This window comes from Glycine max, chromosome 15, assembly GCF_000004515.6.
Source record: "Glycine max cultivar Williams 82 chromosome 15, Glycine_max_v4.0, whole genome shotgun sequence".
Taxonomy (NCBI): Eukaryota; Viridiplantae; Streptophyta; class Magnoliopsida; order Fabales; family Fabaceae; genus Glycine; species Glycine max.
The window spans coordinates 27,438,322-27,582,500 of NC_038251.2; the positions used below are offsets into that span (position 1 = coordinate 27,438,322).

A 144,179-nucleotide genomic window follows, 5' to 3' on the forward strand; every position below is an offset into this window, starting at 1 on the left:
AGCATTGTTAGATAGAGAACATCCGTTTTAGGATCAGGAATCTATGAGGAAGACCAACGCATCCTCTACTTGTTTTTACACAGTATTTCTCTTGCGTGATTTTCTTCCTTTTTGCCTAGATAGTTTAAATACCTATTCATAACTACATTCATATTTTCATACCAGATGCCTATTTATCAAAATAACTTGCCAGATAACACAAGTTCCCCGAGAGTTCGATACTCGGTTCTTACCGTTTTATACTACTTGTGCGGTCCGGTACACTTGCCGGTTGCGAACAAGTTTTTGGCACTGTTGCCGGGGAACTTCATTTTATTTGGGAAGTTAGCTCATTTTTAGGTGTTTATTCTTTATTTTTTTATTCTTTGATTGTTTCTGTGAATATTTGTTCTTTAAGTTATATTTATCTTCTCTAATTGAACTGGATAACCATTGCTCTGTTAGTACTGTTTATGCATAAATCTCCTACAGGCAATTTAGTTCCTTTGGACTTTGAAATAAAAGCTACACTAAGATGGAACAAGGCTGAGAGGAGAAGGAAACTGTTGCATGACAGAACAGTTGCGTCCATTCTTGAGGAGGAGAATCATTTTTTTGATTCATTATCACTTGATTCACCATCATTAAGGGAATCCGCTAATCAATAGTCTGAAGCTGTTACCATGGAAGATGAGCATGATCAGAGGACTACCCTTGAGGACTATTCAAGTGGCTCTGTACCACAATTTTTCACTAGCATTGCTCGTCCTGAAGTGCAAGCACACAACATCACCTACCCACATTCTTTGATTCATCTGATACAAGGGAATTTATTTCAAGGATTACCCAATGAAGATCCCTATACACACTTGGCAACATTTATAGAGATTTGCAATTCTATTAAGATTGCCGGTGTACCAGATGAAGCTATCAGACTTAGCCTTTTCTCATTTTCACTGGCGGGAGAGGCCAAGAGGTGGCTCAACTCATTCAAAGGCAACAGTCTTAAAACCTGGGAAAAAGTGGTGGAAAAGTTTCTAAAGAAGTACTTTCTAGTATCTAAGATTGCTGAAGGGAAGACAACAATATCTTCATTTCATCATTTCCCTGATGAATCCTTGAGTGAGGCATTGGAGAGATTCAGAGACTTATTGAGAAGAACTCCCACCCATGGATTCTCCGAGCCAATCCAACTGAAAATGTTCATAGATGGGCTGAGACCACAAACCAAGCAATTACTAGATGCTTCTGCTGGGGTGAAAATAAAGCTGAAAACCCCAAAAGAAGCAACTGAGCTTATAGAGAACATGTCAGCCAATGATCATGCCATCCTGAGGGACAGAACCCATCAACCCACAAAGAAGAGCCTGTTGGAACTAACATCACACGACGCCTTGTTGGCACAGAACAAGTTGCTATCTAAGCAACTTGAGATCCTAACGGAAACACTTGGTAAGCTGCCAACTAAACTGTCGATTGGAAAACTACACATTCTTCTGTTTTGCAGGTTACAGGTTGTACCATTTATGGTGAAGCTCATGAGACAGGCCAATGCAATCTCACTAACAATAACACTCAAGAAATTCATTTCAAGGGGAATCAACAGAGGCAAAGGTACACTCAAGAAGGATTTTCAAGCTTCTAGCAAGGTCCTTATAATCAGCAAGGACAGTGGAGGACACACCCTACCAGTTCAATAAAGACCAAGGTGGATCCTCAAATAGGCCAATTCAATAAGGGCCTAACATCTTTCAGAGGACGACTAAGTTGGAAGAGACCTTGACTCAGTTTATGCAGGTAACGATGTCAGATCATAAGAGTATTGAGTTAACACTAAAAAACCTTGAGGTCCAGGTGGGACAACTGGCCAAGCAGATAGCTGACAAGTCATCCAACAATTTTGGAGCAAATATGGAAAATAATACTAAGGAAGAATGCAAGGATGTGATGACTAGAAGTAAAAGGTTTATGGATGTTGAGAATGATGAGAGTGTGGTGTACAAGGAGCAAATGAGTGAAAAGGCAGGTGTTGAGGTTAAGAAAAATGATGTGAAGGGTAAAGAGAATCAGGAAAAAGGGAAAGAAATAATGGTCCGGAATAAAGAGATGGAGGACCAAGAAAAAGAAAAAGAAAAAGAAATAGAAAATGAGAAAAATGAAAATGAAAAAATAAGGTTGTAGAGAAGGGTAGAAGTGGAAAGGTTGTGGAAGAAAGTGTGGAAGTACCATATCCTGTGGTGCCTTCCAAGAAAGAAAAAGATCGTCATTTGGCAAGGTTTTTGGATATTTTCAGGAAACTGGAAATAACCATGCCCTTTGGTGAAGCTCTACAGCAGATGCCACTCTACTCTAAATTTTTGAAAGATATGTTGACAAGGAAGCACATGTACATTCATCAGGAAAACATCATAGTGGAAAGAAATTGTAGTGCTGTAATCCAAAAGATCCTTCCACCTAAGCACAAAGATCCTGGAAGTGTAACCATTCATTGTTCAATAGAAGATGTCAATGTGGGAAAGGCTCTGATTGATTTGGGAGCCAGCATTAATTTGATGCCACTCTCCATGTTCAGAAGACTAGGAGAGTTGAAGATTATGCCCACTCAAATGACTTTGCAATTAGCTGACCGCTCCATTACCAAGCCCTATGGAGTCATTGAAGATGCATTGGTCAGGGTCAAGCATTTTATCTTCCCAGCAGACTTTGTGGTCATGGATATCTCTGAAGATATTGACATCCCTGTAATCTTGGGAAGGTAGTTCATGTTAACTACAAGCTGCATAGTTGACATGGGAAAGAGAAATCTGGAGTTAGGTTTTGAAGACCAAAAAATTGATTTCGATTTGTTTGTGGAAGACAAGCCTACTCCAAAACACAATGTTCGCTTGCAAGTAATGGGAGAAGGTCAAGAGGTTCTGAAGGTGAGAACCAAAACATGAGATTTCCCAGAGAAGTAAAACTTGGGAGGCAACCCAGTTTTTAATTTCTTTTATCTTTGTTTTTCATGCATTCAATCATTTGGAACTTGGTATATAATCTGTACATTTGGAACTTGGTATATAATCTGTACATAGAATGTTTAACATAAGGGTTTCAATTTCTTGGAAAAACGACTGAAAAATAACTTAGAAAACATTTTCTAAAAAACAATCCTTTCGCTAAGCACAATCCTCGCGCTAAGCGCATTGCTGTTCATGCGCTAAGCTATGAGTCTCACGCGCTTAGCGCCCAACCCTTGCATCTGAGGCTGATTTGGTCCGCTAAGCTGGCTAAGGTTGAGCTAAGTTAACTCCAATTTGATCTGAATTCAACTAAGCTTCAGCCTGATCGCTAAGCGACAGCTTATCCGTGGCTAAGCGGGACCTATTATCACCAAGCACAATTCCTTATGGCCTTAATTGAGGTCCATGACGCTAAGCACCAGTCATGGCAGCTAAGCGAGATTCTTTGCGGCAATATGAGCGCTAAGCGAGTACCTCTCAGCTAAGTGCGTGCTCCTCTGTACTTAAAATGCATCATTTTAGCTAAGCTGGACAGAGTCAGGCTTAGCAAGAGTTGTAGCTTTTCTAATCTGCAGGTTTCGCTAAGCGGACGTACTCTCGCGCTAAGCTAAGTTTCTGTTAAAAAAAATTGTTTTCGAATTTGAAACGTTGGCTAAGCGCACATGTTCGCTAAGCGAGCCTGGTTGAGAAACCAAACGTCTCGCTTGCTCGCTTAGCACAACGGTCTGCTAAGCGAATGTATCGAAACTGCTTAAGTGAGTGTAACAACAGTTACACTCACAATTGTCAGATTACAGAAACCTTGCCTCTGCATTCTCTCTCTCTCTCCAAAATTTTGCACATTTTGCATCTGTACTTCCTTTGTTCATTTTCAACTTTGAAGCATGAATCATACACCATCCAACTAAGTTACTTGATCCTTTTTCTTTTTTCATGTCTTAACTCTAGGGTAGAAGACTTTAACTGTAGCTTTAGATTTTTAGGGTTTTTATGTTTTGTTAGAATTAGTTTAAGATTAGGGCTATGTATGCTTGTATACTGAATTGAGTATGACACTCACATTGCATGTTTGATATGCCTTTTAGAGGCTTGAAAAGTGCGAGAAAATGAGTTGTGTTCTCTGTGTTTTTTGGAAAACGCGATGAACTCGCTAAGCGAGCATGCTGTGCTAAACGAGTTCATCAATACTCATTGTATGTAATTGTTATATGAAGAACTCGCTAAGCGCGCTTACCGCGCTAAGCGAGTTCATCTTTTGAGGATGAACACTCATCCACTAGCTGAACTACATGTGGCTAAGCGAGGTTGAATCGCTAAGCCCAAGTAATTGAACCAATTTTTTTGGTGATAGTCACGCGCTAAGCCGAGCATTCCTGAGCCAAGCTCAATTGGTTGCGACATCCGCTGAGCTAAGCGAGCTTCACTCGCTAAGCTCCCACAACTTAGTGAAATTTTTGCTCAGTTTAGTGCTGCTAAGCACAACCTACCCTTGGCTAAGCGCATATCCATGCGGCTGACCTTAGGCTTAGCGGGCTCCTCTCCAGCTAAGCCAATTTTGCAAACACTGGACCGTAGCAATTTCCGCTAAGCGGCACTCCTGTGTCGCTAAGCCCAATGTTGTTTTATGTGAAACCCGCTAAGCGACTCACGCTTTGCCAAGCGGGGGTGTGCCTTTTACATAATGCTGCTACGCGATAATTGTCTTGCTAAGTGGCCATTATCTTTATTTTAGTGTTATTTTTCAGTTTTTCTCTTTTAATTTTTAATAAATTGAGTCCTGATCAAATGTTTGATTCCTCTTTTTGTAGATGTCTTCAAGGAAAAGAAAGAGTGTCGGTTCAAGGCCCACTCCTCAATATGATACACGAAGATTCCAGTCCTTTGAGGCTTGGACCAGATATACTGACAATGTGTTGGGAAGATACATATTAGTTGAGAGGAAAGTGGAAATCTATCACACAGAGCTGGGTGAATTCAAGGGTGAGATGGAGAGGCGTAACTTTCACAAGCGCCTCACCAACTTAGCTGATAGTAGCATTGACCTCGCATTGGTGAAGGAGTTCTATGCCAACCTCTATAGTCCCGAGGGACCTTCACCTAAACAAGTCAGAATCCAGAGCCACTTAATAACGATTGATGCAGACAACCTCAATGCCTTTTTAGAAACACCTGTGGTGCTTGCTGAGGGTGAATCTTTACCCGCTTACTCAAGATATTGTAGGATGCCTACTGACACCAGAGAAATTGAGGTTGCACTGTGCTGAAGGTCACCCGAGGAAGATCCTCAGAAAAGATCTAACCACCCTTGCTCAGGTCTAGAGTGTTCTATCCTACTCCAACCTGGCTCTGACCTCCCACACATCGGATCTGACTGTGGATCGAGCTAGGTTAATCATTGGCCTAATTACTCAGCTGGACATGAAGGTCGGAGCCCTCATTTCTGGGCAGATTACTTCTATGGCCCAGTCGAACTCCTCTAGACTCGGGTTCCCTGCTCTTATCATATCTTTATGTAGGTCTAGAGGAGTCACTTCTGACAGCTTGGTCTTTGAGAGTTTGAGCCTGGTCATTAATTTGGCCTACATGAGGAAGAATTGTTGGAACCCTGATGATCCAACAATTATTATTAGGGGGGCCAGAAGACCAAGGGCAAGGCCAGCTGAGACTTCTTCTACATCAGCAACTCCTCATCTAGCTTTTACATCAGCAGCTCTTCCTCCAGCTCGTATTGTAGCAGCTCCTTCTACCCCATCTCCTGCAGATTTTCAATGCTTCGAAGCATACATTAGGGGCAGATTATTTTGCTGCAAAGTCTCCAGCTGGTAGCACCTCTAGACTTCATCCCTACAGTAGAGCAATTTAATGAATGGGTAGCCTGGCCAGGGACTTAGCCTCCTCCTCACAGGGACGACGAGGATCCTACCGCTCAGGTACCACATCAGCCGGTGGATGAGTCATCAAAGTCTTCCACTCTTGAGCCCTTGATCAGGAAGAGAAGGGTAGTTGTAACTCAGGAAGCCGCAACCACTCCTGAAAAGTCTCCTGAGGCCACTCCAAAGCCTCTAGCACCAATGGCAGATACCACTTCTCCACAGTAGGCATCAGATCCTTCAACGCCTGAAGTTCAAACCACCCCAGTCCTGTCTTTGAACACCTTACCTGTAGCTACTCCTGTACTGCATTTGACTGACGAGGAGGAGGTTCAGACACAAGACACCCAGGACCAATCACAGGACGTTTAAATTCCTGTTGATTACTTTTTGTGTTTTTGAATTATTAGTATAACTTTGATGTTAGTACATTAGTTACTTTTTGTTAGTCTTGTGCATGAGTAGTATAGTTGTTCATCTTGAAGCATCGTGAATAGTTTAACTTAACTTTTGATGGTATGGCAGTGAAGTAGTTTATTTATTTTGTGAAAATGATTGTATGCCTTGTTTTAAATTGAATGCATGCTTATGATGAAATGTTTGTTTCCTTTCATGAATTTTAGAAAATGTGCATGTTGAACAAAGAAAGAACAAGAGTGTGAACTTATAATAGAATGGTTAGTCACTAGACAGACTGATTGTGAAAGGAAAGCTTGAACCAAAAACTGGTGAGAGTGTGACCTTACTCTGTGAGTGAATGACTAATTGTGAATAATGATCTTTGCATAAATCTCTGAATTCTAGAATGATCTGTATAACTCAGAACATGATGAAGGCCATGAATTGTATAGACACAAGCTCTTTTGACCAAATAGCTTACCTTGAATGATACTTGTATCTTTTGCTGCCTTGTATAAAGCTTATTGATTTGTCATGAATTGAACCCTGAACTTTAAATGATTATCTCCTAATACCTTGTTTAGATTCTAGGAGAGCATATTGTTCAAGGCAAATTTACTCTAAATTTGGGGGAGAAAAGTTGAAAAGAATGAAAAGAAAAAAGTTAAGCATCAAGACACACAACAAATAAGTTGAATGTAAAAAAAAAGAGAAAATAAGTTATGTTGTTACAATAAGGTCAAAAGCAACTTAAGAAAAGGGAATAGTGAGAAGGCTATTTGTACAAAACAAGAAAAGATCATTGGGATTAGTCTAGGACTTGTGCTCTCTTAGAATCTAAACCTTTGAATCCTAGAAAAACCAATGAATTTTTGTAGTCAAACCTCACTACAGGCTTGAGAAAGTCCTTCTAATTCTGTTTATACATTTTTGACTTGATAACATGAGATGAAATACAGAGATTGGACCTCCTGTTAGTTGTTATCAATGAATAGCTTAAACACTTGTGCTTGAGTGAAACAGTAGCCATGAGACTGTGGTTTGAGCTACTTTCCTTGAATCTGTCTTATGATTAACCTCATCTAATTGTATTGTTCACATTTTGTTCTCCTTTTTGTCTAGTTGCATATTCTGTGAAAACAAGGGATAGGTACACATTGCTTCATCTTTCTCATCATGCAATCAATGAATTTTGATGCATACACCCCTATACATAATCACTGCATGTTTTACCACTTGAGGACAAGTGAGTTGTTATCTTTTGCTCGAGGACAAGCAAAACTGTAAATTTGGGGGAGTTGTTAGTCGATGAATACGACTAACTTTTGTGTATAAAACATGTGGTTGTTTTGTAATACTAAAAGTACTTTTTGTTAAATATTGGTAATAGATAATTTATACTTTTATTTTGTGCATTTAATAATCAATTTCTCTCAATTTCAAGTTAAATAGGCAATTTTGGCAAAGTGCTGTTTTTCACTCTTTCGCTAAGCCAAGCTGCTAGCTTAGCGAGAATTCACTAAGCGCAACCTTCAGTGCCTAAGCATGAGGAAAACTCTAGAAGAAGATGAGCTGTCAAGTTCGCTAAGCGCATCGCTCTAGGTCATTAAGCACACCGCTTCAACTCATCCACTAAGCGAAATAAGCGTGCTAAGCGCACGAGCATGAACAAGGCCACCTATTTAAGCCTGAAATCAGATTTGCAAAGGGAGTTTGGCACTTTTCTTGAGAAGCCCTGCATGCACGAAGGTTCTAGAGAGAGAAAGGTCCAAGTTTTAGAGAGTTCTAAGAGATTTTGCTGTGTGAAGATCTGTAGAGACGCGAGTTCGAAGCGGAAGCCATTTTGAGAGCTTGAGATGAGTTTGTGAGTGATTGTGAGATCCTAGAGGGGAAGGAGCCATCCTCATCACTTGTGTTTTTGCAGTCTTTCATTTTGTTCTTCTCTTTGTTGTAAAGGAGGTTTCCGGACTATGGAAAGCTAAATCCTCTATTGGATCTTCTCTGTAGGTACCTGATGTAAATATATTTCTATCTTTGTAATGATGTTTTGTGTATTCTCTATGCTATTTGCTTTTCATTCTAGTGTGCTTTTACCATGATCACGTAGATTCATGCTTTGTTAGGGTCATTCAACAGTGGGAACTGGTCTGATTCTAAAGTCCTTGATAGTACGGGACTAAGTTGTTGTGCTATCACGAGGAATCGGGGTACAATAACTTATTTGTGTATGTGTGTCTTAATGCGGTCTTGGTTGAGTTTAGTCTTACAAGAGGAATCTGTGGACGAGGCTTGATCAGGACTAGGCTAGGCTATCATGAGGAATCGGGATCTAGCAGTCCAGGAGACAACATAGGAATGCATGAGCATTGTTAGATAGAGAACATCCTTTTTAACATTAGAAATCTATGAGGAAGACCAACACATTCTCTACTTGTTTTAACACAGTATTTCTCTTGCATGATTTTCTTTCTTTTTGCCTAGATAGTTGAAATACATGTTCATAACTACAGTCATATTTTCATACCAGACACCTATTTATTGAAATAGCTTGCCAGATAACACAAGTTCCCCGAGATTTCGATACTTGGTTCTTACCGTTTTATACTACTTGTGCGGTCCGGTACACTTGCCGGTTGCGAACAAGGGGTAGCTTGTGCATTAAAGCCTAGGTTAGGGTTTCTTTGTAATCCCTGGATAAGCACCCTAGTTGGGGATTTCTAATGAATAGCTTATGTAAATACTTAATGTCTAATTGATTATGTTTTCTGTGTTCAATGCTTCCTTCAATGCTTAATGTTTGTATGCTTTTGGTCTGATTATCCATTTATGTGCATAGTTAGGTGACTTTAGCATTGGGAAATGTACAGTTGCCTTAGAACTTGATTGAAGCAGGGTCGAAACTTAGTCTTACAAGAGGGATCTGCGGGTTAAGTTTTGGTTTTAATTATGTTGTTACAACAATGCTGTTTAGTCTAAGTCTAGTCTTACAAGAGAGATCTACAGATGAAGCTTAGGCTAAATAAGGCTAAACTTTCGTAAGCTGCTTGAGCTGAGTCTAGTCTTACAAGAGGGATCTGCGGACGAAACTCAATTTAAGTTAGTCTAAACCTAAGAGGGACGTCTAAATTGGGCCTAGTCCAACAAGAGGGATCTGAGGATGAAGCTTGGATTGATTTGGTCTAACGAGTGCTCGAGGTTTAGTAATTTAGGCTACAACATAGAACACAAGAGCATGATTGATTAGAGAAATATATTTATATGCATCAGCTTGTTTGTTAGAAAGACCCAACATTTCTACCTACTGCTGTTACTTTTGCTTACCTTGCATTTTATAATTTTTAGCATAAAGGTTTAGTTTAAATTCTGTTGGAAATTATCAATCATACATGTTCTCTCATCAATGCTTCATTTCTGAACTTAACTCAGGCTAACATTAGTTCCCTGTGTTCGATACTCAGATTCATCCATTTTAATTTTTTAATACTTGACGACCTGGTGCTCTTTTCGGTAAACCCCCATTGAAATTCTCTTGAAACATAATTGAGCAAAAAGTAACTGCAATAGGGAGTCAACAAAGTATTTATGGCGCCGTTGCCGGGGAACTAAGCTGTTAGTAGAGTTTAGTTCAATTTTGCAGCATTGCTTTTATTTTTGCTTTCTTTGATTTATTGATTCTTTTGACTAATATAGTAGTTATAGCACATTCATCGTTTTTTTGAACTGGATAACAACTGTTCTATTTTCTTGTATGCAAAGAAGATATACTGCAAGTGATTTGATCCTCATTGATTTGGAGATTAACACCACTTGTAGAAGGCGTAATCAAGAGAAAATTAGAATTTTTTTGCAAAATTTAGAAGCAGCAGCAATTCCAAAGGAAGAACTTCAATCTTCTGAGGCATCTTCTAGTTCTCCTATTGCAGGACATTCTCATTTAGATCCTATCGAAGACCACATCATGGCTGAAGAGCCAAGAAGAGTCTCCCTGGAAGATTATTCAAGTTCTAATGTGCCACAATTTTTCACCAGCATTGCACAACCAGAAGTTCAAGCCCAAACCATTACATATCCACCATCATTGATTCAGTTGATTCAAAATAATTTGTTTCATGGACTACCAAATGAAGACCCGTATGCACACTTAGCCACCTACATAGAAATATGCAATAATATTAGGTTGGCTAGAGTGCCTGAAGATGCCATCCGATTGAGCTTGTTTTCATTTTCTTTATCGGGAGAAGCTAAGAGGTGGCTTTATTCATTTAAAGGTAACAGTCTTAAGACATGGGATGAAGTTGTGGAGAAATTTCTAAAGAAATATTTTCCTGAGTCTAAGACTGTAGAAGGTAAAGCCTTCTTTTCACCAATTTCCCGATGAATCTTTGAGTGAGGCCTTGGAAAGATTCCGTGGTTTATTGAGAAAGATTCCCACTCATGGATTCTCAGAACCGATACAGCTCAACATTTTTATAGATGGGTTGAGACCGCAGTCCAAGCAGCTATAGGACGCTTCTGCAGGTGGGAAAATCAAATTGAAGACCCCTGAAGAAGCCATGAATATCATTGAAAATATGGTTGCAAGTGACATTGTTATTTTGAGAGATAGAGCCCACATTCCTACTAAAAAGATTTTATTGGAGCTAACCTCCCAAGATGCATTGTTGGTACAAAATAATTTGATGCCTAAGCAACTTGAGGCATCGACTGAAACACTAAGTAAGCTGCCAACTCAAATTCATTCTCCACATACTTCACATGCTTCTGTTTTGTAGGTTGCAGGATGTACCATCTGTGGGAGAGCTCATGAATCTGGATGTTGTATCCCTATTAGTCGATGAATACGACTAACTTTTGTGTATAAAACTTGTGTAAATTGCATCAAACTTCCCCAATTTATGGTTGTTTTGTAGTATTATAAGTACTTTATGTTAAATATAGGTAATAAACACTTAATACTTCTGTTTTGTAGTATTATAAGTACTTTATGTTAAGTGTAGGCAACCTTCTCTTGACCGCCTCAAGGTACTTAACCCCCATCGTTAGGTAATCTGTAAAGTTCTGCAACATTCCGGAAGTAAAAAAGAAACATTGTTGCGCAATCTGTAAAGTTCCGCAACATTTCGGAAGCCAAAAAGAGCATTGTTGTGTAATCCATAAAGTTTCGCATTATTCCGGAAAGAAAATGAATGTCGTTACGGAATCCGTAAAGTTTCATGAGATTTCGAAAAGAAAACAGCCAAAAAACACAAAAATGGGGGGTGAACTTATCAAGATAGGGGTGTAAATAGCAATTCGAGTCTAGGCCCTTCCGGAACATTTCCGAAGTTGGGCTGCTTAAGGAGGAAGCAACTGGGCGGCAAACTCCTCCACGCTTTTGAAAAATGGTTTCCGGGGCTTCCGTGGCTTCCATAATGCTTCCGTAAAATTTATGAAAACCTTGGGTAAGCATATTTCACTTAACATTGATAAAAGGAAAGAGAAAAAAAGATGAAAATCAAATCCAAAACACTTCTGTAAGGCTTCCGTAACTTTCCCGTAAAATACGAAAGGGGGGTGAACTTAGTAATTCGGGTGCGCTTAGAAATCTTCTTCATTAAGTCTGTGGGCGGCAAGCACCTCTCTTTTTCCCTATAAATAGGGGAGGGGGCTGCTTCAAAAAATACTCATCACCCCTTAGCTATGCATTTCGGCTATTTTGGGCCAAAAACACATTTTCGTGAAGAAAAATTGAGTCGAAGTGCTTCCGTAACGCTTCCGTAAGCGATTCTATGGAAATTCTTCATCGTTCTTCACCGTTTTCCGTTCGTTCTTTGTCGTTCTTCGGTCTTCAACCGGTAAGTTCCCGAAATCGAATCTTTCAATTCATTCTATGCACCCTTAGGGGTCCCTACTTGTTTTGTGTACTTTCACTTTAATTTCGCTTACTTTCAGTTTTCTTTTCTTCCGTTTTTAACGTGCTTTAACCGTTTATTTAAGCCGTCTTCTCACCTAATAAATGATAAAATGAATTTCAACCGATCATTTGTGTTGTAATCTCGTTTAATCACTGTTAAAACAAAATCTAACCAATCAATCACGTTGTAATATCGATTAAACCAAAAAAAGCAAAATAATAATAAAATAATCAAAATATCTTTGAATAAAATAATAAAAAAAATCAATCGGATGTTTTTCATTAGAAGTTTCCTTGGATCAATTGACTAATAACCAAAGTGAAACTAAGGCTAAAATCAACTTACAAATCAAGCTTTGTCCGCAAAATAATCACTAAAAACCATTTTAAGGTCCAACGCCTTAAACAATCCTCTTTGCTTTTATCGGTTAACATGGACTCTTCAAAAGCATAAAATCAACATGTAGCTTTACTGCTTTTCCGAGAACTACGTAGGTCTGATTTCCTCTTCGATGGAGGATACGTAGGAGCAAAAGCCCCGCTTTTGTCGACCTCGTGAGATGGTTAGAGGTCCAACACCTTAGCTTTCTCACCAAGTAAAATGGATCATTTTAAGGTCCAACGCCTTAAATGACCCCCTTCCAAGTAAAAAATATCACTTGATTCGCCTCTTTTGAAAGAACTACGTAGGTCTAATTTCCTTATCACAATTGAGGAATACGTAGGAGCAAGGGAAACACCCTTGTCGACCACAAAAGATAAAAAATACAAAAAGACATAAAAAGACATAAAAACGTAAAAAAGGGAAAATAAAACAATTTGAAGACATCTTTGCACACTCGATTAAAGGCTGCCGTCCTTTGTGACGGACGCGTGGGGTGCTAATACCTTCCCCATCCGTAAATACAACTCCCGAACCTTTCACACTTAAAGTTCGTAGACCACACCTTTCCGGTTTTTCTGACGTTTTCGTCGAATAAACGTTGGTGGCGACTCTGCGCATTTTCCTTTCTTGGAAGAGGACCCGTGAGCCCCGTGTCGCCCTCCCGTCGAAGGGTAGGTTGCGACAGTTGGTGACTCCACTGGGGACTGTTTTTGGAGAGTTAGGCCAATCAATCAGTGTGCTTTTCTTACCGTAACTTCTCCTTTATGCTTTTTTCTTTATCTTTTTCCTTATGTTCTTGTATAGATAAACTCTTTGATGCTTTTAGTGTGTTTTTAAAATGTATGCATGAGATAGATAGTTATTCATTTGATGCACACAAACACCAACACTATTTGCACACACGGTGAGTTGAAAAGGGGGGGCCCTATACCCGGGTCCATGGGAACATAAGGAGTGGAGGTGAATTTGTGGTCATGCTAGGTCTCCGACTTGCTTGATTACAGTGAACCTTCATCTAGAGTTTTTCTCTTTGATAACATATTGTTGCTAGTAGTCCCTATTGCCGCAATATGTTCTTCGAAGGGGATGATACCTCTAGAGACCATCAAGAGAGATATGACCACCTTGGGAATTATCACTAAAAGCCTTTTAGTTCCTCCCGATTAGGTCCCTAAAATAGGGGCATGAAGCAAACACGTTGCGTGCCTTTTAAACACTGCCATGCATATAACCTAAATGTCATGTACGCCTTTTAGTCCCACTATTGTGCTTTTGCGCATCTGCATCATGTCGTCACACATGCATTATATGTTAGTCTCGTCTTTTGTCACGGGAAGTTGGAAGGTGCATATCACCTTCTTAACTGTACACATGGGGCACTGCGCCCCCAAATGTGCAAGCAAGAAGAGATGATTTTTCGGGCTCTCGTGTTCGTGAATGCATTCTTATCATGCACTGCATAAGCATCTCTTCAAGGCATTGTAATGGACATATCGTTCCTGCATTTGTCACTTACCATATTCATGTATTGCATTTTGCATAAGTCGTTTCATCACCATGCATCTGCATCTAACATGTTTTTTGCATACCATTTGTTTTCATGTTTACTCATGCATGATCCTTGCATTTTCCCCTGCAAAAAAAAAAAAAAAGGAAGCATGAAAATTCACTCTGCATTCTTAGTTGCATATGTTCGGTACCATGAGCCAACCATGTTAGGGTCATCTATTGTTTGCAAGGATCGCACCCGCAAGACACCCAGTGGACCCGGAGAAGTCCAACAGGGTCTTGGGGTTTCCAGCTCTGATTACGGGCCTCTGTCAGTTCTACAGAGTGCCTGTCGCCCCCAGCAAGGTCATCAGGCCCCCTACTAATCCAGATTTCATCAAGAAGTACTGCGCTACCAGACAAGCGCAGGGCGAGACACCACAGTAGCCTAGGGATGGCCAGCAGCGAGTAACAGACGCACTGCCGCCACCTCCAAAGCCCCTCAGCTCATCCACAAAAAGTTTAGTGCGTTGCCAACGACACATGGCCGACTAATAGGTGACCAAGTCCAAAGCCAAAGGTAAGCAAAAGTACTAGGTCTGTGACCGACAAGTCATCACACGTTCAGCTCAAGACGTTAAAGAAGCGCTACTAGGAGGCAACGTAGTACCTTTTAAATTTCTGCTTGTTATTTGATCACCTTTGTTTCTCAAGTCATAGTGGGACACACCTAGTTGCTCATGATCCTAGAAATTTAAATAAAACAAGTACAAGCTCGTAAGGTAGTCATACCTCACAAAATATATGTATGTGTGTTTAGGTAGTGAAAATACCTTAGATATGCATGTATGTAGCAAAAAGATATCTCACAAAATATATATATGTATGTTTAGGTAGTGAAAATACCTTAGATATGCATGTATATAGCAAAAATACCTCACAAAATATATATATGTATGTTTAGGTAGCAAGATACCTTGGATATGCATGTATATAGCAAAAATACCTCACAAAAATATACGCATGTTTAGGTAGCAAAATACCTCAAAAAAATGTGTAGGTCTTGTGCACTTTTGTTCGCAAGCCTTTTTCGAAAAAAAAATGTGATCTCAGGCATCAACCATGTCCAGGTTACAAGCTGTTAAAAAAAAACAAAAAACAAACAAAAAGATATATCTTTTGACTGAAAAGCCAGCACGCTTTTGAAAAGAGATAACTTGCAATTAATCATAAACGATCATTAAGCATGAAAGTAAATTAAGCGCAGAGACAATTAATCAAGCACTAAGCATGCATGGATTAATAGCAACAAATATAGAGTAATTAGTGAAGAGGAAAAACTAATCATAATTTAATAGTAATAATAGAACCTCAAAGAGAACTGTGCTTGATGCTCAAGAGAAAACAACGTTGGAGACTTAGTCTTCCATTAATCAATAGAGAACGAAATTATAGATTGAACAACGAATTTTTATTGCTAAAACGAAAAGCAAAAACTTGAATTGCAAAACGAAAAAGTGTCTAAAAGAAGAAGAGAAGCCTAAACCTAAAACAAAAAAGGAGAGAGGGGAGAGGAGAGAGAGAAGAGAGAAAAGAGCCTAAACTAGAACCTTGGTGCTGTTATATAGTTTTTCAGCGTCAAATCTTACAAATCTATTTTAAATCCAAGCCCATAAATAAAATAAAATAAAATCTAGATAAGATAAGATCTAGATGAGATCAAATCTAAATAATATCTAGATAAGATAATGTCTAGATAAGATAAAATTTTGTAGAATAAAATAGTCTGTCCTCTTCAAGTCCAAGCCCAATTCTGGATTCAAGCCCAATGCTTCATTAATTCTTGAAATGAGATTAAAAACATCAAATTAGCTGAATGAGCCCAAATAATAAAAATGCCTAATTAATTTGGCAATTAAGACTAATCAGTAATTAAAATGGTGCTAAAAGGGTTAAGAAATAGGAGAAAATAATGACACATCAGGGTGTCAAGTAAAGTAGTTAACAAAATCACTTATGAACTTTGGACTTACAAAAAAGCCAAGCATTAAACACTTGTACATTTGGGGTTGTCCAATTGAGGCATGACATTATGGGCCATATGAAAGAAATCTGGATTTAAGAACAATTAGATGTTATTTTGTTGGCTATGTTGAACGCTCTCAGGGCTATAAGTTTTACAATCCCATTTCAAGATCTTTTTTCTAGACGGAAAATGCGATATTTCTTTAGGAAGTTGAGTTTGGGGAGGAAGAAAGCATAAGGAATGTTGTCTTTGATGAAGAACCTATTATTGAAAGTGATCTAGTCCTCATATCTATTATTTTTCAAGGCATAACTCTAGTAATAGAAAACAATGTTCAAACAATTGTTGATAACATTGTTCCAGAATAAGGCAACAATGAGTTTCTCCCTCAAATACCTATAGAGCAACCTCAACAAGTGGCATTAAGGAGATCCATTAGAGAGAGGAGAAGTGCAACCTCGAATGATTACATTATCTTTCTACAAGAACATGAGGATGGTGTTATAGGCTGTTCGCTTCTGGCAAGTGCACCGGATTGCACAAGTAGTATAAAACGGTAAGAACCGACTATCGAACTCTTGGGGAACTTGTGTTACTTGGTAAGCTATTTCTGTGAATAGGTGTCTGGTCTGAAAATCTAAGTGTGAATATGAAAAGGTATGTAAACTATCTACGCAAAAAGGAAAATCATGCGAGAGAAATGATGTGTAAAAACAAGTAGAAAATACGTTGGTCTTCCTAATAGGTGCCTGATGCTAAAAGGATATTCTCTATCTAACAATGCTCATGTGTTCCTATGGTGTCTCCTGAGATGCTAAACCCTGATTCCTTATGATAGTTTAGCCTAATCCTGATCAAGCATCATCCTCAGATTCCTCTTGTTGGACTAAACTCAACCAGGACCACATTAAGACAAACATACTACTACTAAATTATCGCACCTCAATTCCTCGTGATAGTACGACAACTTAGCCCTGTCCTATCAAGGTCATTAGAATCAAACCGGTTTCCACTGTTGAATGACCCTAACAAAGCATGCATCTACGTGATCAAGGTAAAGGCATACTAGAATGAAAAGCAGATAGCACATAGAACGCACAAAACATCATTAAATAGATAGAAAGATATTTACATCCAGTACCTACAGGGAAGATCCAACGGAGGATTTTAGTTTTCCATATCCAGGAAACCTCCTTTACAACAAAGAGAAGAACAAGATGAAAGATTTGCAAAAATACAAGTGGTGAGGATGTCTCTTTCACCTCTAGGATCTCACAACCACTCACTAACTCATCTCAAGCTCTGGTCTCTGCAGATCTTCACATAGCAAAATCTCTCAAAACTCTTTGGAACTTGGACCTTTCTCTCTATAGAATCACTAGACATGCAAAACTTCAGCTCTCAGCCCAAACTCCCCTCACAAAATCTGATTTCAGGCTTAAATAGATGGCCTTGTTCATGCTCGTGCGCTTAGCGCAATTCTGGACCGCTTAGCGCACATTAGTGAATTTCGGCTTAATGCGTGCCTTTCTCGCTTAGCGAATGGACTGAAGCGGTGCGCTTAGTGGGATGAAGCAGTGCGCTTAGCAAACCTGTACAGCTCATCTTCTTCCAGAGTCTACCTCGCGCTTAGCCCATAAGTGTTGCGCTTAGCAGACGTTCACTAAGCTAGCGGATTGGCTTAGCGAGAAGGTGAAAAACAACACTTTTCAAAGCTTGCCTAATTAACCTGAAATTAAGAGAAAATGATTATTATACACACAAAATGGAAGTACTAAGTATTTATTACCTATACTTAACAGAAAATACTTATAACACTACAAAATAACCATAAATTAGAAGAGTTTGATACAATTTACACAAGTTTTATATGCAAAAGTTAGTCATATTCACCAACTAACATAGGCCTTGGATATTCTTCTTGTGGTAGATACTTGAGTGATCTTGGAATGCAGTTGATGTAGCTCCATGTAGAGCTTGTAGGCCTTGGATGTTCTTCATCAATGGTGATGTAAGCTCCATTAGATCTTGCAGGCCTAGGATCTTCTTCATCAATGGATTCCTTTGCTTCTTGAAAGATAAATGGAAGTGGAATGGAGAAGGAAGAGAGAGAGGAGACGCCACTTTAAGGAGAAGATGAGTCTAGAAGAAGCTCACCACCATAGGAGGCCATGGATAAGAGCTTGGAGGAAGAAGGAGATGAATGAAGGGAGAGGGAGAGAAGAGCACGAAATTTTGTGCTCTAAAAGAGCTCTGAAATCTGAAGTTAATATTCAAATGATCAAAGTTGAAAAAAATGCACACACATGACCTCTATTTATAGCCTAAGTGTCACACAAAATTGGAGGGAAATTTGAATTTCAATTCAAATTTCACTTGAATTTGAAATTGAATTTGCGGAGCCAAACTTTGTAGCCAAAATTTCACTAATTATGATTAGTGAATTTTAGTTATGGTTCAGTCCACTAATCCAAGATCAATTCCAAGATTCTCCACTAAGTGTGCTTAGGTGTCATGAGGCATGTAAAGCATGAAGGACATGCACAAAGTGTGACTATATGATGTGGCAATGGGGTGTAGTAAGCAAATGCTCACCTCCCCCTCTAAAATTTAATTGGATTGGGCTTTTGCCAATTCAATTAAATTTATTTCCAACCACACACATTAAATATTCACTTAGAGTATGTGAAATTACAAAACTACCCCTAATACAAAAACTAGTCTAGGTGCCCTAAAATACAAGGGCTGAAAAATCCTATATTTCTAGGGTACCCTACCTACAATATGGAGCCCTAAATACAATGATCAAATATAATGACATCCTAGTCTAATATGTACAAAGAGAATTGGACCCAAACTTGGCCCATGGGCTCAGAAATCTACCCTGAGGTTCATGACAACCCTAGGGCCTTCTTCAGCAGCTCTAGCCCAATCCTCTTGGAGCCTCTTGCTCATGGCTCTAGTGACTGGTCCTTTCCTAGGGAGCATTGCATTATCCCCTTCCCCTTGAAAAGGATTTTACATCAAATCTGTTAGTTCCTCCTCCTCAATATCAGCTCTACCTACAAAAGGAATTAAATCAGAAATGTTAAAAGTGGTGCTGACTCCAAACTCTTCTGGGAGATCCAACCTATAGGCATTGTTATTGATCCTCTCCAAAACCTAAAAAGGTCCATCCCCTCTAGAGCTAAGCTTGGATTTTCATTTAGTAGGGAATCTATCCTTCCTATGATGGGGCCAAACCCAATCACCCTTATTAAGAACTAGCTATTTTCTTCCTCTATTGGCTTTAGTTGAATACACCTTTGTTTGGTTCTCTATTTGGTTCTTAACCGTCTCATGCAACTTCTTTACAAACTCTGACCTAGATTCCCCTTTATGTATAAGAAAAGTGTCTAGTGGGAGGGGAATGAGGTCGAACGGTGTTAGGGGATTGAACCCATAGACAACCTCAAAAGGGGACTGCTTGGTGGTTCTATGATCCCCCCTGTTGTAGGCAAATTCTACATGAGGAAGATACTCATCCCAAGACTTGTGGTTGTCTTTCAGAAGAACCCTTAAAAGGGTGGATAAAGACCTATTCACTACCTCTGTTTGCCCATCAGTTTGTGGATGACAAGTGGTAGAGAAAAGAAGTTTAGTTCCTAGCTTAGCCCATAGGGTTTTCCAAAAGTGGCTAAGGAACTTATCATCTCTATCTGACACAATGGTCCTAGGCAAACCATGGAGTCTCACAACTTCCTTAAAAAAGAGTTTTGAGATATAGGAAGCATAATCCACCTTGTGGCATGGTATAAAGTGTGCCATCATGCTAAACCTATCCACCACCACAAAGATAGAGTCTACACCTCTTTGGGTTCTAGGAAGCCCAAGGACAAAGTTCATACTAATGTCTACCCAAGGTGCAGATGGGATGGGTAAGGGTGTGTATAGCCCATTAGGCATCACCCTACACTTGGCTTGTAAACAAGCCACACATCTAGTGAAATGCTTATGGACATCTTTCTTCATATGGGGCCAATAAAACTTTTCTTTGAGTAAGACAAGGGTCTTGTCTATCCCAAAGTGGCCCATGAGCCCACCCTCATGGCTCTCTTTCACAAGTAATTTCCTATTGGATCCTTGGGGTATGCAAATCTTTCCCTCTTTGAACAAATACCCCTCAGCCAAATAGAATCCATCTTGTGCCTTTTTCCCAAAACTCTCATAAATGGGACAGAAATGTTCATCTAAAGCATACAAGTCCCTAATATTATCAAATCCTAAAATTTGAGCTCCTAGGGAGCAAAACAATGTGTCTCCTAGAGAGGGCATTAGTTACCACATTTGTTTTTCCCTTTTTGTATTTGATAACATATGGAAATTGCTCTAGGTACTCTACCCATTTTGCATGCCTCTTGTTTAACTTGCTTTGCCCTCTAATGTACTTAAGTGATTGATGATCACTATGAATGACAAATTCCTTGGAAACAAGGTAATGTTCCCAAGTTTGGAGGGCTCTTATTAAGGCATAAAGCTCTGTATCATAGGTGGGGTAGTTAAGGGTGGCACTGTGAAGTTTTTCATTAAAATAAGCAATAGGGTGCCCACCTTGTAACAATACAGCTCCAACTCCCACTCCAGAGGCATCACATTCTAGCTCAAAATTTTAGAAAAGTCAGGAAGAGCTAGAACAGGTGCCTTAGTAAGCTTTTCTTTGAGCAAAGCAAAGGCTTGCTCTTGTTTTTCATCCCAGATAAATGCCACATTCTTCTTCACCAGCTCATTGAGAGGTGATGCAATTGTAGAGAAATTAGGAATGAACCTTCTATAGAAGCTTGCTAACCCATGGAAGCTCCTAATATCTCCCACACTTTTTAGGGTGGGTCATTCTTGGATGGCCTTGATTTTCTCAAGGTCCACTTGGATCCCATTTCTACCAACTATAAAACCTAAGAAGACTATATTATCTACACAAAAGGTACACTTCTATATATTTGCATAGAGGGTGTTTTTCCTAAGGACTGAAAGAACTTTCCTGAGATGCCCTAAGTGATCATCTAGGCTCCTATTGTACACTAAAATATCATCAAAATAAACAACTACAAATCTACCTATGAAATCCTTTAAGACATGATGCATAAGCCTCATAAAGGTGCTTGGTGCATTAGTGAGCCCAAAAGGCATCACTAGCCATTCATACAAACCAAACTTGGTCTTGAAAGCGGTTTTCCACTCATCACCCTTTTTCATCCTGATTTGGTGATAAGCACTTTTAAGATCAATTTTCGAAAAGATATTGGCACCATGCAACTCATCAAGCAAATCATCAAGTCTAGGAATTGGGTGCCTATACTTTACAGTGATGTTGTTGATGGCCCTGCAATCTGTACACATTCTCCACGTACCATCCTTTTTGGGCACCAACAACACTGGCACAGCACATGGGCTTAGGCTCTCTTGGACCCAACCCTTCTCCAACAATTATTTAACTTGAGACTCTATCTCCTTAGTCTCCTGAGGGTTAGTCCTATAGGCTGGCCTATTAGGAAGGCTTGCTCCTGGGACTAAATCTATTTGGTGTTCTATTCCCCTTAAAGGAGGTAGCCCAGGGGGTATCTGTTGGATCGAGTGGCCTCAAAATAATTAAGAAGGGGGGTTGAATTAATTATTCCTAAACCTTTACCAATTAAAAAATTACTCTTTTAAGGCTTTTACTAAATTGTTAAGAGAATAAGGAGTAGAAGAGAAACTTAACAGAAAGTAAAAACGAAAATTAGATGCACAACAGAAAGTAAAAGAGTAGGGAAGAAGGAAACAAACACACAAGAGTTTTTATACTGGTTCGACAACAACCCGTGCCTACATCCAATCCCCAAGCGACCTGCAGTCCTTGAAATTTCTTTCAACCTTGTAAAAATCCTTTTACAAGTAAAGATCCACAAGGGATGTACCCTCCCATGTTCTCTTTGAACCTAGTGGATGTACCCTCCACTAGAACTGATCCACAAGAGATGTACCCTCTCTTGTTCTTAGTCAAACCCAAGTAGATATACCCTCTACTTGTACCACAAAGGATGAACCCTCCAATGTGTTATGACAAAGATCTCAGGCTGTTAAACCTTTGATACTATGTGAATGGGGATACAAAAGAATTCTCAGGCGGTTAGTCCTTTGAACACTTTTGTATTAGGGAATGGGAAGAATCAAAAGAATTCTCAGACTGTGTCGTTTTGAATTCTTTGACAAGGGAGAAGGGAGACACAAAAGAATTCAGGTGGTTAGTCCTTTGTTCTTTTGGAAAAGGGGGAAGAGAGACACAAAAAGAATTCAGGCGGTTAGTCCTTGGCGAATTCTTTTTGGCAAAGGGAAAAGAGAATGAAAAGATGAATAGCACAAGTTTTCAAGGTTTGGAAAACCAGAAAACTTCAGAAAGCTTTTGGTACAAAACAGAAGAAGAAGTTCAAAGAGAGTCAAGACTTGTAAAGGATTGATTGAATGAATGTAAAAAGTGTCTTGGAAAGCAAATCAAAGCCTTGCTTTTATAGACTCTTCATGTCTGGTCAAGAAGACCATTTAGAGGAGTTATAACTTTTAGAAAAACTTAAAACCAATTTGAAAAAGTCAAAAACCTTTTGAAGGGTTACATCTTTTGATTTTTTCAGAAACAGTCACTGGTAATCGATTACCAAATAAGTGTAATCGATTACACAAAGCTTTTGAGTGAAAGGATGTGACTCTTCACATTTAAATTTGAATTTCAACGTTCAAGGGCACTGGTAATCGATTACCAAAACATTGTAATCGATTACAGCCTTTTGAAAATAATTGGAACGTTGTAAACTCAGTTTGAAAACTTTTTCAAACTCATTTTGCTACTGGTAATCGATTACCAGAGCGTAAAAACTCTTTGGTAAAGGTTTTGTCAAAAACTCATGTGCTATTCAAAGTTTTGAAAAAACTTTTTAATACTTATCTTGATTGAGTCTTTTCTTCATTCTTCAATCTTGAGTCTTGAATCTTGATCTTGATTCTTGAGATCTTGAATCTTGATTCTTGATTCTAGGCTTTCTTCTTGAGTCTTGAATTCTTCTTGATTCTTGAACTCTTGACTTGTTCTTGATTCACTTGAGATGTTCTTTGATTCACTTGAGTTGTTCTTTGATCTTTGAGCTTTTTGTCCATCACCTTTGTCATCTTCTTTTGTTGTCATCATTGTTATCATCAAAACACCTTTGAATTACATTCACCATGAAGCCTTGCTTGAAGCTTTGCTTCTACAATCTCCCCCTTTTTGATGATGACAACTTCTGAAATCAAGAAACACACACACACTTTTTCCTAGTCGATTACTCATAAATTCTCCCCCTTTGTTTTCGAATTTATGCTTATCTTAAAATAAGTTGATTACTCATGTGAATTCTTGATTTAATCCCATTTCTCTCCCCCTTTGGCATCAACAAAAAGCCAAAGTGCATATCAAACAAATTTAATTTAAACAACCATACAATTGTCATAAAAAATATCAACCAAATCATGAAGCAAGAAACAAGAACCATGAAATCATGAAGCAAACAACCATGCATAGATAAATTATAAACTTCACATAGCCAAATAACATACTTAATATTGGTCTAAACATACTATGCAAAGAAGGAAATAGTAAATTGTTCAAATACCATACTAATATAGAGATTTATTTTGATAAATCACTGACATCTATTAGTCCTAATTCTCTTCTAATGTTATAGAAAGTATCTTTACTTAGTGGTTTTGTAAAGATGTCTGCAAGTTGATTTTTAGTATCTACAAACTCTAAAACAACATCACCTTTTAGAACATGATCTCTAATAAAATGATGCCTAATTTCTATATGCTTGGTTCTAGAATGAAGAACTGGATTCTTAGATATGTTTATAGCACTTGTGTTGTCACATTTTATGGGAATGTGATCTAATACTATTCCATAGTCAGATAGTTGTTGCTTCATCCACAAAATTTGTGAGCAACAACTACCAGCAGAAATATATTCTGCTTCTGTTGTGGATAATGCTACACTATTTTGTTTCTTGCTATTCCAAGAAACGAGTGCAGATCCTATGAATTGACATGTACCACTAGTGCTCTTCCTATCTGTTTTTGATCCAGCAAAATCTGAATCTAAGTATCCTACTAGGTTGCATAAAGAATTCTTAGGATACCATAATCCTAAACTAACTGTTCCTAATAAATATCTTATAATTCTTTTTACTGCCATTAAATGTGAAAACTTTGGATCTGATAGAAATCTTGCACACATGCATGCACTAAACATAATGTCTGGCCTACTTGCAGATAAGAAAAGTAGAGATCCAACCATACCTCTGTATTGCTTTGGATCAACAGGTTGACCGGATTCATCTTTGTCAAGATAACAACTTGTATTCATAAAGGTAGCCAAGTGTTTTGAGTTTTCCATTCCAAATCTCTTAATGAGTTCTTTGCAATATTTTGCTTGATTGACGAAGATCCCATCATTTGTTTATTTGATTTGTAGTTGATCGAGGCCATACCCGAATCAAATAAACATGAAAATGCAGTAACTAGGAAGTGATCCTAGGTCGTTTTCCAACGAGCAATGATAAACCAAATGTTCATAATACACTTGCAGTAACAGTAACGATTGGGGGGGGGGGTTGTTTGTTTTGTGATTTAAAGGACATAACAAGTGAACTGGAATACGAAACAACTAATATTAAAAAGGGGTTGTTTCCTCTGATTCAGAAGCCGTTCTATTATCCTGGGTTATGGAGAATTCGTCCCTAAAAGTTAACCACTTAATCCAAACCTATTTCAATTTACTAAGCGAAAATCAACTTAGGGTTGTCAATACGTGATTAGGAAACACATACACCAGTTAGCCCTTCGTCCATTAAGCATGGACGCAAGTTAGGCTCAGAGGCAATTAATCGAACACGAAGCGTGCACTGATTAATGTTCACGAATTTGGGTTAACTGGTGAAGGGGAAACTGCCAGGAAGCCACATTATAAATGAAACCTCAAAGAGAGTTGGGCTTCATCCTCAAAAGGAAACAACACCAGAAAATCTAGCCTTCCATAGATTCAAACAGAAAACGCAAATGAAACTAAAAGCAGAAACGTAAATGAAGCAGAAACGTAAATGAAAGTAGAAGAACAAACAAGAATGAAATTGTTATTAGAAGCAGAAAATGGAAAATTGCATTAAGAACAAAACAGTTGCATTCAAGCAGAAAAACGTAAAAACCTAAACAAAGCTCTGAATAATGAATAACATAACAAAATAGCCATGCACGAATCCAAAGGCTGCTATTTAAAAAGAGTCACTCAAAGTCACTAGGCCCTATTACAATACTCTGGCCCAAAACAAAATAAACACTGAACCACATAAAATAAAATTGCGAAATTTCCTAATTAGAAATTAACTAAGGTAAGCGCTGCTTTATTTGCCCTCTTCAAGTCCACAACCAAAATCCGGATTAAGCCCAATGTTTCATTAATTCCTGAAATTAGATTAAAAACATCAAATTAGCTAAATGAGCCCAAATAATAAAACAGCCTAATTAATTGACAATTAAGACCAATCAGTAATTAAATGGTGCAAAAAGGGTTTAGAAAATAGAAGAAAATGATGGCACATCAAAACCCCCCATAGTTAGCCTTTTGCACTCCTAGGCAAAGTGAAACAAAGAACAAAATCCAAGGATATCAAAGAGAGACAAACGAAAACATTCACATATTTCTCAATGAACATCAAGGAATGAAAGGAATGGGGAACATCTAACATAAGGAGATCCGAAAAGTCAAGACATTCATGAAAATCATCCAAGCAACCCAATCATGGCAAAATAGTTAATCAGCTCAAGAATGAAAAGTAATAAAGCCTCACAAGATATACACTCTATCTCTCAAGTGTCTAGGCTACTATTTACCCTCAAAGCACCCATGAAAACAAACACCACATAAACTTGGCAAGATTCTAAAATTGACAATCAACCCATAAACACAAGCACGTGAGGATCAAAAGGTCTTTTAAGGTTGTAATGGGACCAAGGACAAGGTATGGAAAAATATGGAATAAGTGGCTGAATCCCAAAGGAATAGAGGAGCAATGGGGAATAAGTGCATATTAAGAAAAAATAAGAAAATAAAAAGAAGTAAAGATAAAATTTAAACATAAAGAGTAGAACCAAGAGTCTCATCATACTTTTGTCATTTAAGATCATATTCACTCAACTTTATTGCTTTTCTTTTTCTTTTTCGATTTTTTTTTTACGTACGTAGCCTTTGAGAAACAACATCTCATTCAGCATGTCCAACATTTAACCAATATACAATGTACATCAAGTATGGCCCAAAATACATCATGAAGCATAGCCAACAAAACATGTTATCCAATGAAACAAAAAACCCCACACTTATTCCCAAAACAATTCCAAAGCTCCAAAATTCCTTAAGGATATGGTGATATCATGGTTTTTCATTTAAGGCTTGTAGTGAGCTTCAAAACAAGGAAAAGGAAACAAGGCTCAAAAGGGCTATCAAAGGAATTAATTCAAGGTAAGTCCATTTGGCTAGAAGCTTATGAGAACAAAATTGCCTCAATCATTTCCAAATATGCATGTGAATTAGGAAGCATCAACAAGAATCAAGCCAAGGCTATTGTGCAAGCAATCAATGGGGCAAAACACACCAAATGATTATGATGATGGATGGCTCAAATTCTCACAAAGGTAAACTCATCACTTTCAAATTGAGCTTTCAAAACTATCATGACATGTAGAGGAGAATCAAGGATTTCAAGTCACAAAATGTCAAGAACTTTTATTTTCAAAACAATTACCCATTTCTTGAACATATCCTATAATTCAAAGAAAAACATGCAAAGTCGTACATGCACACAGAATTGACCCAAAATATTAAACTAGAAATCCGACGAAACTAACAGCATTAACAAATTAACAAAACTAGCAAAACTAGCAAACCCAAAGAACACCCCCCCAATACTTAAACAACACATTGTCATCAATGTAGCACAATTAAATGATTAAAAACAATTAAATCATCAAATAGAATCGGACAAGTGTAATAAAAGCAAAGAAGGAGATAGGAAAAGAAGAACTCCCTAAGTTATGGTGGAGGAAGAGTAGGGTGGAGTCGCTTTGTGAGGAATGGCTTAAGTCGATGTCCGTTGACCTTGAAGCTCTTATTTGTGGAGTCACTTTTGATCTCAACTGTACCATAAGGAAAAACATTAGTAACAACAAAAGGACCAATCCACTTAGATCTCAACTTACCACTCATGAGTCCAAGCCTAGAATTTTACAATAATACTTTTTGCCCAACCATTAAGTCCTTCTTAACTATCATGCTATCATGGAACTTCTTGGTCTTTTCTTTGTAGAACTTGGCATTCTCGTAGGCTTTTAGGCGGATTTCATCTAACTCACTCAGTTGCAACTTTCTTTCCTCACCAGCTTGATCCATAGAGAAGTTGCAAGTCTTCACTGCCCAGTATGCTTTGTGCTCAATTTCCACTGGAAGATGACATGCCTTTCCAAAGAGAACCCGATAAGGAGACATTCTTATGGGTGCTTTGTAGGCAGTCCGATTTGCCCAGAGAGCATCATCAAGCCTGGTACTCCAATCTTTCCTGCTTGGCTGCACAATCTTCTCTAAAATTCTTTTGATCTCCCTGTTAGAAATTTCTTCCTGTCCATTGGTCTGGGGGTGGTATGGTGTGGATATCCTGTGCACCACCCCGTACTTTTTAAGCAGGGCATGCATTGTTCTTTTGCAAAAATGGGTTCCTTGATCACTAACAATTGCTTTAGGTACTCCAAACCTGCAAAACAGATTAGACCTGACAAAATCTGCAACAACTTTAGCATCATTAGTTCTAGTGGGCTTGGCTTCCACCCATTTTGAAACATAGTCAACTGCAAGGAGAATGTAAACATAACCAAAAGAGACAGGAAAAGGGCCCATGAAATCTATACTCCAGACATCAAACACCTCACAAAATAGCATAGGCTGCTGAGGCATTTGTTGTCGCCATGTAAGTGTATTTCCTGCTCTCTAACACTGCTTACAAGTGCTGCAAATCTTCCACGCATATTTATAGATGGTGGGCCAATAAAAACCACAATCAAGCACTTTGCGAGCTGTCCTTTGAACACCCAGATGACCTCCCGGTGCGGAAGAACGACAGAACTGCAGGACTGAGTCAGTCTCATGATCTGGAATGCATCGTCTAATTACCTGATCACTGCACAATTTCCACAAGTAGGGGTCATCCCAAATAAAATACTTAGTATCACTTTTATCTTTTTGGGCCTTAGATGCTGAGGGAGGAAAAACAGAAGCAACTAAATAATTGACAATGTTAGCAAACCAGGGAGTAGAAAGAGAGTAAGAAATACTATACAGTATATACAAATGATCATCCGGGAAATCATCCTGAATGGGTGAATCCGCATCCGTTACACGTTTGATCCGACTCAAATGATCAGCAACTAAATTTTGTGCTCCGCTCCTATCACGGATCTCCAAGTCAAACTCTTGGAGCCATAGCATCCATCGGATCAACCTAGGCTTAGAATCAACCTTCTTCAACAAGTACTTTAGAGCTGCATGGTCAGTATAAACAATAATGCGGGTACCAAGCAAATAAGATCAAAAATTTTCAAGAGCAAAAACTATGGCTAGAAGCTCCTTCTTAGTAGTAGTATAATTCACTTGGGCAACATCTAAAGTCCTAGAAGCATAGTATATCACCATGGGCAATTTATCAATTTTCTGAGCAAGGACAACCCCCAATGCATAATTTGATGCATCACACATAAGCTCAAAAGGGGCTGTCCAATCGGGTGCCTGGATGATGGGGGTGGTAGTGAGCGCTCTTTTGAGGCAATCAAAAGCCTCTTTGCATCTGTCATTAAAGTCAAACTCCACCTCCTTTTGCAACAAGTTGGACAGTGGGAGGGCTACTTTGCTAAAATCCCTTATAAAGCGCCTGTAGAATCCTGCATGACCAAGAAATGATCGCACCTCTCGCACACAAAAGGGGTAAGGCAATTGTGAAATAACAAAATTTTTTGCAGGATCTACTTCAATACCCTTATTGGAAATAATGTGGCCTAAAACTATACCTTGCTCAACCATAAAATGACTTTTTTCAAAATTTAGAACAAGGTTAATTTCAATGCATTTATTCAAAACTTTTTCCAAACTATCCAAACAACCATCAAAACAGGATCCATACACAGTGAAATCATCCATAAACACCTCTATGCAATTTTCTAAGAAATCACTGAAAATACTAATCATGCACCGTTGGAAGGTACCAAGGGCATTGCACAGGCCGAAAGGAATCCTCCTATAGGCAAAAGTGCCAAAGGGGCAGGTGAATATGGTCTTTTCCTGATCCTCAAGAGCAATAGTAATTTGCATATAACCAAAAAAACCATCAAGGAAACAGTAGTGAGATTTACCTGCCAGGTGTTCAAGCATCTGGTCAATGAATGGCAGGGGAAAATGGTCCGTTTTGGTAACCTGGTTCAGCCTCCTATAGTCAATGTAGACTCTCCAACTGTTCTGCACCCGAGTAGGAATCAGCTCCTCCTTCTCATTTTTGATCACTGTGAGGCCGGTCTTCTTCGGGACTACCTGGACGGGACTCACCCATTGGCTGTCGGAGATAGGATAAATGATTCCAGCTTGCAAAAGCTTGGTTATCTCCTTCTTCACTACATCAAGAATCACCGGGTTGAGTCTTCTCTGTGGCTGTCTTACTGGTTTAGCTCCATCCTCTAAATTTATTCGATGCATACATGTGGATGGGCTAATACCAGGAATGTCCGCCAGGGTCCAGCCTATAGCCTTCTTATGCTTCTTGAGAAAAACAAAAACTTCTCCTCTTGCACATCAGCAAGGGAGGCAGATATAATCACTGGAAAACTTTTGCTATAATCCAAGTAAGCGTATTTTAAATTTGATGGCAGAGGCTTCAATTCTGGTGTGGTTTGCTAGATAGTGGTAGAAGGAGATGGTTTCTCAGCTTGTACCTCATAAAGAAAGTCATAGGTATGTGTACTTCCTGAAACATGGTTAGTCCTATCTGACTCTATAAAATCAATCTCGAGAGGTAAAACACCACCACCAGACTTGCAATCAATATCACTTTCAGATTCACTCTCAACATCAAATTCAGACATATGATCAAGTACAATTTCATACTCAATGCGTGAAGAGTGAGAGGCATGCAGATTAGAGTAAAGATCAGTCATGTATGCATCAACAACATGGTCAATTATTTCAGCGCAAAATACATAAAGATCTTCAGATGGGTATTTCATAGCATCCAGAATATTAAAATGAACAGTTATATCACCAAACTCCATGGATAGTGTGCCTGCATATACATCTATCTTAGTTCTAGCAGTTTTCATAAAGGGTCTGCCTAGAATGATGGGAACTGATCCTTGAGAAAACCCATCCTCCATATTCAAAATATAAAAATCAACAGGGAAAATCAGTTCACCAACTCTAACTATGACATCTTCTATGAAACCAACAGGATAGGCAACACTTCTATTAGCTAAATGAATTACCACATCAGTTGACTGCAAAGGACCTAGAGATAGAGAATTAAAAATAGACAGAGGCATAACACTAACAGAAGATTCTAAATCTAGCATGGCATTGTCAAACTTACTATTCCCTATAATACAAGGTATGCTGAATGTACCTGGATCTTTACATTTTTCAGGAATTTGGGGAACAGATTTACCAATCAATGCGGAGACATTTCTGCCCATGCTAATTCGTTCACTTCCTTTAAGCTTCCGCTTATTAGTGCACAGCTCCTTCAAGAATTTAGCATATCTTGGAATTTGCTTTATTGCATCCAGCAGAGGTATGTTTACCTCTACTTTTCTAAATGTTTCCAAGATCTTTTTCTCTGCCTCTTCCATTTTTTTGTTGGAAACTGCTCTTGGAGGGAATGGAAGAGGAGGGATGTGCTGCGTCTGCAAATCAGAATTACCAGTGGAAGATTCACCTGCACATAAATTGTTAGGTAAATTTTTGTCATCACCTTTTTCTGGAGTAGAGTGAAGTTTAGCAGGTTCAATTGCAGATGACGAAGGTGCTACGGGTTGAGGTCCTTGACACTGCTTTCTCGACCTCAATGAAATGGCACTGACATTTTTGGGATTTTGGACAGATTGAGAAGGCAGCTTGTCAGAATTCTGGGACTTTTGTTGATTTAATTGTGTAGCCAATTGTCCCATCTGATTGGTTAAGCTCTGAATGGAGACTCTGGTCTCTTGTTGAAACTACATGTTCTGCATGGTCATTTGCCTCACAAGTTCTTCGAGGGAAGGTTGCGGAGGAGCCTCAACTGTTGGCTGTTTCTGGGGCTGTTGCTGTTGTTGGATTGGTGGAGGAATGTATGGTCTACTTGGGCCAGTAGCATTTTGGAAGGAAGGAGCAGGCTGCTGTTGTTGTTGCTGAGGGCTAGACCATCTCAGATTAGGGTGATTCCTCCATCCAGGGTTGTATCTTTTGCTAGAGAGGTCATAATTGTTCTGTTGTGGTTGATTTTGCTGCTGAGGTTAAGGAGGTCTATTGTAAATGTTTGCAGCATAAGCTTCGGGCTACTCCATTGCTCCGGGTTGCTGCATGGAAGGGCAAAGGTCTGTATGGTGGTCAGCAGAGGAGCACAAAACACAGACCCTTGCGACAGGTACAAATTTCTGGTTCAAGGCCAGCTGGGTTACCAAGTTAACCAATGCATCCAATTTGCCTTCAAGCTTCTTAGTTTCAGATGATGCAGCTGAGTTTGTAGCTACCTCATGCACTCCTCTAATGACTATAGCATCATTTCTGGCGCTAAACTGCTGGGAGTTGGAAGCCATCTTCTCCATTAAATTTCTGGCTTCAGCAGGAGTCATGTCTCCAAGGGCTCCACCACTGGCAGCATCTATCATACTTCTCTCCATATTACTGAGTCCTTCATAAAAATATTGGAGAAGCAGCTGCTCTAAAATATGATGGTGAGGGCAACTGGCACATAGTTTTTTAAATCTCTCCCAGTATTCATACAGGCTTTCTCCACTGAGTTGTCTAATACCTGAGATATCATTCCTGATGGTTGTGGTCCTGGAAGCAGGGAAATTTTTTTCTAAGAATACTCTCTTAAGGTCATCCCAGCTCGTGATGGACCTTGGAGCAAGGTAATACATCCAGTCCTTTGCCACTCCCTCTAAAGAATGAGGAAAAGCCTTCAGAAATATGTGATCCTCTTGGATATCTGGGGGTTTCATGGTGGAGCAGACAATATGAAATTCTTTCATATGTTTGTGCGGGTCTTCATCTGCAAGACCATGAAACTTTGGAAGCAAATGGATCAGTCCAGTTTTAAGAACATATGGGACATCCTCATCATGGTATTGGATGCACAAGCTTTCGTAGGTGAAATCAGGTGCAGCCATTTCCCTTAGAGTTCTCTCACGGGGTGGAGGTTGTGCCATGTTCTCAAAAGTTCAGAATCAAAATGCTCAAAATTATAATGCTTAAAATTAGGATGTTCAAAATCACCAATAACAGAATGCACTGATTCACCAATAATGGAGTGCTCAGGATGATCAAAAGGTATAAAATGATGCCTAACTAATCAATGAAATGTCCTATCTATCTCAAGATCAAAGGTTTGTAAGTCAGATGGATTGCCTCTAGTCATACACTACATTCAGCATGCACAACTAGTTGCCTTGTCATGTAAATAAAGGTGTAGGTTTGAACTACACCTACCCTCAAATGATATCCAAATGACTTGGAATTTTGTGAGCAACCTTATTAAATGATGAGAAGATAGCACAAAAAATTTCAGGCAAAAATTCAAAGTCTAACTAAGGAAGCTAAAAATGGTAGGTTAAGAAAAATAAGTGAATAAAACTTGAAGAATAAAAAACTTTTGACAGAATCACTATTTTTGCATAGGAAATTTTTTTCTAACCCAAATAAAAATATAATAATTGTGATTCTGATAACCGGAGCAAAAGTTATGGTCGTTTGAAGTTTTGACAGACACAAAATTTGCTACTTTTTTGGAACTTTCAAATCTGACAAAACTAAAGGCTCTAGCTATTTTTCCCACAAAATATGGATTGAAAGAAGTTACCACAAAAAAATTCAGCCAAAAATAACAACCCTAGCTACTGAAACAAAAAATCTCAAATAATTTAGCATGGGTGGTCGCTAAAATCCGTTGCTACATGATTTCTACTACTACTCTGTTTTGCCGCAAGCAAAAGTGGTCGCTAAGTCCGTCGCAAAACACTATTCACAGCAAAATACCCAAGACTGAAATAGGGGAAGCGCTTAATAGGAAAACTAAAACAGAACACACACTAAACAAAATACCAGGACACTAAACAACACCATCACACATACTAACACAATACTAACAATTAAACATAAAACACGAAAGACTTAAACACTAACACGACACTAGCTATTATGAACCTTTGGACACTGCTCCCCGGCAACGGCGCCAAATTTGATCGAGGCCGTACCCGAATCAAATAAACATGAAAATGCAGTAACTAGGAAGTGATCCTAGGTCGTTTCCCAACGAGCAATGATAAACCAAATGTTCATAATACACTTGCAATAACAGTAACGATTGGGGGGGGTCGTTTGTTTTGTGATTTAAAGGACAGAACAAGTAAACTGGAATATGAAACTACTAATATTAAAAAGGGGTTGTTTCCTCTGATTCAGAAGCCGTTCTCTTATCTTGGGTTATGGAGAATTCGTCCCTAACAGTTAACCACCTAATCCAACCCTCTTTCAACTTACTAAGCGAAAATCAACTTAGGGTTGTCAATACGTGATTAGGCAACACATACACCAGTTAGCCCTTTGTCCATTAAGCATGGACGCAAGTTAGGCTCAGAGGCAATTAATCGAACACGAAGCGTGCACTGATTAATGTTCACGAATTTGGGTTAACTAGTGAAGGGGAAACTGCCAGAAAGCCACATTATAAATGAAACCTCAAAGAGAGTTGGGCTTTGTCCTCAAAAGGAAACAACACCAGAAAATCTAGCCTTCCATAGATTCAAACAGAAAACGCAAATGAAACTAAAAGCAGAAACGTAAATGAAGCAGAAATGTAAATGAAAGTAGAAGAAGAAACAAGAACGAAATTGTTATTAGAAGCAGAAAATGGAAAATTGCATTAAGAACGAAACAATAGCATTCAAGCAGAAAAACGTAAAAACCTAAACAAAGCTCTAAATAATGCATAACATAACAAAATAGCCTTGCACGAATCCCAAGGCTGCTATTTAAAAAGAGTCACTCAAAGTCACTGGGCCTTATTACAATACTCTGGCCCAAAACGAAATAAACACTGAACCACATAAAATAAAATTGCGAAATTTCCTAATTAGAAATTAACTAAGGTAAGCGCTTCTTTATTTGCCCTCTTCAAGTCCACAACTGAAATCCGGATTAAGCCCAATGTTTCATTAATTCCTGAAATTAGATTAAAAACATCAAATTAGCTAAATGAGCCCAAATAATAAAACTGCCTAATTAATTGACAATTAAGACCAATCAGTAATTAAAATGGTGCAAAAAGGGTTTAGAAAATAGAAGAAAATGATAGCACATCAGCAGTCCAAGAAAGTAATTTAACTCACCCATCATGGACATCTCAAATTCACTTTGCATATCAATAGAAAACTCCTTGCACAAAGATTCATTAGTAGATCCGAAAATTATATCATCAACATAAATTTGTACTAACAAAATATCATTATCCTTCTTTTTTTACGAATAAGGTAGTATCTACTTTCCCTCTAGTAAAATTCTTTTCTAATAGGAATTTGCTTAATCTTTCATACCAAGCCCTAGGTGCTTGTTTTAGGCCATAAAGTGCCTTCTTTAATCTATAGACATGGTCTAGTTTTTGTGAATCTTCAAACCCAGGAGGTTGTTCCACACATACCTCCTTCTGAATTAGACCATTTAAGAAAGCACTTTTGACATCCATTTGATATAGTTTAAAATTCATAATAGATGCATATGCTAATAACATCCTAATGGCTTCTAATCTAGCTACAGGTGCAAAAGTTTCTTCATAGTCTATATCTTCTTCTTGGTTATATCCTTTTGCTACAAGTCTAGCTTTATTCCTAATTACTATACCATTTTCATCCAATTCATTTCTAAATACCCATTTAGTTCCTATGATTGGATAATTTGAAGGTTTTTCTACTAATTCTCATACATCATTTCTTTCAAATTGATTTAATTCTTTTTGCATAGCTACTATCCAGTGATCATCTATAATATCTTCTTTAAAGTTTTTAGGTTCTATTAATGAAACAAATGCCATATTATTGCATAAATCTTTAAGAGAGTGTCTAGTTGTTACCCCTTTTGAGATATCACTGATGATATTATCAAGAGGATGATTTCTTGAAGTTTTCCATTCTTTAGGAAGATTATCATTTTCTTGTGCTGTGTCATCTTGGTCATCCTTGTCTTCATCATCTCTCTTTCTTTTCATATTTCTTTCTTCATTTTGAGTATCTTCCAAAGTATCTACAATATCATCAACAAACTCCTTTCTCGGGGAGGTAATGTTAGTTTCATCGAAAGTAACATGTATTGATTCCTCAATTGTCATAGTTCTTTTGTTGTATATTCTAAATGCTTTACTATGTAAAGAATACCCAAGGAAGATACCCTCATCTGCCTTGGCATCAAACTTTCCTAGACTTTCTTTACCATTGTTTAGAACAAAACATTTACATCCAAAAACATGCAAATGTGCAATATTTGGTTTTCTATTGTTAAAAAGTTCATATGGGGTTTTCTTAAGAATGGGTCTGATTAAGGCTCTGTTCATAATATAACATGGGGTGTTAACCGCTTCTGCCCAAAAGTATTTTGGAAGAGGTGTGTCATTTAAAAGAGTTCTAGCAATTTCTTCTAGGGCTTTATTTTTCCTTTCTACTACTCCATTTTGTTGGGGTGTCCTAGGTGCAGAAAAATTGTGTTCTATACCATACTCATCACAAAACATTTCAAAATCATTGTTTTCAAATTCACCTCCATGATCACTTCTGATGGAGATGATTTTGAGATTCTTTTTGTTATGAATATCTTTGGCAAGTCTTCTAAATGCATGAAATGCATCATTCTTATGAGTAAGAAATAAAGTCCAAGTATATCGAGAATAATCATCAACAACTACTAATGCATAGTAACTTCCACCAAAACTCATGACCCTAGATGGTCCAAACAAATCCATGTGTAATAATTGCAATGGTTGAGTGGTAGAAACAATATTTTTAGATTTAAAGCATACTTTTTTCTGTTTACCTTTTTGGCATGCATCACATAACTTATCTTTTTCAAATTTTAATCTAGCCAATCCAATAACTAGATCTTTTGAAATTAACCTATTTAGATGATCCATGTTAATATGAGCAATTCTCTTATGCCATAACCATGGATCATAGTATTTACTTAAAAAGCATCTATCATTTATAGATTTTTGTTTTAGATCAATCATGTAGACATTATTTTCTCTAAAACCTATATGCTCAATATCTTTGTCATGCTCATGCTTAATAACACATTTTTCAGAATCAAAAGATACTTTATATCCTTTATCACATAATTGACTAACACTTAATAAACTATGCTTCAAACCTTCTACAAGCAACACATTTTCAATAGGAGTAGAAGAACTCATACCTATTTTACTGACTCCAATAATTTTGCCCTTGTTGTTGTCGCCGTATGTAACATGTCCACTTTTCTTGGGGGAAATAGTTGTGAATTTGGACACATCACCGGTCATGTGCTTAGAACATCCACTGTCTATGTACCATTTCTTCCTTATAGAATCTTCTTTGTTATTCTCATCAGATTTTGTCATGAGACACATGTTGACTTGGTCTCCATCATCATCTTTGAGTAACCGGTTCCTGAAAATGCTTTTGAAAGACAAAGAATCTAAAGAAGCCATTTTACAAGAAACCTACTCTGATACCACTTGTTGGATCGAGTGGCCTCAGAATAATTAAGAAGGGGGGGGGGGGGGTTGAATTAATTATTCCTAAACCTTTACCAATTAAAAAATTACTCTTTTAAGGATTTTACTAAATTGTTAAGAGAATGAGGAGTAGAAGAGAAACTTAACAGAAAGTAAAAGCGGAAATTAAATGCACAGCGGAAAGTAAAAGAGTAGGGAAGAAGGAAACAAACACACAAGAGTTTTTATACTAGTTCGGCAACAACCCGTGCCTACATCCTGTCCCCAAGCGACTTGCGGTCCTTGAGATTTCTTTCAACCTTGTAAAAATCCTTTTACAAGCAAATATCCACAAGGGATGTACCCTCCCTTGTTCTCTTTGAACCTAGTGGGTGTACCCTCCACTAGATTTGATCCACAAGAGATGTACCCTCTCTTGTTCTCAGTCAAACCCAAGTAGATGTACCCTCTACTCTTACCACAAAGGATGTACCCTCCAATGTGTTAAGACAAAAATCTCAGGCTGTTAAACCTTTGATACTTTGTGAATGGGGATACAAAATAATTCTCAGGAGGTTAGTCCTTTGAAAACTTCTGTATTAGGGAATGGGAAGAATCAAAAGAATTCTCAGATTGTGTCGTTTTGAATTCTTTGACAAGGGAGAAGGGAGACACAAAAGAATTCAGGCGGTTAGTCCTTTGTTCTTTTGGAAAAGGGAGAAGAGAGACACAAAAAGAATTTAGGCGGTTAGTCCTTGGCGAATTCTTTTTGGCCAAGGGAGAAGAGAATGAAAAGATGAATAGCACAAGTTTTCAAGGTTTGGAAAACCAGAAAACTTCAGAAAGCTTTTGGTACAAAGAAGAAGAAGAAGTTCAAAGAGATTCAAGGCTTGTAAAGGATTGTTTGAATAAATGTAAAAAGTGTCTTGAAAAGCAAATCAAAGCCTTGCTTTTATAGACTCTTCATGTCAAGTCAAGAAGACCATTTAGAAGAGTTATAACTTTTAGAAAAACTTAAATCCAATTTGAAAAAGTCAAAAACCTTTTGAAGAGTTACATCTTTTGATTTTTTTCAGAAACAGTCACTGGTAATCGATTACCAAATAAGTGTAATCAATTACACAAAGCTTTTGAGTGAAAGGATGTGACTCTTCACATTTAAATTTGAATTTCAATGTTCAAGGGCACTGGTAATCGATTACCAAAACATTGTAATCGATTACAGCCTTTTGAAAATAATTGGAACGTTGTAAACTCAGTTTGAAAACTTTTCCAAACTCATTTTGCTACTGGTAATCGATTACACCAATATGGTAATCGATTACTAGAGAGTAAAAACTCTTTGGTAAAGGTTTTGTCAAAAACTCATGTGCTATTCAAAGTTTTGAAAAAAGAATTTAATACTTATCTTGATTGAGTCTTTTCTTCATTCTTCAATCTTGAGTCTTGAATCTTGATCTTGAATCTTGATTCTTGATTCTAGGCTTTCTTCTTGAGTCTTGAACTCTTGACTTGTTCTTGATTCACTTGAGATGTTCTTTGATTCACTTGAGTTGTTCTTTGATCTTTGAGCTTTTTGTTCATCCCCTTTGTCATCATCTTTTGTTGTCATCATTGTTATCATCAAAACACCTTTGAATCACATTCACCATGAAGCCTTGCTTGAAGCTTTGCTTCTACAGTATCTCTTTGGGAAATATATCACCAAATTCATGTAAGAGTTCTTGGACCTTTGGGGGTAAGGTCTCAAATGTAGGAATTGTGGCAGTGCTAAGGGATGTTTCCCTTGATAGGAGAAGTTAGTAAGATTCTTTAAGAATGAGTGCTCTTTTAATATCACCTTTTGTTGAAAAATGATTTTCCTTCTTAACAATCTTCTTGGAGGAATCCTTTTCCTCTTTTTCCTTCCCCCTGGCCTTTAAAGACAAGGCCTTACTATCCTTCTTTTTCTTTTGTTTTTCTAATTTTTCTTCCTCATCCCTCTTATCTTTCATAGCTAGTTGATCTTTGGCCACCTGTGAAGGTGTTTGAGGATGCAACACAAATTTAGTGCCAAGATGGGTGAGGGTTATATCATTAGTTAGGCCATTATAAATGATCTTCCTATCAAATTGTCACGGCCTTCCTAAAAGAATATGTCCTGCCTCCATGGGAACTATATCACAATTAACTTCATCCTTATATGTCCCAATGGAGAAAGATACCTTCACTTGTTGGTTAACTATCATTTCCCCTTGCTCATTGAGCCATTGAAGTTTATAAGGTTTTGGGTGGGGAATGATAGTGAGGTTCAACTTGGAAACTAATCTTGTGCTACAACAATTGCAACAAGATCCACTATCCACAATGAGAGAACAAGTTTTATCTAAAATTTTGCATCTTGTATGAAAGATGTTCTCTCTTTGGGATTGAGATTGATCACAAGATTGACCTCCAAGGAGCCTTCTAAGCATTAAGAGGTCACCTTCTTCATGGGGGTAGACTTCCTCACTAGACTCTTCACCCCTTACTTCATCTTCACTTCAACTAGAGGAAGGGCAAGAAGTAGTCTCCTCTTAACTACTATAAATGTCTTGACCCCTCATGATCATGGTTTTCTTTGTGGGGGCATTGAGAGGCAATGTGACCTCTCCCAAGACATTTGAATCATTTAATGTTGCTAGTCCTTTCTTGGGAACTAGTCTTAGGGGTGTATTTCTCTATGGTCGTACCCTTATCTTCCTTGGGTTTTGAAGGTGCAGCCCCAAAAATTCCATGGGCTTGGTCCTTCTTTGGATAAGAGTGAGAGCCATAAGATTTTGAAGAAGGCTTTCTTTTAAGTTGTTGCTCCACTCTTATACAAAGTTGGACTAGCTCATCTAGGTCCCTATATGGAAGGAGTTCAACCTTGTCCCTCACTTCCATATTAAGCCCACTAAGGAACCGAGCTATGCTTGTTCTTTCCTCCTCCCTAAGTCCAGCTCTTAAAAGGAGTAGTTCCATTTGTTGTCTATATTCTTCAACATTCGTACTCCCTTGTCTAAGCCTTTGGAGCTTGTCCATAAGCTCCCTCTCATAGTAGGAGGGAATGTGTCTCTTCCTAAGGGCACTCTTAAGATCATTCCAATACTTTACTGGAGGATCCCCATGAATCCTTCGTTCCCTAACAAGGGAAGTCCACTAATAGAAGGCATACCCTTGAAAGCTAAGGGTAGCCAATGAAACGTTTCTCTCTTCGCTAATATGATGGCAAGCAAAGAGTTGTTCAACCTTCATTTCCCAATCTAAGTAGGCCTCAACATTATGTTTTCCATGGAAATATGGGAGGCTAATGTTAACCTCTTGAGGCCTTCTATCCTTTTCTCTTCTTTGGGAGTGATGTTTAGTATGTGAACTATGATGCCCTCTATAATAGTCGCTATGTTCTTCACTTAAACTCTTGCAAGAGTCATGACTACTATAGGAGGCATGTTTTTCTCTTTTCATTTCTTTCATTATTTTTCTTCTTTCTTCCTCTCTTATTTTCTCTCTTTCATCTTTACTTATTTCTTCCATTCTTTTTTTTACCTTTTTCTTTTCTCTCTTGTTTTTCTTTCCACAACTTAAGGGATCTCAACTCATCTAATATCTTATACAAGGGGTCCTTAGGAGTAAAACCCTCACCATTAACACTAGATGAAGAATGAAGACTCATGTTGGTTCCTAAGTTATGGTTCTTTCTTGTTGGGGGGTTGAAAAAAAGGTAAAAGAAACTATGGTTGAAACTAGCCAAAATAAACACTAAAAGAGGTGTGAAAGATAAGCTATCTAGGCGGTTTGACAATGGAGGGTAAAGGAAATAAGCTATGAAAGTAAGCAAGAAATTAAAGTGCAAGAAATGCAAACTAGGCGGATCCTAAGAGTGTTTGGATGACCTCATTAAAGGATCCCAACAAAACACTCACTATCCTAAGGGAAAATTGCCTAAAATTATTACACACAAATGGAAGTAGGGTGACCTATTGGAGGCTCCCAACTTACTTCCGATGAAAGGCCTTTTTGTTACAAAATTTGAAAGCAAAACAAATTGCCAATTACAAAATTACAAAAAAAAAGTCCTCAATTGTGGTGGCTATTCTCTCTTTAGTGTTTCACTCAATTTGGAGTGCTTCATAGTCCAATAGCTCTTAAGGTGGTTGGCCCCTTGCTTCTTTACTCAAATTCTTCAAGATATGGCACCAATATTCCTTTCCAATTCCCTATATGGCAACTCACAAGCAAGGAAACAAAGAGACAAGCAATAACCAAAGACAAAAAAAAAATGAAATGAAAGCTAAACCAATAGAGTTTTAACAAGACAAATTTCCAAGGATTATTCAACAATTAAAGCAATGAAAAGCACAAAAAAAGCAAGCTAGGACTCAAAGAGAAACCTAGAATGGCTCTAGAGTAGAGTAGAAAAACAAAAAAAAAAAGACTCAAGAAACCTCTAGTTTTGGCACTTGTTTTCACAATAATTTTCAATTGAAATTTCAGAACTAGGATTAGTATAAAATAGGCACCAATTATAGAGCAAATTTTGAGCCAAAACAACAAGCACACTTTCCTTTCACTTTTTTTTTCCTGGACACTGATTTTTCTGCCAACTTGTGTGATTTTTATTATTTTTTCCTTTAATCCAAATCGCTTGGTTATTTTTTTAAAATTTTGTTCCAGATGTCTAGAAACTTCAGTAAAACTTTCAGCTCAAAAAACGTAGTGACCAATTCCCAGTAATTTAGACAAGTTCGGATGTTCAAGCTGCCAGCACCAGCGATTTCAACCTAGAAATCAAGAGTAGTGTTTATGTTGCTTAAGGCTTGGATAGTTACAATTTGTGTTTGCTTATGCTCAATTATCTTGAATAACACAATTCAAGAGAGCTTAAGACTTATTTTGATTCAGAAATCCAGCCACAACTCAGCACCACAACTCAACTTCATCATAGGCATCATGTAGGAAACTTAGAAAACAAAAAAAAGTTCAAGAACAAGAAGATAGGCTAAGAATGACAAGAACACATGAAAAAATGTATCTAGAATTCAATCAACAAAATAAAAATTCAACACTAACTTAGAACATAATGTGACAATTACAATGACTAAACATGACTCTAAGACAACATGGATTAAGTGATTTACACTTAGATTTTTGTGTTTTTTTTTTAATCAATATTTTGGAAAAAAAATTAGATCTAAAGTTTCAGCACAAGAATATTATGAATGAAAAATGATAGAACCTAAAATCAACACAAAAAACATGATTCAAGAATAGATCTACAAAATTTGAACCATAGAAATGCAAGAACAAATGTAGATCTAAGATTTAATCGGTTTATTTTTTTTATCTACTCTAAACAGCACCAAACCACAAGACAATGGAGGATATACAAGGAGAATAAGATGAAGAACAAGGAACTAAAGAGAATTCACTGAAAAAAAAAGATAGAGGAAGCAAAAGAACATCACCTAGATGAAGATGCTCTTGATACCACATGATGTAAGCTCCATTGGAGCTTGTAGGCCTAGGATCTTCTTCATCAATGGATTCCTTTGCTTCTTGGAAGATGAATGGCAGCGGAATGGAGAAGGAAGAGAGAGAGGAGACGCCACTTCAAGGAGAAGATGAGTCTAGAAGAAGTTCACCACCATAGGAGGCCATGGATAAGAGCTTGGAGGAAGAAGGAGATGAATTAAGGGAGAGGGAGAGAAGAGCATGAAATTTTGTGCTCTAAAAGAGCTCTGAAATCTGATGTTAATATTCAAATGATCAAAGTTGAAAAAAATGTACACACATGACCTCTATTTATAGCCTAAGTGTCACACAAAATTGTAGGGAAATTTGAATTTCAATTCAAATTTCACTTGAATTTGTGGAGCCAAACTTTGGAGCCAAAATTTCACTAATTATGATTAGTGAATTTTAGTTATGGTTCAGCCCACTAATCCAAGATCAATTCCAAGATTCTCCACTAAGTGTGCTTAGGTGTCATGAGGCATGTAAGGCATGAAGGACATGCACAAAGTGTGACTATATGATGTGGCAATGGGGTGTAGTAAGCAAATGCTCACGTCCCCCTCTATAATTTAATTGGATTGGGCTTCTACCAATTCAATTAAATTTATTTCCAACCACACACATCAAATATTCATTTAGTGCATATGAAATTACAAAACTACCCCTAATACAAAAATTAGTCTAGGTGCCCTAAAATTCAAGGGCTGAAAAATCCTATATTTCTAGGGTACCCTACCTACAATTTGGAGCCCTAAATACAAGGATCAAATATAATGACATCCTAGTCTAATATGTACAAAGAGAATTGGACCCAAACTTGGCCCATGGGCTCAAAAATCTACCCTAAGATTCAAGAGAACCCTAGGGCCTTCTTCAGCAGCTCTAGCCCAATCCTCTTGGAGCCTCTTGCTCATGGCTCTAGTGACTGGTCCCTTCCTAGGGAGGATTGCATCAAATGGAGTCCTTTGCTTCTTAAACATGAATGGCAGCGGAATGGAGAAGGAAGAAAGATGATTAGAGATGCCACTTCGAGGAGAAGATGAGTCAAGAAGAAGCTCACCACCATAGGAAGCCATGGATAAGAGCTTGAAGGTAGGAGAAGATGAGTGGAGGGAGAGGGAGAGAAAGAGCACGAAATTTTGTGCCTCAAATGAGGTCTGAACTTTGAGATGTAATTCTCAAATGATCAAAGTTGAAAAAATGCACACACATGGTCTCTATTTATAGCCTAAGTGTCACACAAAATTGGAGGGAAATTTGAATTTCTATTCAAATTTCTCTTGAGTTTGAAATTGAATTTGTGGAACCAAATTTTGGAGCCAAAATTTCACTAATTATGATTAGTGAATTTCAGTTAAGGTTCTGCCCACTAATCCAAGATCAAGTCCAAGATTCTCCTCTAAGTGTGCTTAGGTGTCATAAGGCTTGTAAAGCATGAAGGACATGCACAAAAAGTGACTATATGACGTGGCAATTGTAGAAGCAAGGCTTCATGATGAATCAAGATTGATTCAAGGAGTTTTGATGATAACAAAGATGATGACAAAAAGCTCAAAAGTCAAGATCACTTCATGATAACAAAGATGATGACGTTCAAGAATGAGCTCAAGATTGAGTCAAGAACACTTCAAGGATCAAGAGGAAATTTGATTTCAAGAATCAAGATTCAAGATTCAAGAATAATCAAGATCAAGACTCAAAGATTGAAGAATCAAGAGAAGACTTAATCAAGATAAGTATTAAAAAGTTTTTCAAAACATTGAGTAGCACAAGAAGTTTTCACAAAATCATTATCAAAGAGTTTTACTCTCTGGTAATCGATTACCAATGGTTTTAAAACGTTAATATTTTCAAAATTCAAAATGAAAAGTCACATCTGTTGATGTGTAATCAATTACACCTTTATGGTAATCGATTACTAGTGACTATTTTTGAAAAATCCATTTCCAAAAGTCACATTTCTTCAAGTAACTTGTTTCTAAAGATTCTTTCAAAAGTCATATCTTTTTAAGTGATTAGTTTTAAAGGAATTGCCAAGAGTTACAAGTTTTGACTTGAGTAATCAAGAAACTATAAATATGTGACCTTGGCATGAAACATTTTAATTATCTCATTCAGATCTATCATCTCTTTCAACCATTCTATCTTTCAATCTATCTTTCAATATCTTCTTTCATTTCTTTCAGAACTTTCTTATTTCATCTTCTCTTCATCTTTCTAAAAGTTTTTGTTCAAAACTTTTTCTTCCAAGAAAAGTTCATTGTTCAAAAAATTGTGATATTCATCTTTTTCATTCCATTCTCCCTTTGCCAAAAAGAATTCGCCAAGGACTAACCGCCTGAATTCTTTTTATGTCTCTCATCTCCCTTTTCCAAAAGAACGAAGGACTAACCGTCCGAATTATTTTGTGTCTCCTTTCTCCCTTGTCAAAGAATTCAAAACGAAACAGTCTGAGAATTCTTTTGATTCTTCCCTTTCCCTAAAACAAAAGATTTCAAAGGACTAACTGCCTGAGAATTCTTTTGTTTCCCCATTCACAAAGTTTCAAAGGACTAACTTCCTGAGAACTTTGTCTTAACACATTGGATGGTACATCCTTTGTGGTACAATTAGAGGGTACATCTACTTGGGTTGTTGACTGAGAACAAGAGAGGGTACATCTCTTGTGGATTAGTTCTAGTGGAGGGTACATCCACTAGGTTGTTCAAAGAGAACAAGGGAGGGTACATTCCTTGTGGATCTTTGCTTGTAAAAGGATTTTTACAAAGTTGAAAAGAAATCTCAAGGATCGCAGGTCACTTGGGGACTGGATGTAGGCACGGGTTGTTGTCGAGCCAATATAAAACTCTTGTGTGTTTGTCTCCTTCTTCCCTACTCTTTTTATTTCTGCTGTGCACTTTAATTCCTACTTTTACTTTTGGATAAGTTTCTTTTCTATTCTTTATTTTCTTAACAACATAGTAAAAGCCTAAGAATGGTAATTTTTAATTAGTAAATGCTCACCTCCCCCTCTAAAATTTAATTGGATTGGGCTTCTCCCAATTCAATTAAATTTATTTCCCAACACACACATCAAATATTCACTTAATGCATGTGAAATTACAAACTACCCCGAATACAAAAACTAGTCTAGGTGCCCTAAAATACAAAGGCGGAAATATTCTACATTTCTAAGGTACCCTACCTAAATTATGGAACCCTAAATACAAGGCCCAAAAATAAGTGGGTTCATACTTAACCCATGGGCCCGAAATCTACCCCAAGGCTCATGAGAACCCTAGGGCCTTCTCTTGCATCTCTGGCCCAATCTTCTTGGAGTCTTATATCCAATGCCCTTGAGGGGTAGGACTGCATCATTCCCTCTTTTCCAGAATTTTGCTGGTCCAAGCAAGCCATATGTTCCTCCTCCATTACAGTAGCAGCAACAACAACAGTCACAACAAAGACAACAAGAAACTGAGGCTCCTCCTCAACCTTCCTTAGAAGAGTTAGTGAGATTTCAAATAGGGAGATAAAAAGGATCTTGGAGAAGATTGTGCAGCCGAACATAAAGGATTAGAGCACCAGGCTGGATGATTGTCTTTGGGCCCATCGGACTGCCTACAAAGCACCCATAGGAATGTCTCCTTATCTGGTTGTCTTTGGCAAGGCATGTCATCTTCCTGTAAAGATAGAGCACAAAGCCTACTGGGTTGTAAAGACCTTCAACTTCTCCATTGATCAGGCTGGAGAGGAAAGAAAGTTGCAACTATGTGAGCTAGATGAAATCCGTTTAGAAGGCTATGAGAACTCCCAATTCTACAAGGAGAAGACCAAGAAGTTCCATGATAGTTTGATAGATAAGAAGGACTTCGTGGTTGGACAGCCAAGTTTTATTGTATAACTCTAGGCTCGGACTCATGAGTGGTAAGTTGAGGTCAAAGTGGATTGGTCCTTTTGTGGTGACTAATGTTTTTCCTTATGGTACAGTTGAGATCAAAAGTGAATCCACAGATAAAGGCTTCAAGGTCAATGGACACCGACTGAAACCATTCCTCACAAATCCCTCCTTAGTGGATGTAGTGGTGGAGGAGACCTCCTTACTTCACCCTACTTCTCTTCCTCCATGACTTAGGGAGATTTCTTTTTCTGTCTCCTTCTTTACTTTTATTGCACTTGTCCAAATTTATTGATTTCTTTGATTGTTCTTGATCTTATGATTGTGCTACATTGAGGACAATGTATTGTTTAAGTGTGAGGGGGGGGGGGGGAGGGGGAGAAGATTGTTCTTTAATTTTATTAGGTATTCTTGGTTAATTTTGTTATTTTGGTTTTATGTTTTGTGTACAACATTGCATGTTCTCTTTGAATTATAGGTTATGTACAACTAATGGGTAATTGTTTTTGAAATAGGAGTTTCTTGGCATTTTGTGAATTGAAATTCTTGTTTTTTCTCTGCATGTCAAGTTAGTTTTGGAAGTTCGAATTGAAGGTGATAGATTTACCCTTAGTGAGAATTTGAGCCATCATCATCTATTTTATTCGGTGTGTTTTTCCCCATTGATTGCTTGCAAAATAGCCTTGGCTTGACTCTTGTTAATACTTCTTGCTTCACATGCATGTTGGGAGATAATTTAGGCATTTTATTCATATAAGCCTCTAGCCAAATGAGCCTCCCCTGAATTAATTCCTTTGATAGCCCCTTTGAGCCTATTTTCCCCTTTTTTTTTTTTGAAGCTCATTACAACCCTTAAGTGAAAAACCATGATTTCCCCCTACCCTTAAGGAATTTTGGAGCTTTGGAATTTTTTTGGGAATAAGTGTGAGGGGGCGGGGGGGGGGGGGGGTATGTTTCATTGGATGATATGTTTTTATTGGGCATGCTTGATGTATATACATATATTGCCTAATTGTTGTTTTATTTTTCAAATGTTTTCAATTGCTACTGTTCACGTCAAAAAAAATAAAAAAATAAAAAATAAAAAAATATACAGAAAAAAGAATGAGGTTGAATAAATGAGGTCTTGGTTTGAAGACTTGAATTGGTTGATTTTGTTTTGGGTTACTTTTTAGAGCTTAATTTGTAATTTTGGTTTTGGGGTTTATTACTTTTTCTTACTTCCCACTTATTCCCCATTGCTCCTCTATTCCTTTGGGTTTTAGCTACCATCCCATACTTTCATCTACCTTGTCCTTGGCCCCATTACAACCTTAAAAGACCTTTTGATCCTCATGTGCATGTGCTTGTGATGTGGTTGTCAATTTTAGAGTCTTGCCAAGTCTATGTGGTGTTTGTTTTCATGGGTGCTCTGAGAGTAAACAGTAGCCTAGACACTTGAGAGATAGAGTGCATATCTTGTGAGGCTTTATCACTTTTCATTCTTGAGCTGATCTACTATCTTGCCATGTTTGAGATGCTTGGATGATTTTCATGACGGCCTTGGATTTGATGTGTCATCATTTTCTCATATTTCTTAACCCTTTTTGTCACCATTTTAATTACTGATTAGCCTTAATTGTAAAATTAATTATGCAATTTTATCATTTAGGCCTACTGGATTAATTTTGTGTTTTTAATTTAATTTCAGGAGAATTATAAGTAATTGGGCTTGAATTTGGAATTGGGCTTGGACTTGAAGAGAGCAGACAATTTTATTCTACCAAATCTTATCTTATCTAGATTTTATCTCGTCTAGATATTATTTCATCTAGATTTTATCTTATCATATCTAGATTTTATCTCATCTAGATATTATTTCATCTAGATCTTATCTTATCTTATCTAGATTTTATTTTATTTATGGGCTTGGACTTAATACAGATTTGTAAGCTTTGGGGGCTGAGAACTATATAACAGCACCAAGGTTCTAATTATGCTTTTTTTTTCTACAATTAAAACATGTTATGCCTTTATCAGGACAATTTGAGGAGATGTGCCCTGGCTTACTACCTCTATAACAAGTGATATGAGTGGGGAAGGTATTGGGTTTGCTACCACTACTACTCGTAAATCCCATAACAACAGTCTTCTGATTGTTGGGGCAGTTACCATATTGCTCAAGAAGGATTGAGTACGGTTTTCCCTGATGTTGGGGTCCATTCTTTTTGTTCTTCATTGGACCTATACTCTTATAATACCTCGCCCTGTCTCGAGAGTCTTCATCCCAAATCTGACACATGTTAACCAAGAGTGGAAACTAACGAACACCCTGGTAATTCACAGCTTGCTTCACTTCAGGTCGTAAGCCGTTCAGAAACTTCACACATTTGGAACTTTCACCATCTCTCCCTTGGTAATGGGGAAAGTACCTCACCAGCTCCTCAAACTTGGCTGCATATTTAGACATAGTCATGTTTCCCTGCTTGAGTTCCAAGAACTCCATCTCCTTCTTGTTCCTAACATCCTCAAGAAAGTATTTCTCCAAAAATACCCTCTTGAAAACAACCAGGTCACATCTTGAACTTCAGCCTCTAGGCATTGGCGACTATTCTCCCACCAATACTCAGCTTCTTCCACCAGAGTGTATGTACCAAAAGCAACTTTTTGCCCCTCTGGACATGCCATTACTTGGAAAATTTTCTCAATTTCCCTTATCTAATTCTGAGCACCATCAGGGTTGTATCCTCCATTGAATGAAGGGGGATTGTTTCGTTGGAAGCGGTTCAACCCTTGGTACTCAATAGCTCCACTAGCTTCTCCCCTATTTGGATTCCCTATAGCTTGAGCTAAGGCTTGAAGAGCATCAGCTATAGCATGACCATTCCGTCCAGTCATCAATTCCTATACACACCAAGAAGTGAGACATGGAAAGAATACCCATAGGAAAAAGAGCAATACAAAAATCACAAGCATCACAAGTCCCTACTTGGTTACTTTTTGAGAGTTGATGCCTCGAGAAAGTACTCCTCTAAACTAATCCCCTCTTGAGACATTAACATTCATTTTCTATCATTTCTATTTCCTGATCGCTTGCCATATCATCCCAATGCACTTCACAAATTATACAGATGACCAGTCTAATAATTCATGACACGACATTGAAACTCATGGTATAGCAGACATCAGGAAACCAAACATGTTATGACTACAACAATCAAATTTCTACAACACATGGAAAGACAACAAGAGAATAAGATCCAATTGCAAACAATAGACATTAAGCATTCAATAAGGCAACCAGAAAATGCACATAAAAACATAGCAGACTCACAACTCACTAACCTAAAGGTTCGACCTGCTCTGATACCACTAATGTAACGACCCGCCTTGTCGCTACGATATCACCATTCTAAATCACGATTATTTAAAATTTTAAATGAAAACTCCGTTAATTTGCTTATGAAAAAAAATGGAAGTAATTTTGATCTCGACATACATTCACCAAAGAACACACCATTACTTAAGTGAATACATATACATATAGGAATAGTAACTCAGAATGTGTCATACTCATAATGGAATCTCTCCCAAAAGAATCGTGAACCAATTATGGAGGAGTTGATTAACAAAACACAAATCTCTCCCAAAATAATCCCAACATCATCACGTCGGCTCGGCCGCTCCTCAATGGAATCTCATTTCCTGCACCCTACTGCTGTCATTCTGCTCCCACGAACAAGATTCGCAATCATAACAAGTATCAACCACACGATACAAAATTGCAAGGGTGAGTTCATTATAAAAAGAATTAACACAAAACTCAAACAATCACAATTAGAAGAAACACATTAACAATTATCATAAGAATACACAAACACTCATTGATCCACACACACACTTAAGAATCAGCCATTATCCATCCATGGATCCCATCAACCATTGATCAGTATGATGCATGCACCTAACCTCAACTCTTAGATGCAATGTGGTACCATACCATCCCTAAGGAAATAGCCTAAGCGTATCCCCACAACACCTCACTTAGGGAAACTACGCAGTAAGTGTCGAGGCCACCCTGTCGTGCACCATAACTCCCCCCTATGGTGATTAGCCTGGGCCATAAGGGAGTTCCCAAACCGAGTGACACACCCCCTAGTACAAGTAGTCCTCCTAATAAGGAACTACAAGTACATACTGCCATAGTTTATACAATTTCCCGTGTCATATGAGATATGAAATATGGGCACCATTAAGTTCAAAGACCATGGATGAATTAAAGATCCTAAGCATCCCCTCAGAGATGTTTAAACTCTTTAACCACTTTATTTTTCCCCACCAGGGACATCCAACAAGGTCAATGCACCCCCCTATGAACATACACAACATACGACGTATGAACATGAGCACCATCAAGTACAAAGACCATGGATGAATTAAAGATCCTAAGGCATCCCCTCGGAGATGCTTAAACTCTTTAACCACTATATTTTCCCCCATCAGGGACATCCGACAAGGTCCATGCACCCCCAATGAACATACACAACATGCATCATCTCAATGCATTTCCAACATCATCAACATTTCATTTCAATATCATTCTCATCTTAATGACATTATCAACAATGACAACCTCATTCCATATCAACATAATCATCAATAATAACATCAATTCATGTTGACCTGATCACCCATTTGTATTTTTAGTTAGGTGACTTTAGCATTGGGAAATGTATTGTTGCCTTAGAACTTGATAGAAGCAGGATCGAAACTTAGTCTTAAATGAGGGATCTGCAGATTAAGTTTTAGTTTTATTGATATACTGTGATGATAATGCTGTTTAATCTAAACCTAGTCTAACAAGAGGGATCTGAGGACAAAGTTTAGGTTAAATTAGTCTAAACTTACGTAAGTTGTTTAAGCTGAGTCTAGTCCAACAAGAGGGATCTAAGGACGAAGCTTAGTTTAAATTAGTCTAAACCTACAAGGGCTACTTAAACTAAGGCTAGTCCAACAAGAGGGATGTGAGGATGAAGCTTCAGTTAAGCTAGCCTAATGAGGGATCGAGGTTTAGTACTTTAGGCTACAACATAGAACACAAAAGCATAATTGATTAGAGAAATATCCTTATATGCATAAGCTTTTTTGCTAGAAAGACCCAACACTTTTACCTACCGCTGTCAATTTTACATACTTGCATTTTTACTGTTTTTAGCCTAGACTTAGTTTAATTATGTTCTAAACCATCAATTATGAATGTTTCTTTCAACAATTCCTTATTTCTGAATTTAACCCTATCTAATACTAGTTCCTTGAGTTCGATACTCGGATTCATCCGTTTTAATTTTAAATACTTGGCGATCCAGTGCGCTTTCCGGTGTTTCATTTCCCTTGAATACAATTGTTGAGAATTGGAGAAAAAGGAACCATATGGAAAAATGAACAAAGTATTTATGGCGCTGTTCTATGAAGCAAACACCATTTTTGAGAGACCACTGAAATTTTTCACTTGAGGACAAGTGAACTGGTCTTTCTTTTCTTGAGGACAAGCAAAATTATAAATTTGGGGGAGTTTGTTAGTCGTCTTATACGACTAACTTTTGTATAGAAAACATTTTCCAAAACTTGTATAGGTTCCCAATTTATGGTTATTTCATAGTAATTTGTAAGTAATTTTTTTTTATTGTTAAAGCTATTTCTAGAATAATTTCCATTGGAATTAATGATAAAATCTATTCAATTTCAGGTTAAATCTTGAAGTGCTAAAAGTGGTAGTTGCGCTCAGCTCACCATTTGGGCTCAATGCACATCCATTGCTAAGCGCAGCTTCAGCGCGCTTAGCATGACAAAAGAATCTAGTAGAGCATCAATATCAAGGCTGTGCACTAAGCACGAGATCCACTTTCTAAGCGCGACGATTGTCTTTAGCCAGGCCCAGCGTACAACTGGCGCCAAGCCCAAATACCCTTACTTGCGCTAAGTGTGAGGGTGTCGCTAACCGCGACGTCGCGGATTCAGAGCCTATTTAAAGCATGTCTTGTGCAGAATTAGGGTACATATGATTTTGAGAGAATTCCAGAGCACACCAAATTGCGTATTTCGAGAAAAGAGCTCTTGAGGCAGCAAGGGGAACAACTTTTGTAGAGAAACCTAGGTTTTGTAATTAGACAGAGATTAGTGAGTTGCAGAGTGATTGTGAGATGCCGAGAAAATGAGGAGGAATTGATGTGCCATCATTTTCTTCTATTTTCTAAACCCTTTTTGCACCATTTTAATTACTGATTGGTCTTAATTGTCAATTAATTAGGCAGTTTTATTATTTGAGCCCATTTAGCTAATTTGATGTTTTTAATCTAATTTCAGGAATTAATGAAACATTGGGCTTAATCCGGATTTTGGTTGTCGACTTGAAGAGGGCAAATAAAGCAGCGCTTACCTTAGTTAATTTCTAATTAGGAAATTTCGCAATTTTATTATGTTGTTCAGTGTTTATTTCGTTTTGGGCCAGAGTATTGTAATAGGGCCCAGTGACTTTGAGTGACTCTTTTTAAATAGCAGCCTTGGGATTCGTGCAAGGCATTCTTTCATGCTATTCATTATTCAGAGTTTTGGTTTTAGGGTTTTTACGTTTTCTGCTTTGATGCTACTGTTCACGTAATGCAATTTTACGTTTTCTACTCCTAATTACAATTTTGTTCTTGCTTCGTCTTCTACTCTCATTTATGTTTCTGTTTCATTTTACGTTTCTGTTCATTTACGTTTCTGCTTCATGTTTCATTTGCGTTTTCTTTTTGAATCCATGGAAGGCTAGATTTTCTGGTGTTGTTTCCTTTTGAGGACGAAGCCCAACTCTCTTTGAGGTTTCGCTTGTAATGTGGTTTCCTGGCAGTTTTCCCTTCACCAGTTATCCCAATTTCGTGAATATTAATCAGTGCACGCTTCATGTTCGATTAATTGCCTCTGAGCCTAACTTGTGTTCATGCTTAATGGACGAAGGGCTAACTGGTGTATGTGGTGCCTAATCACGTATTGAAAACCCTAAGTTGATTTTCGCTTAGTAAATTGAAATAGGGTTGGATTAAGTGGTTGACTGTTAGGGACAAATTCTCCATTACCCAGGATAAGAGAATGGCTTCTGAATCAGAGGAAACAACCCGTTTTTAATATTAGTAGTTTAAAATTCCAGTTTACTTGTTCTGCTCTTTAATCACGAAACAAACAAACCCCCCCAATCGTTACTGTTACTGCGCAAGTATATTATGAACATTTGGTTTGTCATTGCTCGTTGGGAAACGACCTAGGATCACTTCCTAGTTACTGCATTTTCATGTTTATTTGATTCGGGTGTGGCCTCGATCAGGGATCCCCCCTCTTGCGTAAGGAACAATTATTCTCTACTCTTAATCTCATTTGTGCTAGGGTTTTTCTATATGGCTAGCTAAAAACTCTAGTTGGGAATTTCTAAGGAACAACTGTTGTAATTACTTTAATATCTAATTGATTTTGTTTTCTGTGTTCAATGCTTCTTTCAATGCTTAATTTCTACATGCTCTTGGTCCGAGAACCCATTTGTATGTTTAGTTAAGTGACTTTAGCATTGGGAAATGTATTATTGCCTTAGAACTTGATAGAAGCTGGATTGAAACTTAGTCTTAAATGAGGGATCTGTGGATTATGTTTTAGTTTTCTTGATATACTATGATCATAATGTTGTTTAATCTAAACCTAGTCCAACAAGAGGGATCTAAGGACAAAGTTTAGGTTAAATTAGTCTTAACATACAAGGACTGATTAAATTAAGCCTAGTCCAATAGGAGGGATCTGAGGATGAAGCTTGAGTTAAGCTAGCCTAATGAGGGATCAAAGTTTAGTACTTTAGGCTACAACATAGAACACAAAAGCATAATTGATTAAAGAAATATCCTTATATGCATTAGCTTGTTTGCTAGAAAGACCCAACACTTTTACCTACTGTTGTCAATTTTACTTGCATTTTTACTATTTTTAGCCTAGACTTAGTTTAATTCTGTTCTAAACCATCAATTATCAATGTTTCTTTCAACAATGTCTTATTTCTGAATTTAACCCTGTCTAATACTAGTTCCCTGAGTTCGATACTCAGATTCATCCGTTTTAATTTGAAATACTTGGCCATCTAGTGCGCTTTCCGGTGTTTCATTTCCCTTGAATACAATTGTTGAGAATTGGAGAAAAAGCAACCATATCCAAAAATGAACAAAGAGTTATGACAATGCCATAGAATATTCTTGGCTTCCTCCTTAGTAACACATCTTCTCAAAATGTTATCAGTACCCATCTTAAACAGATGAGGATCATCCCATACATAGAAATGAGCGTCATGAAGGAATTTCTTCCTTTGCTGCCAATTCAAATCTTTAGGGATAATTCTTGTGGCTTTAAAGTTAGCCAAGTCAGCAAACCAGGGTCTCTCACTCATCATGAACAAAGATTCATCTGGAAATTCATCATTTATTTCCATCTCTCTCAAAGTTACCTCCTCGTTGACCAGTCGTGACAAGTGGTCAGCTACCACATTCTCATAATCCTTCTCGTCCCGAATCTCCAAATCAAACTCTTGAAGTAACAAAATCCATCTGATTAAACGAGGCTTAGAATTAGCTTTATTAAGTAAGTACTTGATTGCTGCATGATCCGTGTAAACTATGACCTTTGATCCTACCATGTACGATCTGAACTTCACCAATGCATACACAATTGCCAACATTTCTTTTTCAGTGGAAGCGTAGTTGATCTATGCATCATTCAACACTTTACTGGCATAGAAAATGGCATGGAAAACTTTGCCTTTCCTTTGACCCAGCACAACACCAATTGCATAGTCACTTGCATCACACATTAACTCAAATTCTTGACCCCAGTCTGGTGCTGTAATCATGGGAGCTGATATTAGTCTTGTTTTGAGAATGTTAAATGCTTGCAAGCATTCTTCATCAAATATAAATGCAGTATCCTTGTTATGCAGATTGCTGAGTGGTTTGGCGATCTTTGAGAAATCTTTAATGTATCGCCGATAGAATCCAACATGCCCTAGAAAGCTCCTTATCCCTTTGACATTTACTAGAGGGGGTAATTTTTCTATCACATCAATCTTTGCTTTATCTACTTCTATACCCTTGGCAGAAATTTTGTGTCCTAGCATAATGCCTTCTTTCACCATAAAATGACATTTCTCCCAGTTTAGAACTAAATTGGTTTCTTCACACCTTTTCAGTACTCTCTCCAGATTGGATAGACAACAATCAAATGAGGATCCAAAAATAGAAAAGTCATCCATAAACACTTCAATACTCTTCTCCACCATATCTGCAAAGATTGTCATCATACATCTCTAAAAAGTTGCAGGAGCATTGCAAAGGCCGAAAGGCATTCGCCTGTAAGCAAATACACCAAAGGGACAAGTAAAGACAGTCTTCTCCTGATCCTTAGGGTCCATAACAGTTTGATTATATCCAGAGTATCCATATAGAAAACAGTAAAATGATTGTCCTACCAGTCATTCAAGCATTTGGTCCATGAAGGGGAATGGGTAGTGGTCCTTTCTGGGGGCATCATTCAACTTTCGATAATCTATACACATCCTCCATCCAGTGATAGTTCTTGTTGGAATCAAATCATTCTTTTCGTTTCTAACAACTGTCATGCCACCTTTCTTTGGAACTACCAGCACAGGATTGACCTAAGCACCATCCAAAATTGGATATATGAGGCCTGCTTCTAACAATTTTAGCACTTCCTTTCTCAACTCCTCTTTCATGACTGGATTTAGTCTTCTTTGTGGCTGTCTTACAGGTTTATAATCAGCTTCCATGTTGATCTTGTGCATACAATAAGAAGGGATGATTCCTTTCAAATCTGAGATATGCCACCCAATAGCTGTTGTATGCTTCTTCAAAATTTCCACCAGCTGAGCTTCCTCTTCCTTTTTTAAAGAATTACTAATAATCATCGGTTTGGTGTTATTTTCTCCTAAAAATACATACTTTAAATGCTTTGGAAGGGTCTTCAATTCCACTTTTGCTTCCTCTGGAGGTTTGTCTCTCTTTAACTCTTCAACTTTCATCCTTTTAGGGAAAATCTCTTGCTCACCTTCTAATTCCTTCAAGCAACTCTACACTTCTTTGTCTTCTTCTGTAGTCCAACACTCAAGGGTGTTGGTCAGCACTTTTTCAAGTGGAGTTTGCATAACCATGGCTTTAGCTACCATATCAATCTCTTGTTCCACCTTATCCATCTTAAAGCAGGCCTTATGATCGCTCAGATGCTTCATAGCATTAAATAACTCAAAAGTAATGTTTTGATTGTTAACACTCAGCTCCAATTTTCCTTTCCCCATATCTATTACACAACTAGCAGTTGACATAAATGGACGCCTTAAGATTAAGGTAATCTCAAAGTCCTCTTCTATGTCCATCACTACGAAGTCAGCAGGAAAGATAAGGTGTTTGACCCGAACCAAAACATCCTCTATTACTCCATAGGGTCTGGTGATGGAGCGATCTGCTAACTGTAAAGTCATCCTAGTCGACATTATCTCCAACTCTCCAAGCCTCCAGCACATGGAAAGCGACATCAAATTAATACTGGCTCCCAAATCAATAAGAGCCTTGCCAACAGAAACTTTACCAATTGAACATGGAATAGTCACACTTCCAGGATCTTTGTGCTTAGGTGGAAGAATCCGCTAAATTACAGCACTGTAGTTTCCTTCTAGAATGATGTTTTCACTGTGAATGTACTTATTCTTCCATGTGAGCATATCTTTTAAAAACTTAGAGTACATTGGCATTTGTTGAAGAGTTTCTCCAAAAGATATAGTAATCTCTAATTTCTTGAAGATATCAAGGAAACAAGCCAGATGTCGTTGCTTCCTTTTCTTTGTTGGTACCAATGGATATGGCACCACCTCCCTTTTGCTTGGACTTGCCTCCTTTCTGTTTTCCCTAGCCAGCTCACTCTTGGTCTTTTTCTTCTCTTTTTTTCTCTCATTCTCTTTTTCTTTTTCCTTTTTTCATTTTCTTTTTCTTTCTCTCTTTCTTTTTCTTTTTCTTTTTTTTCCTTCTCACTTATTTCTTTTTCACTCAGAATTATTGGTATCTTCTTCTGCTTCCACTTCTTCCTCAGTGTCACTCAAAAGTTCCATCACTGGATCAATTTCTGGTTCAATCACCAACTGTTGATTGGACATGGATACTTGCATGAACTAAGCAAGAGTCTCTTCCAGCTTTGTCGTTCAGTCATAGAGACTAGGCCCTTGTTGCTGTGGCCTGTTAGATGGCCCACCCTGGTCTTTATTGAACTGATTACCAGGGTGAGTTCTCCATTGTCCCTGTTGTTGATTATATTTTTGGCCATGTTGAAATCCAAAATATCCACTTGCATTAAAGTTTGGTCTTGGCTGGTTCCCCATGTAGTTCACTCATGTGTTGTATCTTCTGTGGGAATGCAGTAGCCAGAATCATGTGCTCCACCACATATAACACAACCTGAAACCTGGAAAATAGAAGAGGGTGAAGGTTGTCCAGCATGCAATTGAGTTGGCAACTTACTTAGTGTTTCAGTTAAAGCTTCAAGATGCTTGGATAACAACTTGTTTTGGGCCAACAAAGGGTCCTATGATGAAAGCTCCAGTAGGCTTCTTTTGGTTGGGATGTGTGCTCTATCACGCAAGATTGCATGGTCACTAGCAGCCATATTCTCAATCAATTCCATGGCTTCTTCAGGGGTCTTCAATTTTATTTTCCCTCTACAAAAGCATCTAAAAGCTGCTTGGATTGTGGCCTTAATCCGTTAATGAAAATATTGAGCTGGATTGCTTCTGAAAATCCATGAGTAGGCATCTTTCTTAGTAACCCAAGAAATCTTTCCAAAGCCTCACTCAAGGACTTGTTTGGAAATTGATGAAAGGATGAGATAGCAGCTTTTCCTTCAGCGGTCTTGGACTCTAGGAAGTATTTCTTCAAGAATTTTTCAACCACTTCATCCTAAGTCTTAAGACTGTTACCTTTAAATGAATGGATACATCTTTTTTCCTCTCTAGACAAAGAAAATGAAAACAAGCTCAATCTAACAGCATCCTTAGGCACGCCAGCTAGTCTGACAGTGTTGCAAATCTCAACATAAGTGGCTAGATGTGCATACGGGTCTTCATTTGGCAGACCATGAAACAAATTGTTCTGAATCAACTGAATTAATGAATGTGGATAGGTTATATTCTATGCTTGAACCTCCGGCCGCGTAATGCTAGTAAAGAACTGCGGCACAAATGTACTTGAGTAATCTTCCAGGGTCACTCGTCAAGGTTGCTCTTCAGCCATGACTTCAGCTTTAAATTCTACTGTTTGAGATTCCCTGGATGTAGGTGAATTAGAAGATGATGACTCAGAAAAGTGAGAGTCTTCAAGGATTGATGCTACTGTTTTGTCGTGCAAAAGCTTTCTTTTTCTCTCTGTGTTGTTTCTTCTGAAGGTTGCTTCAATTTTTAAATCCAATGGAACCAATTCACCTACAGAAAATCTACGCATGCAAACACTAATAGGAACAACAGTTAACCAATTCAAGAAGAAAATAAATTATGAACTAAACAAATATTAACAAAAAAATTAATAAATCAAAGAATAATGAATTAATTCCTTCAAACTGAACTAAACTTTCCAAATGGAAAAAGTTCCCCGGCAATGGCGCCAAAATACTTGTTCGCACTCTGGGATACTACTTGTTTTTGTGGATGCGAAATCTACCGGCAAGTGCACCGGGTCGTCAAGTAAATGATTAAAACAGTGTGAACTGAGTATCAAACTCAGGGAACTTGTTCATTTGGTAAAGGTTTGTTCAATAAGCAAGCATTTGCAAACAGAAATCATGATTGTGAATGAAAGTAAAAGTATGTTCTATTTTAATTACAAAGCTATAAACGTGAACAAGCAAGGGTGAAAACAGATATCTAAAGGTGTTGAGTCCTCTTACTGAGGAAATTGATGCAATTAAGGATGTTACTCTAATTAAAGGTGTTTCTGTGTTCTATGTTGAAGGCTCAAGTACTAAACACCAATGTCTCGTGAGTTTAGCCTAATTCTAATTAAACTTCGTTCGCAAATGTCTTTTGTTGAACTTAGCTTAATTGAACAGCTTTATGATCACAACATAATAAAAACTAAATTACTGCACTCCATGTCCAGACATACGGTAACCTAATCCTACACACACATGACCTCTGTTTATAGCCTAAGTGTCACACAAAATTGGAGGGAAATTTGAATTTTAATTCAAATTTCACTTGAATTTGAAATTGAATTGGTGGAGCCAAATTTTGGAGCCAAAATTTTACTAATTATGATTAGTGAATTTCAGTTATGGTTCAGCCCACTAATCGAAGATCAATTCCAAGATTCTCTACTAAGTGTGCTTAGGTGTCATGAGGCATGTAAAGCATGAAGGACATGCACAAAGTGTGACTATATGATGTGGCAATGGGGTGTAGTAAGCAAATGCTCACCTCCCCCTCTAAAATTTAATTGGATTGAGCTTCTACCAATTCAATTAAATTTATTTCCCAACACACACATCAAATATTCACTTAGTGCATGTGAAATTGCAAAACTACCCCTAATACAAAAATTAGTCTAGGTGCCCTAAAATACAAGGGTTGAAAAATCCTATATTTCTAGGGTGCCCTACCTATATTATGGAGCCCTAAATGCAAAGACAAAAAGATAATGAAATCATAATCTAATATCTACAAAGATAATTGGACCCAACCTTTGCCCATGGGCTAAAAAATCTACCCTGAGGTTCATGAGAACCCCCGGGTCTTCTTCAACAGCTCTAGCCCAATCCTCTTGGAGCCTCTTGCTCATGGCTCTGGTAGCTGGTCCCTTCCTAAGAAGGATTGCATCATCCCCTCCCCGTTGAAGAGGATTTGACCTCAAATTTGTCGATTTCTCTTCCTCAATATCAGCTCCACCTGCAAAAGGAATTAAATCAGAAATATTAAAAGTGGTACTAACTCCATACTCTTCCGGGAAGTCCAACCTATTGGCATTGTTATTGATCCTCTCCAAAACCTGAAATGGTCCATCCCCTCTAGGGCTAAGCTTGGATTTCCTTTTAGTAGGGAATCTATCCTTTCTAAGATGGAGCCAAACCTAGTCCCCTTCATTAAGAACTAGCTCATTTCTTCCTCTATTGCCTTTAGTTGAATACACCTTTGCTTGGTTCTCTATTTGGTTCTTAACCCTCTCATGCAACTTCTTTACAAACTCTGACCTAGATTCCCCTTCTTTATGTATAAAAGAAGTGTCAAGTGGGAGGGGAATGAGGTCTAAGGGTGTTAGGGGATTGAACCCATAGACAACCTCAAAAAGGGATTGCTTGGTGGTTCTATGAACACCCCCTGTTGTAGGCAAATTCTACATGAGGAAGATACTCATCCCAAGACTTATGGTTGCCTTTCAGAAGAGCCCTTAAAAGGATGGATAAAGGCCTATTCACTACCTCTGTTTGCCCATTAGTTTGTGGATGACAAGTGGTAGAGAAAAGAAGTTTGGTTCCTAGCTTAGCCCATAAGGTTTTCCAGAAGTGGCTAAGGAACATAGCATCTTGATGGAAGCTTGCTTGTGGAGCTTCTATGGAGGCTGGATCTTTGAGCTTCAATGAGGTCCTTCAATGGTGATTTTCCACCATGGAGATGCAGCAGAAGGCAAAGAAGAAGAGGAGAGGGGAGGCACCATCCACTATGGAATAAGCCATGGAAGAAGGAGCTTCACCACCAAGAATGTGCCTTGGATAAGAAGCTTTAAGAGGATGCTTTAATGGAGGAAAATAAAGAGAGAAGGGGGGAGCACAAAATTGAAGGAATAAAATAGGGAGAGAAGTGGAACATTGAAGTGTGTCTCATAAGACTTTCATTCATCAAAGTTACAACAAGTGTTACACATGCTTCTATTTATAGACTAGGTAGCTTCCTTGAGAAGCTTTCTTGAGGAAACTTCCTTGAGAAACTTCTTTGAAAAAACTTCCTTGAGAAGGTAGAGCTTAGCTACACACACCCATCTCATAACTAAGCTCACCTCCTTGAGAAGTTTCCATAAGAAGATTCCTAAAGAAGCTAGAGCTTAGCTACACATACCTCTCTAATAGCTAAGCTCACCTCCTTGAGATGGGAAGCTAGAGCTTTGCTACACACCCCCTATGATAGCTAAGCTCACCCCCATGACAAAATACATGAAAATACAAAAAAGATCCCTACTACAAAGACTACTCAAAATGCCTCAAAATACAAGGCTAAAACCCTATACTACTAGAATGGCCAAAATACAAGGCCCAAACGAAGGAAAAACCTATTCTAATATTTACAAAGATAAGCGGGCTCATACTTAGCCCATGGGCTCAAAATCTACCCTAAGGCTCATGAGAACCCTAGTGCCTTCCCTTGGATCTCTGGCCGAATTTACTTGCAGTCTTCTATCCAATGCCCTTGCGGCATAGGATTGCATCATTCCCTCCACCTTGGAAAGGATTTGACCTTAAATCTTGAGGTTCTTCATACTCTGGGCTCCTTCCCTCAACACCTGTAAAAAGAACAAGAACATATGTATTAGTGGTGTTTGGTATGTTAAAGTAAGGTAACATCTGAAAACCCATTTCCTGGGCATCTTCCCATGAAGGAACATGGTTTCTCACCAACTCAATGAGTGGTGCTACAAGTATAGAAAAATATGGGACAAACCTTTTGTAAAAGTTTGTTAAGTCATGGAAGCCCCAAATTTTTCTAATACTCGGTGGAGTGGGCCACTCAGGAATGACCTTTATTCTCTAAGGGTTCATGGGAACCCCATGATCACTATTTGAGAAATTAAGAAAAGTAACACAATAAAACATACCTTTTTCGGTATTTTCATATTGATTATTCCTACCAAAAAGTATGACAAACCTAAGGTGTCCCATATGAGTACCTAAGTTTGTATTGAAACTAAAAATAAGAACAAACCTACCTAATGGGTCCCTATGTACACACACCATGAAGATGTTAGGTGCACGAGTGATTTTACAAAAGAGGGTTGCACCACTCAAAACATTCACCATACCACCTATTTTAGGGACTTGGTGCCTACTAATACCTATTTTGGGAACCAAAAAAGCACATGGATTTTAGCTCTTGCGAACCAAACCCTCATCCAACAACTTTTTTACTTGAGGAATAAACTCAAGCCCAAGAGGTGTGGCAATGCTAGTAAGTGTCTTTTTACAAAAGAGAAAATGTGGAGGTTGTCGAAGATGGAAAGTTTCTTTAATGTTTGTCTTTATTGTAAAATGAGTTTCCTTCTTAGCTAACCTCTTGGAGGAGACACTTACCTCTTTACACTTCTCTTTAACCACTAATGGTTGTCCTTCTTCTTGGGGGTAGATTTCTTCACCAGATTCTTCCCCTTTTGCTTTTTCACTTTCACTAGAGGAAGGTGAAGTAGTAGCCTTATCTTGGCTACTATAAATGTCTTGGGCCCTCATAATCATGGTTTTTGTGGTGGGGCATTGAGAAGTAATGTGTCCTCTTCCAAGTCATTTAAAGCACTTTATAGAGCTAGTTTTCTCTTGCATACTAGCCTTAGGGGCATGCTTTTCTATTGTCTTCCCCTTATCATCTATGGGCTTAGAAGGTGTCACCCCTAAGATGCCTTGACCTTGGTCTTCATTTGGATAAGAGTGAGAGCCATAAGATTTTAATGTAGACTTCTTTTTAAGTTGTTGCTCTACCCTTGTTTCCCAAACTAAGTTAGCCTCTACATTGTCCTTCCCATGGAAGTATGGGAGGTTAATGTTAGCCTCTTGAGGCTTTCTTTCCTTTTCTCTTCTATGGGAGTGAGGTCTAAGATGTGACCTATGCCTTCCTTCGTAATAGTCATGAAGTTCTTCACTTAGGTTCTTGCAAGAGTTATGACTACTATAGGAGGAATGTTTTTCTCTTTTCATTTCTTTCATTATTTTTCTTCTTTCCTCCTCTCTTATTTTCTTTCTTTCATCTTGACTTATTTCTTCAATTGTTATTTTTCCTTTTTCTTTCCATAACTTGAGGGAACTCAACTCATCTAAGATTCTAGATAAAGGGTCTTTATGACTAGTACCCTTGCCATTAACACTTGATGAATGATGACTCATGTTGGTTCCTAAGTTGTGGTTCTTTCTTGTTGGAGGTTTGAAAACAAAAGGTAAAAGAAACTATGGTTGAAACTAGCCAAAATAAAAACTAAAAGAGGTGTGAAAGATAAGGTAAAAAAATAATTGGTAAAAGGAAAGCTATCTAGGCGGTTTGGCAATGGAAGGTAAAGGAAATAAGCTACGAAAGTAAGCAAGAAATGTAAACTAGGCGAATCCTAAGAGTGTTTGGATGACCACATTCAAGGTTCCCAACAAAACACTCACTATCCTAAGGAAAAATTGCCTAAAATTAATACACACAAATGAAAGTTTGGTAACCTATTAGAGGCTCCCAACACACTTCCAATGAAAGGCCTTTTTGTTGAAAAACTTGAAAGCAATGAAGGTAAGTAAATTGCAAATTACAAAATTACAAAACGGTCCTCAATTTTGGTGGTTGTTATCTCTTTGGTGATTCACTCAATTTGGAGTGCTTCTTAGTTCAATAGCTCTTAAGGTGGTTGGCCCCTTTCTTCTTGACTCAATTTCTTCATGGGATGGCACCAATTCTCCTTCCAATTCCCTATATGGCAACCCACAAACAAGGAAACAAAGAGACAATCAATAACCAAAGACCAAAAAAAATGAAATGAAAGCTAAACCAATGGAGTTTTAACCAGACAATTTTTCAAGGATTACTCAACAATTAAAGCAAAGAAAAGAACATAGAAGCAAGCTAGGACTCAAAGAGAAACTTAGAATGGCTCTAGAGTAGAGTAAAAAAAACTATAAAAAAAAGACTCAACAAACCTCTAGCTTTGGCACTTGTTTTCACAGTAATTTTCAATTGCAATTTCGGAACTAAGATTGGTATAACATAGGCACCAATTATAGAATAAATTTTGAGCCAAAACAACAAGCACACTTCCCTTTCACTTTTTTTTCCTAGATACTGATTTTTCTGCCAACTTGTGTGATTTTTAGTATTTTTTCCTTTTATCCAAATCACTTGGTTCTTTTTTTATAACTTTTTTTCCAGATGTCTACAAAATTCACTAAAAATTTCAGCTCAAAATTAGAAGCAACCAATTCTCAGCAAATTTAAAAGTTTGTATATCTAAGCTGCCAGCACCAGCGATTTTTTTAAGCATGGTATATTGATTGCATCAGGTTTACTTTCAACCTTCCTATGTATGTTGAATTCACTAGGATTGTTTACCATAGTTTTAGAAGTTCAACATTCACTTAGGATCAACATTTCAGCCAGCAATACAATCACCAAAACTCAAATTTACAATAGACACAATCATAAGGAAACCTAGAAGTTCTGTTGGATCAAGTGGCCTCAGAATAATTAAGAAGGGGGGGTTGAATTAATTATTCCTAAACCTTTACTAATTAAAAATTTAATCTTCTAAGGATTTTAATATGTTGTTAAGTAAATGAAGAATAGAAAAGAAACTATACCAAAAGTAAAAGCAGGAATTAAAGTGCACTGCAGAAATTAAAAGAGTAGGGAAGAAGGAGACAAACACACAAGATTTTTATACTGGTTCGGCAACAACCCGTGCCTACATCTAGTCCCCAAGCGACCTGCGGTCCTTGAGATTTCTTTTCAACCTTGTAAAAATCCTTTTACAAGCAAAGATCCACAAGGGATGTACCCTCCCTTGTTCTCTTTGAACAACCTAGTGGATGTACTCTCCACTAGAACTGATCCACAAGAGATGTACCCTCTCTTGTTCTCAGTCAACAACCCAAGTAGATGTACCCTCTTCTTGTACCACAAAGGATGTACCCTCCAATGTGTTAAGACAAAGTTTTTAGGCGGTTAGTCCTTCGAAACTTTGTGAAGGGGGAAACAAAATAATTCTTAGGCGGTTAGTCCTTTGAAATCTTTTGTTTATGGGAAAGGGAAGAATCAAAAGAATTCTTAGACTGTGTCATTTTGAATTCTTAGACAAGGGAGAAGGGAGACACAAAAGAATTCAGGCGGTTAGTCCTTCGTTCTTTTGGAAAAGGGAGAAGAGAGACACAAAAAGAATTCAGGCGGTTAGTCCTTGGCGAATTCTTTTTGGCAAAGGGAGAAGGGAATGAAAAAGATGAATAGCACAACTTTCAAGGTTTGGATAACCAGAAAACTTTGGAATGCTTTTGGCAAAAGGAAGAAGAAGAAGTTCAAAGAGGTTCATGAATCAAAGTGGAAAAGTTGTTGTCAAAAGAATTGTTAAATGAGTAAATTATGAAATGAAAATCAAAGTGTTGCTTTTATAGACTCTTCATGTATGGTCAAGAGAACCATTAGAAGAGTTATAACCTTTAGAAAAACTTAAAAACCATTTGGAAAAGTTACAACTTTTAGAAAAACTTGAAAACTATTGGAAGAGTTACATCTTTTGATTTTGTTCAGAAACTATCACTGGTAATCGATTACCAAATCAGTGTAATCGATTACACAAAGCTTTTTTGTGAAAGGATGTGACTCTTCAAATTTGAATTTGAATTTCAATGTTCAAACACACTGGTAATCGATTACCAAATCATTGTAATCGATTACAACATTTTGAAATCAAAGCTTTTTGAAAACCATTTTGCTACTGGTAATCGATTACAATAATCTGGTAATCGATTACCAGAGAGTAAAAACTCTTTGGCAAAAGGTTTTGAGAAAAATTCATGTGCTACTCAGTTTTTTGAAAAAACTTTTTAATACTTATCATGATTGAGTTTTCTCTTGATTCTTGATTCTTGATCTTGATTCTTGGAACTTGAATCTTGAAACTTGATTCTTGATTCTTGAAATCAAATTTCCTCTTCAACCTTGAAGTGTTCTTGATTCAATCTTGAACTCATTCTTTGATTCTTGAAGTCATCATCTTTGTTAACATGAAGTGTTCTTGACTTTTGGGATTTTTGTCATCATCTTTGTGTCATACCCTAATTTCGTCCGGGGACTATTGCTTGATCGCATGCAACCTTCGATTGGCCGCTTCGAGATACTTGGCACCCTTTGTTGCACAATATGTGAAGTCCCGAGATGCGCCGGAAATCAAAAGGAAGCGTGGTTATGCAATCCGTGAAATTCCGTAATGTGACGGAAACCAAAAGGAAGTATTGTTACGCAATCCGTGAGTTTTCGTAACTTTTTTTTCGAAAGGTAAAAAAGAGTAAATATATGATCCATAAGGATCCGTAACCTTACGGAAATAAAATAAGTGTCGTTACGAAATTCGTAAAGTTTCGTAACGTTACAGAAAAAGAATCACCAAAAAAAGTAAAGGGGGTGTATTTAGTAAAAAAAAGGGGGTGTAAATAGCAACCAGGCCCACTTGGGCCTTCCAGATTCTTCATCCAGAAGGCAGTTGCTTCTAGAGGAAGCAACCTGGCTCGCCTGGGCGAGCTGGGTGGCAAGCTCCTCCCTTATTTTGCTATAAATAGGGGGAGGAATGAAGAAGGAAGGGGTTCAACCTTCTTGGCACTTCGTATTCTCTTGAAATTGCTGAGGAAAATTGTTTCCGTCAAGAAAATCCAAGCCGAGGCGCTTCCGTAACGTTTCCGTGGGTAATTACGTGAAGATTTTCAACCGTTCTTTGACATTCATCGTTCGTTCTTCGTTTTCTTCGGTCTTCAACCTGTAAGTACCCCAAACCGAGCTTTTCAATTCATTCTATGTACCCGTGGTGGTCCCCATTTGTTTCGTGTACTTTTATTCTCATTTTCATTTACTTTCCGTACCCCCTTTTGACGTGCTTTAGTCATTTATTTAAGTCATTTCTCGCCTAATCAAAAAATAAAATAAATTTTCACCGATCATTTGATTTATAATATCCGTTAATTTCAGTTAAAATGAATTCCGACCGTTCGGTGGTGCTGTAATCACGTTGGAAATAAAAAAAGAGGTAAAATAATAATATAATAATCAAAAAATACCTTTTAGTAAAATAAAGTGGAAAAATCAATCGGACGTTTCTCTTTGGGATTTCTCGTTCTTAATTCAATTGACTAATAACTAAAGTGATATTAAGGCTAAAATCAACTCGCAAAGTCAAGCTCGTCCCCAAAAAAGTCACTAAAAAGGATTTGAAAGTTCAATATCTCAGTTTTTCTTACCAAGTAAATGGATCGTTTTTAAGGTCCAACGCCTTAAAATGATCACCATCCAAGTAAAAAGAATTGCTTGATTCACCCTTAAAAAAGAACTATGTAGGTCTAATTTCTTCTTCGATGGAGGGTATGTAGTAGCAAGAGCCTCGCTTTTGTCGACCTCGAAAAAAAAAAAAAGAAATAAAAGGTAAGATAACGCAATTCTAAAAAATAGGTTGTTGTCCTTTGAGACAAACGTGAGAGGTGCTAATACCTTCCTCAAACGTAAATACAACTCCCGAACTTAGAATTTTCGTTTTGACCGGTTTCCTTCGGTTTTTCCAACGTTTTCCACAAATAAATGTTGGTGGCGACTCCGTGCATTTTCCTCCTTTGGAAAACGCACCTGTGAGCCTCGCCTCGCTCGCCCGCAAAAGGGCATGTTCCGACAGTTGGCGACTCCACTGGGGACTGTTTTTGTGAGTTAGCCCTATTTTATGAAAGTGTGGAATTGTGAAACTTTTGTGTGTGCGTTTTTCTTGAACTGTGTAAAAATAATAAATGCTTTCTTTTCCGCATTTTTACACTGCATTCTAAGCACCCACGGGTTGGAGTAAAAAAGGGGCCTTATACCCGGGTCCATGGGAATCTAAGGAGTGGAGGTGAATCTATGGTCATGCTAGGTCTCCGACTTGCTTGATAATAGTGAAACCTCGTCTAGAGCTTTCTCTCTTTATAATGTGTTGTCGCTAGTATTTCATACTGCCGCAATATTATTATCTTGAGCCATGTGAGATATGGATCGTTGGGAGTAGTTATTAGAGACCCCTAGATATTATCCTATAGGTCCCTAAAATAGGGGCACGAAGCGAACACGCTGCGTGCCTTTTAAACACTGTCATGCATATAACCTAAATGTCATGTATGCCTTTGTTGTATGATTATTTGAGGATATTGCCATGCTGTGTAAATCCTTCTGTTGCGCCTTTGTGCGTCTACATCATGTTGTCACGCACGCATTGTATGTTGGTTTCGTCTTTTGTCATGGGAAGCCGGAAGATTCATATCACCTTCTTAAACTGCACACATGGGGCAATGCACCCCCAAATGCGCAAGTAAGAAGGGATAATTTTTCGGGCCCTCGTGTCTATAAATGAATTCATATCATGCATCGCATAAGCATCTCTTCATGGCATCATAATGAACATATCGTTCCTACATTTGTCCGTTATCATATTCCAGCATCACATTTTGCATGAGTCATTGCATCATCATGCATATGCGTTCAACAAACTTTTTTGATCTACAAATTGCATACCAATTGTTTTCATGTTTGCTCATGCGTGACCCTTGCATTTTCCCCTGCAAGACAAAAACAAAAAAGAAAGCGCGAAAATTGACGCTGCATTCTTAGTTGCATATATTCGGTACCATGAGCCAACCATGTTGGGATCATAAACCCATTTCACTTAAAAGCAAAATGATTTGGTACCTAATGCATGGTTAACTAAGAAAGGATGTTTCTTCGGGCATCTCAATCTCATAATTACATTTTCCATGCATAGCATGCGTATTCCCGAGTCTTTCATCCATATGAAATGTATATGAAGTATTGGTGATCAAAATTGCCATTCCTTGGGTTATGGGGTTGAACCAAGCTCGTGCTTTTATGAAAAGGTTCATCGAGTCAAGTTGAAGTATGGAAGTAACCATCTTGCAAAAAATTGGGGCAAAAGATGGATCGTGTTACATCGTTGCTTCGTCTACTGCCAAACACATTTAGGGCTGTCGATGTCCCTGTTACTTCCAGTTTCACCTTGACGAAGATGTCATGGACCATGTTGAAAATCGAAATTGATTCAACCCCATATCCTGCGTAAAAATTCGCAATACTTCAACTGTGCATCATTCGCATACATCCATGCTTTTCATTGGTTGCATTGCTCATTGCATTCTTTCCTTGAAAAAAAAAGAACAACTTAATCATTGTTATCAAAAAGAAAAGTACACGGTTTACGGCGCCTTTACCAAACCCGTGCTAGAGCTAGAGTAATGGGTGAAGTAGAGGAGGTGCAAGAGCGGATGAAGGCCGACATGGAGGCCATGTAAGGGAAAATGGCCACAATGATGGAGGCCATGATGAGCATGAAGAAGATAATGGAAGCCAATGTGGTTACAATTGTCGCTACCAGCACTGTTGCTAAGGTGAACCCGATGCCCCCATCTGGCCTCAACCAAATGAATCATCCAACCTCAGCTATGGTAGGCAAAGATTTGGGAAGTACGGGCGGCCCCCATGATGTGCAAATTCAAAACGAGCACGCCTTCCTGCCATATGGCTTGCCTCTCAACTATACGCAACCCAATGTGGCGTACACTCCCAATAAGAATGTCAATAACTCCACTCCTATACCCATTGAGAGCCAACAACCCCAAACTGATCATGCACATGTCTCTTAAACCGTGGGGGAGACACATGAAATTCCCCACCACAATCTAGCCGACTTCGAGCCTTGCCTCGGATATGCCACTGAAGGGCAAGCAGTTGGTGGTATACCCCTACAAAACCCTTTGGAGGGCCCTCAGTATCATCCCCAGCTACACCTCTTGCATTCCACAACAAGTAAAAACCCTCATGCTATGGCAGAAATGGGAAAGTTGGATCATCTAGAGGAAAGGCTCAGGGCCATTGAAGGAGGTGAAGATTATGCCTTTGCTAACCTAGAAGAGTTGTTCCTAGTACCCAATATCATCACCCCTCCCAAGTGCAAGGTGCTGGACTTTGACAAGTACAAGGGGACTACTTGCCCCAAGAACCATCTAAAGATGTATTATCGGAAGATGGGGGCATACGCAAAAGATGAGGAATTCCTGATACATTCCTTCCAAGAAAGTCTTACTGGGGTAGCTGTTACCTAGTACACTAACTTGGAACCTTCCCGAGTCCATTCTGGGAAGGACCTAGTGGTTGCCTTCGTTAGGCAGTGTCAGTATAATGTCTTCGGATAGGGATCAACTACAGAACATGTGCAAAAAGGGGGCACGAATCTTTCAAAAGAATAAGCCCGAAGGTGGAGAGACCTGGCAGCTTAAGTGGCACCTCAATGACGGAGAAAAAAATGATGACAATGATAGTAGACACATTACCAGTATTCTACTATGAAAAGATGGTGGGCTACACACCTTCAAGCTTTGATGATATGGTCTACTAGAAAGAGGCAAATCTGATCATCATGCTTTGATAAATGCCAAAAAAAAACTAGGGCAAATGAAGAGGGTGAGAATGAGGGAGAAGCCCATGCTGTGACTGCCATTCCTATACAACCAAGTTTCCCACCAACCCAACAATGTCATTACTCAGCCAATAACAAACCTTCTCCTTACCCACCGCCCAGTTATCCACAAAGGCAATCCCTAAATCAACCACAAAGTTTGTCTACCGCACTTCCAATGACGAACACCACCTTTAGCACAAACCAGAAACACCAACCCAGAAATGAATTTTGCAACTAGAAAGCCTGTAGAATTCACCCCAATTCCAGTGTCCTATGCTGACTTGCTCCCATATCTACTTGATGATTCAATGGTAGGCATAACCCTAGCCAAGGTTCATCAACCTCCATTTCTTCGAGAATACGACTCGAACGCAACGTGTGCTTGTCACGGAGAAGCCCCGGGGTGTTCCATTGAGCATTGTAGGGCTCTGAAGTGTAAGGTGCAATGTCTAATTGATGCGGGCTGGCTAAAATTTGAGGAGAATCGCGTGTAAATCCTAACATTGACAAGAGATGCCACACATGGGGAAATTTTGAAGGCTGTTGTTAGATGTCTCTAATGACTCATCGGGATTTTCAAGTTTGTACCATTATTGTAAACCACAGTTACAATGTTAAATAAAATGGATAAATCTGATATCTTTGTCCCTCATCCTCTCATAAACACATCTTTGCTTATTCAACTTTCATCGGAATGTGGGTGCAAGCCATTGGTCTATTTGCTCAAGCGACCTGTGGTCCTGAGTGTTGACTTCCAAGACCGTTTAATCAGAGATTACTTGTTTTGCACATTGGTGGGGGTGCCGTAAAACAACGAGTAAAGTTCAAAACAAATAAGTTTCAAAATAAAAATATAAAAAAGGAGTTCAGAAAAAAGAGGCATTTGATTGACTGTGTTTTCAAGACGTTCATGTGACCTCATGTTATCTTTCCGGAAAGTTTGTCTTTTTAGAGTGAAGTGAGTTATCAAGAATAGGATGTTGAACAAATGGCCTCAGTTACCTTAAGAAAAAGGGGGGTTGAATTAAGATACAAAGACTATTCCCCAATTAAACTTTCACTCTCTCTTTTCGGATTACTAATGCACCCTTAACATGAATTACTCAAAAGACAATTCAAAATAAACTTCTTTAAAGCAAAAGATAAATAGCAATAAATAAAAGAAGTTTAAAGGGAAGAGAGGAATGCAAACTTGATTTATACTGGTTCGGCCACTTCCCGTGCCTACGTCCAGTCCTCAAGCAACCTACTTGAGATTTTCCACTCTCTTTGTAAAACTCCTTTTACAAAGTCTGAACCACACAGGGACAACCCTACCCTTGTGTTCAAGAATCCTCTACAAACAAGAGACCCACAGTCTCTTAATCCCTTTTCAAAAATAAGAAGAAGAGAAGAAGAGATCTCTCTTAAAGGAGATAGATTGTACAATGAAGATCAATCAAAATTCCTTATTAAATATGCAAGTGGTTGACCAAGGAATCTTTTTGAGAGGATAAGACATTTCAGTTCAGAAAAACTCTTAATCTTTTGAGAGGATAAAACTTTTTGGGCAAGGAAAACTCTCTTTAAATTCGTGTTTCCAAGTCACATATAAATAGACCTTTGATGGCCATTCATAAACCATTTGAATAGATGTGACTCTTGGAAATTATATTCTGAAAATCCCCTCTGGTAATCAATTACAAGACTTGTGTAATCGATTATAGGTTTTAAAAATTTGAATTAAAACGTTCAATAAACTGCTGGTAATCAATTACCATCCATGTGTAATCAATTACACGTTATAAATTTTGAATTCAAATTTCTAGTGATTGTTATAAACATTTTCAGCTGCTGGTAATCGATTACCAGAGAGAAAATCTCAATTTGAAATGATAGAATTCTTTGGTCAAACCTTTTGCTTTTTGAATTTGGAAAATTCTTCCTAAAGATTCTAGAGATCAACTTGATCATATATCTTGATTTTCTTGGATTCTTGTGTTGAATAAAACTTAGAAGCACTTGATCCTTTAGCATCATCAAGACATCAAAACATCTTGCTTCTACATAGGAGTCATTTGACGTAATCCATCAACGGAAAAATCCTTCAACTATTTCTCGTCCTTGGAAATTTCTTTTTGCAAGAATCAACTGCCTCTTTCATTCTTCCTCAGTACGAGGTTGTGAAAACAAGACAACAATTGGTACCTTTAGGCCCTACACTGGGGCAATGAAAGGCACCATGCATAAACCTCAAATGAACCTAAGGGAAGATTAGAAGTTCTCACCCAATAGGTTCCTTGCTACAAGGTCATGACGAAAGACAACGATTGTACCTCAAAGCCTTACACTGGAGCAATGAAAGGCACCATGCAAAAACCTCAAGCGAACCTAGGAGCAGATTAGAAGTTCGCACCCAATAGGTTCCCAGCTGCAAGGTCTTGACGAAAGATAACAATTGGTACCTCAAAGACTTACACTGGGGCAATGAGGGGCATCGTGCATGAGCCTCAAGTGAACATAGGGGCAGATCAAAAGTTCTCACCCGTCGATGTTTTTAAACAAGAAAAAAAAGGGGAGACAAACCCTGGAATTTCAATAGATTGATTAAATGTCAAACGGCTCCATTGCTGATGCAATCCTCCCTAGGAAGAGACCAATCACTAGAACCATGAGCAAGAGGCTCCAAGAAGATTGGGCTAGAGCTGCTGAAGAAGGCCCTAGGGTTCTAATGAACCTTAGGGTAGATTTCTGAGCCCATGGGCCAAGGTTGGGTCCAATTATCTTTGTACATATTAGACTAGGATGTCATTATATTTGGTCCTTGTATTTAGGGCTCCATATTGTAGGTAGGGTACCCTAGAAATATAGGATTTTTCAGCCCTTGTATTTTTGGGCACCTAGACTAGTTTTTGTATTAGGGGTAATTTTGTAATTTCACATGCACTAAGTGGATATTTGATGTGTGTGGTTGGAAATAAATTCAATTGAATTGGTAGAAGCCCAATCCAATTAAATTTTAGAGGGGGAGGTGAGCATTTGCTTACTACACCCCATTGCCACATCATATAGTCACACTTTGTGCATGTCCTTCATGCTTTTCATGCCTCATGACACCTAAGCACACTTAGTGGAGAATCTTGGAATTGATCTTGGATTAGTGGGCTGAACCATAACTAAAATTCACTAATCATAATTAGTGAAATTTTGGCTCCAAAGTTTGGCTCCACAAATTCAATTTCAAATTCAAGTGAAATTTGAATTTCCCTCCAATTTTGTGTGACACTTAGGCTATAAATAGAGGTCATGTGTGTGCATTTTTTTGGAAACTTTGATGATTTGAATATTAAACTTCAGATTTCAAAGCTCATTTAGAGCACAAAATTTCGTGCTCTTCTCTCCCTCTCCCTTCATTCATCTTCTTCCTCCAAGCTCTTATCCATGGCCTCCTATGGTGGTGAGCTTCTTCTAGACTCATCTTCTCCTTGAAGTGGCGTCTCCTCTCTCTCTCCCTTTCTCCATTACGCTGCCATTCATCTTCCAAGAAGCAAAGGAATCCATTGATGAAGAAGATCCTAGGCCTACAAGCTCCAATGGAGCTTGCATCATGTGGTATCAAGAGCATCTTCATCTAGGTGATGTTCTTTTGCTTCCTCTATCTTTTTGTTCGGTGAATTCTCTTTAATTCCTTGTTCTTCATCTTATTCTCCATGTATATCCTCCATTGTCTTGTGGTTTGGTGCTGTTTAGAGTAGATTCAAAAAAATAAAACCGATTAAATCTTAGATCTACACTTGTTCTTGCATTTCTATGGTTCAAATTTTGTAGATCTACTCTTGAATCTTGTTTTTGTGTTGATTTTAGGTTCTATCATTTTTCATTCATAATATTCATGTGCTGAACCTTAGATCTAAATTTTCTTCCAAAATATTGATTAGAAAAAAAAACACAAAAATCTAAGTGTAAATCACTTAATCCATGTTGTCTTAGAGTCATGTTTAGTCATAGTAATTGTCACATTATGTTCTAAGTTTGTGTTGAATTTTTATCTTGTTGATTGAATTCTAGATACATTTGTTCATGTATTCTTGTCATTCTTAGCCTATATTTTGAATTTTGAGTCTAATTCATGCATGTTATTTAGTTCATAACATGTTCTAAATCAATTCCTAGAAGTAGTCTTGTTGTTGAACTCCTTTTTGTTTTCTAAGATTCCTACATGATGCCTATGATGAAGTTGAGTTGTGGTGCTGAGTTGTGGCTGGATTTGTGAATCAAATAAGTCTTAAGCTCTCTTGAATTGTGTTATTCAAGATAATTGAGCATAAGCAAACACAAATTGTAACTATCCAAGCCTTAAGCAACATAAACACTACTCTTGATTTCTAGGTTGAAATCGCTGGTGCTGGCAGCTTGAACATACGAACTTGTATAAATTACTGGGAATTGGTCACTACGTTTTTTGAGTTGAAACTTTTACTGAATTTTCTAGACATCTGGACCAAATTATAAAAAAAGAACCAAGCGATTTGGATTAAAGGAAAAAATAAGAAAAATCTCACAAGTGGGCAGAAAAATCAGTGTCCAGGAAAAAAAAAAAAGTGAAAGGAAAGTGTGCTTGTTGTTTTGGCTCAAAATTTGTTCTATAATTGGTGCCTATTTTATACCAATCCTAGTTCTGAAATTTCAATTGAAAATTATTGTGAAAACAAGTGCCAAAACTAGAGGTTTCTTGAGTCTTTTTTTTAGAGTTTTTCTACTCTACTCTACAGCCATTCTAGGTTTCTCTTTGAGTCCTAGCTTGCTTTTTTTTGTGCTTTTCATTGCTTTAATTGTTGAATAATCCTTGGAAATTTGTCTTGTTAAAACTCTAATTGTTTAGCTTTCATTTCATTTTTTTTGGTCTTTGGTTATTGCTTGTCTCTTTGTTTTCTTGCTTGTGAGTTGCCATATAGGGAATTGGAAAGGAGGATTGGTGCCATATCTTGAAGAATTTGAGTCAAGAAGCAAGGGGCCAACCACCTTAAGAGCTATTGGACTAAGAAGCACTCCAAATTGAGTGAAACACTAAAGAGAGAATAGCCACCACAATCGAGGACTTTTTTTTTTCTTTGTAATTTTGTAATTGGCAATTTGCTTTGCTTTCAAATTTTGTAACAAAAAGGCCTTTCATTGGAAGTAAGTTGGGAGCCTCCGCTAGGTCAATTTGTGTGTAATAATTTTAGGCAATTTTCCCTTAGGATAGTGAGTGTTTTGTTGGGAACCTTAAATGAGGTCATCCAAACACTCTTAGGATCCGCCTAGTTTGCATTTCTTGCACTTTAATTTCTTGCTTACTTTCATAGCTTATTTCTTTTACCCTCCATTGTCAAACCGCCTAGATAGCTTGCCTTTTACCAATTAGTTTTTACCTTATCTTTCACACCTCTTTTAGTGTTTATTTTGGCTAGTCTCAACCATAGTTTCTTTTACCTTTTGTTTTCAAACCCCCAACAAGAAAGAACCATAACTTAGGAACCAACATGAGTCTTCATTCTTCATCTAGTGTTAATGGTGAGGGTTCTACTCCTAAGGACCCCTTGTATAAGATATTAGATGAGTTGAGATCCCTTAAGTTGTGGAAAGAAAAACAAGAGAGAAAAGAAAAAGGTAAAAAAAGAGTGGAAGAAATAAGTCAAGATGAAAGAAAGAAAATAAGAGAGGAAGAAAGAAGAAAAATAATGAAAGAAATGAAAAGAGAAAAACATGCCTCCTATAGTAGTCATGACTCTTGCAAGAGTTTAAGTGAAGAACTTAGCGACTATTATAGAGGGCGTCATAGTTCACATACTAAACATCACTCCCAAAGAAGAGAAAAGGATAGAAGGCCTCAAGAGGTTAACATTAGCCTCCCATATTTCCACGGAAAAGATAATGTTGAGGCCTACTTAGATTGGGAAATGAAGGTTGAACAACTCTTTGCTTGCCATCATATTAGCGAAGAGAGAAAAGTTCCATTGGCTACCCTTAGCTTTCAAGGGTATGCCCTCTATTGGTGGACTTCCCTTGTTAAAGAACGAAGGATTCATGGGGATCCTCCAGTAGAGTATTGGAATGATCTTAAGAGTGCCCTTAGGAAGAGGCACATTCCCTCCTACTATGAAAGGGAGCTTATGGACAAGCTCCAAAGGCTTAGACAAGGGAGTATGAGTGTTGAAGAATATAGACAACAAATGGAACTACTCCTTTTAAGAGCTGGACTTAGGAAGGAGGAAAGAACAAGCATAGCTAGGTTCCTTAGTGGGCTCAATATGGAAGTGAGGGACAAGGTTGAACTCCTTCCATATAGGGACCTAGATGAGCTAGTCCAACTTTGTATAAGAGTGGAGCAACAATTTACAAGAAAGTCTTCTTCAAAATCTTATGGCTCTCACTCTTATCCAAGGAAGGACCAAGCCCATGGAATTTTAGGGCCTGCACCTTCAAAACCCAAGGAAGATAAGGGTAAGACCATAGAGAAATACACCCCTAAGACTAGTTCCCAAGAAAGGACTAGCAACATTAAATGCTTCAAATGTCTTGGGAGAGGTCACATTGCCTCTCAATGCCCCACAAAGAAAACCATGATCATGAGGGGTCAAGACATTTATAGTAGTCAAGAGGAGACTACTTCTTGCCCTTCCTCTAGTGGAAGTGAAGTTGAAGTAAGGGGTGAAGAGTCTAGTGAGGAAGTCTACCCCCATGAAGAAGGTGACCTCTTAATGGTTAGAAGGCTCCTTGGAGGTCAATCTTGTGATCTATCTCAATCCCAAAGAGAGAACATCTTTCATACAAGATGCAAAATTTTAGATAAAACTTGTTCTCTCATTGTGGATAGTGGATCTTGTTGCAATTGTTGTAGCACAAGATTAGTTTCCAAGTTGAACCTCACTATCATTCCCCACCCAAAACCTTATAAACTTCAATGGCTCAATGAGCAAGGGGAAATGATAGTTAACCAACAAGTGAAGGTACCTTTCTCCATTGGGACATATATGGATGAAGTTAATTGTGATATAGTTCCCATGGAGGCAGGACATATTCTTTTAGGAAGGTCGTGGCAATTTGATAGGAAGATCATTTATAATGGCCTAACTAATGAGATTACCCTCACCCATCTTGGCACTAAATTTGTGTTGCATCCTCAAACACCTTCACAGGTGGCCAAAGATCAACTAACTATGAAAGATAAGAGGGATGAGGAAGAAAAATTAGAAAAACAAAAGAAAAAGAAGGATAGTAAGGCCTTGTCTTCAAAGGCCAGGGGGAAGGAAAAAGAGGGAAAGGATTCCTCCAAGAAGATTGTTAAGAAGGAAAATCATTTTGCAACAAAAGGTGATATTAAAAGAGCACTCCTTCTTAAACAATCTTTCTACCTTCTCCTATCAAGGGAAACATCCCTTAGCACTGCCACAATTCCTACATTTGAGACCTTACCCCCAAAGGTCCAAGAACTCTTACATGAATTTGGTGATATATTTCCCAAAGAGATACCCCCTGGGCTACCTCCTTTAAGGGGAATAGAACACCAAATAGATTTAGTCCCAGGAGCAAGCCTTCCTAATAGGCCAGCCTATAGGACTAACCCTCAAGAGACTAAGGAGATAGAGTCTCAAGTTAAAGAATTGTTGGAGAAGGGCTGGGTCCAAGAGAGCCTAAGCCCATGTGCTGTGCCAGTGTTGTTGGTGCCCAAAAAGGATGGTACGTGGAGAATGTGTACAGATTGCAAGGCCATCAACAACATCACTGTAAAGTATAGGCACCCCATTCCTAGACTTGATGATTTGCTTGATGAGTTGCATGGTGCCAATATCTTTTCAAAAATTGATCTTAAAAGTGGTTATCACCAAATCAGGATGAAAAAGGGTGATGAGTGGAAAACTGCTTTCGAGACCAAGTTTGGTTTGTATGAATGGCTAGTGATGCCTTTTGGGCTCACTAATGCACCAAGCACCTTTATGAGGCTTATGCATCATGTCTTAAGGGATTTCATAGGTAGATTTGTAGTTGTTTATTTTGATGATATTTTAGTGTATAGTAGGAGCCTAGATGATCACTTAGGACATCTCAGACAAGTTCTTTCAGTCCTTAGGAAAAACACCCTCTATGCAAATATAGAGAAGTGTACCTTTTGTGTAGATAATATAGTTTTCTTAGGTTTTGTTGTTGGTAGAAATGGGGTCCAAGTGGACCCTGAGAAAATCAAGGCCATCCAATAATAGCCCTCCCCAAAAAGTGTGGGAGATATTAGGAGCTTCCATGGGTTAGCAAGCTTCTATAGAAGGTTCGTTCCTAATTTCTCTTCAATTGCATCACCTCTCAATGAGCTGGTGAAGAAGAATCTGGCATTTACCTGGGGTGAAAAACAAGAGCAAGCCTTTGCTTTGCTCAAAGAAAAGCTTATTAAGGCACCTGTTCTAGCTCTTCCTGACTTTTCTAAAACTTTTGAGCTAGAATGTGATGCCTCTGGAGTGGGAGTTGGAGCTGTATTGTTACAAGGTGGGCACCCTATTGCTTATTTTAGTGAAAAACTTCATAGTGCCACCCTTAACTACCCCACCTATGATAAAGAGCTTTATGCCTTAATAAGAAACCTCCAAACTTGGGAACATTACCTTGTGTCATACCCTAATTTCGTCCGGGGACCTTTGCCTGATGACATGCGAATTTTCTTTGGTCCTTGCAAGGTGCTTGGCACCCATCATTAGGCAATTTGTGAAATTCCAGGACATGCCGGAAAACCAAAAAAAATATTGATGCACAATCCGTAAGTTTCCGTGACACACCGGAAATCAAATGGAAGCATCGTTGCATAATTAAGTGAGGTTCCGTAACATTCCGTAAGTCAGAAAGGGGATGATTATGTAATCCGCAAGGTTCCGTAACATTACGGAAAGAAAACGAGTATCGTTACAAAATTCGTAAGTTTCCGTAACTTTACGAAAAAAGAATCACCAAAAAAAGCAGAGGGGGTGTACTTAGTAAAAATGGGGGTGCAAATAGCACCCAGGCCCACTTGGGCCCTCCAGAATATTCCTCCAGAAGGCTGTTGCTTCTGGAGGAAGCAACCTGGCTCGCCTGGGCGAGCTGAGCTCGCCTGGGCGAGCTGGGCGGCAACCACCTCCCCTATTTTGCTATAAATAGGGGAGGAAGTGAAGAAGAAAAGGGTTCAGCTCCTTAGGCATTTCTCTCTCTTTCGAATTTGCTTGGAAAAATTGTTTCTGTGAAGAAAATCTAAGCCGAGGTGCTTCCGAAACGTTTCCGTAACGTTTTCCGTGAAGAATTTCGCAAAGGTTTCGACCGTTCTTCGACGTTCTTCATTCGTTCTTCATCGTTCTTCGATCTTCAACGGGTAAGTACCTCGAACCAAGCTTTTCGATTCATTCTATGCACCCATGGTGGTCCACATTGTGTTTTGTGTATTTCTATTCTTGTTTCATTTGCTTTTTTATACCCCCTCTTGACGTGCTTAAGCCATTTTACTTAAGTCATTTCTCGCTTAACTTAAAAATAAAATAAATTTCCACCGAACGTTTGAATTGTATTATCCGTTAACTTCGGTTAAAATGAATTCCAACCGTTCGGTCGTGCCGTAACCACGTTGGAAATCAAAAAGTGGTAAAAAAAAATATAATAATCAAAAAACATCTTTTAGCAAAATAAAGCGGAAAATCAATCGGACGTTTTCTCTTTGGGATTTCTCATTCTTAATCGAATTGATTAAATAACTAAAGTGAAACTAAGGCTAAAATCAACTCGCCTAGTCAAGCTCGTCCATAAAAATAGGCTTTTGAAGTTTGTCATTTCAATTTCTCACTAAGTAAAATGGATCATTTTTAAGGTCCAACGCCTTAAAATGATCACCTTTTAAGTAAAAAAAAATCACTTGATAAGAAAGAACTACGTATTGTGTCAAAGAAGGAGACAATGTCCCGGGCACTTTGCTACCCCTAGACGTTGTGTCAAAGAAGGAGACAATGTCCCGGGCACCCGCATTCTTAAATTACATCTGTGTCATATGCATTTCTTCATGCATTCATCCATTCCACCCATGATAGATGTCGGAGTTTTGATTCGCACTAGATTTTATTTCACTTTAGTAAAACATGGGATCAATCAAAAGCCTTCACTTAAAAAGAGGTTTTATCCAGTCAAGGTCAAGAGCCTAGGGATCACCAGTCTAAGAGAGTTAGGGCGATTGATGGGTCAGCTCCAGCGGCAAGCTTTCCGCAAAGCCTATGGTAAGATTTGGGACCTAGCTAGGGTAGAAGTCTCCATGGAACCGATCGCATCCCTTTCCCAGTATTATGACCAGCCCCTAAGGTGCTTCACATTTGAGGACTTCCAGCTAGTGCCGACTTGAAAGAGTTTGAAGAAATCCTGGGATGCCCACTGGGAGGAAGGAAGCCATATCTTTTCTCTGGGTTCTATCCCTCCACGACAAGAGTTGCCAAGGTAGTGAAAACCTCAGCACAAGAGTTGGACCGTGTAAAGCAAAACAGAAATGGAGTAGTCGGAGTACCAAGGAAGTGTTTGGAGGAAAAGGGCAAAGGCCTTGGCAAAATCAAGGCGAATGGGCTTCTTTTATTGACATCTTGGCGCTTTTGATCTTTGGAGTAGTCCTCTTTCCGAATATGGAAGGGTTGGTGGACCTAGCAGTGATCGACGCTTTTCTCGCCTATCATAACCACAAAGAAAGCCCGGTCGTCGCCATTTTGGCCATGTATGACACGTTCAACCGGGGATGTAAAACGAGTAACGCAAGAATTTTTTGTTGTGCACTGGCTCTCTAAGTGTGGCTGGTTTCACACCTTTTTCTCCAAGAAGGTAGGCCCGTCTATCCGCTACAAGGTCACCGCTCGTGCGTCGAAAAAGGAAAGGCGAATTGGGACCAACTCTTGGCTAGCATGGAGAGGCGTCTGTTAATTGGTTCCCTCGCTGGAAGGAAGGAAGAATCAGGATTCTATCTTCATGCGAAGGATGTCCAAATGTCCCTTGATGGAACAAGGGGTTGTATTAATTATAACCCCGTCCTCGCCATAAGGCAGCTTGGCTACCTCATGAGAGGAGTGCCATCAGACGAAAGCATCACGCCTTTCATCGCACGGGGTTTCAGTGACCACAACGCGAGGGTACTCCAAGGAGTTCGCAAGGCATGGGATGCAGCGTGAAGAAAGGACAGAGAGCTTAGGGGAAGCCGTAATGGGATCATCGGCGGCTAACATAAGTGGCTGAGAGTCCGAACACAAGGATTGGATTGGCTCCCAAATCTAAAGACTGTGAGAGACGATGAGGTTAAAGCTTCGGAAGAAAGTGATGAGATACAAGCCCTAAAGGCAGAGCTTGAAAGAGCCCGGGTAGTCAAAGAGAAGTTCAAGTCCATAGCTATCAAAGTCTGAAAAGAGTATGATGAACTAAGGGACGTCAATATGGCCACAGCTGAAGCCTTGGAACGAGAAACCAAGAAGGCCCGAAAGGAAGAACACGACCAAAACAAGTTTTGAGGGGCTTTATAGGGCAGCAATAGTGAGCTCAAGCTCCGAAGAGGTGAAAGGAATCATCACGGGTCAAAGGCATGATCTGAAAGGACGAGCTAAAGGCTTGCCTTAGGTCGAAAAGAAATTTGTCCCAACAGTTAAAGCGAGACTGAAGGGAATATGTGGGCCATCATCGATAAGTGCAAAGAGAAGCTAAATCTAGCGGCGACTCACGAGCAAAGGCTAGAGGATGAGTACGCCAAGATATCAGTAGAAAGGGAAGCAAGGGAAAGGGTAATTGATTCATGGCACCAAGAGGCAACAATGTGGACGGACCGATTTGCTCTTACTTTGAACAGGAGTCAAGAACTTCCCCCATTGCTAGCCAAGGCCAAAGCAGTGGCGGACACCTACTCTGCCCCCGAGGAGATCCACGGACTTCTCAGCTATTGTCAGCATATGATAGACTTAATGGACCATATGATTAGAAACCGCTAGGAAGTTTGTATTGTCGCTCAGATCTTGACTAGTTATAACTTTTTGAAAAAAATGAGTTTATCCCACGTTTTTACTCCAAAAATCAGTGCGAATCAAGTCACTCCCACATTTTATCTCTAGCATGCATTGTATGTTGGTCTCGTCCTTTGTCACGGGAAGCCGGAAGGTCCATATCACCTTCTTAATTGTACAAATGGGGCACTGCGCCCCCAAATGCGCAAGTAAGAAGAGATAATTTTCCGGGCTCTCGTGTCCGTAAAATGCATTCATATCATGCATCGCATAAGCATCTCTTCATAACATCATAATGAACATATCGTTCCTGCATTTGTCCGTTATCATATTCCAGCCTCACATTTTGCATGAGTCATGGCATCATCATGCATATGCGTTCAACAAACTTTTTGATCTGCAAAATTGCATACCATTTGTTTTCATGTTTGCTCATCCTTGTGTTTTCCTCTACAAAAACAAAAAAGGGGAAGCGTGAAACTTCACACTACATTCTTAGTTGCATGTGTTAGGCACCATGAGCCAACCATGTTGGGATCATAAACCCATTTCTAAAAAAAAAAAAAAACACACAACAACAAAACAAAATAATTGAACATGGTACCTAATGCATGGTTAACTAGGAAATGGTGTTTCTTCGGGCATCTCAATTTCATAATTACATTTTCCATGCATAGCTTAAAGTATGCCCGAGTCATTCATCCCTATGAGATGTTGTTGAAGTATTGGCGATCAGAATTGCCATTCCTTGGATTATAGGGTTGAACCAAGCTCATGCTTTTATAAAAAGGTTCATCAAGTCAAGTTGAAATATGGAAGTAACCGTCTTGCAAAATTGGGGCAAAAGATGAATCGAGTCACATCACTGCTTCGTCTACTGCCAAACATATTTAGGATTGTTGATGTCCTTGTTACTTCCAGTTTCACCTTGACAAAGATGTCATGGACCATGTTGAAAATCTAAATTGATTCAACCCCATATCCTGCATAAAAATTCGCAATCTTCAACTGTACATCATTCGCATACATCCATGCTTTTCATTGGTTGCATTGCTCATTGCATTCTTTCCTTGAAAAATAAAATAAAATAAAATAAAATGAACTTAATCATTGTTATCAAAAATAAAAACATGCTTTACGGCGTCCTCACCGAACTTGTGCTAGAGCTAGAGTAATGGGTGAAGTAGAGGAGATACAAGAGAAGATGAAGGCCGACATGGAGGCCATTAAAGAGAAAATGGCCACAATGATGGAGGCCATGATGAGCGTGAAGAAGATAATGGAAGCCAATGCGGTTGCAATTGCCGCTACCAGCGTTGTTGCTAAGGTGAACCTGATGTCCCCATCCGGCATCAACCAAATGAATCATCCAACCTCAGATATGGTAGGCAAAGATTTGGGAAGTACGGGCAGCCCCCATAATGTACAAATTCAAAACGAGCACGCCTTCCCGCCATATGGCTTGCCTCTCAACTATACGCCACCCAAAGTGGCGTACACTCCCAATAAGAATGTCAATAACTCCACTCCTATACCCATTGAGAGCCAACAACCCCAAACTGATCATGCACATGTCTCTTAAACCGTGGGGGGGACACATGAAATTCCCCACCACAATCTAGCCGACTTCGAGCCTTGCCTCGGATATGCCACGGAATGGCAAGCAGTTGGTGGTATACCCCTACAAAACCCTTTGGAAGGCCCTCAGTATCACCCACAACCACAAGTAAAAACCCTCATGCTATGGCAGAAATGGGAAAGTTGGATCATCTAGAGGAAAGGCTCAGGGCCATTGAAGGAGGTGAAGATTATGCCTTTGCTAACCTAAAAGAGTTGTTCCTAGAACCCAATATCATCACCCCTCCCAAGTTCAAGGTGCTGGACCTTGACAAGTACAAGGGGACTACTTGTCCCAAGAACCATCTAAAGATGTATTGTCAGAAGATGGGGGAATACGCAAAAGATGAGGAATTGCTAATACATTCCTTCCAAGAAAGTCTTACTGGGGTAGCTGTTACCTGGTACACTAACTTGGAATCTTCCCGAGTCCATTCTTGGAAGGACCTAATGGTTGCCTTTGTTAGGCAGTATCAGTACAATTTTGATATGGTTCCGGATAGGATGCAACTACAGAACATTTGCAAAAAAGGGGACGGATCTTTCAAAGAACACGCCCAAAAGGTGGAGGGATCTGGCGGCCCAGGTGGTACCCCCAATGATGGAAAGGGAGACGATGATCGTGATGGTAGACACATTATCGATACTCTACTATGAAAAGATGGTGGGCTACGCACCCTCAAAGCTTTGCGGATTTGGTCTTCGCCAGTGAAAGGATCGATGTGGGTCCGAAAAGAGGCAAATTTGATCATCCTACTAGGACGACTGAGAAAACTGGGGCAAATGAAGAGGGTGAGAAAGAGGGAGAAACCCATGCTGTGACTGCCATTCCTATACGGCCAAGTTTCCCACCAAACCCAACAATGTCATTACTCAGTCAATAACAAACCTCCTCCTTACCCACCACCCAGTTATCCACAAAGGCCATCCCTAAATCAACCACAAAGCCTGTCTACCGCACTTCCAATGGCGAAGACCACCTTTAGCACAAACCAAAAAAACACCAACAAAAAGGAATTTTGCAGCAAAAAGCCTGTAGGGTTCACCCCAAATTCCGTTGTCATATGCTAAACTTGATCCCATATCCACTCAATAATTCAATGGTAGCCATAACCCCAACCAAGGTTCCTCAACCTCCATTATTCTGACGATACGACTCGAACGCAACGTGTGCTTATCGTGGAGGAGCCCCTGGCATTCCATTGAGCATTGTATGATCCCGAAGCATAAAGTGTGAAGTCTAATTGATGCGGGCTGGCTGAAATTTGAGGAGAATTGCGTGCAAATCCTGACATTGACAAGAGATGCCACACATGGGGCAATTTTGAAAGTTGTTGTTAGGTGTCCCTAATGACTCATCAGGGTTTCCAAGTTTATGCCATTATTGTAAACCACAACTACAATGTTAAATGAAATGGATAAAGTTGATATCTTTGTCCCTCATCCTCTCACAAACGCATGTTTGCTTATTCAACTTTCATCGGAATGTGGGTGCAAGCCATTTGTCTGTTTGCTCAAGCGACCTGCGCTCCTGAGTGTTGACTTCCAAGACTGTTCAATCAGAGATTACTCGTCTTGCACGTTGGTAGGGTTCCGTAAAACAACGAGTAAAGTTCAAAACAAATAAGTTTCAAAATAAAATAAAATAAAAGTGTTCAAAAAGAAAAAAAAAACATTTGATTGACTGTGCTTTCAAGACGTTCATGTGACCTCATTTTATCATCCTGGAAAGTTTGTCTTTTTAGAGAGAAGTGAGTTATCAAGAATAGGATGTTGGACAAATGGCCTCAATTACGTTGAGAAGAAGAGGGGATTGAATTAAGATACGAATATTATTCCCCAATTAAACTTTCACTCTCTATTTTCGGATTAACAATGCACATAGGGACAACCCTTCCCTTGTGTTCAAGAATTCCCTACAACAAGAGACCCACGGTCTCTTAATCCCTTTTCAGAAATAAGAAGTAGAGAAGAAGAGGTCTCTCTGACAAGAGGTAGATTGTAAAATGAAGATCAATCAAAAATTCCTTATTGAATATGCAAGTGGTTGACCAAGGAATCTTTTTGAGAGGATAAGACATTTCAGTTCAGAAATACTCTTGATCTTTCGAAAGGATAAAACTGTTTGGGCAATAAAAACTCTCTTTAAAACATTTGAATGTCCGTTCATAAAACATTTGAATAGATATGTCTCTTGGAAATTATTTTCTGAAAATCCCCTCTGGTAATCAATTACAAGACTTATGTAATCGATTACAGGTTTTACAAATTTGAATTAAAACATTTTCAACTGCTGGTAATCGATTACCAGAGAGCAAATCTCAATTTGAAATGATAGAATTCTTTGGTCAAACCTTTTGTTTTTCAATTTGGAAACTTCTTCCTAAGATTCTAGAGATCAACTTGATCATATATCTTGATTTCTTGTCTCGAATAAACTTAGAAGCACTTGATCCTTCGGCATCATCAAAACATCTTACTTCTACATAGGAGTCATTTGACTTAATCCATCAACTGAAAAAATCCTTCAACTATTTCTCATCCTTGGGAAATTCTTTTTGCAAGAATCAACTGCTTCTTTCATTCTTCCTCACTACGAGGCTATGAAAACAAGACAACGATTGGTACCTCAAAGCCTTACACTGGGGCAATGAGGGGCATCGTGCATGAGCCTCAAGTGAACCTAGGGGCAGATTAGAAGTTCTCACCCAATAGGTTCCCTCCTACAAGGTCATGACGAAAGACAACGATTGGTACCTCAAAGCCTTACACTGTGGCAATGAGGGGCATCGTGCATGAGCCTCAAGTGAACATAGGGGCAGATCAAAAGTTCTCACCTGTCGATGTTTTTAACAAAAAAAAGGGAGACAAACCCTAGGATTTCAATAGATTGATTAAACATCGAACGGCTCCGTTCCCGTCACTCCAAAACGGTCAAGTGACTAAATCCAACAGAACATACACTCTGAGGGAGTTACCGGAGAGATTTGCAAAAAGATAGGATGAGGTTGCATGAATTATCACCTCTTTCAAAAGGACAGTCAATCTGTGTTTTCCAAAAAAAAATTAAATCAAAATCAAAATCACAAAATAGGGAAAGAATGTCATGAACATTGTACAACTTTGCATTACATTGCATTGTTTCATATGAAGTCCGCATTTACCAAATTTCACGACAAGGTTGCATGCATCTGCATCCCTAAAAATCATGTTAACTGCATAGATTTCCTACATCTAATGTCCAAATCTTGTGGATTTGGGATGACCGGCCCTCTCGATGAGTCGATCTCTTGCTTTCTCATAAGGGTGGACCCCTGGGTACTTGTACCTATCACCTTTAGAGGACTACACGTCCTCGCCTTGAGAGGACTACACGCCCTCACCATCAGAGGGCTGCACGCCCTCACCTCCAGAGGACTACGCGTCCTCTCCTTGAGAGGGCTACACGCCCTCACCTTGGGTACTAGTTACCCTCACCGTCAGAGGACTACACGTCCTTGCCTTGAGAGGACTACACGTCCTCACCATCAGAGGGCTGCACGCCCTCACCTCTAGAGGACTACATGTCCTCGCCTTGAGAGGGCTACACGCCCTCGCCATCAAAGGACTACACGTCCTCGCCTTGAGAGGGCTACACGCCCTCACCTTGGGTACTAGTTACCCTCACCGTTGAGAGGACTACACGTCCTCACCATCAGAGGGCTGCACGCCCTCACCTCCAGAGGACTACATGTCCTCGCCTTGAGAGGGCTACACGCCCTCACCTTGGGTACTAGTTACCCTCACCGTCAGAGGACTACACGTCCTCGCCTTGAGAGGACTACATGTCCTCGCCATCAGAGGACTGCATGTCCTCACCTTCAGAGGGCTACACGCCCTCGCCATCAGAGGACTACACGTCCTCGCCTTAAGAGGGCTGCACGCCCTCACCTTTAAAGGGCTACGTGTCCTCATTTTCAGTGTGCTCCACATCCATACCTTAAGAGAATTTAAGGTCCTCTGCCCTTAAATGCTTAACCGAGACTTGCACTCTCGGTTAAGGGGCTAGTAGTTTCCCTTTAACGGTTCCTGGGCCACCCCCTGATATTGGAGGGCGACCAACTGTGCGAGCACAACCAGAGAAGGAGGCTATCACACAGCTACTATGCATACCGGGGCAAGATTTCATCCGTGCCGCTGCAAAGAGACGAGTGCGGATCATGCGCACCAACATGACCACTCTTACACAGATATAGATGACATTGCTACTTAGCAACATTCTGCCCAGCGACCACAATGCCAATCTCCCCCTGCAAAAGTATCAGTTGGGATCGCAACCACAGAGACACCCAGTGGACCTGAAGAAGTCCAACAGGGCCCTGGGGTTTCCAGCTCTGGTTACGGGCCTCTGTCGGCCCTACAGGGCGCCCGTTCCCCCCAGCAAGTTCATGTCGTCGTGGCATAGGTATGTATGCACCTCCCCCAACTGATTTCTGATGTCATCTATTGTTTGCAGGGATTGCGCCTGCAAGACACCCAGTGGACCCGAAGAAGTCCAACAGGGTCTTGGAGTTGTCAAGCTCTAATTACGGGCCTCTGTCAGTTCTACGGAGTGTCTGCGCCCCCAGGCAGGCGCAGGGCGAAACACCACAGCAGCATTGGGATGGCCGGTAGCGGGCAATAGACACACCGCCACCACCTCTAGAGTTCACCTCAGCTCATCCGCAAAAAGGTTAGAGCGTTGCCTACGACACATGGCCGACCAGCAGGCTACCAAGTCCAAAGCCAAAGGTAAGCAAAGTACTAGGTCAGTGACTGACAAGTCATAACGTGTCCAGCTCAAGACGTTAAAGAAGCGCTACTAGGAGGCAACCTAGTACCTTTTGAATCTATGCTTGTTATTTGATCACTTTTTATAGTAGGACGCACCTAGTTGCTCATGATCCTGGGAATTTAAATAAAGCAAGCGCAAGCTCGGAAGGTAGTCATACCTCACAAAATATATATATGTATGTTTAGGTAGTGAAAATACCTTAGATATGCATGTATGTAAACAAAAAAACACTTCACAAAATATATATATATGTATGTTTAGGTAGAAAGATACCTTAGATATGCATGTATGTAAACAAAAAATACTTCACAAAATATATATATATATATATATGTATGTTTAGGTAGAAAGATACCTTGGATATGCATGTATACAACAAAAATACCTTACAAAACATATATATGTATGTTTAGGTAGCAAGATACATTGGATATGCATGTATATAGCAAAAATACCTCACAAAAATATACACATGTTTAGGTAGCAAAATACCTCATGAAAAAAAAAGGAAAAAAAAAACAAACAAGAAAAAGAAATAAACAAATGATAATGATAAAAAAAATATAATAAAAAAAAAGAAGGAGAAAAAAGAAAATAAGTTGTCTAGCTGAAAAACCAACATGCTTTTGAAAAGAGATGACTTCCAACTTTTCTTTGAAAAAATTCACTGATCATAACTAGTTTTTGGAAAAATGTGTACACCTGAAGGGTGAATGCTATGAAATTTCCCCGGACGCCCGAAATGGACTCGGATGAATGCACAAATCGATAAAAGAACATATTTTGGAAACATTGGGTTGATTTAAAATAGAGGAAATGAATCCTGAGCCCTAGCATCACATGACCATAAAAATTTGACACTTGAGCGTCCGCATAGGTGCATGCATGACCAGTTTTGCATAAAATTTCCAAATCATCATTTTTGCATTTGTGTCAAGGAAATAATGTGGGGCATCCCTTTTATCCTTGAACCAAACCAAACCCTGACATGTATCATGTCTAGCCATTCTACAAGTCTTGAGCCGAAATCCTGACTCACCATAATCCTTACCCTCGGAAGCAAAAAAAGGGAAAGAAGGAAAATTCCCAATCAAAGAGTGGGAGAAAGCAAAAAGAAAAAAAAGAAAATTCCCAATCAAAGAATGGGAGAAAAAAAAAAAGAGAAGAAGAAAGGGAAGAAAGTTCCCGATCAAAGAAAACAGAAGAAATATGCAGAAAGGTCTGTGGACCGGACAATATCTGAACAATACAGAATTGTCACCAAATGAACAAAAAGAAGGAAAGGAAACCGCGACCTAAAATGGTCTTCCCCCTTTAATTGCCAACCAAAATCTTGTGCGCTAGCGACTTTTTTGCCCCGCACTAAACAAAAACAGAAAAGGAAAAAGCCAACAAAAAAAAATCAAAAGCCAAAAACACAAAAAAAACACCAAAAGAACCCATTCCCAAGGGAAGTCCTATTGATTCATGATCACGCATGTAATTTTTGATTTGATAGGAAATAATTTGCAAAGTCAAGTCATGACATATCTATGGTTCGGAATTAGGATGAAACACTTACCTGTGCAAGATTGATACACTTTGAGTGATTTTCTTCTATTTTGTCGAACCCAGTGTTTCCTCTAAATGGTCATTTAGAAAAAAATGCTAACATCCAAAATCTCAGTTAAGGTTATGGGGGATTTCATCAGCAGACTCTCCTTCCCCGGTAGACGCATTGTTTTTCACTCAAAAAAGCATATGCTGCTCTAATCAGTTGGAATATTTGTCTCTTTGCTAAAGCATGTTTGCATTTTAGTGGAGAAAACACCGAGACTTTTTCAAGTCTCACAAGTTATCCAGAACTACGTAGGTCTGAGTTCCTCATTGAGGGATACGTAGGAGCAAGAGCCTCGCTTTTGTCGACCGCACCGCTTTTTGTTGCCATGACCCAAGAGCTGGTAACCCGTGGAGACACCTTACGGTTATCCGCACCTCGTCATTCAGTCACCCCAAGTGTGATTGACGAGCAGAGGCCAATATGGTCATCTGCGCCCTTTCCGGAGATGTCAGCATTTTCCGATGGAGACTTTTCAAGTCTCACAAATTATCTAGAACTACGTAGGTCTGAGTTCCTCATTGGAGGATACGTAGGAGCAAGAGCCTTGCTTTTGTCGGCTGCCCCATAATCTTTGTCATACTGACCCTGAGGTCATGTGACATGCACCCTTGTGTCATCCAGAGGCGGCGGGCCCGATGATACGCGGAGATACCTTACGGTTATCCGCACCCTTGTGTCATCCAGAGACGGCGGGCCTGATGATACGCGGAGATACCTTACGGTTATCCGCACCCTTTTGTCATCCAGAGGCGGCGTGCCCGATGACAAGCAGAGACAAAATTTGGTCATTCTGCACCCTTGTGTCATCCAGAGGCGGCGGGCCCGATGATACGCGGAGATACATTACGGTTATCCGCACCCTTGTGTCATCCAGAGGCGGCGGGTCCGATGATACGCGGAAATACCTTACGGTTATCTGCACCCTTGTGTCATCCAGAGGCGGCGGGCCCGATGACACGCGGAGATACCTTACGGTTATCCGCACCCTTGTGTCATCCAGAGGCGACGGGCCTGATGACACGCGGAGATACCTTACGGTTATCCTCACCCTTGTGTCATCCAGAGGCGGCGGGCCCGATGACACGCGGAGATACCTTGCGGTTATCCGCACCCTTTTGTCATCCAGAGGCGGCGGGCCCGATGACGCGCAGAGACAAAATTTGGTCATTCTGCACCCTTGTGTCATCCAGAGGCGGCGGGCCCGATGACACGCGGAGATACCTTGCGGTTATGCGCACCCTTTTGTCATCCAGAGGCGGCAGACCCGATGACAAGCAGAGACAAAATTTGGTCATTCTGCACCCTTGTGTCATCCAGAGGCGGCGGGCCCGATGACACGCGGAGATACCTTACGGTTATCTGCACCCTTGTGTCATCCAGAGGCGGCGGGCCCGATGACAAGCAGAGACAAAATTTGGTCATTTTGCACCCTTGTGTCATCCAGAGGCGGCGGGCCCGATGATACGCGGAAATACCCGAGTGGTTATCCGTATAAACTTTCTTTTGCTATCTGTAAGACAGAACGCTTGATAGCATGTAGAGACTGACATAGTCTTCTGCACCTTTTGTTCCTCCGGGAGCAACAAGTCATTTACATGCGGAAATTTTATGGTCACCCGCGACTCTCGTCAACCGAGAGGAGCGAAATTAGTGTCATACCCTAATTTTCATCCGGGGACCTTTGCTTGATGACATGCGACCTTTCTTTGGTCCTTGTGAGGTGCTTGGCATCTATCATTAGGCAATTTGTGAAATTCCGGGAACGACAAGTCATGGTCACCCGCGACTCTCGTCAACCGAGAGGAGCAAAATTAGTGTCATACACTAATTTTCGTCCGGGGACCTTTGCTTGATGACATGCGACCTTTCTTTGGTCCTTGTGAGGTGCTTGGCACCCATCATTAGGCAATTTGTGAAAATCCGGGAACGACAAGTCATGGTCGCCCGCGACTCTCGTCAACCGAGAGGAGCGAAATTAGTGTCATACACTAATTTTTGTCTGGGGACCTTTGCTTGATGACATGCGACCTTTCTTTGGTCCTTGTGAGGTGCTTGGCACCCATCATTAGGCAATTTGTGAAAATCCGGAACGACAAGTCATGGTCACCTGCGACTCTCGTCAACCGAGAGGAGCGAAATTAGTGTCATACACTAATTTTCGTCTGGGAACCTTTGCTTGATGACATGCGACCTTTCTTTGGTCCTTGTGAGGTGCTTGGCACCCATCATTAGGCAATTTGAGAAATTCCGGGAACAACAAGTCATTTGCATGTGGAGATTTTATGGTCACCAGCGACTCTCGTCAAATCGAGAGGAACGAAATTAGTGTCTTATCTTTACTTCCCTTTTATCTCCAATAAAAGACAAGTAAAGAGGGGCAACTGTCATACCCTAATTTCGTCCGGGGAACTTTGCTTGATGACATGCGACTTTTCTTTGGTCCTTGCAAGGTGCTTGGCACCCATCATTAGGCAATTTGTGAAATTCCAGGACATGCCGGAAAACCAAAAAAAATATTGATGCACAATCCATAAGTTTCCGTGACACACCGGAAATCAAATGGAAGCATCGTTGCATAATTAAGTGAGGTTCCGTAACATTCCGTAAGTCAGAAAGGGGATGATTATGTAATCCGCAAGGTTCCGTAACATTACGGAAAGAAAACGAGTATCGTTACGAAATTCGTAAGTTTCCGTAACTTTACGAAAAAAGAATCACCAAAAAAAGCAGAGGGGGGTGTACTTAGTAAAAATGGGGGTGTAAATAGCACCCAGGCCCACTTGGGCCCTCCAGAATATTCCTCCAGAAGGCTGTTGCTTCTGGAGGAAGCAACCTGGCTCACCTGGGCGAGCTGAGCTCGCCTGGGCGAGCTGGGCGGCAACCACCTCCCCTATTTTGCTATAAATAGGGGAGGAAGTGAAGAAGAAAAGGGTTCAGCCCCTTAGGCATTTCTCTCTCTTTCGAATTTACTTGGAAAAATTGTTTCCGTGAAGAAAATCTAAGCCGAGGCGCTTCCGAAACGTTTCCGTAACGTTTTCCGTGAAGAATTTCGCAAAGGTTTCGACCGTTCTTCATTCGTTCTTCATCGTTCTTCGATCTTCAACGGGTAAGTACCTCGAACCAAGCTTTTCGATTCATTCTATGCACCCATGGTGGTCCACATTGTGTTTTGTGTATTTCTATTCTTGTTTCATTTGCTTTTTTATACCCCCTCTTGACGTGCTTAAGCCATTTTACTTAAGTCATTTCTCGCTTAACTTAAAAATAAAATAAATTTCCACCGAACGTTTGAATTGTATTATCCGTTAACTTCGGTTAAAATGAATTCCGACTGTTCGGTCGTGCCGTAACCACGTTGGAAATCAAAAAGAGGTAAAAAAAAATATAAGAATCAAAAAACATCTTTTAGCAAAATAAAGCGGAAAATCAATCGGACGTTTTCTCTTTGGGATTTCTCATTCTTAATCGAATTGATTAAATAACTAAAGTGAAACTAAGGCTAAAATCAACTCGCCTAGTCAAGCTCGTCCATAAAAATAGGCTTTTGAAGTTTGTCATTTCAATTTCTCACTAAGTAAAATGGATCATTTTCAAGGTCCAACGCCTTAAAATGATCACCTTTTAAGTAAAAAAAATCACTTGATAAGAAAGAACTACGTAGGTCTGATTTTCTCATCCCAAATTGAGGAATACGTAGGAGCAAAGGGAAACACCCTTGTCGACCACAAAAAAGAAAAAAATATAAAATGGGTATAAAGGATATAAGGACATAAAAGGGAACGTAAAAATCAAAGTCATGTTTGCACATTCGATAAAAGGTTGTCGTCCCTTGTGACGGACGTATGGGGTGCTAACACCTTCCCCGTGCATAAATACAACTCCCGAACCTTTCACTTAAAAGTTCGTAGATCGCGTCTTTTCCGGTTTTTCCGACGTTTTCCTCAAATAAACGTTGGTGGCGACTCTGCGCGTATTCCTTTCGTGGAACACGCATCCCGCGAGTCACGCGTCGCCCTCCCGCCGAAGGGTAGGTTGCGAGACCTTGTTTCCAAGGAATTTGTCATTCATAGTGATCATCAATCACTTAAGTACATTAGAGGGCAAAGCAAGTTAAACAAGAGGCATGCAAAATGGGTAGAGTACCTAGAGCAATTTCCATATGTTATCAAATACAAAAAGGGAAAAACAAATGTGGTAGCTGATGCCCTCTCTAGGAGACACACATTGTTTTGCTCCCTAGGAGCTCAAATTTTAGGATTTGATAATATTAGGGACTTGTATGCTTTAGATGAACATTTCTCTCCCATTTATGAGAGTTGTGGGAAAAAGGCCCAAGATGGATTCTATTTGGCTGAGGGGTATTTGTTCAAAGAGGGAAAGCTTTGCATACCCCAAGGATCCATTAGGAAATTACTTGTGAAAGAGAGCCATGAGGGTGGGCTCATGGGCCACTTTGGGATAGACAAGACCCTTGTCTTACTCAAAGAAAATTTTTATTGGCCCCATATGAAGAAAGATGTCCATAAGCATTGCACTAGGTGTGTGGCTTGTTTACAAGCCAAGTCTAGGGTGATGCCTCATGGGCTATACACACCCTTACCCATCCCATCTGCACCTTGGGTAGACATTAGTATGGACTTTGTCCTTGGGCTTCCTAGAACCCAAAGAGGTGTAGACTCTATCTTTGTGGTGGTGGATAGGTTTAGCAAGATGGCACACTTTATACCATGCCACAAGGTGGATGATGCTTCCCACATCTCAAAACTCTTTTTCAAGGAAGTTGTGAGACTCCATGGTTTGCCTAGGACCATTGTGTCAGATAGAGATGCTAAGTTCCTTAGCCACTTCTGGAAAACCTTATGGGCTAAGCTAGGAACTAAACTTCTTTTCTCTACCACTTGTCATCCACAAACTGATGGGCAAACAGAGGTAGTGAATAGGTCTTTGTCCACCCTTTTAAGGGCTCTTCTGAAAGGCAACAATAAGTCTTGGGATGAGTATCTTCCTCATGTAGAATTTGCCTACAACAGGGGGGTTCATAGAACCACCAAGCAGTCCCCTTTTGAGGTTGTCTATGGGTTCAATCCCCTAACACCGTTAGACCTCATTCCCCTCCCACTAGACACTTCTTTTATAGATAAAGAAGGGGAATCTAGGTCAGAATTTGTAAAGAAGTTGCATGAGAGGGTTAAGAACCAAATAGAGAACCAAACAAAGGTGTATTCAACTAAAGGCAATAGAGGAAGAAAAGAGCTAGTTCTTAATGAGGGTGACTGGGTTTGGCTCCATCTTAGGAAGTATAGATTCCCTACTAAAAGGAAATCCATGCTTAGCCCTAGAAGGGATGGACCTTTTCAGGTTTTGGAGAGGATCAATAACAATGCCTATAGGTTGGACCTCCCAGAAGAGTATGGAGTCAGCACCACTTTTAACATTTATGATTTAACTCCTTTTGCAGATGGAGCTGATATTGAGGAGGAGGAACTAACAGATTTGAGGTCAAATCCTCTTCAAGGGGAAGGGGATGATGCAATCCTCCCTAGGAAGAGACCAATCACTAGAACCATGAGCAAGAGGCTCCAAGAAGATTGGGCTAGAGCTGTTGAAGAAGGCCCTAGGGTTCTAATGAACCTTAGGGTAGATTTCTGAGCCCATGGGCCAAGGTTGGGTCCAATTATCTTTGTACATATTAGACTAGGATGTCATTATATTTGGTCCTTGTATTTAGGGCTCCATATTGTAGGTAGGGTACCCTAGATATATAGGATTTTTCAGCCCTTGTATTTTTGGGCACCTAGACTAGTTTTTGTATTAGGGGTAGTTTTGTAATTTCACATGCACTAAGTGGATATTTGATGTGTGTGGTTGGAAATAAATTTAATTGAATTGGTAGAAGCCCAATCCAATTAAATTTTAGAGGGGGAGGTGAGCATTTGCTAACTACACCCCATTGCCACATCATATAGTCACACTTTGTGCATGTCCTTCATGCTTTTCATGCCTCATGACACCTAAGCACACTTAGTGGAGAATCTTGGAATTGATCTTGGATTAGTGGGCTGAACCATAACTAAAATTCACTAATCATAATTAGTGAAATTTTGGCTCCAAAGTTTGGCTCCACAAATTCAATTTCAAATTCAAGTGAAATTTGAATTTCCCTCCAATTTTGTGTGACACTTAGGCTATAAATCGAGGTCATGTGTGTGCATTTTTTTGGAAACTTTGATGATTTGAATATTAAACTTCAGATTTCAAAGCTCATTTAGAGTACAAAATTTCGTGCTCTTCTCTCCCTCTGCCTTCATTCATCTCCTTCTTCCTCCAAGCTCTTATCCATGGCCTCCTATGGTGGTGAGCTTCTTCTAGACTCATCTTCTCCTTGAAGTGGCATCTTCTCTCTCTCTCTCCCTTTCTCCATTCCGCTGCCATTCATCTTTCAAGAAGCAAAGGAATCCATTGATGAAGAAGATCCTAGGCCTACAAGCTCCAATGGAGCTTGCATCAATTGCCGTCACTCCAAAATGGTCAAGTGACTAAATCAAACAGAACATACACTCTGAGGGAGTTCCTGGAGAGATTTGCAAAAGATAGGATAAGGTTGCATGAATTATCACCTTTTTCAAAAAGACAGTCAATCTGTGTTTTCCAAAAAAAAAAAAAATTAAATCAAAATCAAAAAATAGGGAAAGAATGTCATGAACATTGTACAACTTTCCATTGCATTGCATTGTTTCATATGAGGTCAGCATTACCAAATTTCACAACAAAGGTTGCATGCGTCTGCATCCCTAAAAATCATGTTAACTACATAGATTTCCTACATCTCGTGTCCTATCTTTTTGGATGACCGGCCCTCTCGATGAGTCGATCTCTTGCTTTCTCATAAAGGTGGACCCTTGGGTACTAGTACCTATCAACTTTAGAGGACTATATGTCCTCGCCATCAGAGGACTGCACATCCTCGCCTGCAGAGGGCTGCATGCCCTCACCTTTGGAGGGCTACGCGTCCTCATTTTCAGTGTGCTCCATATCCACACCTTAAGAGAATATAAGGTCCTTTGCCCTTAGATGCTTAACCGAGACTTGCGCTCCCGGTTAAGGAGCCAACGGTTTCCTTTTATCAGTTCCTGGGCCACCCCCTGATATTGGAGGGCGACCAACTGTGCGAGCACATCCAGAGAGGGAGGCTATCACGCATCTACTATGCATACCGGGGAAAGATTTCACCCTTGCCGCTGCAAAAAGACGAGTGCGGATCATGCGCACCAACATGACCACTGTTACATGGATATGGATGACGTTGCTATTTAGCAACATTCTGCCCAGCGACCACAATGCCAATCTCCCCCTGCAGATGTATCAGTTGGTTTGTGCCATCGTGACATAGGTAAGTATACATATGGTTCAACTGATTTCTGATACCATCTATTGTTTGCAGGAATCGCACCCACAAAGACACCCAGTGGACCCAGAGAAGTCCAACAAGGCCCTGGGGTTTCCAGCTCTGGTTACGGGCCTCTGTAGTCCTACAGGGTGCCCGTTCCCACCGGCAAGGTCACGTCATCATGACATAGGTAAGTATGCACATCGCTCAAATGATTTCTGATGTCATCTATTGTTTGCAGGGATCACGCCCGCAAGACACCCAATGGACCCGAAGAAGTCCAATAGGGTCTTAGAGTTGCCAAGCTCTAATTACGGGCCTCTGTCAGTTCTACGGAGTGCCTGTCGCCCCCAGCAAGGTCATCAGGCCCCCTACTAATTGAGCTTTCATCAAGAAGTACTGCGTCCCCAGGCAGGCGCAGGGCGAAACACCACAGCAGCCTGGGGATGGCCGGCAGCGGGCAACAGACGCACCGCCATCACCTCTAGAGTTCACCTCAGCTCATCCACAAAAAGGTTAGAGCATTCCTTATGACCCATGGCCGACCAATAGGCGACCAAGTCCAAAGCCAAAGGTAAGCAAAGTACTAGGTCCATGACCAACAAGCCATCACGCATCCAGCTCAAGACGTTAAAAAAGCGCTACTAGGAGGCAACCTAGTACCTTTTAAATCTATGCTTGTTATTTGATCACTTTTGTTTCTCAAGTCATAGCAGGACACACCTAGTTGCTCATGATCCTAGGAATTTAAATAAAACAAACACAAGCTCGGAAGGTAGTCATACATCACAAAATATATATATGTATGTTTAGGTAGTGAAAATACCTATGATATGCATGTATGTAAACAAAAAATATATATATGTATGTTTAGGTAGAAAGATACCTTGGATATGCATGTATGTAGCAAAAAATACTTCACAAAATATATATATGTATGTTTAGGTAGAAAGATACCTTGGATATGCATGTATGTAGCAAAAATATATATATGTATGTTTAGGTAGCAAGATACCTTGGATATGCATGTATATAGCAAAAATATCTCACAAAACATATATATATGTATGTTTAGGTAGCAAGATACCTTGGACACGCATGTATATAGCAAAATACCTCACAAAAATATACGTATGTTTAGGTAGCAAAATACCTCATGGAAAAAAAGGAGAGCAAAAAGAGCGAGCAAGAAAAAGAAGGAAGAAAAAAGGAAAATAAAAAAAAATAAAAAAATAAAATAAAAATTTAAAAAAGAAAAAGTTATCTAGCTAAAAAAAAAAAAAACAACATGCTTGTGAAAAGAGATAATTTCCAACTTTTCTTTGAAAGATTTTACTGATCTTAACCAGTTTTTGAAAAAATGTGTATACACCTGAAGGGTGAATGCTGTGAAAATTTTCCCGAACGCCCAAAATGGACTCGGATGAATGCATGATTTGATAAAAGAACATATTCTGGAAACACTAGGTTGACTTAAAATAGGGAAAATGAATCCTGAGCCCTAGTGTCACATGACCATAAAAACTTGATGCTTAAGTGTCCACATGGGTGCATGCATGACCAGTTTTGCATAAAATTTCCTAATCATCATTGTTGCATGTATATCATGGAAATAATGTAGGACATCTCCTTTATCCCTGAACCACTGGCCAAACCCTCACATATATCATGACCAGCCGTTCTACAAGCCTTGAGCCAAAATCCCAACTTATCATAAACCTTGACCCAGGGTGAGAATGTCAATCCTTGCCCTCGGAAAACAACAAATAAAAGAGAGAAAAAAAGAAGAAAAGAAAAATTCCCAATCAAAGAGTGGGAGAAAGCAAAAAAGGAAAGAAAATTCTCGATCAAGGATCGGAAGAAAACAGAAGAAACATCCAGAAAGGTCTTTGGACCAGACAATATCTAAACAATACATAATTGTCACCATGTAAACAAGAAAAAGGAAACCACGACCTAAAGTGGTCCTCTCCCTTTGATTGCCGACAAAATCCTGTGCGCTAGCGACATTCTCGCCACGCACTAAACAAAAACAGAAGAGGAAAAGGCAAAAACACTCAAAGCCAAATTTCCCACCAAGAAAATAAACCATTCCCAAGAAAAAGTCCTATTGATCCATGATCACGCATGTAATCTTTGATTTGATAGGAAACGATTTGCAAAATCAAGTCATGACATATCTATGGTTCGGAATTAGGATAAAACACTTACCTGTGTGAGATTGATACACTTTGAGTGATTTTCTCCTATCTTTGTTGGACCCAGTGTTTCCTCTAAATGGTCGTTTAGAAACGAAATGCTAACATCCAAAATCTCATTTATGGTTATGAGAAAATTTCATCAGCATACTCTCCTTCCCCGATAGACACATCATTTTTCAAAAAAGAAAAAAGAAAAAAAAAGCATATGTTGCGTTGATCAGTTGGAAGTTTTGTCTCTTTACTAAAGCATGTTCGCATTTTAGTGAAGAAAACACCGAGACTATTTTTAGTCTCACAGTTAGCAAGAACTACGTAGGTCTGAGTTCCTCATCACAAATTGAGGATGCATAGGAGCAAAAGCCCTACTTTTGTCGACCACCCCACTTTTTGTTACCGTGTCCCAAGAGTCCGGTGGCATGCAGAGCCACATGACCGTGGGATCCCCAGATTCATGTTCTTTTTATGTTTCATCCTTTATCATTTACATGTTATTTTATTTCTATGACTTGAGGGACTAACGTTTGTTTTTTGTTGTTGCAATTGCCATTTGTTTTGTGCATATATTTTGTTTGGACTATTGCGTTAGTGCTTACTTCGTTGTTGTCAATAGTGTTTGTTGAAATTCTGGAACCGTGTAGAGTTTTTCATTTAGGAACGTCGTCCTAAAAATAAAATAAACAAAAAATCATGATAACGCTAAAAATAAAGCGTTGTGAATGAATGTCGCGTTTATGTATGCAAAGAAAAGAAAAGAGTTTTTTATATATGTAAATGGAAAATGTGTATAAAAGGGATTTTGTGTGTGTAAACAATGTGTGAAAAGAAATTCTTGTGTGGGAAGCAACAAGTGTATATGACGAAACTTTTGTATAAACTACGGGTGTGTGTGGCAAAAAATGAAAAAAAAAATGAAATCTTTGAACATGAATAGGGTTTGTATATAGACCATGTTGACATAAAGAAAAAGAGTTCTAATGCGTATAGAGAAAAAGTTCGTCATGTATAGGAATGAAGGTGTACAAAGAAAAGTTTTCTCGTCAATGGCAACGGATGTATAGTTTTTGTAAACATAAAAATGAAACAAAAAGAAAAAAGAAAGGAAGACCTCGAAGGTCGACATGTTATAGTCGTAGGAAGCATAAATCATTCGTAGAGAACAAGCATATCTTTTGGAAACAAGGGACTGACGCTAAGAGTTTATTTTCCTGAATGACTGAGATAAGAATGGATGGTTTCATTGAACCGATGAATGAACATAATTTGGAAACGTTGGGTCTGTTTGTGCAAATCCCCAACCGTAGTATCACAATGCCATAAACTGGATGCTTGAGTGCCCCCCTAGCTGTGGCCATGACTAGTTTTGCACGTTGTTTCCAAATCATCATTGTTACGCGTGCCTTGTGGAAATGATATGGAAGTTCAGCCCGAGACCAACACCTTGACACACGAATTTGTTTTGCCCTGGATATCAAGATCGGGCTCCCACGATAAAAAGACCCCATTGAGACACAACCTTAGACTATTTTGAACCTTGGCCTACAAAAAGAATCCTCATCCTTGCCCCCGAAGCAAAGGACAGCGAAATCTCCTCAAGGGAGAGCAAATAGAAAGCTAAAACCCGATTTCCCAAAGAAAGGGATGGAGAAGGAGAAATGAAAAGAAAGAAAAGGAAGAAATGAAAAGAAAGAAAAGGAAAAAATGAAAATAAAGAACAGAAAAAAATGAAAAGAAAGGAAAAGAAAGATTCCCGATCGAATTGATTGTCATTCATGCATCCTCCACCAACAAGTCTGGAGCCCCGCGAATTGATGGCCTAGCGCTGTTCACCAATTCTCCATTCTCCACTTTTATTCGGAGCCCCATGAATTGATTGTCATTCATGCATCCTCCACCAACGAGTCTGGAGCCCCGCGAATTGATTGCCTAGCGCTGTTCGCCAATTCTCCATTCCCCACTTTTATTCGGAGCCCTATGAATTGATTGTCATTCATGCATCCTCCACCAACAAGTCTAGAGCCCCGCGAATTGATTGCCTAGCACTGTTCGCCAATTCTCCATTCTCCACTTTTATTCGAAGCCCCATGAATTGATTGTCATTCATTCATCCTCCACCAACGAGTCTGGAGCCCCGCGAATTGATAGCCTAGCGCTGTTCGCCAATGCCCCATGAATTGATTGTCATTCATGCATCCTCCACCAACGAGTCAGGAGCCCTGCGAATTGATTGCCTAGCGCTGTTCGCCAATTCTCCATTCTCCACTTTTATTCGGAGCCCCATGAATTGATTGTCATTCATGTATCCCACACCAACGAGTCTGGAGCCCTGCGAATTGATTGCCTAGCGCTATTCGCCAATTCTCCATTCTTCACTTTTATCCGGAGCCCCATGAATTGATTGTCATTCATGCGTCCTCCACCAACGAGTCTGGAGCCCCGCGAATTGATTTCCTAGTGCTATTCGCCAATTCTCCATTCTCCACTTTTATTCGGAGCCCCATGAATTGATTGCCTAGCGCTGTTCATGTGTCCTCCACCATCAAGTACGGAGCCTCCGGTGACTGTGAAATGTGGTTTTTGTTATTTTCCGGATCGGTTCCTTCGCCAAACATGTGTATATATGTATATTATGTTATTGGTGTTTTTTGTGGTTTGTGTTTGTTTGTGTTGTACAGAGAAAGAAGAAGGAGAGACAGGATTCGTCATAGACTAATCGCGGAAAGGGCGAAGACGAACGGAATCAGTGTCTTGTCTTTGCTTTCCTCTTATCTCCGACAAAAGGTAAGTAAAGAGGGGCAACTGTCATACCCTAATTTCGTTCGGGGACTATTGCTTGATGGCATGCAACCTTCGATTGGCCGCTTTGAGATACATGGCACCCTTTGTTGCACAATATATGAAGTCCTGAGACGCGCCGAAAATCAAAAGGAAGCGTGGTTACGCAATCCGTGAAATTCCGTAATGTGACGGAAACCGAAAGGAAGTATTGTTACGCAATCCGTGAGTTTCCGTAACTTTTTTTTCAAAAGCTAAAATAGAGTAAATATATTATCCGTAAGGATCCGTAACCTTACGGAAAGAAAATAAGTGTTGTTACGAAATTCGTAAAGTTTCGTAACGTTACGGAAAAAGAATCACCAAAAAAAGTAAATGGGGGTGTATTTAGTAAAAAACAGGGTGTAAATAGCAACCAGACCCACTTGGGCCTTCTAGATTCTTCCTCCAGAAGGCGGTTGCTTCTGGAGAAAGCAACTTGGCTCGCCTGGGCGAGCTGGGTGGCAAGCTCCTCCCCTATTTTGCTATAAATAGGGGGAGGAATGAAGAAGGAATGGGTTCAGCCTTCTTGGCACTTCGTATTCTCTTGAAATTGCTGAGGAAAATTGTTTCCATGAAGAAAATCCAAGTCGAGGCGCTTCCATAACATTTTTGTAACGTTTCCGTGGGTAATTACGCGAAGATTTTCAACCATTCGAAAAATCCAAGTCGAGGCGCTTCCGTAACATTTCCGTAACGTTTCCGTGGGTAATTACGCGAAGATTTTCAACCGTTCTTCGACATTCATCGTTTGTTCTTCATTTTCTTCGGTCTTCAACCGGTAAGTACCCCAAACCAAGCTTTTCAATTCATTCTATGTACCCGTGGTAGTCCCCATTTGTTTCGTGTACTTTTATTCTCGTTTTCATTTACTTTCCGTACCCCCTTTTGACGTGCTTCAGTCATTTATTTAAGTCATTTCTCGCCTAATCAAAAAATAAAATAAATTTCCACCGATCATTTGATTTGTAATATCCGTTAATTTTAGTTAAAATGAACTCCGACTGTTCGGTCGTGCCGTAACCACGTTGGAAATCAAAAAAGAGGTAAAATAATAATATAATAATCAAAAAATACCTTTTAGTAAAATAAAGCGGAAAAATCAATCGGACGTTTCTCTTTGGGATTTCTCGTTCTTAATTGAATTGACTAATAACTAAAGTGAAATTAAGGCTAAAATCAACTCGCAAAGTCAAGCTCGTCCACAAAAAAGTCATTAAAAAGGATTTGAAAGTTCAATATCTCAGTTTTTCTTACCAAGTAAATGGATCGTTTTTAAGGTCCAACGCCTTAAAATGATCACCTTCCAAGTAAAAAGAATCGCTTGATTCACCCTTAAAAAAGAACTACGTAGGTCTGATTTCCTCTTCAATGGAGGGTACGTAGGAGCAAGAGCCCCGCTTTTGTCGACCTCAAAAATAAAAAAAATAGAAATAAAAGGTAAGATAACACAATTTCACAATTCTAAAAAATAGGTTGTTGTCCTTTGAGACAAACGTGAGAGGTGCTAATACCTTCCTCAAACGTAAATACAACTCCCGAACTTAGAATTTTCGTTTTGACCGGTTTCCTTTGGTTTTTCCGACGTTTTCCACAAATAAACGTTGGTGGCGACTCCACCAATTTTCCTCCTTTGGAAAACGCACCCGTGAGCCTCGCCTCGCTCGCCCGCAAAAGGGCATGTTGCGACACTTTGTTATCATCAAAACTCCTTAAATCAATCTTGATTCATCATGAAGCTTGCTTCTACAAGTTCAAGAAAAGGTTCACAATCAAAGACTCTCTAAGAATTTTGCATGAACATGTTAAGGACTAATTAACATGAAATATTTGAATCAAATCAAATAATAGGCTAAGAGAATTTCATACACTCATGAAAAATGAGTTAGACAAAGAAACAAGAAAAATAAAATTCAGCACAACATAAGAAATCTTATGTGACAAGTTTCATGACTAGACATGACTTCTATGACAAAACTACAATAGGTGAACAAGTCACTCTAGATTTTTGAGGTTTTCTTATACTTTAATATTTTTGTAAGAATTTTATGGTTTAGGTTTCAGCCACAAAAAATAACAAGAAAAAACTCAAAGGAACCTAAACTCAATACAATTCATGGTTCAAGAACAAGAACAAGAAATTTCAACCATAGAAAAATCAAATCTAGCTTCTATAGCAAGTTTAATCGGTGGAAACTCTAAAGAATCATGTTAATGAAATTTAGCGCAAGACATGTGAGGAGATACATGGAGAAAAATGAAGAAACAACAATGGACGAGAAGGTAAAGCAAAAAATTAATAGAGGTTTAAGGAGCACCTACTTGAAGCTCTTGTGCTCGGATACAACTAGATGGAAGCTTGTTTATGGAGCTTCCATGGAGATGTAGTGGAAGGAAAAGGAGAAAAGGAGAGGGGAGGCACCATCCACTAGGGAATAAGCCATGGAAGAAGGAGCTTCATCACCAAGAATGTGCCTTGGATAAGAAGCTTGAAGAGGATGCTTTAATGGAGGAAAAGAAAGAGAGAGGGGGGAGCACGAAATTGAAGGAATAAAAGAGGGAGAGAAGTGGAACTTTGAAGTGTGTCTCATAAGACTTTCATTCATCAAAGTTACAACAAGTTTTACACATGCTTCTATTTATAGACTAGGTAGCTTCCTTGAGAAGCTTCTTTGAGAAAACTTCCTTGAGAAGCTTCTTTGAGAAAACTTCCTTGAGAAGCTAGAGCTTAGCTACTACACACCCCTCTCATAACTAAGCTCACCTCCTTGAGAAGCTTCCTTAAGAAGATTCCTAAAGAAGCTAGAGCTTAGCTACACATACCTCTCTAATAGATAAGCTCACCTCCGTGAGATGAGAAGCTAGAGCTTACCTACACACCCCCTATAATAGCTAAGTTCACCCCCATGACAAAATACATGAAAATACAAAAAAAAATCCCTACTACAAAGACTACTCAAAATGCCTCGAAATACAAGGCTAAAACCCTATACTACTAGAATGGCCAAAATACAAGGCCCAAACGAAGGAAAAACCTATTCAAATATTTACAAAGATAAGCGAGCTCATACTTAGCCCATGGGCTCAAAATATACCCTAAGGCTCATGAGAACCCTAGGGCCTTCCCTTGGATCTCTTCTCAATCTACTTGGAGTCTTCTATCCAATGCCCTTGTGGGGGTAGGATTGCATCATTCCCTCCACCTTGGAAAGGATTTGATCACAAATCTTGAGGTTCTTCATTCTCTGGGCTCCTTCCCTCAACACCTGTAAAAACAACAAAAACATATGTATTAGTGGTGTTTGGTATGTTGAAGTAAGGTAAGGTCTGAAAACCCATTTCCTGGGCATCTTCCCATGAAGGAACATGGTTTCTCACCAACTCAATGAGTGGTGCTACAAGTATAGAAAAATATGGGACAAACCTTTTGTAAAAGTTTGTTAAGTCATGGAAGCCCCAAATTTTTCTTATACTTGGTGGAGTGGGCCACTCAGGAATGACCTTTATTCTATTAGGGTTCATGGGAACCCCTTGATCACTATTTGAAAAATTTAGAAAAGTAACGCAATAAAACATACCTTTTTTCTATATTTTCATATTGATTATTCCTACCAAAAAGTATGACAAACCTAAGGTGTCCCATATGAGTACCTAAGTTTGTATTGAAACTAAAAATAAGAACAAACCTACCTAATGGGTCTCTATGTACATACACCATGAAGATGTTAGGTGCACGAGTGATTTTACAAAAGAGGGTTGCACCACTCGAAACATTCATCATACTAGCTATTTTAGGGACTTGGTGCCTAATAATAGCTATTTTGGGCACCAACAAAGCACAAGGATTTAAGCTCTTGCGAACCAAACCCTCATCCAACAACTTCTTTACTTGAGGAATAAACTCAACCCCTAGAGGTGTGGCAATGCTAGAAAGTGTCTTTTTGCCAAAGAGAAAATGTGGAGGTTGTCTAAGAGGGAAAGTTTCTTTAATGTTTGTCTTTATTGTAAAATGAGTTTCCTTCTTAGCTAACCTCTTGGAGGAGACACTTACCTCCTTACACTTCTCTTTATCCACTAATGGTTGTCCTTCTTCTTAGGGGTAGATTTCGTCACTAGATTCTTCCCCTTTTGCTTTTTCACTTTCACTAGAGGAAGGTGAAGTAGTAGCCTTATCTTGACTACTATAAATGTCTTGGCCCTTCATAATCATGGTTTTTGTGGTGGGGCATTGAGAAGTAATGTGTCCTCTTCCAAGACATTTAAAGCACTTTATAGAGCTAGTTTTCTCTTGCATACTAGCCTTAGGGGCTTGCTTTTCTATTGTCTTCCCCTTATCATCTTTGGGCTTAGAAGGTGTCACCCCTAAGATGCCTTGACCTTGGTCTTTATTTGGATAAGAGTGAGAGCCATAAGATTTTGATGTAGACTTCTTTTTAAGTTGTTGCTCTACCCTTGTTCCCCAAACTAAGTTAGCCTCTACATTGTCCTTCCCATGGAAGTATGGGAGGTTAATGTTAAGCTCTTGAGGCTTTCTTTCCTTTTCTCTTCTATGGGAGTGAGGTCAAAGATGTGACCTATTCCTTCCTTCGTAATAGTCACGAAGTTCTTCACTTATGCTCTTGCAAGAGTTATGACTACTATAGGAGGAATGTTTTTCTCATTTCATTTCTTTCATTATTTTTCTTCTTTCTTCCTCTCTTATTTTCTTTATTTTATCTTGACTTATTTCTTCCACTCTTTTTTTTCCTTTTTCTTTTCTCTCTTGTTTTTCTTTCCATAACTTGAAGGAACGCAACTCATCTAAGATTCTAGATAAAGGGTCTTTATGACTAGTACCATTGCCATTAACACTAGATGAATAATGACTCATGTTGGTTCCTAAGTTGTGGTTCTTTCTTGTTGGAGGTTAGAAAACAAAAGGTAAAAGAAACTATGGTTGAAAATAGCCAAAATGAACACTAAAAGAGGTGTGAAAGATAAGGTAAAAAATTAATTGGTAAAAGGAAAGCTATCTAGGCGGTTTGACAATGGAAGGTAAAGGAAATAAGCTATGAAAGTAAGCAAGAAATGTAAACTAGGCAAATCCTAAGAGTGTTTGGATGACCACATTCAAGGTTCCCAACAAAACACTCACTATCCTAAGGAAAAATTGCCTAAAATTATTACACACAAATGGAAGTTTGGTAACCTATTGGAGGCTCCCAACACACTTTCAATGAAAGGTCTTTTTGTTACAAAACTTGAAAGCAATGAAGGTAAGTAAATTTCAAATTACTAAATTACAAAACGGTCCTCAATTTTGGTGGTTGTTCTCTCTTTGGTGATTCACTCAATTTGGAGTGCTTCTTAGTCCAATAGCTCTTAAGGTTGTTGGCACCTTTCATCTTGACTCAAATTCTTCAAGGGATGGCACCAATCCTCCTTCCAGTTCCCTTTACGGCAACCCACAAACAAGGAAACAAAGAGACATGCAATATCCAAAGACAAAAAAAAATGAAATGAAAGCTAAACCAATGGAGTTTTAACAAGACAATTTTTCAAGGATTACTGAACAATTAAAGCAAAGAAAAGAACAAAGAAGCAAGCTAGGACTCAAAGAGAAACTTAGAATGGCTCTAGAGTAGAGTAAAAAAAAACTATAGAAAAAGACTCAACAAACCTCTAGCTTTGGCAGTTGTTTTCAGAGTAATTTTCAATTGAAATTTCAGAACTAAGATTGGTATAACATAGGCACCAATTATAGAATAAAATTTGAGCCAAAACAACAATCACACTTCCCTTTCACTTGTGTGATTTTTAGTATTTTTTCCTTTTATCCAAATAACTTGGTTCTTTTTTTTTATAACTTTTTTCCAGATGGCTAACAAATTCAGTAAAAATTTCAGCTCAAAATTCAAAGTAACCAATTCTCAGTAATTTTTACAACTTTGTATGTCCAAGCTGCCAGCACCAACGATTTTTTTAAGCATGGTATATTGATTGCATTGGGCTTACTTTCAACCTTCCTATGTATGTTGAACTCACTAGGATTGTTTATCACAGTTTTAGGAGTTCAATATTCACTTAGGATCAAAATTTCAGCCAGCAATTCATTCACCAAAACTCAAATTCACAATACACACAATCATTAGGAAACCTAAAACTTGAAGAAAAGGATCACAATCAAAGACTAAGAATTTTGCGTGAACATGTTAAGGACTAATTAACATGCAAAGATTTGACTCGAATAAAATAATAGGCTAAAATAATTTCATACACTCATGAACAAATGAGTTATACAAAGAAACAAGAAAAATAAAATTCAGCACAACATAAGAAATCTTATGTGACAAGTTTCATGACTAGACATGACTTCTATGACAAAACTATAATAGGTGAACAAGCCACTCTAGATTTTTAAGGTTTTCTTCTACTTTAATGTTTTTGTAAGAATTTTATGGTTTAGGTTTCAGCCACAAAAAAAAAATAGCAAGACAAAACTCAAAGGAACCTAAACTCATCACAATTCGTGGTTCAAGAACAAGAATAAGAAATTCGAACCATAGAAAATCAAATCTAGCTTATATAGCAAGTTTAATCGGTGGAAACTCTAAAGAATTATGTTAACAACATTTAGCGCAAGACATGTGAGGAGATACATGGAGAAAAATGAAGAAACAACAATGGAAGAGAAGGTAAAGCAAAAAATTGATGGAGGTTTAAGGAGCACCTACTTGAAGCTCTTGTGCTCTGATTACCACTTGATGGAACCTTGCTTGTGGGGCTTCTATGGAGGCTGGATCTTTGAGCTTTAATGAGGTCCTTTAATGGTGATTTTCCACCATGGAGATGCAGTGGAAGACAAAGGAGAAGAGGTGAGAGGAGGCGCCATCTACTAAGGAATAAGCCATGGAAGAATGAGCTTCACCACCAAGATGAGCCTTGGAGAGGATGCTTCAATGGAGGAAAAGAAAGTGGGAGAGAAAGAGATAGGGGGGAGCACGAAATTGAAGGAAGAAAAAGGGAGAGAAGTTGAACTTTGAGTTTTGTCTCACAAGACTCTCATTCATCAAAGTTACAACAAGTGTTACACATGCTTCTATTTATAGACTAGGTAGCTTCCTTGAGAAGCTTTCTTGAGAAAACTTCCTTGAGAAACTTCTTTGAGAAAACTTCCTTGAGAAGCTAGAGCTTAGCTACACACACCCCTCTCATAACTAAGCTCACCTCCTTGAGAAGCTTCCTTAAGAAGATTCCTAAAGAAGCTAGAGCTTAACTACACATACCTCTCTAACAGCTAAGCTCACCTCCTTGAGATGAGAAGCTAGAGCTTAGCTACACACACCCTATAATAGCTAAGCTCACCCCCATGACAAAATACAAAAAAAATCCCTACTACAAAGACTACTCAAAATGCCTTAAAATACAAGGCTAAAACCCTGTACTACTAGAATGACCAAAATACAAGGCCCAGACGAAGGAAAAACCTATTCTAATATTTACAAAGATAAGCGGGCTCATACTTAGCCCATGGGCTCAAAATCTACCCTAAGGCTCATGAGAACCCTAGGGCCTTCCATTGGATCTCTGGCCCAATCTACTTGGAGGCTTCTATCCAATGCCCTTGTGGGGAAGGATTGCATCACACCTTGTGGCATGGTATAAAGTGTGCCATCTTGCTAAACCTATCCACCACTACAAAGATAGAGTCTACACCTCTTTGGGTTCTAGGAAGCCCAAGGACAAAGTCCGTACCAATGTCTACCCAAGGTGCTGATGGGATGGGTAAGGGTGTGTATAGCCCATGAGGCATCACCCTAGACTTGGCTTGTTAACAAGCCACACAACTAATGAAATGCTTATGGCCATCTTTCTTCATATGGGGCCAATAAAACTTTTCTTTGAGTAAGACAAGGGTCTTGTCTATCCCAAAGTGGCCCATGAGCCCACCCTCATGGCTCTCTTTCACAAGTAATTTCCTAATCGATCCTTGGGGTATGCAAAGCTTTCCCTCTTTGAACAAATACCCCTCAGCCAAATAGAATCCATCTTGGGCCTTTTTCCCACAACTCTCGTAAATGGGAGAGAAATATTCATCTAAAGCATACAAGTCCGTAATGTTATCAAATACTAAAATTTGAGCTCATAGGGAGCAAAACAATGTGTGTCTCCTAAAGAGGGCATCAGCTACCACATTTGTTTTTCCCTTTTTGTATTTGATAACATATGAAAATTTCTCTAGGTACTCTACCCATTTTGCATGCCTTTTGTTTAACTTGCTTTGCCCTCTAATGTACTTAAGTGATTGATGATCACTATGAATGACAAATTCCTTGGAAACAAGGTAATGTTCCCAAGTTTGGAGGGCTCTTATTAAGGCATAAAGCTCTTTATCATAGGTGGGGTAGTTGAGGGTGGCACTATGAAGTTTTTCACTAAAATAAGCAATAGGGTGCCCACCTTGTAACAATACAGCTCCAACTCCCACTCTAGAGGTATCACATTCTAGCTCAAAAGTTTTAAAAAAGTCAGGAAGAACTAGAACAGGTGCCTTAGTAAGCTTTTCTTTGAGAAAAGCAAAGGCTTGCTCTTGTTATTCACCCCAGGTAAATGCCACATTCTTCTTCACCAGCTCATTGAGAGGTGATGCAATTGTAGAGAAATTAGGAACGAACCTTCTATAGAAGCTTGCTAACCCCTGGAAGCTCCTAATATCTCCCACACTTTTTGGGGTGGGCCATTCTTGGATGGCCTTGATTTTCTCAGGGTCCACTTGGACCCCATGTCTACCAACTACAAACCCTAAGAAAACTATATTATATACACAAATGTTACACTTCTCTATATTTGCATAGAGGGTGTTTTTCCTAAGGACTGAAAAAACTAGCATGAGATATCCTAAGTGATCATCTAGGCTCCTACTGTACACTAAAATATCATCAAAATAAAAAACTACAAATCTACCTATGAAATCCCTTAAGACATGATGCGTAAGCCTCATAAAGGTGCTTGGTGCCTTAGTGAGCCCAAAAGGCATCACTAGCCATTCATACAAACCAAACTTGGTTTTGAAAGCGGTTTTCCACTCATCACCCTTTTTCATCCTGATTTGGTGATAACCACTTTTAAAATCAATTTTTGAAAAGATATTGGCACCATGTGACTCATCAAGCAAATCATCAAGTCTAGGAATGGGGTGCCTATACTTTACAGTGATGTTGTTGATGGTCGTGCAATCTGTACACATTCTCCATCTACCATCCTTTTTGGGCACCAACAACACTGGCATAGCACATGGGCTTAGGCTCTCTTGGACCCAGCCCTTCTCCAACAATTCTTTAACCTGAGACTCTATCTCCTTAGTCTCTTGAGAGTTAGTCCTATAGGCTGGCCTATTAGGAAGCCTTGCTCCAGGGACTAAATCTATTTGGTGTTCTATTCCACTTAAAGGAGGTAGCCCAGGGGGTATCTCTTTGGGAAATATATCACCAAATTCATGTAAGAGTTCTTGGACCTTTGGGGGTAAGGTCTCAAATTTAGGAATTGTGGCAGTGCTAAGGGATTTTTCCCTTGATAGGAGAAGGTAGAAAGATTGTTTAAGAAGGAGTGCTCTTTTAATATCACCCTTTGTTGCAAAATGATTTTCCTTCTTAACAATCTTCTTGGAGGAATCTTTTTCTTTTTTTTCCTTCCCCTTGGCCTTTGAAGACAAGGCCTTACTATCCTTCTTTTTCTTTTGTTTTTTCTAGTTTTTCTTCCCCATCCCTCTTATCTTTCATAGTTAGTTGATCTTTGGCCACCTGTGAAGGTGTTTGAGGATGCAACACAAATTTAGTGCCAAGATGGGTGAGGGTAATCTCATTAGTTTGGCCATTGTAAATGATCTTCCATGGGAACTATATCACAATTAACTTCATCCTTATATGTCCCAATAGAGAAAGGTACCTTAACTTGTTGGTTAACTATCATTTCCCCTTGCTCATTGAGCCATCGAAGTTTATAAGGTTTTGGGTGGGGAATGATAGTGAGGTTCAATTTGGAAACTAATCTTGTGCTACAACAATTTCAACAAGATCCACTATCCACAATGAGAGAACAAGTTTTATCTAAAATTTTGCATCTTGTATAAAAGATGTTCTCTCTTTGGGCTTGAGATAGATCACAAGATTGACCTCCAAGGAGCCTTCTAACCATTAAGAAGTCACCTTCTTCATGGGGGTAGACTTCCTCACTAGACTTTTCACCCCTTACTTCATCTTCACTTCCACTAGAGGAAGGGCAAGAAGTAGTCTCCTCTTGACTACTATAAATGTCTTGACCCCTCATGATCATGGTTTTCTTTGTGGGGCATTGAGAGGCAATGTGACCTCTCCTAAGACATTTGAAGCATTTAATAATGCTAGTCCTTTCTTAGGAACTAGTCTTAGGGGTGTATTTCTCTATGGTCTTACCCTTATCTTCCTTGGGTTTTGAAGGTGCAACCCCCAAAATTCCATGGGCTTGGTCCTTCCTTGGATAAGAGTGAGAGCCATAAGATTTTGAAGAAGGCTTTCTTTTAAGTTATTGCTCCACTCTTATACAAAGTTGGACTAGCTCATCTAGGTCCCTATATGGAAGGAGTTCAACCTTGTCCCTCACTTCCATATTAAGCTCACTAAGGAACCTAGCTATTCTTATTCTTTCCTCCTCCCTAAGTCCAGCTCTTAAAAAGAGTAGTTCCATTGTTGTCTATATTCTTCAACACTCATACTCCCTTGTCTAAGCCTTGGGAGCTTGTCCATAATCTCCCTTTCATAGTGCGTAAAATAAAACATACATGAATAATTATAAGACATACATACAACACAATACCAAATGTAAGTACATATCACTAGACATATATATCATAAAAAATAATAAAGTTTAACACACATAACCATAAACAACCAAAAGCAAGTAAATATAATCATCATGTTCAGTCATACTAAGTAAATATGAAAAGAAATACTAAGTATTCAAATGTCATAAAACATAGCCAAATACAAGGCTTAAAATTAAAATATAATAATAATAATCTAAATCTATGCAGATGGTGGTGGAAGGTCAAAGCATTGACGAACAAAGCTAACATCCTCCTCAAGCTTGGTGATACGTGTGTCCATCCCTGCAAATCATGAATCCATGGCATCAATACGACAATCCAACGAGTTGTAGAAGCGAAGACATTTTGATGTTTTGATGATGCCAAAGGATCATGCGCTTCTCAAGTTTTATTCAAGACAAGAATCCAAGAAATTCAAGATATATGATCAAGATAATCTCTAGAAACTTAGGAAGGGAATTCCAAGTTGAAACAAGAAGAGGTTTGGCCAAAGAACTTAAGCTAAAATGTTTTTACAAAAGATTTACTCTCTGGTAATCGATTACCAGATGTTGGATCAAGTGGCCTCGGAATAATTAAGAAGGGGGGTTAGATTAATTATTAATGTGCCTTGACTAATTAAAAAACTTGTCCTTCTTAATGTTACTAGATTCAATTAGGCTTTTACTACAAAGTTAAGAAAGTAAAGGACACTAATTGAAACTTAACAAAAACTAAAAGCGATAATTAAAAGTGCACAACAGAAATTAAAGAGTATAGGGAAGAAGAAGACAAACACAAGAGTTTTATATTGGTTCGGCAACAACCCGTGCCTACATCCAGTCCCCAAGTGACCTGCGGTCCTTCAGATTTCTTTTCAACCTTGTAAAATCCTTTACAAGCAAAGATCCACAAGGGATGTACCCTCCCTTGTTCTCTTTGAACATCCAAGTGGATGTACCCTCCACTTGAACTGATCCACACGAGATGTACCCTCTCTTGTTCTCAGTCACAGCAACCCAAGTAGATGTACCCTCTACTTGTACCACAAAGGATGTACCCTCCAATGTGTTAAGACAAAGGTCTCAGCCGGTTAGCCCTTTGAAACTTTGTGAAGGGGAAACAAAAGATATCTCAGGCGGTTAGTCCTTCGAAATCTTTTGTTTAAGGGAAAGGGAAAAATCAAAAGAATTCTCAAAAGAATTCAGGCGGTTAGTCCTTCGTTTTTTTGGAAAAGGGAGAAGAGAGACACAAAAAGAATTCAGGCGGTTAGTCCTTGGCGAATTCTTTTTGGCAAAGGGAAAAGATAATAAAAAAGATGAATAGCACAGTTTTGTTTTCTGTGAAAGAACAAAGTTTGGAAACCAGAAAACTAAGAAAGCTTTTGGCAAAGGAAGAAGAAGAAGAAGTTCAAGATGAGATTCGAAGGTTGTAAAAGAATATATGAAAAATTTATTGAAATGCAAGTCAAGGTCTTGCTTTTATAGACTCTTCATGTCTGGTCAAGAAAACCACTGGAAGAGTTATGACCTTGAGAAAAACCTGAAAACCATTGGAAGAGTTACATCTCTTGATTTTTATTCAAAACTTGTCACTGGTAATCGATTACCAAAACCATGTAATCGATTACACAAAGCGCTTTATGAAAAGATGTGACTCTTCACAATTGAATTTGAATTTCAACGTTCAGATACATTGGTAATCGATTACCAATATATTGTAATCGATTACACCATTTAAAAAACAATTGGAATGTTACAAATTCAGTTAAAAGCTTTTGAAATCAAACTTTTCCACTGGTAATCGATTATCAGAGAGTATAAACTCTGGTAACTTAGAAAATTTTGAGAAAAACTCTTTTGAAAAACAAAATTGTGCTATGTTTGTTTTTTGAAAAATCTTTTCAATACTTCCCCTGTGAAGTCTTCTTGATTTCTTTTCTTGAATCTTGAATTCTTCTTCACTTGAATCTTGAAATCAAACTTCTCTTGATTCTTGAATCTTCTTGATTTCTTCTCATGAAACTTGAAATTAAACTTGATCTTGAACTTGGTGACTGAATCTTGAAATCATTCTTTGGCTTTTTGTCATCATCTTAGTCATCATCAAAACTACTTGAATCAACTTGATTCATCATCATGAAGCTTGCTTCTACAATCTCCCCTATTTTTATGATGACAACCCTGAAATCAAAAAACACATACACATTCTTTTTCCTAGTCAATCACTCACTTAATTCTCCCTATTCTCCCCCTTTATTTTTGAGTTTAAGCTTCACTTGAAATTAAGTTATTTAATTATATGAGTTCTTGATTTAATCCCTATTATCTCTCCCCCTTTGGCATCAACAAAAAGCCAAAGTGCGTAAAGCATACATGATTTAAAAACATACACATAGCATCCATTGTAAATCAATCATAAAAGATTCTAAACTAATCATGGAGCAAGACATGAATAAACCAAATCAAAATATAAACCACATAGTCATATAACATAATTCATAAATGTCCAGTCATACTAAGCAACTATTAAAAGAAATACTAAATGTTCAAATGTCATAATAATATAGCCAAATACACGGCTAGAAATCAAAGTACTAAAAATATTAACAATAAAAAAATCTAAGATGATGGTGGTGGTGGTGGTGGTAGATCAAAGCATGTGCGGATGTAAGAGTCATCTCCTTCAACCTTGGTGATCCTTGAATCCATCTCATCGAATCGCATGTCCACTTGTAACTCCAAAGCATCAAACCTTTCACCAACAAAGGTTTGAAGACCATCGAACCTGTCCAAAATCCTTTGAAGAAGAGAGGAATCCTCTCCAACTGGTAAGTTTCCTTCTTCATCAATGGGTTGAGCACCCTTTTTTACCCAAGAGCCATCATGCTCTTTACGGTAACCAAAAGATGCAATCATAATGGCACCGATTAAGAAGGATCTCTTGATTGGAACATAAGGTTCATAATCAAGAGGGATGCTAAAGTGTTGAAGAAAGAGAGTGACTAGGTGTGGATATGGCAATGGAGCATTTAATCTCAATGTCTTATGCATGCGATATCGGACTAAGTGTGCCCAATCAATTTGTTGGCCTGTATGAAAAGCCCACATCACAATAAGATCTTCCTCAGAAACCTGTGCAAGGTTTGAAGATCTTGGAAGCAAAATACGCACAATGAGATAATGAAGGATGCGGCTTTCAAAAGCCAATGAACCAGCAAGAAGCCTTCCGGTCATATTCACTTGGTTGGTGCAAACCAACCGGCAGGCATCATGCACAGAGAAATCAAATTTCCAATCATCATTTAGTGTGCCTTCAAATGGTACACCTTCACTAGATAATTGGGTCAAGTCATAGAATAGGGATTGGTCAATTACCATTTGTATCCCATAAACTTCAAAAATCAAAGTGCCTTCTTGAATTTCAAGGTTAGCATAGAAGGCTTTAACTAATTCAGAATAAATAGGCAATTTTAAAGACATGAAAGGAATGCGATTGGAGTTCTCAAATGCCTGAATGCATTCAAAACTCTAATTGGAAAAGAAATCCATGTCAATGAATTTTGGATCGATAATGGAACGAGAAGAGAAAAGATTTGTGTACCATATCCGTTGTTCCTCTGCTGAGAACAATGAGGAAGAAGAAATGGAGGTGGGAATCTGCGTTTCCTGAGCCTCAGAATGCTGTTGTCTTCGACTCGAAGATCCCTTGCGCTTCTTTGATGGTTCCACCATTTGAGGGAGTTATTTGAAATTTCAATCGGTTCAAATGAAAGAGAATAAGAAAAGATGAAGTTTGGGCTTTGTGGGGAGTGATTTGGACAAGAAATGAGTGAGATATGGCAGAAAGAAGAATTGGGAACGGGGGTTTCGCGAGAGAATGAGGAGTTGCAGTTTTCAGATTTTGAAATCTGAATATATAGGTGCAGGGATGCGTTGTAATCGTTACAATATTTGGTAATCGATTCACCCTTCTTAACTGCCTGTAATCGATTACACTATATCATACCCTAATTTCATCCGGGGACCATTGTTTGGTGACATGCAACTTTCGTTTGACCACTTCGAGGTACTTGGCACCCATCGTTAGGCAATTCGTCAAGTTCCGAGACATGCTGGAAATCAAAAGGAAGCATTGTTACGCAATTCGTGAAATTCTGTAACATGTCGGAAATCAAAAGGAAGTATCGTTACGCAATCCGTGAGTTTCCGTAACATTCCGAAAGCTAAAAAAGGAGTAATTACATGGCCCGTAAGGTTTTGTAACCTTACTGAAAGAAAACAAGTGTCGTTACGAAATTCGTTACGAAAAAAGAATCACCAAAAAAAGGCAAGGGGGTGTACTTAGTAAAAATGGGGGTGCAAATAGCAATCAGGCCCACTTGGGCCTTCCAGTATGTTCCTCCAAAAGGCGGTTGCTTCTGGAGGAAGCAACCTAGCTTGCCGGGGCGAGCTGGGTGGCAAGCTCCTCCCCTATTTTCCTATAAATTGGGGGAGGAATGAAGGAGAAAAATGTTCAGACCTTCTAGTATTTCGATATCACTTGAAATTAGTGAAAAAAATTGCTTCCGTGAAGAAAATCCAAGCCGAGGCGCTTCCGTAACGTTTCCGTTGGTGATTTCGCGAATATTTTCAACCGTTCTTCGACGTTCTTCATTCATTCTTCGTCATTCTTCGGTCTTCAAGCGGTAAGTTCCCGAAATCAAACTTTTCAATTCGTTCTATGTACCCTTAGCGGTCCTCATTTGTTTCATGTGCTTTTATTTTCATTTCATTTACTTTCCGTACCCCCTTTTGATGTGCTTTAGTCATTTACTTAAGTCATTTTCTCGTCTAATAAAAAATAAAATAAATTTCCACCGATCATTTGAATTGTAACATCCGTTAATTTCTGTTAAAATGAAATCCGACCGTTCGGTCATGCCGTAACCACGTTGGAAACCAAAAATAGGTAAAATAATAATATAATAATCAAAAATATCTTTTAGTAAAAATAAATCAAAAAAATCAATCGGACATTTTTCTTTGGGATTTATCTTTCTTAATCGAATCGACTAATAACCAAAGTGAAACTAAGGCTGAAATCAATTCATAAACCAAACTTTTGTCATCGCCTAAAAAAGCCATTTTCAAAGGTCCAACGCCTTGAAATGGTCTTTTTCGCTTTTATTGGTTAAGTGTAGATTTCTAAAAAGCCGAAAATCAATATGTGACTTTCTTACCTCTTTCAAAAATAAAGAAATCATTAATGGTCCAATGCCTTAATGTTTTCTCACTTTTCAAAAGAATCGAAAGATTGTCTAATGGTCCAACGCCTTAAATGACCTTACATTAAAAAAAACATATCTTGCAAAAAGGGATAAAAATAACCAAAACGCTTTGTTCACAAAAGAACTACGTAGGTCTGATTTTCTCATCACAATTGATGAATACGTAGGAGCAAAGGGAAACACCCTTGTCGACCACAAAAAGATAAAAACATAAAAAGGCATAAAAAAGACATAAGAACGTAAAAAGGGAAAAGAATATAAATTGAAGTCATATTTGCACATTGTATTAAAGGCTGTCGTCCCTTGTGACGGACGTGTGGGGTGCTAATACCTTCCCCGTGCGTAAATACAACTCCTGAACCTTTGATTTAAAGTTCGTGGACCACGTCTTTTTCCGGTTTTTCCGACGTTTTCCTCAAATAAACGTTGGTGGTGACTCCGCACGTATTCCTTTATTGGAACACGCACCCGCGAGTCACGCGTCGCCCTCCTGCAAAAGGGTAGGTTGCGACAGTTGGCGACTCCACTGAGGACTGTTTTTAGAGAGTTAGGCCATTTAATCTTGTGCAATGTTTTATCATGACTTTCTCCTTTGTTGGTTTCCCTTTATTTTTCTTATGTTCTTGAATATATAACTATTTGATGCTTTTAGTGCGTTTTAAAATGTATGCATGAGGTAAATATTTATTCATTTGATGCACACAAACACCAACACTATTTGCACACACGGTGAGTTGAAAAAGGGCCCTATACCCGTGTTCGTGGGAACATAAGGAGTGGAGGTGAATCTGTGATCATGCTAGGTCTCCGACTTGCTTGATTACAGTGAACCCTCATCTAGAGTTTTTCTCTTTGATAACATATTGTTGCTAGTAGTCCCTACTGCTGCAATATGTCCTTCGAAGGGAATGATACCTCTAGAGACCATCAAGAGAGATATGACCACCTTGGGAATTATCACTAAAAGCCTTGTTAGCTCCTTCCCATATAGGTCCTTTGAATTGGGGCACAAAGCGAACACGCTGCGTGCCATTTTTCACACTGCCATGTATAAGTGTCATGTACCCTTTTGCTTATATTTTGTGAATATTGTGATGTTGTACACTCTCGTGTTGCGCCTTTCGCATATGCATCACGCACGGATTCTGTTTTGATCCCCTCTCTTTGGCAAACCAACGGAGGGTCCCTGTCACTTTCTTAAATACATACGTCGGGCACTGTGCTACCCCAAAGACGTTGTATCTAAGAAGGAGACAATTTCCCGGGCTCCCGTATTCATAAATTGCATTTGTGTCACATGCATTTCTTCATGCATTCATCCATTCCACCCATGATAGATGTTGGAGTTTTGATTCGCACTAGATTTTGTTTCACTTTAGTAAAACATGGGATCAAGTCAAACGCCTTCGCTTAAAAAGAGGTTCTATCAAGTCAAGGTCAAGAGGCTAGGAGTCACCAGTTTAAAAGAGCTAGGGCAGTTGATGGGTTAGCTCCAACGGCAAGCTTTTCGTAAAGCTTACGGTAAAATCTGGGACCTAGCCATGGTAGAAGTCTCCACAGAGGCCATTGCCTCCCTCGCCCAGTATTATGATCAGCCGTTGAGGTGCTTTACCTTTGGGGATTTCCAGCTGTCACCCATGGTGGAAGAATTTGAAGAGATCCTAGGATGTCTTCTAGGGGGATGGAGACCATACCTCTTCTCAGGGTTCTATCCCTCGTTAGCTAGAATTTCTAAGATAGTCCAAATCTCGGCGTAGGAATTAGACCACAGAAAGCAAGTCGGAAATGGGGTGGTTGGAATATCGAGAAAATATTTGGAGGCAAAAGCAAGAATCTTGGTAGGTAAAGGCGAGTGGGCCCCGTTCATAGATATTCTCGCACTGTTGATTTTCAGAGGAGTCATCTTTCCGAATATGGATGGGTTGGTGGACCTGGCAGCGATCGACGCTTTTCTCGCCTATCATGACCACAAGGAAAGCCCGGTTGTCGCTATGCTAGCCGACCTATATGACACCTTTGACCGAAGATGTGAGAAGAGCAGTACGAGGATTGTTTGTTGTACACCAGCTCTTTATGTATGGTTAGTTTCGCACCTTTTTCGCCAAGAGGTGAGGCATGCTTGCCCGCTAGAAAGCCACCGTTCATGCACAGAGAAAGGAGGGGCAAATTGGGACCAACTCTTAGCGAGCAAAGAAGGAGCATCTGTCAACTGGTTCCCTCGATGGAAGGAAGGAAGAACCAGAGTTCTTATTTCATGCGAAGGATTTCCAAATGTTCCCTTGATGGGGACGAGGGGTTGCATCAGCTACAATCCCATTCTTGCTATAAGACAACTTGGCTACCCTATGAGAGGGGCGCCATTAGAGGATGAGCTTGCGCCTGTCATTTCACGAGGCTTCAATAAGACCAACGTGGAGACACTTCAGAAGGTCCACAAGGCATGGGAGGTGTTGCAAAAGAAGGAAAAGGAACTCGGAGGCAGTAACAATGGGACCATCGGTGGCTACCGTAAGTAGTTGAAAGCTCACGTGCATGGTTTGGATTGGCTCCCGAGTTTGAGAACCACTAAAAGGGAGGAAGTTAAGGCACCAGAGGAAGACGAAGAGGTGCAGGCCCTTAGGGCAGAACTCGAGCAAGCCCAAACAATCAATGAAAGGTTCAAATCAGCAGCTCTTAAGATCCGAAAGGAGAATGCCGAACTAAGAGATATAAATATAGCTACCACCAAGGCTTTGGAACAAGAGACCAAGAGGGCTCGTAGGGAAGAGCACGGCCGGAACAAGTTCCGAGGGGCTCTGTGAGGTAGAAAAAGCAAGCTTAAGCTCCAAAAAGAGGAAAGGGAACAATCACGAGTAGACAGTTTGATCTTGAAAGATGAATTTAAAGGCTTGCTCGAGGTCCAAAAGAAGTTTGTCTCAACGGTTATGCGAAACAGAGACCAACATGTTAGCTATCATCAGCAAGTACCAAGAAGAACTAAATCTAGCTACGGCCCACGAGCATAGAGTGGCAGACGAGTATGCCCAAATGTACGCGGAAAAGGAGGCTAGAGGAAGGGTGATCGACTCGTTACATCAAGAGGCAACAATGTGGATGGACCAATTTTCTCTTACCTTTAACGGGAGTCAAGAACTTCCCTGATTGCTAGCCAAGGCCAAAGCAATGGCGGACACCTACTCCACCCTCGAGGAGATCCATGGACTTCTCAGTTATTGTCAGCATATGATAGACTTAATGGCCCATATAATTAGAAACCGCTAGGAAGTTTGTATTGTTACTCAGATCTTGACTAGTTTAAACTTTCTGAATAAAATGAGTTTATCCCGTGTTTTTTTTACTTCAAAGATCAGTGCAAATCAAATCACTCCCACATTTTATCTCTAGCATGCATTCATATCATGCATCGCATAAACATCTCTTCATGGCATCATAATGAACATATCGTTCCTGCAATTGTCCGTTATCATATTCCAGCCTCACATTTTGCATGAGTCATTGCATCATCATGCATATGCGTTCAACATACTTTTTGTTCTACAAACTGCATACCTTTTGTTTTCATGTTCGCTCATGCATGATCCTTGCATCTTCCTCTACAAAACAAAAACAAAAAGGGAAGCATGAAAATTCATGATGCATTCTTGGTTGCATATATTCGGTACCATGAGCCAACCATGTTGGGATCATAAGCCCGTTTCACTTAAAAACAAAATGAGTGAACATGGTACCTAATGCGTGGTTAACTAAGAAATGATGTTTCTTCAGGCATCTCAATTTCATAATTACATTTTCCATGCATAGCTTAAAGTATGCCCGAGTCATTCATCCCTATGAAAGGTTGTTGAAGTATTGGCGATCAGAATTGCCATTCCTTGGATTATAGGGTTGAATTAAGCTCATGCTTTTTCGAAAAAAGTTCATCAAGTCAAGTTGAAATATGGAAGTAACCATCTTGCAAAAATTGGGGCAAAAGATGAATCAAGTTGATGTCCTTGTTACTTCCAGTTTCACCTTGACAAAGATGTCATGCACCATGTTGAAAATCTAAATTGATTCAACCCCATGTCCTGCATAAAAATTCGCAATACTTCAACTGTGCATCATTCACATACATCCATGCTTTTTCATTGGTTGCATTGTTCATTACATTCTTTCCTTGAAAAAAGAAAAATGAACTTAATCATTGTTATAAAAAAGAAAAAAAAACATGCTTTACGGTGCCCTTACCAAACCCGTGCTAGAGTTAGAGTAATGGGTAAAGTAGAGGAGGTGCAAGAGCGGACGAAGGCCGACATGAAGGCCATGAAAGAGCAAATGGCCACAATGATGGAGGCCATGATGAGCATGAAGAAGATAATGGAAGCCAATGCGGTTGCAATAGCCGCTACCAGCACCATTGTTGAGGTAGACCTGCCCCCCCATCTAGCCTCAATCAAATAAGGCATCCAACCTCGGATGTGAGAGGCAAAGATTTGGCAAATATGGGTAGCCCCAATTGTGTGCAAATTCAAAACAAGCACGCCTTCGGGCCATATGGCTTGCCTCCCAACTATACACCACCCAATGTAGTGTACAGTCCCAGTGAGAATAACTCCACTCCCATACTCATTGAGAGCCAACATCCCCAAAATGATCATGCACATGTCTCTTAAACCGTGGGGGAGACACATGAAATTCCCCACCACAATCTAGCCGACTTCGAGCCTTGCCTCGGATATGCCACTGAATGGCAAGCAGTTGGTGGTATACCCCAGCAAAACACTTTGGAGGGCCCTCAGTATCACTCACAACTACACCTCTTGAATTCCACAACAAGTAAAAACCCTTATGCTATGGAAGAAAAGGGAAAGTTGGATCATATAGAGGAAAGGCTCAAGGACATTGAAGGAGGTGAAGATTGTGCCTTTGCTAACCTAGAAGATTTGTTCCTAGTACCCAAACATGGTCATTCCCAAGTTCAAGGTGTCGGACTTTGACAAGTACAAGGGGACTACTTGCTCCAAGAACCATCTAAAGATGTATTGTCGGAAGATGGGGGTATACGCAAAAGATGAGGAACTACTAATACATTTCTTCCAAGAAAGTCTTACTGGGTAGCTGTTACCTGGTACGCTAACTTGGAACCTTCCCGAGTTCATTCTTGGAGGGACCTAATGGTTGCCTTCATTAAGCAGTATCAGTACAATTTTGATATGGCTTCGAATAGGATGCAACTATAGAACACGTGCAAAAAAAGAGCATGAATCCTTCAAGGAATATGCCCAGAGGTGGAGGGATCTGGCAGCTCAAGTGGAACCTCCAATGACAGAGAAAGAGATGATCACAATAATAGTAGATACATTACCAGTGTTTTACTAGGGAAAATGGTGGGGTACGCGTCTTCAAGCTTTGCGGATTTGGTCTTCGCCGATGAAAGGATTGAAGTGGGTCTAAATAGAGGCAAATTTAATCATCCTGCTTGGACGAATGAGAAAACTGGGGCAAATGAAAAGGGTGAGGATGAGGGAGAAACCCATGTTGTAACTGACATTCCTATACGGCCAAGTTCCCCACCAGCTCAACACCATCATTACTTAGCCAATAACAACCCTTCTCCTTACCTACCACCCAGTTATCCGCAAAGGCCATCCCTGAATCAACCATAAAACCCACCTTCCACACAACCAATGCTAAACACCACCTTTAGCACAAACCAAAACACCAACCAAGGAAGGAATTTTGCAGCAGAAAGCCAGTAGAATTCAACCCTGCTAGGTTTCCTCAACCTCCATTTTTCCAAGGATACGACTCGAACGCAATGTGTGCTTATCATGGAGGAGCCCCGGGGCATTCCATTGAGCATTGTATGACCCTTTAAGCGTAAGGTGCAAAGTCTAATTGATGCGGGTTGGCTGAAATTTGAGGAGAATCGCGTATGAGTCCTGACATTGACAAGCGACACAACACATGGGGCAATTTTGAAAGCTTTTGTTAGATGTCTCTAATGATTCATCAGGATTTTCAAGTTTGTACCATTATTGTAAACCACAGTTACAATGCTAAATAAAATGGATAAATTTGATATCTTTGTCCCTCATCCTCTCACAAACGCATCTTTGCTTATTCAATTTTCACCGGAATGTGGGTGCAAGCCATTGGTCTGTTTGCTTAAGCGACCTGCGCTCCTGAGTGTTGACTTCCAAGACCTTTCAATCAGAGATTACTCGTCTTGCACGTTGGTGGGGGTGCCGTAAAACAACGAGTAAAGTCCAAAACAAATAAGTTTCAAAATAAAAAAAAAGTTCAAAAAGAAAAAGAAAAAAAAACATTTGATTAACTGTGTTTCCAAAATGTTCATGTGACCTTATTTTATCATTCCGGAAAGTTTGTCTTTTTAGAGAGAAGTGAGTTATCAAGAATAGGATGTGGGACAAATGGCCTCAGTTATCTTAAGAAAGGGGGGGGGGTTGAATTATGATACAAAGACTATTCCCCAATTAAACTTTCACTCTCTTTTTTTGGATTAACGATGCACCCTTAACATGAATTACTCAAAAGAGAATTCAAAATAAACTTCTTTAAAGCAAAAGATAAATAACAATAAATAAAAGAAGTTTAAGGGAAGAGAGGAATGCAAACTTGATTTATACTGGTTCGGCCACTTGAGATTTTCCACTCTCTTTGTAAAACTTCTTTTACAAAGTCTGAACCACACAGGGACAACCCTTCCCTTGTGTTCAGGAATCCTCTACAACAAGAGACCCATGGTCTCTTGAAATTCTGATACTGAGGACAGATGTCGTACAGAATGTCACGACATCGCGCTTCAGAACATGCAGATTATATATGACAGTATGAACAGATTAAACAAGTAAATAACACAAGGGAATTGTTAACCCAGTTCGGTGCAACGTCACTGTTAGTGCTTAGCTTTACTGAGTTTTAAAAGATTGGCTAAAATTTTGTTAAAACATAAGCACTTAGACAATGAAGGAAAGCTGGAGTTGCTGCACATGATGTCTAACATTATGTCAAGGAATCAGATCGGGCTGCACAATGCACAAGGCAAGATAAAATGTCAAATGAAGAATTGAAGCTGCAGGATCCACGATGTCGGATACAATGTCCAGGACATCCTGCCCGAAAATACTGGACACATAAATCTGTTATACCCGTAACAGATTAATGTGCAGTCAGCAACAGATTAGGCGATCTATCTTTAGGAACGAATTAAAAGATAATTAAAGTTCGAATTACAAACTTGAATAGTTCGTTCAGGGATTAAAGATTAAAGATAAAAACTAAAAGATCAAACTTTATCTTTTAGATCTTTAAGTGCAGATTCTTCAGGAGAATGATAGATCTTATCCAGCGCAAGTTGTTGCAGCCCAGATACGCACACTGCTATATAAACATGAAGGCTGCACAAGTTTTCCACCAAGTCCGAGATTGAAGAGTTATTTTGTAAGTTTTGGGACTTGAGTGTTTTGTGAGCAACCTTGATGCTACCCTAACATCAAGTGTTGGACTTGAGTGTGTAGAGTTGATCTCTATTGTTCAGAGAGCAATCTCTGGTGTGTCTTTGAATTGTTTGTAAACACGGGTGAGTGATTGAGAGGGAGTGAGAGGGGTTCTCTTATCTAAGAGTGGCTCTTAGGTAGAAGTTGCACGGGTAGTGGTTAGGTGAGAAGGTTGTATACAGTGGCTGTTAGATCTTCGAACTAATACTATTTTAGTGGATTTCCTCCCTGGCTTGGTAGCCCCCAGATGTAGGTGACGTTGCACCGAACTGGGTTAACAATTCTCTTGTGTTATTTACTTGTTTAATCTGTTCATACGGTCATATACAATCTGCATGTTCTGAAGCGCGATGTCGTGACATCCTGTACGACATCTGTCCCCAGTATCAGAATTTCAATTGGTATCAGAGCGGGCACTCTAAATCACTGAGTGAGATCTAGGGAGATAAATTCTGATGAACATGGAGAGAGAAGGAGGACCAGTGAACAGACCACCAATTCTGGATGGAACCAACTATGAATACTGGAAAGCAAGGATGGTGGCCTTCCTCAAATCACTGGATAGCAGAACCTGGAAAGCTGTCATCAAAGGCTGGGAACATCCCAAGATGCTGAACACAGAAGGAAAGCTCACTGATGAATTAAAGCCAGAAGAAGACTGGACAAAAGAAGAAGACGAATTGGCACTTGGAAACTCCAAAGCCTTGAATGCCCTATTCAATGGAGTTGACAAGAATATCTTCAGATTGATCAACACATGCACAGTTGCCAAGGATGCATGGGAGATTCTGAAAACCACTCATGAAGGAACCTCCAAAGTGAAGATGTCCAGATTGCAACTATTGGCTACAAAATTCGAAAATCTGAAGATGAAGGAGGAAGAATGCATTCATGACTTCCACATGAACATTCTTGAAATTGCCAATGCTTGCACTGCCTTGGGAGAAAGGATGACAGATGAAAAGCTGGTGAGAAAGATCCTCAGATCTTTGCCTAAGAGATTTGACATGAAAGTCACTGCAATAGAGGAGGCCCAAGACATTTGCAACATGAGAGTAGATGAACTCATTGGTTCCCTTCAAACCTTTGAGCTAGGACTCTCGGATAGGACTGAAAAGAAGAGCAAGAGCCTGGCGTTCGTGTCCAATGATGAAGGAGAAGAAGATGAGTATGACCTGGATATTGATGAAGGTCTGACTAACGCAGTTGTGCTCCTTGGAAAACAGTTCAACAAAGTGCTGAACAGAATGGACAGGAGGCAGAAACCACATGTCCGGAACATCCCTTTCGACATCAGGAAAGGTAGTGAATACCAGAAGAAGTCAGATGAAAAGCCCAGTCACAGCAAAGGAATTCAATGCCATGGGTGTGAAGGCTATGGACACATCAAAGCTGAATGTCCCACCCATCTCAAGAAGCAGAGGAAAGGACTTTCTGTATGTCGGTCTGATGATACAGAGAGTGAACAAGAAAGTGATTCTGACAGAGATGTGAATGCACTCACTGGTAGATTTGAATCTGATGAAGACTCAAGTGATATTGATATTGAAATCACTTTTGATGAGCTTGCTATATCCTATAGAGAACTATGCATCAAAAGTGAGAAGATTCTTCAGCAAGAAGCACAACTGAAGAAGGTCATTGCAAATCTGGAGGCTGAGAAGGAGGCACATGAAGAGGAGATCTCTGAACTTAAAGGAGAAATTGGTTTTCTGAACTCTAAACTGGAAAACATGACAAAATCAATAAAGATGCTGAATAAAGGCTCAGATATGCTTGATGAGGTGCTACAGCTTGGGAAGAATGTTGGAAACCAGAGAGGACTTGGATTTAATCATAAATCTGCTGGCAGAACAACCATGACAAAATTTGTTCCTGCCAAAAACAGCACTGGAGCCACGATGTCACAACATCGGTCTCGACATCATGGAACGCAGCAGAAAAAGAGCAAAAGAAAGAAGTGGAGGTGTCACTACTGTGGCAAGTATGGTCACATAAAGCCCTTTTGCTATCATCTACATGGCCATCCACATCATGGAACTCAAAGTAGCAGCAGCAGAAGAAAGATGATGTGGGTTCCAAAACACAAGATTGTTAGTCTTGTTGTTCATACTTCACTTAGGGCATCAGCTAAGGAAGATTGGTACCTAGATAGCGGCTGTTCCAGACACATGACAGGAGTTAAAGAATTCCTGGTGAACATTGAACCCTGCTCCACTAGCTATGTGACATTTGGAGATGGCTCTAAAGGAAAGATCACTGGAATGGGAAAGCTAGTCCATGATGGACTTCCTAGTCTAAACAAAGTACTGTTGGTGAAGGGACTGACTGCAAACTTGATCAGCATCAGTCAGTTGTGTGATGAAGGATTCAATGTAAACTTCACAAAGTCAGAATGCTTGGTGACAAATGAGAAGAGTGAAGTTCTAATGAAGGGCAGCAGATCAAAGGACAACTGTTACCTATGGACACCTCAAGAAACCAGTTACTCCTCCACATGTCTATCCTCCAAAGAAGATGAAGTCAAAATATGGCATCAAAGATTTGGACATCTGCACTTAAGAGGCATGAAGAAAATCATTGACAAAGGTGCTGTTAGAGGCATTCCCAATCTGAAAATAGAAGAAGGCAGAATCTGTGGTGAATGTCAGATTGGAAAGCAAGTCAAGATGTCCCACCAGAAGCTTCAACATCAGACCACTTCCAGGGTGCTGGAACTACTTCACATGGACTTGATGGGGCCTATGCAAGTTGAAAGCCTTGGAGGAAAGAGGTATGCCTATGTTGTTGTGGATGATTTCTCCAGATTTACCTGGGTCAACTTTATCAGAGAGAAAACAGACACCTTTGAAGTTTTCAAAGAGTTGAGTCTAAGACTTCAAAGAGAAAAAGACTGTGTCATCAAGAGAATTAGGAGTGACCAGGGCAGAGAGTTTGAAAACAGCAAGTTTACTGAATTCTGCACATCTGAAGGCATCACTCATGAGTTCTCTGCAGTCATCACACCACAACAAAATGGCATAGTTGAAAGGAAAAACAGGACTTTGCAAGAAGCTGCTAGGGTCATGCTTCATGCCAAAGAACTTCCCTATAATCTCTGGGCTGAAGCCATGAACACAGCATGCTATATCCACAACAGAGTCACACTTAGAAGAGGGACTCCAACCACACTGTATGAAATCTGGAAAGGGAGGAAGCCAACTGTCAAGCACTTCCACATCTTTGGAAGTCCATGTTACATTTTGGCAGATAGAGAGTGTCATACCCTAATTTCGTCCGGGGACCTTTGCTTGATGACATGCGACCATTCTTTGGTCCTTGTGAGGTGCTTGGCACCCCTCATTAGGCAATTTATGAAATTCCAGGACATGCCGAAAAACCAAAAAAAATGTTGATGCACAATCCGTAAGTTTCCGTGACACACCGGAAATCAAATGGAAGCATCGTTGCATAATTAAGTGAGGTTCCGTAACATTCCGTAAGTCGAAAAGGGGATGATTATGTAATCCGCAAGGTTCCGTAACATTACGGAAAGAAAACAAGTATCGTTACGAAATTCGTAAGTTTCCGTAACTTTACGAAAAAAGAATCACCAAAAAACAGCAGAGGGGGGTGTACTTAGTAAAAATGGGGGTGCAAATAGCACCCAGGCCCATTTGGGCCCTCCAGAAGATTCCTCCAGAAGGCGGTTGCTTCTGGAGGAAGCAACCCTGCTCGCCTGGGCGAGCTGAGCTCGCCTGGGCGAGCTGGGCGGCAACCACCTCCCCTATTTTGCTATAAATAGGGGAGCCCAGCCCCTTAGGCACTTCTCTCTCTTTCGAATTTGCTTGGAAAAATTGTTTCCGTGAAGAAAATCTAAGCCGAGGCGCTTCCGAAACGTTTCCGTAACGTTTTCCGTGAGGAATCTCGCAAAGGTTTGAACCGTTCTTCGACGTTCTTCATTCGTTCTTCATCGTTCTTCGATCTTCAACGGGTAAGTACCTCGAACCAAGCTTCTCGATTCATTCTATGTACCCGTAGTGGTCCACATTGTGTTTCGTGCATTTTGATTCTCGTTTTGTTTACTTTTTATACCCCCTGTTGACGTGCTTAAGCCATTTTTCTTAAGTCATTTCTCGCTTAACTTAAAAATAAAATAAATTTCCACCGAACGTTTGAATTGTATTATCCATTAGCTTCGGTTGAAATAAATTCCGACCATTCGGTCATGCCGTAACCACGTTGGAAATCAAAAAGAGGTAAAAAATAATATAATAATCAAAAAGACATCTTTTAGTAAAATAAAGCGGAAAATCAATCGGACGTTTTCTCTTTGGGATTTTTCATTCTTAACCGAATTGATTAATAACTAAAGTGAAACTAAGGCTAAAATCAACTCGCCTAGTCAAGCTCGTCCACAAAAATAGGCTTTTGAAGTTTGTCATTTCATTTTCTCACTAAGTAAAATGGATCATTTTTAAGGTCCAACGCCTTAAAATGATCACCACTTAAGTAAAAAAGAATCACTTGATAAGAAAGAACTACGTAGGTCTGATTTTCTCATCCCAAATTGAGGAATACGTAGGAGCAAAGGGAAACACCCTTGTCGACCACAAAAAAGGAAAAAAATATAAAAAGGGTATAAAGGATATAAGAACATAAAAGGGAACAAAAAAATCAAAGTCATGTTTGCACATTCGATTAAAGGCTGCCGTCCCTTGGGACGGGCGTGTGGGGTGCTAATACCTTCCCCGTGCGTAAATACAACTCCCGAACCTTTCAACTTAAAAGTTCGTAGATCACACCTTTTCCGGTTTTTCCGACGTTTTCCTCAAATAAACGTTGGTGGCGACTCCGCGCGTATTCCTTTCGTGGAACACGCATCCCGCGAGTCACACGTCGCCCTCCCGCCGAAGGGTAGGTTGCGACAGTTGGCGACTCCACTGGGGACTTTTTTTTGAGAGTTAGGCCATTTAATCTTGTGCAATGTTTTATCATGACTTTCTCCCTTGTTGGTTTCCCTTTATTTGTCTTATGTTCTTATGTATATAAACTATTTTGTTGCTTTAGTGTGTTTTAGAATGTATGCATGAGGTAAATATTTATTCATTTGATGCACACAAACACCAACACTATTTGCACACACTGTGAGTGAAAAAGGGCCCTATACCCGGGTTCATGGGAACATAAGGAGTGGAGGTGAATCTGTGATCATGCTAGGTCTCCGACTTGCTTGATTACAGTGAATCCTCATCTAGAGCTTTTCTCTTTGAAAACCTATTGTTGCTAGTAGTCCCTACTGCTACAATATGTTCTTCAAAGGGGATGATACCTCTAGAAACCATCAAGAGAGATATAACTACCTTGGGGATTATTGTTAAAAGCCTAGTTAGTTCTCTCCCTTATAGGTCCCTTAGATAGGGGCACGAAGCGAACACGCTGCGTGCCATTTTTCACACTGCCATGCATGAGTATCATATACCCTTTTGCTTATGTTCAGTAAATATTGTCATACTGTGTACATTCCCGCATTGTGTCTTTTGCATAGGCATTGCATATGGGTTCTGTCTTGATCCCTACTGTAAACAAACCAATGGAGGGTCCGTGTCGCCTTCTTAAAAACGTGCGTTGGGGCATTTTGCTACCCCTAGACGTCGTATCTAAGAAGGGGACAAATTCCCCGGACCCCCGCATTCCTAGATTGCATCCGTGTCATATGCATTCCATCATGCATTCATCCATTCCACCCATGAGATATCGGAGTTTTGATTTGCACCAGCTTTTATCTCACTTTAGTAAGCATGGGAACAAATCAAACCGGCAAGAGGTTCTACCAAGTCAAGGTCAAAAGCCCAGATACCACCAGCATCAAGGAATTAGGGCGGTTGATGGAACCCCTCCAAATGCAAGCCTTCCGCAAGACTTACGGAAAAATCTTAGAATTGACCATAGCAGAGGTGTCTATAGAAGCCATTGCATCACTTACCCAATACTACGACCAGCCCTTGAGATGCTTCACATTCGGGGACTTCCAATTAGTACCAACCATTGAAGAATTTGAGGAAATTCTAGGATGTCCTCTCGGGGGAAGGAAACCATATCTTTCCTCCGGGTGTCTCCCCTCTTTGAGCGGAATTGCAACTGTGGTCAAGGATTCAGCCAGAGGTTTGGACCGCATAAAACAGACTCGGAACGGCATAGCGGGCCTGCCACAGAAGTACCTAGAAGACAAGGCGAGGGGTATGGCCAATCAGGGAGACTGGGTCCCGTTTATGGATGTGTTAGCCTTGCTAATTTTTGGGGTCGTCCTCTTTCCAAACGTGGATGGTTTGATAGACCTAGCAGCAATCGACGCTTTCCTTGCCTACCACCATAGTAAGGAAAGTCCGGTGGTAGCTGTCTTGGCAGATCTATTTGACACATTTGACCGAAGGTGCGAGAAGAGTAGCGCACGGATCATCTGTTGCTTACCCGCCCTCTGTGTTTGGTTGGTTTCACACTTGTTCCAACAAGACACAAGACATCCATGTCCGCTCCTAAGTCATCGCTCGTGCACTGAAAAGAGGAGAATGGATTGGGACCAGCTCTTGGCCGGGATAGGAGGTAGAACAATCAGTTGGTTCCCCCTATGGAAGGAAGGAAAAGAAGGAGTCCTTTTCTCATGTGGAAGATACCCAAACATTCCGCTGGTAGGAACGAGGGGTTGTATTAATTACAATCCCACGCTCGCTATAAGACAACTAGGGTACCCCATGAGGGGAGCACCGACGGAAGAAAGCATGTCTCCTTTCCTTATGAGGGATCTCGGCGCACAAAATTCCAAGACTATACAAAGAATCCATAAGGCATGGGAAACCCCGTTAAGGAAAGATCAAGAGCTTAGAGGCATTCGTAATGGCATCATTGGTGGGTACCACGAATGGCTGAAAGTTCGCATACGAGGTTTAGATTGGCTCGCCAAGTTAAAAGTCGTCAGCGAAGAGAATTTTGAAGCACCGGAAGAGGACGAGGAAGTCCAAGCTCTCAAAAGCGAGTTAGGAAAGGCAAAACTCGCCAAGGAGAAGTTCAAGTTGGCTGCTACACACGTTCGGAAGGAGTGTGCCGGGTTACGGGAAGAGAATGCAATTACCGCAAGGGCCCTTGAACGAGAGACCAAGAGGGCTCGCAAGGAAGAGTATGGCCGGAACAAATTTCGCGGAGCTCTATGGGGTAGCAATAGTGAACTCAAGTTGCGAAGGGAAGAAAGGGACCAGTCGCGAGCACATAGCATGGTTCTGAAAGAGGAGTTGATTGCTTGTTCAAGGTCCAAAAGAAGCTTGTCTCAGCGTTTATGCGAGACAGAGACCAACATGTTAGCTATCATCGCCAAGTACGAAGAAGAGTTGGGTCTAGCCACGGCCCACGAGCATAGAATCGCGGATGAGTATGCCCAAGTATATGCGGAAAAAGAGGCTAGAGGAAGGGTGATCGACTCTTTACACCAAGAGGCAACCATGTGGATGGATCGGTTTGCTCTTACCTTGAACGGGAGTCAAGAACTTCCCCGATTGTTAGCCAAGGCCAAGGCGATGGCAGACACCTACTCCACCCCCGAAGAGATTCATGGGCTTCTCGGCTATTGTCAGCATATGATAGACTTAATGGCCCACATAATTAGAAATCGTTAGGAAACTTGTATGGTCTCTTAGACCTTGACTAGATATGACTTCCTTTTTGAAATAAAATGAGTTGGTCCCATGTTCCTACTCCAAAAAAAACTTGTGCAAATCAAATCACTCCTACATCTCATCTCTAGCATGCATTTTCTTTCTTTACCCACTCCTCACGCTTGGTTTTTTGGGGAAAACACCATAACTAAACGCGCCGCAAGGGATCCCTATCGCACCAGATCCAAATCTAGAACGATGGGTGATCAAGAGGGGACGCAGGAACAGATGAAAGCCGACATGTCGGCTCTGAAAGAACAAATGGCCTCCATGATGGAGGCCATGTTAGGTATGAAACAGCTCATGGAGAAGAACGCGGCCACTGCCGCCGCTGTCAGTTCGGCTGCCGAAGCAGACCCGACTCCCTTGGCAACTACGCACCATCCTCCCTCAAACATAGTAGGACGGGGAAGGGACACACTGGGACACGATGGAAGCCCTCACCTGGGATACAACCGAGCGGCTTACCCTTATGGATTGCCGCCCAACTATTCACCACCCGTCTTGCAAGAAGATGCGGGCCACATTGCTTCTCCCGTCCATGAAAGAGAGCCTCCTCAGCAGCCCGACGAAGTCCACAAAGACCCTCAAGATTATGCTCGAAGGGATGTCGAGTTCTATCCCCCGATCCCCGAAGGGCCGGCACCAGGCACATTGCCTCAACCCAACATCGCAGCACCGCCAATAGTTTTGTCTATGGAAGGGCCGCCCCCGGCAACTGAAGAAAGGAGGAAGCTCGATCTCCTTGAGGAAAGATTGAGGGCTGTGGAAGGATTTGGGGACTATCCGTTTGCAGACATGACGGATCTTTGCTTAGTACCCGATGTTGTTATTCCCCCGAAGTTCAAAGTGCCGGACTTCGACAAGTATAAAGGGACGACTTGTCCCAAAAACCACCTCAAAATGTACTGCCGTAAGATGGGCGCCCATTCTAAAGATGAAAAGCTGTTGATACACTTCTTTCAGGATAGCTTGGCCGGAGCTGCGGTAGTGTGGTACACTAATTTGGAAGCTTCCCGTATCCGTACTTGGAAGGATCTGATTACCGCCTTCCTAAGGCAGTATCAGTACAATTCTAATATGGCTCTGGACCGTACTCAACTGCAGAATATGTTCAAGAAAGAGGGTGAAACCTTTAAAGAATATGCGCAGCGATGGAGGGATTTGGCGGCACAAGTAGCTCCTCCCATGGTTGAGAGAGAGATGATCACCATGATGGTAGACACTCTGCCAGTGTTCTACTATGAGAAGCTAGTGGGTTACATGCCGTCCAGCTTTGCGGATCTGGTGTTTGCCGGGGAAAGAATCGAGGTGGGATTGAAGAGAGGAAAGTTTGATTACGTTTCCTCCACAAACGTGAACGCCAAAAGAATCGGGGCAACAGGGGCAAAAAGGAGGGAAGGAGATGCCCATGCCGTCTCTTCAACACCCGCATGGGTCAAACCCCAGCAAACACCTCATGGTACCCATCAGTACGCGCAACATCACCCAAGCTTCTCAGCTCATGCTGGGAACGCCTCTAGCTCAACACCCGTGCAGCCTAAGGCACCCACCCAGAGGGAAGCTCCCCAAGTTCCAACTCCGAACGCGACTCGACCGGCCGGTAATTCCAACACGACAAGGAACTTCCCTCCGAGACCGTTGCCGGAATTCACCCCGCTCCCAATGACGTACGAAGATCTTCTACCATCCCTCATCGCCAATCATTTGGCCGTGGTAACTCCCGGAAGGGTCTTCGAACCCCCTTTCCCGAAGTGGTATGACCCTAATGCAACTTGCAAGTACCATGGGGGTGCCCCGGGGCATTCCATCGAAAAATGCTTGGCCCTTAAATACAAGGTCCAACATCTAATGGATGCCGGATGGCTGACTTTCCAAGAGGATCGGCCCAATGTGAGGACCAACCCGCTCGCCAATCATGGAGGGGGAGCAGTTAACGCAGTTGGATCCGATAGGCCCCACAGGTCTAAACCGTTGAGAGATGTGGCAACCCCTAGGAGGTTTATCTTTGAGGCCCTACAAAAGGGAGGTGTAATTCCCCATGGTGGGTGTAAGGAGGATTCCTGTCTGCTACATCCCGGCGAGATGCATGACATGGAGACGTGTTTGGAAGTAGAGGAATTGTTACAACGGATGATAGACCAGGGTCGACTAGAAGTCGGCATTGAAGGAAAAGAAGAGCAGCATATATGCATGCAATCTACGGAGGGGAGTGGTGTTGCGAAGCCCAAACCCTTGTTGATCTACTTCACTAAAAGTGCAGCCTCGCAAAAGCCCGGGCATCCCTTAATGGTCAAACCTGTTCCTTTCCCGTACCAGAATAGTCACGCGGTCCCGTGGAGATATACACCTCCGGAGAAGAAGGAAGAAGAAGTCACAGACGTCAGCTCGCTGTCGGCTAAAGTAACAAATATCACGGGACTGAGTGGTGTGACCCGTAGTGGTCGTGTGTTCACACCTCCGGACCTACCGGTCCAACCCGCCGACGTCAAGGGAAAAGGAAAGGTGGTGGAGGAACAAGATGGCGAAGCACCCCGCGCTTCGAATAAAGATATTCCAGCAAAGGGGCCCCCAGAGAAAAGGGATGGTAGAAAGGAGGTGTCGCTAGAGGAAGCCAGCGAATTCCTTCGGATAATTCAGCAGAGCGAATTCAAGGTTATCGAACAGCTCAACAAAACCCCGGCTAGGGTCTCGCTGCTAGAGTTACTTATGAGCTCCGAGCCTCATCGGGCTCTGCTAGTAAAAGTGCTGAACGAGGCTCACGTGGCCCAAGATATTTCGGTAGAAGGTTTCGGAGGGCTGGTCAACAATATCACTGCCAACAACTATCTTGCCTTCGCCGAAGAAGAAATCCCCGCCGAGGGGAGAGGGCATAATAAGGCTTTACACGTATCAGTCAAGTGTATGGACCATATCGTGGCCAAGGTGCTCATCGATAATGGTTCCAGTTTAAACGTGATGCCTAAGAGCACTTTGGACAAGTTACCATTCAATGCTTCCCATTTAAAACCAAGTTCAATGGTGGTTCGGGCCTTCGACGGCACTCGTCGAGAGGTTAGGGGAGAGATCGATCTCCCTGTACAGATAGGCCCTCACACCTGTCAAGTCACTTTCCAGATAATGGACATTAACCCACCCTACAGTTGCCTGTTGGGGCGCCCGTGGATCCACTCAGTGGGTGTTGTGCCTTCTACACTCCACCAAAAGCTGAAATTCGTAGTGGAGGGGCACTTGGTCATCGTGTCAGGCGAGGAAGATATCTTGGTAAGCTGCCCGTCCTCCATGCCTTATGTGGAAGCCGCAGAAGAATCGTTAGAAACCGCTTTCCAGTCTTTTGAGGTGGTCAGCATTTCCTCCGTGGACTCCCTCTTTGGGCAACCTTGTCTGTCCGAGGCAGCGGTAATGATGGCCCGAGTTATGTTGGGGAACGGTTATGAACCCGGGATGGGTTTAGGCAAAGACAATGGCGGCATAACTAGTCTGATAAAAACCCAAGGGAATCGTGGGAAGTATGGTTTAGGATATAAGCCCACTCAGGCGGACATGAAAAGAAGCATCGCGGGAAGGAAGAACAGTGGTCAGAGCTCGCGTTGGAAACAAGAAAGTGAAGGAAACCCGCCCTGCCACATAAGTAGAAGCTTTATAAGTGCGGGTCTGGGAGACGAAGGTCAAGTGGTCGCGATATGTGAAGATGATGTTCCAAGAACTCTGGATTTGGTCCGACCATGCCCTCCTGATTTCCAGCTGGGAAATTGGCGAGTGGAGGAACGCCCCGGCATTTACGCAACGAGCATAATGTAAACCTTTACGGTTTTAAAAGCTCTATAGTTGGGCCTAGGCTTTAGAGTTTTCATTTTGTTAAGGCTTTGTGTCTTTTGTTTTTGAATTTATAATACAAGGATCTTTCTTCATCTGTTCCTAGTCTCTACCCATTCTCATTCATTTGCATGTTTACTTCTTTTTCTAAAACGGCAGATTCGATGACGAGTCCCCCGAAGGTACTAATACCTGGGACCCGTCTATCAACTTCGAGCAAGAAATGAACCAAACGGAAGATGAAGGAGATGAGGATGTGGGACTTCCTTCGGAGCTAGAAAGAATGGTCGCCCAAGAGGACCAAGAAATGGGGCCTCATCAAGAAGAAACAGAGCTAGTAGACTTAGGAATTGGCAGTGGAAAGAGGGAAGTAAAGATAGGTACAGGCATTGCCGCACCTATCCGTGAAGAATTAATAACCCTGCTAAATGACTACCAAGACATCTTTGCTTGGTCCTACCAAGATATGCCCGGTTTGAGTTCTGACATTGTGCAGCACCGATTGCCTCTAAATCCCGGGTGTTCCCCAGTAAAACAGAAATTGAGGAGGATGAAACCCGAAACGTCCTTGAAGATAAAAGAAGAAGTGAAGAAGCAGTTTGACGCTGGATTTCTGGCCGTCGCTCGGTATCCAGAATGGGTTGCCAACATCGTACCAGTTCCTAAAAAAGGTGGGAAAGTACGAATGTGTGTAGATTACCGGGACCTAAATCGGGCCAGTCCCAAGGACAATTTTCCGTTACCACACATCGATATCCTCGTAGATAACACGGCCAATTTTGCTTTATTTTCCTTCATGGATGGTTTCTCTGGTTACAATCAGATAAAGATGGCGCCCGAGGATATGGAAAAGACTACTTTCGTCACCCTGTGGGGAACGTTCTGTTACAAGGTGATGTCCTTTGGACTCAAGAACGCCGGGGCAACTTATCAACGGGCCATGGTAGCTTTGTTCCATGATATGATGCATCAAGAGATCGAGGTCTACGTGGACGACATAATTGCTAAATCTAAATCTGAGGAAGAACACCTTGTCAACCTGCGGAAGTTGTTCGAAAGGCTTAAGAAATATCAATTAAGGTTGAACCCCGCTAAGTGTACCTTTGGGGTCAAATCAGGGAAATTGCTTGGTTTCGTTGTAAGCCAGAAAGGGATAGAGGTAGACCCCGAAAAAGTGAAGGCTATCCTTGAGATGCCAGAACCCCGTACAGAGAAGCAAGTCCGAGGTTTCCTCGGGCGCTTGAATTATATTGCCAGATTCATATCGCAGCTCACCGCCATTTGTGAGCCGTTGTTTAAACTCTTGCGCAAAAACCAAACTGATCGGTGGAATGAGGATTGCCAAGAGGCTTTTGGAAGGATCAAAAAGTGCCTAATGAATCCTCCCGTGCTTATGCCACCAGTACCTGGAAGGCCTCTCATTTTGTACATGACAATCTTGGACGAGTCAATCGGGTGTATGCTGGGGCAACATGACGAATCCGGGAAGAAAGAGCGCGCTGTTTACTACCTAAGTAAGAAGTTCACGACCTGTGAGATGAATTACTCCTTGCTCGAAAGAACGTGTTGTGCTTTAGTATGGGCGTCCCATCGCCTAAGGCAGTACATGCTGAGTCATACTACCTGGTTGATATCCAAAATGGACCCGGTTAAGTACATCTTTGAAAAGCCAGCTCTCACAGGACGAATCGCCCGGTGGCAAGTCTTGCTATCTGAGTTTGATATAGTCTACGTCACCCAAAAGGCGATAAAAGGAAGCGCTTTGGCAGATTATTTGGCTCAACAGCCTCTTAATGACTACCAGCCCATGCATCCGGAATTCCCGGATGAGGACATCATGGCCTTGTTCGAGGAAAAGTTGGACGAAGATCGGGACAAATGGACTGTATGGTTTGACGGAGCGTCAAACATTCTAGGTCATGGCATTGGGGCAGTGTTGATCTCTCCGGACAATCAATGTGTACCTTTCACAGCCAGGCTAGGATTCGACTGCACCAACAACATGGCCGAATATGAAGCATGTGCCCTAGCCGTCCAGGCAGCAATTGACTCCGATGTCAAACTACTCAAGGTGTACGGCGACTCAGCGTTGGTAATCCATCAGCTGAGAGGAGAATGGGAAACTAGAGATCCCAAGCTGATACCCTACAAAGCCTATATCAAGGAATTGGCTAAGACCTTCGATGAGATTTCCTTCCATCATGTTCCCCGCGAGGAAAATCAAATGGCGGATGCACTTGCTACGTTGGCATCTATGTTCCAGCTAACACCGCACGGGGACCTACCCTACATTGAATTTCAGTGTCGTGGCAAACCCGCACATTGTTGCCAAGTGGAAGAGGAACGGGATGGAAAGCCCTGGTATTACGACATCAAGCGATATGTCGAAAGCAAAGAATACCCGCCAGAGATTGCCGACAACGATAAAAGGACATTGAGGAGGTTGGCAGCCAGTTTCTTCATGAGCGGAGGCACACTGTATAAGAGAAATCACGACATGACACTCCTGCGATGTGTGGATGCCAAGGAGGCAAATCACATGATCGAGGAAGTCCATGAGGGCTCGTTTGGAACGCACGCCAATGGGCATGCTATGGCCAGGAAGATCTTAAGAGCAGGTTATTACTGGCTTACCATGGAAAGTGATTGTTGTGTCCATGTGAGGAAGTGCCACAAATGTCAAGCGTTCGCAGATAATGTCAATGCCCCACCACATCCTCTGAATGTCATGTCCGCCCCTTGGCCTTTCTCCATGTGGGGAATAGATGTCATCGGGGCCATTGAGCCCAAGGCCTCGAATGGTCATCGCTTCATCCTCGTAGCGATAGATTATTTCACCAAGTGGGTCGAGGCGGCTTCATATACCAATGTCACGAGGAATGTGGTGGTCAGGTTCATTAAGAAAGAGATCATCTGCCGATATGGTTTGCCAAGGAAGATTATCACGGACAATGGCACCAACCTGAATAATAAGATGATGGCAGAAATGTGCGAGGAGTTTAAAATCCAGCATCACAATTCCACGCCATACCGGCCAAAGATGAATGGAGCAGTGGAAGCGGCCAATAAGAATATCAAAAAGATTATCCAAAAGATGACCGTGTCATACAAGGATTGGCACGAGATGCTCCCATTCGCGTTACACGGTTACCGGACTTCAGTACGAACGTCAACTGGGGCAACGCCATTCTCATTGGTATATGGGATGGAGGCGATGTTACCGTTTGAGGTAGAAGTCCCGTCATTGAGGATCTTGGCAGAATCCGGATTAAAGGAATCAGAGTGGGCTCAAACACGCTACGATCAGCTCAACCTCATTGAGGGTAAGCGCTTAACGGCCATGAGTCATGGGCGCTTATACCAGCAAAGAATGAAGAGTGCATTCGACAAGAAAGTACGCTTACGCAAGTTCCATGAGGGAGACCTTGTGCTAAAGAAAATGTCCCATGCTGTCAAGGACCATCGAGGGAAATGGGCCCCGAACTACGAAGGGCCATTTGTCGTGAAGAGGGCTTTTTCCGGAGGAGCTTTGGTGCTTACCAACATGGATGGCGAAGAGCTACCTTCACCCGTGAACTCTGATGTCGTCAAACAATATTATGCTTAGAAGCTGGGGCAATTAAGGATGTCGCTGCATGTTCTTTATCTTTATGCGTTTTCTGGATTTCCCCCAGGGATTTCCTGTCTGTTGTATCTCTCGTTACAATCTTTCAAAGAAATGAACGTGGATTCGAGGCTTTTAGTCCTCACGTTAGTTTCACACCTTGCATTAATCTGTGATCACCTGAGCCCTTCTGCTCAGTTTATGGGATCCCACAAGCGCTTAATTAGAATTGAACCTGAACCAACTTCCCCTAAATTTTCTGCGTTTGAAAACATTCATGCATACGCATACACATACGCATGTATATTGTTGTGGTAAAACAGGGGCAGGATCACCTTGGGCTACCTTCTGGAGTAGAGACAAAACATGAACGACAGAAACCAATCGAGGTAGGGTAATGACGCGGTCAAGATTGGCCATACCTGGTTGTTTATTACTTGCAGGACGAACGCAAGCGGGGATGGGGTCACGACCGACCGATCGTTGCCTTTCTCTGTGCGAAACGAGCAGAGAATGTCGCTGCAAGGCAGCCCCGTATCCTTTGTATTTTGCAGCTTTCTTTTACTATTTGTTTGGGAAAAGATTAATGATAAAATAAGTAATCAACGCCTAATTCTGACCTAAGTAAGTTCAAGTTAGGCAAAATGCTAATCCCTGAGAAGGGAGGGGACATGGTTAATGTTCCCAAAAAAAAAAAAAAAAAAAAAAAAAAAAAAAAAAAAGTGCAGGTTAGCTCGCCTGGGCGAGCTAGGCTCGCCTGGGCGAGCCACCTCTGCACCAAAATATAAGAATGACGAGAGGGGGGACGTTTTTGCATTCAAAAACTTCCCTTCCCCCCTTTCAAAAGCGATACCCACGGGAGTGACGAGTTCGCAGCCCTAGGGTCATCCTTTTTCGCATTTTTTGATTCCATTTTGCGTTTTTGTTCATCACCAACAAGTAAGTATTCCATCCCTAAGCTTTCTAGCTTTTCATTGGTGTATTTTGATCTCTTTTTGGTGCTCTAAATTGTGGGAATGTGCTCAAATATATGGGGCAATTTTGATTTGTTTTCTTGCTTGATTAGGTTGAATTAGGGGTTTGTATGAGATGGCCTTAGGCCTATAATGCATTTTGAAGTAATGGGGCATGCCACATTGTCCCCGTTCTCTTGCTATTGACGCCTAAACGCGCGCCCACCAAGTGTTCGGTGAAATGCCTCAATGGCATTAGCGCGTGATTTTTGTAGGGAAACAACCCATGGGGCAATTTGGTTTGCACATATTTTTGGGACATGCATTCATGTTCGAAAGAGCTAGAGTAATTGCCCCGCATATGTCCTAGGCCTAGGAACCAAAGTTTTTATGCAAAAAGAATGCAAAAGGAGGTGCATATTGGGTAAAGTTACCCTTTTTGGCCAGCAAACAGCTATGGGCCACACTATAATATTTTTCCCTACGCCTAGATTTTTAGAAATTGTGCTCGTCATGAATGTGTAGGTTTAGAATAGGTATCAAGATACCTTTGGCAATTTGCACTTTGGGTATGAATAGCAAAATACTTGAATGTATGTATATACAATTTTTGGTAGTCAAAAATGTCTCACAAAAAAAATGTATATAAATGTGTTGCATGTTATGTGAAGAAAACATATTACAAAAAATATGTAATTTGAATACAATTTTAGTCAGCAAAGGAAAATATGCTTGAATTTGCATGCGCATGCGGCTTTAGGTAGCAAAAACTTGAAAAAAAAGAGAGCATGAAAATGTAGCACCTTAATGTGTGGGTAGTCAAGGTTCATCATGAAGTTTGCGTATGAATAGGTATTAGAAATGCCAAGATGTGCACATGTGCAATTTTTGGTACCCCAAAATGCTTTGAGTATGCATGTATGTGAATTTAGCCAAGGAGATGTGTGTGATGTAAGTAACAAATACACCTTGGAAGTACGTGTAAATAACAAAGCTGCCTTGATTGTATATGGGTGCATTTTTTCGGTTAATAGGATGTCTTCCGCAAGTGAACGTTCGTAAGGAAACACGCGCATAAGCTTGCTCTAAATTTACATTGATGTTTGTATTTATGGGAAGA

General features: G+C 39.9%; 1 non-coding gene across 1 annotated transcript; it reads left to right on the forward strand.

Annotated features, from left to right (window-relative positions):
• The first annotated feature begins 32,089 nt into the window (after positions 1–32,089).
• LOC112999681 (small nucleolar RNA R71) lies at positions 32,090–32,197 on the forward strand. Its single transcript, XR_003264891.1, has one exon. It is a non-coding gene; the product is annotated as a small nucleolar RNA R71 (small nucleolar RNA).
• Positions 32,198–144,179: the final 111,982 nt, after the last annotated feature.